At 44.5% G+C, this 107,006-nt stretch overlaps 8 protein-coding genes across 9 annotated transcripts; 5 read left to right on the top strand and 3 right to left on the bottom strand.

Moving 5' to 3' along the window:
• Nucleotides 1–36,337: 36,337 nt before the first annotated feature.
• LOC131265960 (cytochrome b5) lies at nucleotides 36,338–36,779 on the bottom strand. Its single transcript, XM_058268274.1, has 2 exons — nucleotides 36,528–36,779; nucleotides 36,338–36,457 (listed from the first exon to the last, which is right to left on the bottom strand). Exons 1-2 carry the CDS (start codon nucleotides 36,777–36,779, stop codon nucleotides 36,338–36,340), a joined length of 372 nt encoding a protein of 123 aa, XP_058124257.1.
• A 1,916-nt stretch (nucleotides 36,780–38,695) lies between these two features.
• Nucleotides 38,696–42,645, top strand: LOC131267011 (lateral signaling target protein 2 homolog). Of its 2 annotated transcripts, XM_058269754.1 has the most exons (6): nucleotides 38,696–39,787; nucleotides 39,860–40,069; nucleotides 40,112–40,277; nucleotides 40,365–41,155; nucleotides 41,972–42,104; nucleotides 42,184–42,645. In XM_058269754.1, the coding sequence occupies exons 1-6, from the start codon at nucleotides 38,858–38,860 to the stop codon at nucleotides 42,537–42,539; spliced, it is 2,586 nt and encodes an 861-aa protein (XP_058125737.1). In that variant the 5' UTR covers nucleotides 38,696–38,857; the 3' UTR covers nucleotides 42,540–42,645. The 2 variants fall into 2 exon arrangements, with proteins under 2 accessions (XP_058125737.1, XP_058125736.1); XM_058269753.1 differs by having other exon boundaries at nucleotides 38,697–41,155.
• A 695-nt stretch (nucleotides 42,646–43,340) lies between these two features.
• Nucleotides 43,341–48,295, bottom strand: LOC131267008 (enhanced level of genomic instability 1). Its single transcript, XM_058269739.1, has 3 exons — nucleotides 47,720–48,295; nucleotides 44,058–47,652; nucleotides 43,341–43,678 (listed from the first exon to the last, which is right to left on the bottom strand). The coding sequence occupies exons 1-3, from the start codon at nucleotides 48,039–48,041 to the stop codon at nucleotides 43,357–43,359; spliced, it is 4,239 nt and encodes a 1,412-aa protein (XP_058125722.1). The 5' UTR covers nucleotides 48,042–48,295; the 3' UTR covers nucleotides 43,341–43,356.
• A 9,736-nt stretch (nucleotides 48,296–58,031) lies between these two features.
• On the top strand, nucleotides 58,032–83,948 carry LOC131267014 (putative mediator of RNA polymerase II transcription subunit 26). Its single transcript, XM_058269756.1, has 6 exons — nucleotides 58,032–58,124; nucleotides 73,004–73,195; nucleotides 81,380–81,663; nucleotides 81,736–81,903; nucleotides 81,979–82,961; nucleotides 83,052–83,948. The coding sequence occupies exons 1-6, from the start codon at nucleotides 58,032–58,034 to the stop codon at nucleotides 83,072–83,074; spliced, it is 1,743 nt and encodes a 580-aa protein (XP_058125739.1). The 3' UTR covers nucleotides 83,075–83,948.
• Nucleotides 83,949–84,079: 131 nt separating this feature from the next.
• On the bottom strand, nucleotides 84,080–85,841 carry LOC131267023 (bladder cancer-associated protein). Its single transcript, XM_058269766.1, has 2 exons — nucleotides 85,829–85,841; nucleotides 84,080–85,767 (listed from the first exon to the last, which is right to left on the bottom strand). Exon 2 carries the CDS (start codon nucleotides 85,564–85,566, stop codon nucleotides 85,333–85,335), a length of 234 nt encoding a protein of 77 aa, XP_058125749.1. The 5' UTR covers nucleotides 85,567–85,767; nucleotides 85,829–85,841; the 3' UTR covers nucleotides 84,080–85,332.
• Nucleotides 85,842–87,404: 1,563 nt separating this feature from the next.
• LOC131267018 (DNA primase small subunit) lies at nucleotides 87,405–89,018 on the top strand. Its single transcript, XM_058269761.1, has 3 exons — nucleotides 87,405–87,644; nucleotides 87,725–88,679; nucleotides 88,760–89,018. The coding sequence occupies exons 1-3, from the start codon at nucleotides 87,515–87,517 to the stop codon at nucleotides 88,953–88,955; spliced, it is 1,281 nt and encodes a 426-aa protein (XP_058125744.1). The 5' UTR covers nucleotides 87,405–87,514; the 3' UTR covers nucleotides 88,956–89,018.
• A 641-nt stretch (nucleotides 89,019–89,659) lies between these two features.
• On the top strand, nucleotides 89,660–94,225 carry LOC131264677 (uncharacterized). The gene is made up of 8 exons (XM_058266948.1): nucleotides 89,660–89,881; nucleotides 90,525–90,619; nucleotides 90,714–90,934; nucleotides 91,005–91,778; nucleotides 91,851–92,204; nucleotides 92,263–92,703; nucleotides 92,780–93,416; nucleotides 93,488–94,225. The coding sequence occupies exons 1-8, from the start codon at nucleotides 89,660–89,662 to the stop codon at nucleotides 94,137–94,139; spliced, it is 3,396 nt and encodes a 1,131-aa protein (XP_058122931.1). The 3' UTR covers nucleotides 94,140–94,225.
• A 5,787-nt stretch (nucleotides 94,226–100,012) lies between these two features.
• LOC131267022 (uncharacterized) lies at nucleotides 100,013–104,094 on the top strand. The gene is made up of 4 exons (XM_058269765.1): nucleotides 100,013–100,254; nucleotides 101,154–101,363; nucleotides 101,446–101,696; nucleotides 103,321–104,094. The coding sequence occupies exons 1-4, from the start codon at nucleotides 100,204–100,206 to the stop codon at nucleotides 103,424–103,426; spliced, it is 618 nt and encodes a 205-aa protein (XP_058125748.1). The 5' UTR covers nucleotides 100,013–100,203; the 3' UTR covers nucleotides 103,427–104,094.
• Nucleotides 104,095–107,006: the final 2,912 nt, after the last annotated feature.

The raw sequence follows: 107,006 nt of genomic DNA, 5'->3' as shown, positions 1-107,006 counted from the left end.
TGAACAGGCTAAAGGATAATGATGGATCCCCAGTGTTGTTGGTGTTGCTGCTGCTGCTCTTGACGGCTTTCCACGCATGTGTGCAAGTGAAACTTGTGCAACTTTTACCGGCGCTCGACAGAAACTACCCATAACATATTCATGCACAGGTAGGGAGCAAAAACGAAACGGCCTCTCAAAACTTTGCATGATTAATTGAACAAAACACTAGCTGCATTTCATATTCCACTCGCATACAAGCATTATTCAAATATATTGTGGCTGAATGTTGTGAATTTTATTCCATCAATTTGCTTAACTTATAAAACGGCAAGTAAATACATTTTTTTTAAAGATTATAGAAATATTGCGAAAGAATAAACATTTCACGAGCTCAATCCAATCCGTCAAACCAGCTATTTTATTAAAAATTGAACCAACTTTTTACTTTTATAATACTCAGTTTCAAAGTGCATTCATTAAAAATAAACCTCAAAATCAAAGTAAAAATGTTATTGTATTCTACAATTTATTAAATATTTGCCTAGTATGAGCAACCCTGACAACCAAGAAATAGCTTATGATTATTTAAATGTGGTAAATTGAACAGTTACATCCCAAGTCATTTCAATATTATATTTGTACGAAATATTTTGGTTGCAAATTCGTTATGCTATAGTAGCTATAGTTTATTCTCCAAAATTCTCCCAGGGATGGGATATTTTCTTGACTTTGTTTCAATAAGATTGGCGTTCATCATATTCATTCCCTCGCCCTATAACTACAAAAATCAATACAGCTTTTATAACCACTGAAAATAACTATAACTGTACTATAACTGATTAGTAAAACTTCAGAATCTCTTTTCTTTCCAAGGATCAGGAGGATTTATCTGCAGGGTAAAAATACTAACTTCTACCACATAGAAGTAATAAAACACATTGAATAATGAGGTTTACACTTTTTCACCTTGTGTTTCTGTTAGAATATCGCAAGGGAAATACAAAAGATATTGAATTCAACTGTGGATCGAAAATAAGCTCCATGGTTTTTTTCAAAACCCACGATGGAACAAACAGATCCAAATGTGGATTTTGCTTCTGAATTATCTAAAAATATCAACAAAAACTAACCAGAAACCACCAAAAATTCTTATATATAAGACTGCTACACTTCTGACAGGGTTTTCAATTTGTAATTGTAGAAATTTGTACCTCTACCGAAACTAATTTACATTACGAACACTAACATACTAGGGTGAAACAATATTATGCTTAAAAGAGGTCAGGCCCATTCTCGTTGGCTTGGGCTGAAAACAACAAACAATAACGGGTTGGTTTGAATTCACTTGGAAGGATTTAGTGTAAACAAATTTGATACCTCTGCATCATTTGATAACGAGAGATACAAGCGCCCACGTTGCGTTTCACTGCTTGCAACATTTACCAGCTGGCACGGAAAAGCATGTTGTGTACACAAACTCCATGTGTTTGCCGTAGTTTCGGAACACCATTTGCGAGTTGGCACCCTGTGAACCATCTATCATATTTGTCTATTAAATCATGCACACTGTTTATGCAGCGCCATCCAAACCAATCGATTGTTGATGGAAAGAGTCATAGGAGTGATTGGAAGAGTGGTAGTGGGTGGGAGAGGGGGAGGGAGCGGGTTAAAGCAAAGCATAAAATTCATCAATAGCAAATTTTCTTCTACCAACAATCAAGCAATGGCCGCCCTTCCAGGAAGACATTCAATCATCGCACCTCGATACAAACGATCCTTGGCCGTCGCTTGGTTCAACTCGAGCGAACAAACGGTCCGGCCTCCGCTCGGCGCCAGTTTGCGTTAGAGTTTCATCAATCTGGTCACAATTAAGTGGCCTTTTTGCTCGGCCCAGATTTGCCCGAGCCCGTCCGGTCTCGAACGAGTGTCTATAAACTAACACCCGCTCGGAACATTGGACCGGATGCTTTGTTAACAGTGAGAGAGCACGTCGGGAAAGTTGCCAGTTGATTCCAGAACTCGAGGCAAGAGGTGGCTGTGTTTACTCATCTCCGGCACGCTCTGCTTGCCCCCTATTGGGGGATTTCCCTTTCGTACGATGCACATTGCACTCACTATTGAATTATTGAACAAGGGCCAACGGAGTTTCTTAGTTTGCAGCAAACGGAGCAGCCAGTTAGTACATGGATGGAAGAACTTTCTTGTCCCAACATTCGACATTTACCATCGTCGTCGTCGTCGTCGTAGTCCGGCAGCAGGAATGATAAATTGGAGCAAAAGGGCAACTCCCCCCGGGGAAGCACTCGAACAAACTCAAAAAAGCTTCGCCCCAACACCCAAACCCCTCCTCCCGCTCCGACGTCTTTTATCGATGCTAATGTCACCGTCGACAGGCATCGCCTCGGCTGCGAGCATATGCAAAGAAAACGTTCTTAAACAATACAATGCTGAAGCTGAGCCATTCTAACGAATCAACATAAGACCCGATCCCTCTACCGGCCTACATGCTCGCCGTGCTCTCTTTGCATGTAAACTGCCGCGAGACGAACACTGACAACGGTTTGTCTTGTCGAAAAGCAAACGGAAAACGGATCCTTCACTACGGCGTGTGTCACGTGGGCTTCTCGTAACATGAAACTATCGCCCGTGGCGGAGGGCAACCATCTCTCGCAGTAGTGTTCACCGAACGACCCCGAAGAAGAGGAAAATGATGATGCAAAAATAGAAGAAGAGGAGGAATGGTTCGTTTACGAAATTTTATGGGTGCCAACTAAACGATTATGCTCCATTTGGGCGTCGAAGTGAAGCGCCGGACGTCGAACGGCGATATCTTATAACGTGTGGAAATGAATCAAACCACTCGAGCGCTCGCTGTCGGGGAAAACGCAGCCCGCCCGGGCCGTGGCCGGGCAGGAGACAATCATCGATCGAAAGGCGGTCGTTGCCAGGACACCGACACCAGCGCAGCCATAATCCTTTTTCTTTGGCTGTCACCATCGCTACACCTCCCAGGGGGAGGGAAGAAAGGGCGTTCACGTTCGCTTCCGGAAAACATCGTTCGACACAACACTGCCAATAACGCTGATGATGACAACGACAACGACGATGGCGAAGACGATCATGATTTCGATGAACGACCCATGGATGGACAGGCGCATGGAGGGCATCGGAAGTCGGGGTGATGGATGGCTAGCGGGGAAGAATGCTAATAGAATAAAATGAGCCCTTGCGAACGACCCTTGCGGATATTTCTCGTTAATTTCTTCGATAACATACGTCGCCTTGGGGGCGAACGTCGGGTTCGTCTTCTCACTCCGGTTCCGGATGGTTCGCTAAGAAAAAAAGACCGGTGGGCAGGGCGAAGGGGGAAGGGAGTTGGAATCAAGAAACCTTCGGGGCCATGAACCAAGCGTCTTTGTCGACCCTCCCAAGTATCGTACGTACATCGCATTATGCAGCGAGCGGCTTCGGAGGGGACCAACGAAAGGGCCAAGGAGCGATGGGAAGACGCGTGTGGGAGTTGCTTCTTGATATAATGCCCGCCTCTGCGAAGGATGTGTCGTGGTCGACCTCTCCATAGCCGGGACGCACTGTGCGCCGCACGTACAGAATAATGCATGTTTTCTCGACCGACCGAATTGAAGTAACCGACGAACCGTGATTAAGGATAGGGCTTGTATTTTTACGACCAGCGCTATCAACTGCTTCACAATGCCTCGGTTGCCCAGCATATGCAAATGCAAACGGATAGACGGCAACGACACCCATGCCTCGGAGCGATGGGACCAGATGGCATCGGGTTTTTGCGTTTGCTGTAGGCAACTTTTCCAAATGAAGCATTTATGTTTGATTAAATGAATTGAGCATCATTTCTGTGATTAATTTTTCTCATACAGCTCGAAGTAGTACTTAAACTTGCCAAGCTTTCGGGCAATCTGCACGCATCAATTAACGTTACTAAATTACCCTGGTGAAGGTAAATAAGCATCAAACGGGGAAAAGATAGGGAAAAAAATGTTAAATCATTGTAAATTACGTCCCATAAATAAAGCTCACAGGCTAACCGACATTCGGCATGAACATAGTAAATAAAAGTCACGGCCAAAAGCAAAACTCCTAACGGTGAAAAACTTTGTCGGCAAAATATGCTATCAAATATAAAAACATCAAATTCTATCCGAGATCAGCAGATTGGCTTCCAGCTCGGCAAACAAACTGAAAAGTCGACTAGGTTAATTTTTCTGGCGACAGGTGGACGTCGTATTTATCTTCGTCTCCTTCACGAAAAAAAAAACCTCTATCTCTTTCGTTTTAAACTAAAGGTTTTTTTTCTCAGGATGAGTTTGTGTGTGTCTGCAAACCAGAGGGGGAAGAAGCCCAGGAGCTAAACCCAACGCCGAGTACAAACTCAAGCTGAAAAAGAGCCAACCAGAATCCTTCTGATTTATTTAGGCGACTATAATTCAACTTTACGATGCTGTTGATTTATAGGGCTCTACCTCGTTTGGCTCCTTGCGGCGCATTCCCTTCGGAGGAGTAGCAACAACATCGACCAAAAAAACACCTTCCTATGCGGGAATGTGTCCCGAGAAGAGTAGCTAGTGTTGCAAAAAGGAACGAACAAAATGTAACGAGCGTGAAGTAACAAACTGGGCGCAACGAACTCCTTCAACTACAACCAACTGAAAATGGGACGAATTCCCGGCGCTGGAAAACCTTCTCGCACCATACTCATCAGCAGGCTCGCATCGACTGATAGCGACCACAACCCCGGGAGTCGGGGCAACCCCGGAAAACGGACGTAACAATTTCCACTCCATATAAAAAGCCTCAACATGTGAATGAAGGTCCCCGATCCAGCGTACGCATTAACCGGGCGAAGATGGGGAAAATCCGATGAAGGGCTTCAACCAGCTGGTGAATTGGTGAGCAGCGAACAAAAACCAGCCTGGTGATGAATGAAAAATACGAGGGGAGTAATGGAGAACACAAAAAAAACACCCGGAATCCAACGACTCTACAGTGGGCCAATGGTGTGTGGCCACAAATATCCGTGGTTTCTCCAAAGGATTCACGGGTCGTTGGCTTTTCTATCGAATGTTTACGACCATGTTTTTGCCGCTGATATCGTTCGTCGGTTTGGCTTTGGGTTGTTATTGAAGGAATTTTACCCTCTTCCCCCCTTGGGTGGACGATGTCTGTTGGTGTATTCTCGTGCATTTTTGCTTCCCAGCCACAACATTACAATACGTTAACGTTAAAAACGAGAGTCCAGCGGACCAAGTCTCCTGCTCCAATTTTGCGGACGGACAGAAAAATAGCGAACTGGCTACGGACGAAATTTTCCACCCCAACCCCAACACTGCATGACGTGAGTTCATCGTGGACTGTTACACAATACTTCACTCGCCATTTCCCTTTCGAAGCGCCCAAAGCTCACCCGAGAAGCCGAAAAGCGGACTCGGCTCGGAAACATCATCGCCAATCGGATCGAAAAGGGCGAAAATTGGCGTACAAATTGGATCAGGGTGGAAAGTTGTGCCGCCGGGGCGGTCGGCTTTTCCAATTTCAGTTCCGTCATGTTCGATGTCAATTTCAATTTTCTTATCATTGCTGCCCGATCAGGGGCGAGCGGCAGTGAAAAGTGCTGTTGCCGTCCGGCCAGACATTGCCGGCGGTTCCGGGGGTTTGCAGAACGCATCCGATCGGTGTGAATCGTTATGCTAACAACATCCGAAATGAGCGGTCCCCCGAAGCGTGTCCTTCCCCTTCCCAGCAATGGAATCGGTGGGATCAATCAGAAATTCGTGGGAAATTGAGGATACTCCATGAAGGGTCCACCGACCGAGGAAAACCACCGTCGTGGGGAAGCCATATTTACGGGTCAGGGTCGTCACAAATGTGTTCTAATCTGATGCGATGGGATCGGTCGTCAGTGTCGAACCGGTTTACAACATTAGGTCGACCAGGTGTCAAAACACGGATGCCAAACACGATTTGCACACCATTTTGGGTAGTATCTGTCCTGGATATTGTTTGCTCGCTGATCGATTGCGACACCCGATCAAATGTGCAATCATTCGAGAAATGTGTGCTCTTTAACATGTTTTCGGGTCATACGAAATAATTTACATCTTTAGTAAGCAGATTATTTTACGGGAAATAATTTAAATAACTCTGGTGCCAAGGAACGACATTTTGACAACTTTTAATCATATCAATCATTTGCTTTTATTTTGCTACAAGACAAAGCCCTTTATCCTAAGCGTAGTATGTTAAATGAAAAATATGAATGGCCACAGAACTAAAATGAAAAACGAAATATTGATTTTACATATCACCTAGTGGACTTTCTTTGATTTCTTTGGTCAAAAGATTATTTGAAATATAAGCATAATGGTAAGGAATTTAAAAGAAAATTACACGAAAAATAGACAAAATGCACTCAAAATCATGATTGAAGTGTAACGAAGTATAGTTTCCTCATAGGAATTAGCGAATGTGATGATTTCTAGGATGCAACCCTACTCATAAGAAGTAATAATACAATTGTTTTCGTACGACGTTAGGGAGAAAATATGAAAACGTTCAACCTATTATTGGTCGAAGCTCTAGAAACAAGTTTTCCACGACCGGTGGGAGACTAGAGGCCCAATATAGATCGCCCAAATTGGTCTTTTTTGGGCATAAGTGGCTATTACCGCTAAAATGGTGCCGCTTAGAGGATTCCTGATTGTAGTCAAATCTTTCCTCGCCCACATCGATCGTCATCGAAGATGGTGCAAGATGGTGCGTAAATGGAAAACAATTTGCCCGCTCCGGAGTGGTTGCTACGGATTTGTGCCGGATCAGCCGTGCCGATGATATGGTCGAAGTATATCGTTTCGGACCGTTCCGTGGAGCGCAAAAATGAAGAGAGCGAGCGGCCGAAAGCTATGAAATCATTTTCCACCAGAACCCCGTGTGCCCATCGATGCCAAAAATATACCAACATAGGAGAAGGAAGACATTTTTTACGAACCACCCGGGCCGCCCTTCGCTCCCCAGGGGACGCCAAGGTGGGGAAAGCCTTGGAGAGTTTAAGTACTTCATCCCGTCAGTTGAGTTATTCTTTTTCCAATCAGTAGCATCAGTCAGAATAAATTGAATTTGTGTTCACTTTACCTCGCAAGTGCCTCGCACTTTTGGCTTGGTTCTTCAAACGAGGGGCGATGGGAAGCATGCGGGGGCGAGGATTTCAAAAGCCTACCCGGCACACATCCCGAAACTAGCCCCAAGGGAGGGGCACGCAAAATGGAACGCACAAACAAGCGTTGCTTTCATTTTCCATTCCATATAATATATGCGGCTTTCGTGCAGCAACGAAGCAGCGGGCAACAATATTACGCTCAAGCTCCGCTTCTCGCCGAGAGGATAACAAATGGCATCAAGAAATACCTTTAGAGAGGGTAGGGCAGAGCTCCCAGTACGTCGAAGATGAAGGAACAAAGTTGGCTAATGCGTTGAGCTTATTTTTTTGTATTTCTTCAAGGGTCCACCGCTCTCGAACGTTGAATCCTTGGAAGCGACGTTGCCAACGAAACAACGTAAGCGTGTTTTTTCCTTCACAACAGGAGCATAAGTAAAAGCACGGCCGAGCGGTGTCGGTGGGGCTCGCTTCGACCTGGCTCGTTTACTTAGACAGCCGACGTAATACCTGAACATACGATCTTTATCTAACCAACCGTGGACAACGCCATGCCATGACGGTCAGGTGGAAATATCCATACCACACTAACTTACGTTTCACGGTTTCATCTTCTTTTGAAACTCCAGGTAGCACGAGGCGACGTTTCGACTTGAACGCAAAAATGGCGAAGGAAGATGAAGCAAGATAATGCAAACACGCAAAACCGGTAAGCACAACATACGAAAGGCCTTGGGCTATCATTCCACACGAAGAAATGATCTAGCTTCCTTTATTTTGTTGCTCTCGCCGAACCGTGCCGTAACAAGCCCGAACCAGGGCGAAGCTGAAGACAATTTTCTCCATTTTCCCCAAACCGTCAAACCGGACTGGTATAGTAAATTCAAATGTTCTGCTTTCAACGTAGGCGTTCACGCGATGGGGCGCTTGAACCGTTTATGATAATATCCTGACAAATATGGCCATAATATTGTCCACGATCTATCACCTGCACACCGCGCGGTTAGGTACGTCGTGGGAAACCGGAAGAAACCCAACGGTAGTCTCGACCGGAGGAAAAAGAAGCCTAAACAAAAACATTATCTGACCATGTTCATCTCGAGCTACGTTTTGGTACATCTTTAAATCGAACACATTAGCTCCCGTTTCTCCTGGTTCCCTTTTATGCAGCATCAATAAACCATTAAAACATTGAATAAGCTGCTCATCACAATAGCACACCTAATAGATCGTATCAGGTGGGGAAATATGCATGCCTTTGGGACACGTTTCGTGTTTAGGGTGCATAGTAAGACGGTCCACTTTGGTTGAAAATGGGTTAACTTTCAAAAAACAAACACACCGCTCCGTTCGTTCAACATGACGCCATCTTTGTGTGTGTGTGGGCGTTGCGAAACTTAACCCAATTTAGTGACGTCATTGCGAGTCACGATGCGAGTCAAGATGCTCCAGTTCAGCCGGAGAACTGAAAGCGGGGAAACCGACCAAGCGAGCGCGCATTAATGCACAAGGCAGATTAAGGATATCTGAAGGGTGCTCAAGGGGATGCTTTCCATAGCATCGATCGAGCATCCGACCCATCGACCAAGTTTATTGAATGTTGTGTTCCGGAAGAGGTACTATTCATCGAAGAAACAGTTTATCTTGCAGGCGCACAGTGTGGATGGTATGGGGGGCATAGAGTTTACCGTTTTGTGGAATGACTTTTCACAAAAATCATGAGACTTGGTAACTGACAAGCCTACGGCCAAACGTCAATTATTTAACCATCTTTTGTAACGCAAGGTAATGCAGCATCAAAGTTTAGTATTTATTGGTAGTTTACTATCCATTACAAAAAGGTATTAAAATATCTTTAAATGGTATCAACGGTTCATAAGACGACGTGTCGATCGCCTAAATCCTTGTGCTGGCCCACTGTGTTCCACCGGTATCGTCGGAAGAATATGTTACCGTAAAAGTGTGGCTCTTCTCGGTATAGACAAAACATTCCGGAGTTGGGTGGTATGGGTTAGGAATGGTAACCGGATAAATCGAACACGTTACACACTTACCTTGATTTTTTCCTTCGCCTCCGTTCGTGCCGGGGTACTACAGTCGCCTTTTTCTCACTCGTTTCTTCCGACGCCCATCGACTTCTGGGTGCTTCTTGATAATCCTTTTATTTAAACCATAATAAATCCACTTAATAGATTATCCCGTGCACCCACTTGCCGCTCCGGTAAGCGTCGCCGGTGCACACATGTTAGAAAAAGGGCTTCACACATACAAAAACACGCACACACAAAGCGCTTGAAAGCGACCGGAAGTTGCTAAACCAGGCCGCAACCTCCAACTCTCTAACCACTAGCCGAACGTGTGCCGATTACTTTTCCCAGCAGAAGATCCCATTCGACCCACGCACGGTATCGGACACACTCTCACACTCGTTCGTCCTGGAGCTGCTTTGAATTTGCCTTCACCTTTACCTGACGTCGGGATACTAACGCCTCTGGATTCTTACCGTTGGATTAGTTACCCCATTGGCATCGGTGGCACTTTGAACGCTTCACTAACACACTCACCCTTTCCAGGCCGCAGCGACTCTCTGGCGACGGAATTTCCCACCACTCGGTTCTTCGGTTGCAACACTTTGATTGAATTCTTTCCACCTTACACTTTACGGCTTACGAGCACGCGTACACTTTATACACACCTCGCCTTAAGAGGGAAGAATCCCTATTGAAAGGTTATAGTTTTTCACTCACTCCCCAAGCCCAGCATCAGATTTCCATCCCCCCGGGGGTAGCGGCACGGAACGTGGTGAGAAATCCTTCCTTGCTCCGTTCGGTGGTTAATGTTTTTCCTCCTGTTTTTCCTTCTCTGTGCCCTTTATGTTAGGTGGACTGTCTTTTTTCTGTTTTCCTCTCGATTGGCAGTTCACCGCAAACCTGCGAAAACTCTCAACACACTCAATGCAATGTCGAGTGTGGCGTTGGCTTTTCTTTCTCTTTGCGCCCAAGGCTCACGGAAACGATCCGTGGAAACCCGATCCAGACGGGCGCGAGTCCGGATCGTATGACGCCACAAAGAGTGTGCAGTTCTCTTTTTGCACTTTGCCTGGCTCGTTGAAATGGAATGGCACACTTTGATGGGGGAATGCAGGCTTGCTTGGATGAACCACTTAAACGGTTGTTTCTATCGTTTGGCAAGCGTGAGTGGAAGCGTCGATGGGTTCCGGAGAACTAAGAATCGACACGCGTCACTCTTTTGATATACACTCATCAAGATTTCGTTTTCATCGTTTCCGTGCCAATACCGATAAACACACGTGCACTTCCTTCCTTCACCACAAACAAGCTCCCGCTGCTAAAGCCTGGTTGCTGTTTTTATTAATTAAAAAATCAACCACAGTCCACCGAACATGCGGGACGACTCAGGCGGCTAACGGGCGATGGACCACTTTACTCATCCCTTTCTGCTCGTAAATTAAGAGCGGTGATCGATGAATCCTGCATGAGGCGCCGAGTCACCGCACACCAGACGAAGAACGCAGCCAAATGAGCTGTAATTAAAAAATAAAACCAGAGAAAAAAAGTGGTTAAATGAAAGCCTTCGCGCTATTATCAACGACAAACAAAATGCCATATTCATCAAGGGGGTTAATGAAAATCGCATGTTCGCGGCACTCCAATTTTCGGTAGGAAATGGCCCGTTTCGATCCTTTTCCCGGCTGCAACAACACTGCAAAATAAAACAAATACTCGTTTTCGTTCCGTTTTTGTTTTTGTTTGTTTGCTGATGGTGATTTTATGAAGGATCAGGCATTGATGCATGTTGAAGTGTCTATCGTTGGACGCGCAACGTTGCCCACTTCATCAACGATGTGGTGATGAATAAATCAGAAAAACGATTCATCGATTAACTGATTGCTAACCGTTGGTTTCCTTTTTTTTCTTCGTGGAAGAACATAGAGAGAAACTCAGTATATTTCATCCTCACTGTGGCAGAACGTGTTCTGTTTGTTAGTTGGAAAAGAATATAATATACTTTTGATTGATTCTTTTTACTCGTCCGTAGCGTTTAGCAATCAAATACATCAATAAATTCAATCAACTCATTTTGGTTCTATGATGTAGCGATTACGTTTTATCGTAGATAAAAATTGTTCAATTTAGTCTGTTTACCAAACAACTTAAAAAAGAATTAATATACGCGAAATGAGTTTTCGAAAAGTACGATCAGCCCGCTTGACAACCCTGCCCAGCGCAAGCTGGCAAGCTGCTGTCAACCAAAGTGCCAGCAACTGTTATAACAGCACTCCCACAACCCAGCCAAGCTTCAAACACACTCCAATTAATCATCCCGATCAAACGGTACCTGTACCATTTCCAGCTTGTCCATTTAATCCTAATGGAAACGACTAAACTCACAAACTTCATCTTCATCGACGTTTATCGTTGCCCGCTTACGGCATTTTCCCGAGCAGAGGGAAACCGGGACGCTGGTGGTGGCGCACATTCCCGTGCAGCTTCACCGAAATTGCACTCTAATTTGCGTCAATCAGGTTTTGCCGGGCGGGTTTTGGCCCTTCGGCTGATCCGAAACTGCTGCACTCGGGAGTGAGCGTTCGGAAAAGCGACATTGGCAGCTGGCGTAAGCACTTAATTTACAGTTTGCCGAGTTTGCGAGCTACCGACTCGTGAAAAACAAAATGGTACTCAATCCGCGCGCTGCTCCGACTGGCTGGTAATGGATGGTACTACGGAATTCGATTAATTACCCGCCCGTCAGATCTACTATAATAGCGACATTTATTTTTTGTTTCACGGTACAGCTTTTCAGCCCATTGCTCTAGGAGTGGTTAACCCTTTTTTTATCTGTATGCGGCGCCAAAGTCATTCAATTTGTCGAGTGATATTATTTTAACACATCAAATTAAAGCACACATCCATCAGGTTATCGGCAAAATTGAGCAAACCTAACTGATCAAGTGTAGTCAAAACTACCTCCATGGTGATTTAATTTTGGCGAATGTTTCTCCGAACTTGTTTCAAAATAAACATTTGCAAAATTGCTTATGTTCACATAACGCACACAATTTAATCAACGCTAAGGCTGGTAAAAGTATGACACCGCCCTAATTGTCTACTCACTTGGAAATAGGATGTTTTTAGTGCGTGGACACGATTACCATTAAAATAATTGGCCAACATCTTCTTCCAAGCACTAACCCGAAACAGAGGGCGTATTTACATGTGCACCCATCTATTCGATAAAAGGACTGTTTCACTACGCAATCTTACTCATACGTATAACAGAAAATACTCACCCCAGAATCAACAAAAAGGTTGTTGGAAACATTTTACTAATTAAATCCTCTCAGATGAACGCCTCAAAGGTGATAATTAGTACTCTCTCATGCGACAAAAATTAAAAATTCTGTGATACGTACTATTATTATACCTTTTACACATTATCGTTTGCTAAGAAGGGTTCCGTTTTGGTGTGAATATGAAAGTGTTGGTATAATCGAAAACAAAATCTTGCTTTGTAAAAGGAGATAAGGAATAAACCCCATCGAAGAGGATGTAACAAACGAACTTCTCCCAAAACCGGATGAATTGTCTTCCAGCAGACTTAAGCCTTTGTGCCTTTGTAACATAATTTCGTTACGCATGAGTTCAAGAAAACATATTTCCATGCCATTCTTCTCATCTAACGACCACCGGAAGCAGTTCAGGCATTTCATTTTAGCGTTTTATAACACGATAACGCTGACACCAGCATAAGAGCACGCTTTAACCCCAAGCCGAGCTTTTGAATTGATTTTACCTCCCACGATCGGAAAGAATTTCGACGCCAAAAAGTAAGCAAAGCGTTGGGAGGATACACGAGACGCTGCTTGAATTGAAAGCTTGTCTCAGTTTTCCACCAAGTGTCTTCCTTTTTGCAGGGCAGAAAAGTCTGCTGTGGAAACCCGAGACCAACGCTGTTTGCAGAGACAAGCGAAGGCAAAACACGTTTGTGATTTCTATCTGCGTTCGAGTGGAAAGTTTGAAAAAGTTCTTGAATCTAGATTTTTATTTACTCTCACACTACAGATTGTAGAGAGGGAAAGCAAATGCATACACACGGCGTTTCAAAAACCTTCCTAATGTTCAATCTTTCGGCAGTCAACACACATCCGCACACGGCTCGTTTTCCTACACAAGACCTTTTATCGAGCGTGCAGCTGGTCCGGAAAAGCAGGTTAAAAATATTCACGTACTTCACACGCACAGCCTCTCTTTCCATCCAAACCGTACACCGTTGAGACGCTGTAAGCGAACATGAATTCAAATTTCACATAACAATAAACTCCCTCCCTCCCCGCGGCCCACCCGGGGCATGTCGGAAATTATAAGTTTATTTGCATATGAAATGTTAACCTCTTTACCCGGTCCCAAATGGTCGTGCGGTCCATACCACTACGCTTGGGGAAGCCTCCGAACTAAGTCGTCGAAATAAAGCGCCATCTTCAACCCTCGTCCGAACATCCGGCCCCCGCTCGGTAAACATCAACCACCAGGCGCCTCCATCCACGTTCCACGTGCTTCGCTCTGACAACGGACGACACACCAACCCACTCGCAGAATGTTACGCCACCGCATCATGAACCAACACGGCCCATTGGTACGGCTTACTTTTTAATTAAGAAATCAGTTACGTTCACCTAACCTCAGTGGCAAAGAGGCGGAAGGTAACGACAGTGCTGCTTTCGCCATCGGTGCTGGATCAAAAGGGAAGCAAAAGCATGAAAACCGAAGGGATGGAAAAGGCAAGCTGACGGTTAGCCTTTCGGGCCGGCTCAATTTCTGTGATGTTTGGAATTAGGATTTTTTCCTCCCTTGCGCTTCCAACGATGGGTCACTTTTCGCAAATCTGTCATCCGACTGCAACGGTAAGCTGTCGAGATCTGTCGCCGCCATCGTTGGGTCATGTGTGCCGTGTCCATAAAGCCCGTTGGTTAGCTGTTTCCTTACGTGCAGCTGTCTTCTTCCATAACAGCGCACAGCGTCCCTTTGCAAACCTGGGACCGGATAAACATGTTTACCACATCAAAAAGTTTTCCTTTCGATGCCAGCGGCATTGCACCGCGTCGCTTGCTCAACCATCCCGGGGTCCTAGGGTTGAATTCGAAATCTCCTGAATGATTTCCCCATACGTTCAATACCGTGGAAGTCCTTTATTTTGGGTCCCTGTTTGGAAAAACACTTCCCATGGCGAGCCGGTACCGAGCCGAAGGGCTCGCTCTTTGTGATCCGTTCACTTGCTTCGCCGAAAAAGCGTCATTCAACAATCGCAGATCGGTTCGTTAGGCAGTATCGACTCCGCCTGGCGTATAGATTCAGATGGCGATTTATTTCGATTCGTGCTTGCCTGCGACGAACTAGGCGTTCGTATTTCCAGCTGACGCAACCGACCGTAAACCATGCGCCCACGGCCTCAATCAGGCGCCGTTACAAGCTGACCGAACGCTGGCCTGGACACTGGCCCCGCAGATGTTTGTTTGTTCTTTTACCTCGATAAATAACTGCCGGGCCATCTCCTGGAGGGCACGAACTTTGACTGTGACGGTCCGGTCGGCTCGAGCCGTTTGCTTTTCTTTTACTTATTTCACTCACAAAACGATCCGTCCAATTTTGTATTCGTTAAATCCTGGCCTACCCGGACGGGAACCCGGCATCCGGTCGCCAGCTCGAAAGCATGTGAACGCAAACGATCGAAGCAGTGGCGAGATCAAACGAAAATATGTGTATGTGAAATTGAAATGCACACATTTCTACGAACAGATTTCAACCTGCGATTCACGCTGACAGGCTGAATGGATCAAACTAAGGGCGGCGTTCCGAGATCTGTCTCCAGCTTTACACAAATTTGTTTTAGTTCGAGCGGTAAACTATTGCTCGTTTTAGAGCAGATTCAGGAAAAAATATTAATTAAATCCGAATCAATCTCGGCTCGTTGATGAAGATTAGTTGACAAGCTGATCCATTTTTCGGAATTAAATATTTCAATCCGAGTGAAAGAAATAGTTTGAAACGGTGTGGTAGGAAATTTCACTTTAACCTGAAAGGGAATTACAATTTCAACATGCGGCTTTGCAATCACTTAAAGCACGAAATGTTGTGCATTATTTGCTGGTCATTTCAAACCACCGTAAAGTAGTATCTGCCACACCTTCCTTTATCTTCTGGTTGCGGATTGTATTGTTAATAGACTAACCACACACACAAACACACAGACACACACACCACCAACCCCCCGAAAAACAAGTTTATTATCTGATGATGGCGCTCCTCGGCTGACCGCTTCGGAAGGTCACTTATCTCCGCCCCATTCCCGGTTTGGGGCTCCGGGAACGACCCCAATAAATCGTCCTAATTGGTGTAAAATCGTTTCTCCCGCACCACACCCATCGCAAAGAGCCATTTTCCAACGGGGACAATGGGCAATAGTGCGTCGGGTGCTAGGGTGAGGGAAAGGGGAAACGAAATGTCCTGCAGGCGTGGAGATGGCGCAGGGGAGGCGGCTAACTTTGCCCATCCGAAAAGTTCACCCAACGATGAAGCCGGGTGCGTTGGTTTGTTTGAAATAACAACAAACCGTTCGCCCGGTGGGGGAAAGCACGGTCCGAAACCGGTAGATCGGGTCTTTAGCGCGGCCATTTCCGGTGACGACCGGTCGGCGCTCCGAGGATTGTTTTGTTGGTCCCTCGGCCGTTCGGCTGCACAGTTTCAACGGGTAGCAACGAAACTTACTTACTCGAGCCGCTCGACGGGATTGTTGTGGCAAAGGAAAACAACAAAAAAATGGCAAATCTTCTCCAAACTGCCGCCCACTCGCAGAATCAGAAGCCTCCCAGATGAAGGTTTCGTCGTTGGTAAAATAAAGCAGTCTCAGCCGTTGGTTTGCGCTTCGTGATTCGCCCGTCGCACGACGCATTCCGACCGGAAGACAAAACTGGACCCGTCCATTATGATCATAACATTGAACGACTTTTTCCCGTTTTCCCCGGCATGTTTCGTTCAGCCCCAGGAAGGTCAGCGGACCGATTGAGGCTTTTATGCCCCCGTCCGTTTGCCCCGAGTTGCTCCGAAAAAGTTGGAGGAATGCTACACTATTCCCAGACCCTGGCCTCACCCCTCCGAACGCTGATGGGCGCATAAAATATTCCACTTTTCGCAGTCTTTTCACTAAAGCGTACCCGATGGGCCGGGCTAGGAAGTCGCTCGTGATAAAGAACTTCCTTTGGCATTTTTGCTACTTCATTTTATTTCAGCAAAAATCCGAGCGACCCACACTCATTAAGCGGACAGCCCTCCGGACAGCGCACAAATAGGAAAGAAAAAGCAAAAATGGAACAGAAAAATAAAACGAAAGGGCGGTGGATTAGATTTGACCTCATTGTCGAACCATTTGCTTGCGCGTTCCATCCCGCCGGTTCGTAGGCGAAACACAACTAACGTTTCGTATCAGTTTATGATGCAGAAAAAAAAATACAGCTTCTTTTTTGTTTATCACAAAATGTTGTATAAACCGAAAAATTAGTTAAAAAATTACACCCACACTTTTACTACTTTTTTTCGTACGCATGTTACTAAGGTAGGATTGTTAAACCGAAAATAAAACTATAGTCTTATGAATCAATGAAGAATGGATATGAAAAGAGCTTCGAAAATTGAAGCATTTATTTTTAACAAAATGAGAAAAAAAATGTGTGTTGAAAACCCTTTAAGTCAATACTTATTTCAAATTTCCATACTGCTTTCATTCTCCGATGATCGTCAGAATAAAGTTCTTAAGATTCAAACAAATATGGTATTTAGTAAATTAACAAACTTGTCATGTAACAATTTATGCTAAATGGAAAGGGTTAACAGCAGATAATATATTCTTACAGCAGAACTAAATAATCAGCAGATTTCAAACCAAGTCAGAGAAGACGTTATCTGAAGCACAATTTACGAAATTTTCTTACGAACTAAATGTTAATGGAGGTGTTTATTATCGAGTGGTTGAAAGAAACTCATTACATCTGAAGGATCATTCAATGGCCTGCGATAAAGCTATGAACACTAACCGTTAACCCTTTTGAAAGAATGTACTCATCTATTTTATTCACCATCAGTTCGCGGAAAACAATCGAAGAATGCCTCAAGCATTGATGGCAATCTTTCATCACAACCGCGATACATAAACTTAACGATAGTATCTCAGTTAGGGCAATTGCGAGAAAGCGCAATCTCTTCAGCTCATCATACTCGTCCACCCGATGAGCGCGTGGCACGCACGCAATGCTGATTTAGCCAACCGCAACCGTGTGATTCTGACAAAGGGAAAAAGGTTTCCGTACTGATGCTACACGCACCTACAACCGGCCATTTCATCGTGTTCCATCGTGCGAACATTCTGACGAAACCTGCTTCCGGCTTGTAGCTTTGAGCGAACGAACGCCGGACCGTCCGTTGAAACCGGACCCGCTGGAAAACGATGCACCATTTATGCTCACAACGCGGAATGACTTCCCTCGAGGATAACTTCGAGTTCCGGTTTCCGCCTGGCGCACCAACGCGCCGGCCCGCTGTTCGCCGTTCGATTTAAGTTCGCCCGTTTCAATCGAATAATCGACCAAAGTGAATCGCTCGTCCCGGTACGAGTCCGGCGGGGCAACTATAACAGCTTTCCTATTTTTCCAATGCTGGGGCGATATCTTCCCGGTACGGTTAGGCGGTCGGACTTTTCGGGGTGTGTGTGTGTGGGCTGCGCACTCGGCAAGGCGGAAACATGAAAACGAATCGGATGAAAAATGGACAGGAAAAGATGAACTTTTCCATCACTTTGACCGCTCAATCGAAACGATTGCACGGAACGAAAAAGAGAAAAACGTGAAGCGGGAAGGGAGAACAACATACAACGGGGAAGGTAGGTTAAGCTCCCTGGCCTGCTTCAGCCATGCGAGATTGCACGACCTTCTCACACCAACACCAGCTCTCCTCGAACCGTGTTATCTATCCTCGAATCCAATAACACCGGAAAATAAATCTTTGAATCATACATAAAGCGAAACAACTCCCGGTCAATCAGGCCGTCGGGCCACCGGGCTGCCGGGATAATCTCCTTGACCCTCCCGTGCACCCCGCGCTTCCACCGAACGCCCTTGGACGAATCGAGTCACCCGGTTTTGATGTCCGGATGCTATTTTTAATCATCGATCTGGCCGGGGTGCTCCAGTTTGTGACGCTCCCAATGGAGTGTGTCGTCCGTTTGCCAGCGGATCGGGGGTTCGGAAGGAAGCTGTTGAGCTGGGGAAGCTCGGAAAAGGGAACCTAAAACCGGGCCAACGTCCAGGGCCAAGTGCATTTGCGACGACCTGGCCTGCAGCCCTATTTTCGTTGGTAATAAATGTTTGCTTTCATTGCTCGTGCCAACAGTCGCGATGGTCATGACGCCCAGTTGTCCCTGTCTCGAGGCTACCTCATTAACTCTGGGGACCAACGTGAGTTGCGCGTGTTCCAAGTGGTCAAAATGTCATAACTGGGTTATACAGATTGCTTTATTTTTTAATGAAACATTTGATTGTTATCTTATCTTTTGAAATTACGCTCTGAAAACCATTTTTTTAAGGAGTCAATCCAGATTGTTTGCCAAAGATACACAAAAATTATGAAACTTGTTTCCACTATGACAAATTAATGTGCCTAAAAAAAAGATGAGTTCAGATATTGAAACTTATCAACCTACTTATATTATTTTACGTCTTTAGCTTGAATATCTTGAGCTGCTGTGTCTATTTTGTTTTGGTATATGATTTTCATTATTTAAGATTTACAATTTATAATATTTGTATTTGATTAAAAATGTTCAAACGCATCGTAAAACAGGATTCAGATTGTTTTGCTTGGCATAAACTTTAAAACATTATTATAATCCTCCAAAGAACCTCATTCAATCCGTGATGCGAGTTCATGGAAATTTAGACTTCATTCACGTACGGCATATTTCAATCTTCGAAAAGGATGAAATAATATTCTATAGAAAATTTACGATTGTTAATTCCGATTTGAATTGGCGTAACATATCGCTTACCAGGAGTTGTGAAATAAAATAGCTCGTGTCGTACAATGTATGGGCTTAACGAGTTCAGCATATTCTGCACCGTGCAGAATCTCCCAGCTCCACATTGCAAAATCCACGTCGCGGCAAAGCCGAACAGCTGGAGCAAAATATGGTTCACCTGTTTTTTTTGCATCACCTCCCCCCGAAGAAGCCTTATCATATTACCATCATCCGATGAAATATTTCCTTTTGTGAGTCGTACGCGCGGAATGCCAAAATGGCAAAAAGAACAGGATCTAAAAACGGTGCGGAGTGTGGAAAAATACATCTTGCTAGTGAATAACTGCTAAACCGTGGTCTTCGCCGACGTGTGTGATCCATGGTTGTGTGTATGTTGTTTGGTTTCCTTTTTTCGTTTTTTGTTGTGTCCGCCACACGTACCGAGCGTGTGGCCCCATCGTAATTCATCTTCACTGCACTCGAGCATAACTTGCATAAATTCTGCCTGCTACTACCCATGCAACCCATCCGAAAAAGTCTTGCGCACGGTGGGAAAGGGCAAATTTCTTATTCACTTTAGTCGTACAGTTTTGGCAACGTGTGTTTGTGTGTGTGTATGTGTGGCTAGAGATGAATAATCCTTCCCAAGTTCCATCGACACCGTCGCGAGGCATGCCGATGATGACGGCACCGCTGTTGTACGCTTGCTATCGTCGGTTGTATTTTTCCAGTGGAATCCTTCACGCTTCCAATTTTCTTCCTTTTTTTGATAAATTCCACAGTTGGCCCCGCACTCCACTTGACCCTTCGTTCGTTGCCGTGGGAGTATTTTGGTTTTATATTTGTGGCTCGGTTTTTTTTTTAATTTTCAAAATTGATTCCATCCTTCCGCCTTCGACAGACGACGATCGAGAGCACTCGGGGTGATATTTTGTGCCGGAAATAAAAAACCCTCCTCGGAGTAAAACTTCCCTGCCCACGTCGGAAAACCTCCCTCCGACAAGCACGCTTCCGATGGTTTATTCGATGCTTTTTTTTTCGTTCTACGGATAGCTCGTTTGGGAAGAAGTTTTCTTATGATTTTGCCATCGCAAAAAATTTGCCCTCTTTACTCGTTTGTGAATATGGTTTGGCGGCGAAAGGGCTTGCTCATCGCTCGCCGAGTACGCTGCGGCATCCGGCAGCGTCCACGTGCTATCGTTTATAATTCATCTCTCCGCTCACGCACCGACCATAAATTTCACTCATATTTTGTCTCTCCTAAGGGGGAAGTCGCACAGTAGGGGCAGAAAAAAACAGCGCACGGTCCTGCTGGCGGGCTCCTGCAGGTGCCCTCACTTTCGGCAACCATTCGTGCTGCTTCGTGGCAAACTGGCAACCGACACTGGCGCTAACATATTTTCATGTTTACGTGTGACCCCCGTTCGGTGCTGTTTTGCATGAACTATGGCATCCGTGGGTACAAAAGTGCGTGGATAAATGCTGTAATTTCTACGAGATAAAGCAAGGAAATACAGACGCCAGCAAGACTAATCCCGAAGCAGGGTATAGTAGTAAATACTTTACTCTATTTGCAAGCATCATAAACAATCAGTCAAAATGCATAAAGTTATGTTTTCGAAAATCAGTAAATGAATAAATTTTAAGTTACTCACCCTTAGTATCAGTCGGAATCAGACTGCATGAGAAATATGCAACCGTTTGCTAATTTAACAATTTGTAGATCGTGTCAAACATTAACGGGCTATGCCAAAACTCTTTGGCTTAGATTTTTCATGTAGAAGTATTTTTAGAAGATAAATAAAGTTCCTTTTCTCCAAAGCACAATTTGCATATTTGAGTTAATTTTCTTCGACGAGTCACGATAAACCAGACTTCCAAGTTGTTTTTTTTTATACTTATGTTCTATGTTTTTGGAACCCATTTCGAAACGTTATTGCAAAGAATGGCATACCGAGCATCACCGGACCGAGGGTCAAAGGGCCATTTTATGGGGAGCCGGAAAATTACTTTGCTGGGGGGGAATTAAGTGGACCTTTCTTCGAAGGTAGTCTCAACTTGGACGATACTTTTCATCGAAGGTGCATCGGCTACCGTAAAGACCTTTCGAATGGGAAATAATTGAAGCGCATCGAAAATCATTTTGCGTTCATTGAACCGGCAAGCTACTGGCGCTATTCCTTAGACATTTCTTATACCTTTTTCTTCATACTTGCTTCGTGTGCTGAAAAACAAATATCGATGAACCTTCATCGAATCGATTATTCTCATTAATTATTACGCCACGAGTTTCCCAAGTGAGCACCCCAACTGGAACGATATTGGGTACAGTGAAATCCAGGAAACTTAATTGAATTTACCAACCCTCCGAAAACACTCAAGCTCAAAGGAATCTTAAGATTAGAATAAAGAAAGCATTTGCGGAAAGCAAACAAATTACCTTTCAACTGATTTCAACACAGTTCGGAACAACTCGTTTGCAATAAATATTTTCTGATTAAAAATCCAAACATCTAGCGGTGTCGGAATAGTTAGGAACTTATCTTGTTGAACACAACAGTATGAATTTGGTAAGATGTTTCAGCACTTTTCACACATTCACATTTTACTCCTGGTAACAAAAATCACAATATTATCATTGAATTATTTTTTCTTCAATTTGTTCAGCACTTTCACGGTTCATTGGTAACTGTACCTTGCTTCTCACACATCGTAGTTATTCGTTACTGATCGAATGTTTCCCTAAAGCAGCACACACACAAAAAAAAAACAGGTTCGTTGAAAATTTACATACTTGATTATTTTATATTTCGACTCAAATGCATTTACTCTGCTATTTCATTCCCAACACTGACAGCATTGGGAAACTCCATATTCAGGAGCTATACAAATACTGGTTTCCCTTTTGATGAATATTTAACGAGCACACATTACGTCCCTCTGATGACTGAAGGTTCGCTAGCAAAACACGCTTGAATCCTGCGCTATATAATTTAATTATTGGCAACGTTTGCACCGCACTTGTCGGCACGCTGGGCTCGCTGGGTGTAACATTTATTGCACACGTTTCATCGGAACACATGTCGAAGCACAGCAACTATCGTCGATTGAGAGCTAAAGCCCTCGCCACGCGCCTCTTCCACGGCTGTGGATAATCATCATAACAAAACTTAACGGCACGTTCCGCGAGAGAATGTGGCAATTTTCACGTACCGCAATGGACACGTCACGCACGCACGCACGACCGCACAAAAAGCTCTCGCGCCCAAGTCCATGAACCATAATCCAGTCGAGCAGGCGATGCAGCGATCGCAAAGGTTCGTCGATCAGGGCGAGTGGATGATACGCGTGGGTCCCTGCCGCTTTTCCGAGACGGTATGACAGTTTCCCAATCCTATCGAGCCTGCATCGATACACACACACATACACCCACACAATAATCATCAAAATCCGATGCGTTTTGCTTCCCGTGCGTTCACTCCCTTTGCGAACGGTTTCTCTCACTTGAATCTAGTTTTCCCCCTGTCGTGTTCTTCATGTTTGTACTTGATTTTCTCCAACCAGCAAAGAAACCACTCTCTTTTTCACCCTCACGTACCAACCATCCGATGCGCGACACGCTGGATGCTGCCTGCACGGTGTCGAACGCGACTCGTTACTCTGTTCCACATGCAGGGTTTGTGTAAGGGTTTTTTTCACTTTATTTTGTTTTTTTTCATGCACAACGTTCGTTCGGGCACGTGGTGGAACGACACGGAGGAAGAATCGGTTGTTAGGGTGGAGTGGCGGTGAAGCATTTTTAGCAGCCGAAACAGCTGAGAGGCTCTGGGAGAGCAGGACCAAGAATTCTCCTTCGGAACTGTCCGATTCTCCACGTGAGCAAAACTCATCCGAGTCGTGAGAAGAAAGCTTTCGTAGAAAGCTTACATAACGTGGAGCTGCTGCGAAAGTGCCCCTCCGAAAGCAGCTGATTCGGAACGAAACACACACAAACACATGCCTACTTGCTCACCTGCATGGATGGTTAAGAGCAGATTTTCCTTGTATCACATTTGTAACGGTTCATATGAAAAAGTCTTACGTGCAGCGAAACTTTATAATTTGAATCGGAAGCCCCCGTTTAGTCTGTTTCAGATGTTTGAGCCCGAGTTAAACAGCGGGGATGAAAAAAACAAGGGTGGAAAAAGGACAGCAGCTTAGTTTTCCGACAAACCCAAGCCGAAAAATAACAATACTAGAGGTGTGGAAAGAAGAAAACTACTTTCCTCCACGGAGAAAGGATAGTGAGTGAAAGGAGGAGGAATGAAACTAGAAAGAGAAAATGATAAAAAATAAAAAAAGACTCACAATGAGAGAGGGTGAGCGAAAAAAAAAACAGAAAATATTAACGAGAGAGAATAAGCAACGATAGGAAAGAGATGACAGCAGCACGAAGGATAATGGACTGTTTTATGACCTTCAGTGAAGGAAAACTCATGTAACCTTAAAACACTTTTGTCGAGTGAGCTTGTGCGAGTTTGCAAATTGAGCACAACCCATCCGGCGTAACCTACATACCCTCTCCACACACGCACACGCACGCACATGGATGCCCGCGAATTAAAAATGACACTCCATTCCAGCCCAACGATTTCATTGTGGCAAGACAGGCGAAAAGTAAAGCGTCTTGCTGGCGGTAAAATTAAACAACATAAAATCACAAATCCTACCGCTGATTGTTGCGAGCGAGTGAACAAAGACGGAGAAAATTGCATTACGACCCAACGATGACGACACGGCGTAATTCGAGCATGAGATGTCTTAATTGGATGATCATGTTTGAGCCCATGTTTGCCCAAAATAATGACAGTCCTTTGGGAGGACACCCACATCACGGATGGTAAACAATCGCTGGCGGGAGTGGGCAAATGGAGGTTTATTTCCCCTCTCTTTCTCTGCCTCCCCTTTCCTCACAACTCCACTCACACAAATACACTCTCCCTCCGTTTCGTCACTCCTAGCCAACGCGTCCCGGTTGTCAATCGATCGACATTTCGAATGCCGTTGTGGCGAATTCCGTCCATTTCCCATTCATCCTTGACCTATTGCGAATTGTGAGCTGTGCTCCCGATTTTCGCTTCGATTTTTATTGACACTTTTCCCACACCCGCATGGCGATGGCGATGGGTTTTGTTTTTGTCGAATGAATCACAGTTCCAAACACGATGGTGGTGTGGCACACTTTCACTCACAAATTAAGCCATCCGTTCCCACGACGACGCGTGCAGTGGCTCGTTCTCGCTTCCAGAAAATTTGGTAAATATTTACCGTGCGAGGAACGGCCCCGTTTTTGGATTCGACTGACAATAACCAACGCCGCGCACAGAAACCGTGTTTGCAATGTTGACACACGGGCCGCTGGTGACGTTCTGCAGGCCGCGAGGAACCAGAACCCCCCGCTTGCGGCAGCACCTTTTCGCACGTTACTTTTAATGTCCCCACACCGCACCGCACACCCGTTTCGGGGACCAACGCATCCCGCAACGTCGTCCTTCGGTCGGGAAATTGAATCAAATATTCAATTGTTTGGTGCGCTCGCGAAACTTTGCCCCATCTCGGGAAAACCAGCAGCGATTAAATATTTATGTTTTTGCTTCCATTTTAGCTGCCCTCCGCCACCTAACCCTTCCACGAACTCGTCCAGTACTCACTCACTGTCTCGCTCCGACACGCACCGCTCTCAGTGAAGCAAGCGAGCGTTCGCATTTTCGGAATCAAGGAAACATCGCGCCGTTTCCTTCGATTTCAAAGCTTCTCCCTAGGTCCTTGCGCTCTCTCCCTCTTCTCTCACTCTCATCGGTCCCAAGCAGAGCCCTCTCTTACGTCTACAAACATCCTTTCCGTTCTCATGCGACACCGACACGACCCCGTTCCCGTCCGAATTAAAGCTCTCTTGCAAGAGCACGCACTTCGGGTATTTCGAGAGGTGGAGGGCAAAAACGCAATCTTTTTCGCTGGATGATCCTTGAAAGATTGATGAACGGGAACAAACACGCACACAAGCACACAGACAAACATGGGCACACGGGGACAACGGTCATACGGAGGAGGATGCGCTCTTTGGATGAGCGTTGCTGACGTGCAGTTGATGCCGTCACTTTTACGATGTTCCTCGGGATGGACAACACCTGGCAAACACCTTGCACTGAATATGGATGCGATCGGGCAAATTGATGAAATTTTCAATCAGCACCATCGTGGAACGCGCTAGTGTTTGTTCCCGAAACACTCCCGACGATGCCCATCGAAACGCTTCATTACCTCGGATCGGAACGATGGCACTACACTAGCGCCACGATTTGGCAACTGGCAGCCCCGAAAGCAAGCACCTCCCGAACACGCGACAGACAGCGATCCGCACGCGACGATGTCCTCGGCCGAACTGTCAACGGAGAAGCACCCAAACCCGGCCGTCAGCCAGGGCCAAACCAGCTGCCGCCGAACTCACCCGTAACGAAGTCGGTGACACTCTTTATCTCTCCTTGACGCTCTCTCAGTTGCATTCTCTCCTCCGTATCGTCTCTTGCAAGTATTCACGAGCGAAGCTCCAAAGCTTCTTATCCCCGCTCCGCTTTCCCGATCCAAAACCCCAACGTAACCTTCCCCAATTCGTCGCCATCCTTTCCACAAGTTCGAAAGCTTCCTACGGTCGCTCACCAACGAAAGCTACCGAAAGCTTTTCGGGCAGCATATGAACGCGCTGACGCGGTACTTCGTTGTCCTACAATGTCCGCAGCTGGTGAGTGGATATTACAACGAGTCAATTCAATGTTTTTTTCCCCTTCTATACACCCCTGAGTGGCTTCCAGCGGAAATCGCTCGTGACGAAGTATCAACATCATCGATGTCGATCAGGCACAAAAACTCCGATGATTGGCTTCCGTTAGGCACACGTTTCTCTTCTTCCAGGCTTCTCCCGTTGCGACCGACGCGTAACTACGCGCAACTGTCGCTCGATTGCGCTGGCTTTCCACCAAACCGGTAAACCCGCGGCAGGCGATTCATCTTTTCATCGTGCTGGCATGCCACCGTTGACAAACGGTGTTAAGTAAACGGTCTTCGACACGTTCAGACAGCGGCACGGCTCTTCGGTGGGCTGTAACTGAAACTGTGGTATGGTGGGAATGCTGCCTCTTACAGAGATGCATCGTGCAACATAAATGTGCAGCGTCCATGATGTGAATGTGCTGAGAATACATATCCAAACCACAATCTTGCGGAATGAAAAGTTTCACGAGTTTTTCATTCTCTTTTTTCGTAGTTTAAGTTTTTTCGTAGAGAAGTTTCTAACCCACAAGTTGCAGGCATAATAAATTAATTCTTTTTTTTTATTTTATGTGTTAAAGTATGTTCCTGTTTTGCTGAAGTGTTCCTAGTATTTAAAATGTGTTATGAAGTTTTCGTGGTGCGTTTAATATAAATAATTTGTGTTTTTGGAATAAACGCTTTCAGCAATCGTATAACTAACTCGATCTCTTAGTAAGAACTTTTCACAACAGTTCAACAGATTACTTCAAACATTAAGCAAAACTGCTTGGGCATCAAACCACATTTAAATATCCATCCTTTTATAATTTATTTCATTTTATCTTAAATTTTCTTGTTCATTAAATAATGTGAATGAGTTTGGAAAAATGTTGGTTGTAACTGAAAGAAAACAGTGTTTTATTCTTTTTTTCCCAACATAACCAAACATGTAACAAGGCAGATTTCTATAAAAAATTAGTGGAATATAAGACTTTTATAAACCTTTTTACCGAACAGCTGATGTACAGAAAGCTTTAGCTCCAATAAAACACCAGGCGCCTCCATCATTTTTGAGATATCCTCTGGGATCGGGGGAAATTATGTAGAGGTGTCATTTAATTATACATATCAACTACATATCAAACTAAATTCGAAGTTTGGTTTCTGATTGATAGTTGTGAAACAATATGAAGCTAGGCAAACAAATATGTGAGCATCAGAAAAGCATTTTGATGAGCACCAGGCGCCTCCATCATTATACAGATATTATCGGTAGCTTGCGGAATCGAGAAAAATGACGTAGAAGTGTCATGTGATTGTACATATTTAGTATTTAAATAGCTTTGGCTCGGTTTGCTGGTGAGGTAAATAGTTTGGTTTACTATTGAGGTAAATAGTTGGGAAATAATGCGGAGCCAAACAAATAAATATTTGAGAAACAGGAATAAAATTTGAATTGAATTAAAAATATATCAATTTTCACTTCAATTTCTTCTTCTTGGCGTAACGACCTCTTGGTTATGCCTGCCCCGTTAAGGGCTTACGAGACTTTTTTACCCTATGTGTACGTGGATAGTCAGTACTCTCGTACAAGGGAGGGTCCGGTCTCGGTTGGGATTCGAACCTACGCCGTCGGGGTGGTGAGCCCCGGCGCTACCACTCGGCTGTCGTGGACCCTCCTCACTTCAATTTATATCCGCTTAATTAATTGAGTACATTTTAACGCGTTGCATATATTTTTACTCCACGATGTGATTAAAACCGTAATTTGTCTTCTCAGCTTGCTTGCTATGTGGTAAAGAGACGTTAGACTTCCAAACTTCACGCCCTATATGTTTAGAAATAAAAATTCTAATCCGAAAAATAAACATATTCAAATCAGGAAATAAAATCATCCTAGTCTCTATTCACATCACGTTTTTTACAAAGCGTTAGTACTCCACCTCAACCTTTGTCGTGATAATAGTTGCTAGCAATAACACTATACTTTATATTTGATGAAGTTCGATTAGTATAATTTCACTCAACTGAAAGATAGAAACTATACAAGTGATAAAAAATACAATTTACTGTCAGCCAGAATGGTGCAAACTAAATTATCGCTAGAACTATAGAAAACCATGAAACAAACACACCAAAACATAACGAGCTTCATAGTTTATCTTCCCTGCTGCAGGGTTTTTGTGATTTGATCTTTTGTTCAATTTCTACAGAAAAAAAAAACAGTCTCCCATTACAACTATTCACGCACGTTACCAGTTAGCTGCAGTCAATAGCGACCGACGTCGTAACATCGCTTGTGTAAACCCGCTACCCATTTGCATTTCTTTTCGTTCACACACATACACTATCGGTAGTGCTCCATCCCGACGAAGCATGGAAACACTGAACGCCCGAATGAAATTTCCACGGAAGTGGAGTTTTTTATTGTGTGGCAACACTGATAACGAGCAACATGTCCCCATTTTCAGACAGTTTACCACCGAACAACTCTCTCATGCTACTTTCTCCCATTTCAATTGCAACAAACCCTCGCTGCCGACCACGAAACCAGCTCGCTTTCTTCCCGTTCTTGCCATTCAGCGGACATCCGACCCACGGGTTTTCCCAGCAACCCAGGCCCACAACCGTCAGGCGGGTAGACAGACAGACAGACCGACAGACAAACAGGCAGGCAGACAGGAAACTAGTGGTGGAGCCTTTCCAACGCTTTGCCACGTTCCTCGTCCCACATTCGCTCTAGAAGATCGAAAAAGTGTGGGAAAGCGCCACCGCTCTGCTGATCGGTTGCACCGACACCTACTGTTTTTTTATGCTCATTGGCAACAATACTACCAACGATCCTGGTAGAAATACGTTCTCGAATGCACACCCCCACCTACGTTCTACGTCGTTCAGGCAGTGCCGTGCGGGAAGTGGAAAGTTTTCGAACAATATAGAATTAAATAAATGTGACAATGAACGCGAGCATGCTTCTCGGCTTCGGTTCAGCTGCCTTCAGCATCCTTTTTATCATATTTCCTCCGCCTTTTTTCCCCTCCGCTCGCAGTTTTTCCTTCGATGCCACGCATCGGGACTGCACATTTATGTCTTGTTGCATGTGCAACGCGCGCGATGACAAGCGTGATAGGGCTACTGAAAATTACAACTGTTTCCGGGAACAGGACGTCCCCCGACGTCCCTAACGGTTTGCAAAAATAGAGCATCTCCACGCCATGTCCATTCAATTGTGACGAATGCATTCGATGAACGGGGGTTTTCTGTTCGCCAGTAACAATTCGCAAAATGCAGCCGACATAGGGCAGGCAATCAAATTTGTTCATTGTTCTTCTAACTCTACCGTTCAGTGAATAATTCACTTTGAATGTAATATAAAAAACATCAAGAATTGTCATACTCGTTAAATTTCATGTAATTCAAATCCTGGATGGTATTCCAGCTGAGAACTCACCCTCAACCGGGTAATTTGCTTTATTGCAGTCAACCACGAACGCTAGCTTATGCTTGCTTAGCTGTTAATCCTTCACCCCCGGAAGGCAGCATTTGACAACGCTCACATCTCACCGCACACACGCACACACACTCACACATACAACTCTTCTTATCACAAACGAAACCTAAACGGAAATCCGTTCGTGTTGGCGGTGGTAAAACTTCATCATCGTAAAAGGTTGCACCGCACCAGCAAGCGCCTTCGAAATCACTCAAACTTACCATGAAGCCTCCTATCAAGCCACAGTTCAAACATACAGTTACAATCTCTTCGCCGGCCCTCCTCGCGCCACCCCCCTCCCCCTCCCGCCACCTTCTCCATCCCTTTAGCGGTATTACTCATATTTTAAAACACTAAGTTCCACTCTGATCCCTCCATTATCATCACCGATTGTGAGACTTTAAGCTCACTTCACAAAACTTTCCCATTTGTGTGTTTGTGCTTGCTAACGAATGGCGTCAGCACATTTGCTGGGAACGGAACACTCTCTGCTCTTGAGAAATCTGATGAGTGGGGATGTAATGAAGCTATTAAACTCGATTCTTATGCCAACGGTTACCAGTCATTAATTGAGTTCAGAGAATTTTTAAACGAACAAATTTTTATGAACAATGCGGCAAAATCTAAAAAGATTATTCAATTTAGATTTACTAACAACATGAGTAGGAACAGTTTCCCATGCGATATGATGAGAAAGTAAGTTGCATTCCCTGAATTATAGTAATGCCATAACTTAGTGCAAAGCAGGACGGTTCATATAAATTCAATTTCCATACAACACGAAGTCGTATATTGTGACAGTATAATTCGAGTCAAAATCATACATATATACATAAACAATGTACGAGCAATGTATAGTCTTTGTTGGGGTATCGATTAAGAACCGTATTACAGATTTGCCTTATGTATACGTATACATGAATGAGCAATTTATGACAATCTCTTAAATAGCCAAAGGACGTATGAACAGTGCATAGATTGAGTCGTATATTATATCGAGTCGTTTTAAAAAAGAGTACGAACGCTTGCTTAACCTTTCCATTGTATATCCATGCGCATTCTTCTCAGTGTGAATAAAGTAAGCTATGTTATAAGATATGGCGTTTTCAATGCAGGGTTAATTCCATTTGGCCGGTTTATGAGTCATAATAAGGTGAGTACTTGAACTTTAATGTGCGCATTGGCGAGCGTATTAATAAATCTATGTAGGAAAGAAGCATCAGCAGTAGCGTTATTGGCAGTGATATGGAAATAAATTTTGTCGGAGTTTTCGTTTGAAGCAAAACTACACAATAAATCATTTTTTATTTCTAGTTATCACACCAACTTCTGATATTGAAAAGAGACAAATCTTGGCGCATGAAGCCCTTTTATTCCCGCTGTACTCTAATCTACTGTAATCGCGGTGCTGCTGCTCTAATCCACCGTCATCGTGCTGCTGCTGTTATCATGATGAAGTTGCAGCTGATGCAGTTTGGTGAAAAGTAGGGGTAATATGGTTTACGAAATTGAGTTTAATTTTATGTAAAAGTGATGGTTTTGCTGGCAGCTTAAATATTCCAAAAGTTAATTTGTTGATAATATGTATTCCTGCCTATTGGACTGGCAGGAATTCATATTATCAACAAATTATAATAAAAGCTTCTTAGATATATTTTTCCTATGCTACCGTGAAAAGTCATTGAGGATTTCACTATCGAGGGAGAGGTTAGTATTGGTTGAAATAGGTTTCCAAATTATGTGTTTTCTCCCTATAACAACAGATTGGGAATCCTTTATTTCTTACCGCCAATGTGACGGATTTTTTTAATGTTTTGTTGTTTTTGTATGTTTGTATGTACCCGTGCCGTATCATAATACTTTATGCTCTCAATTTATCAGAATATTCTTAATAACAGGCCCAGCGAACATTTGTTGCTTCGAAACCCAGTCCTTTTGCAGCACTCCACCCGACAGGCGATGAACATCCCGTGCCGCTCGTTTGTTGCGTTAATTTATATGCCCTTCAGGATAGGAAGCCATAACCCCCCACTGCCCGGCAACATGCTAAGCTCCCCTACCTGGATGGTTTCATTTTTATGTTTGCTGTTTTTCTATCATATCCACATTTCACCAACTTTTCTCCCGGGGACGGTGCGCCAAAGTTTTCAATCCGCCATCGCGCCTCCCAGCGTGAGAAACGCAAATATGCACCATAAATGCGACCGCACGAGCACTCAAATTATCAATATTCATCATCGCAAATGGTACCCGAGGTCGGAATGGGTAATTAAAAGCGTATACATGCAAACAACATTTGCACCTTTACTTCTTTGTTTGGTGCGCTTTCTCTGTCGCTCTAACGCGACTAACGCAACCCTAGAGGATTTCTGATGAAGATTATCTTCTTGCACAAAAAAGGACTTATGCAGCATGTTAGTGAGTAGAAGTAAAGTTTGTTTTTATCGAGATCGTTCTTTGTAATGTGTGAAAGATCTAGAAGGACTTTTTTGTAACAAAACTCGCGAACCTTTTTTTTAACACCTTTAAGAAAACGCGAAAAATTGTGTTACAGCGTTAGCCTAAGGTGCTAACCAGAAAGGACCTGCCATAACTTAATCGTATCCCTTGCGCAAAAGCTCCATTTACCTGCATGCTGCATGATGGATGCTGGGTCTCCCCAGTGAGCTTTCCGAAGCGAACGTTTACGACCGCGGTAACCCAATCCCATCCTTGCAAGGTGCTTTTCCGGACTACAGCCGCTAATGCTACCGCAAGTGCGAGCTTCGTAAATTCTAATTACTTTTAATGTGAATTTATGCGACCTGCGTTTGACATGCGCCACTTACGTGGCATGATGTGTCCCGCCATCGATTGTAAGCGGTGATGTGCAAACACCAACTGCTGTTCAATATGTCAAACAACTGCTACTGACGATAACATCCTAGCCGGGACGCGAGCGGCCGCCGAGCACTTCATTTTCTTTTGTGTCACAAACAGAACTAATTTCTCTTGAGCTGCACTGACTTTAAAACCAATATTCAGTTGTTACTGATTAACACAACTAGCTAATTAAGGTGGGGTTTTTATTTTGTATTTTCCATGAAAACGCAGGGGTTTTTCTAGGTTTAAATGTTAATGATTTACAGCAGACAAATAGAACCAAACTTACTCGTCAAAGCTATCGATGTTAAAATTTGTTCTGTAGCCAAAACATCACGCATAATTTAATAGTATTCAACACTTTTTCTGACCAAAATAAATCATTCATTTCATGCAGTTTTTTTTTTAATACAAAACGTGCTTCTATTCATGTTCATGCCATTATTTTACGAGGACTAAAAGAAAACAACAAAGTACTCAAAGCTACGGGCGGGACAACAACTCTGTAGTAGTTAATAAAAAAATAGCTAATGAAGCTATTAAATCAAATTAACGAATGTTCATGAACGAATTTAAAAAATGTAAAATATAAAAACAACATCACTATCTTTTTATCTCAACAAAAAACATTTCAAATATTTTTTCAAGGGTTAAAGAACCAATAAAACAATTTTGTGAAAGTGGTATAAACACTAAAAGCGAGGATTATTTCATAAATAAATTTAAGAAGGTAGTTTTGCTAGTATTCAACAATTAGTATAACCATCAAGAAAAAAATATTTGAAGTGGGTGATATACCAATAATAGCATGTTTTTCAAATAGTCACAACGTAATTAAATTTTTACTAATATGTGCGACCTTCCGATACCATTTTAATTTCGATCCAGTTTATGAAATCTAGAGAGTATGAAATCAAATGCTTATGACACTCACTAAATACTTAATATTCATACGACTGAAACACACACACTTCAACAAGTCGTCAATGCCAAGGACACTGGTAATCTCTTTTCGATTCACTTCAATCTGATGTCTGCATCCAGCGAACCCGTTCCGGGGGTAAATAAATTTGATGCGATGCAAGCAAACACCTTACCGGAGAACAAGAAACCCACAACTACTACCCACTACCACCTCGTTTGCCTCCCTGCGAAACCCTCTCGCTCACTCAAATGGCACTCCATAATGACATAAAAACTAAGAGAAAAACACACGAAACGATGGGGGCAGGGTGGAAAAAGTGGGTTACGTTTTTAGCATAAACAACTCCCGTGCCGCGCTCGCTCGTCACACGAAATCAATCATCGTAATTAAATTTTCTCTCCGGCGACGGCTTTTCATCTGGCGCAGAATTTATTTGACTTCCCATCGATTGCCAACCTTCCCGAACCCCCGCTCCAGCCCCCCGGCGGCTTGGAGGTTTTTTCACTCTAGCTTCACCAGCCCGCCAGTTTCAGAGGCTGAAATCATCGAAAAGGTATTGAGTTTAAATCAATAATGAACGAATGCCAGGCGAATGGGGTTTCCGAAATGAAGCACCCCTTGCCGGGATGAAATCAGGAGAAATTGAATCCTTCGAGAAACGATGACGTATTTAGTAGGTACGGTTTTTTCTCCTTCCGATTCCGTTATTGGGTTCTCTTTCTGTCGAATCAATCCCCATAAATAAAATGATGTGGAAACGAGCTATCGGGTACAGTTTCGGATGGCTCAAATTTTTCCCATAATGAACACTATAAAGATAGAAAATCCAAGCAGCGAAAACGGCACCCAAGACCAAGACGAAATCTTGAAGCATTGCTAATCAACACATTTTCGATTCATTAGCTTCTATCGACGCTCTGTGCCGAATCCTTTTCCGAGTATAGTTTCTACAATTCGTCTGGCTTCGATATTCTTCTTAACAAGCACAATTTCAGCTAGGTACATCGTAATACCCGTTGAGGTAAAGTTTTCAACTCCACAGGATCGATGGCAGAGCGAGTGCAGTCTGCATGGCACATAACACCACATATGCTGCACAGACGGACCCGATTGAGCAGGTATCGAACTTATTTGAATTGACACTAAGAGCCTCGAACGAACGAAATCTCGTTAAAACTTTCCTATTTTACACTCACAGCTTGTCACCATCAGTTCCCGAGCAGGATCTGATAGGAGCCGGTTCCTTTTTTATTCGTTACATTTACTTTAAAGTCCCGTCCCCGCAGCCCGCCTCTCCCAACCGGGCCGGAGTGCTCATCCAACGAGCGGTTTTTGGCCAGCGGTTCGATAAGTCCATCCATTTTTCCTTCCCTTTTTGTTGCCCACCCGGCTGTAGCAAGGGGAAAATCTCCTCGAAACAATCCGACCCGGCTTGGCTTGAGCCCCCCCCTAAGCTAACTCGCTGGGTCGGGAAAGAAAAACTGCATTCCCCTTGGGAACACCTACGAAGGTGGCCGACGTTGTTAGCCAGTCGCCGCTGAAGGCCGCTGCAGAAGGAAGTGAGAAAAAAAAGTTGTTCCACTCGCTTTCAAAACCATGTAAGACACTAAAGCTAAAACTTTTGCCCTCCACCCATGCGATGCTGTCAGCAGCTTGGTTGCATCGGGCTTGGTTGCAGCTCGGAAAGGCGGAAACGTGTACCGTGTGTGTTGTGCGACCTCGGCCAACTGCACCCGCCCGTAAGGAGCTGACAAGTAACGACGATGCATGGAGGGGAGCAAAGTTTTTTAATGATTTATGTGGCCACTTCACCTTTCGGGGGGCCGGGAGCCATGTGAACTTTTGCACACAACCCCTAACATCCGCACCAGCCAACCGAAAAGGCATTCGGGTCCAACGACGTGTGAAGCGCGCCTGCTTAAGGCAACGGTTGGAAAAACTGATACCGTCCAACGTGGGCTTGTTTGCTACTACTTCGTTTTGCTCGGTTCGAACCAGAGATGGACGGATAGGTAGCGTTTTCCTGTTGTGGTTTCGTGCCGTATCGATTATGAAAGCCGTATACGGATTTGGAAGGAGTTTTTATTTAAACTTCAAACGAGATAACGTATCTCTAATCTATTGTTTAGGGGACCGAGAATATTTCCGTAGACATCAACAACCATATACAGTTTAAAACATATTGCGTCCACTTTTAAGTCGAGAGTTAAAAATGTTATGATGAATAAAGGGCATACATTTTTCGAGAGTGTATCAAATTTATTCTTACCTTGTAGATCCTCGAGAATGTTCACATGTAACCTCGAAAGTAGGCTAACATTTTAAGCATGCGGTATTTTTTGTTGCAAACTCTACGAAAAGAAGAATACCTCAGACTAAAAACCTCCATCATCCACGCCTTCAGGACATGTCAACAAAATTCTGCTGCGAAGGAAAACCCCCCCATTACTGCGACAACATGCCAGGCAGGTTGCGGCTTTGGTGGTGCGCTTGGTGGGGAGGGTTTTTTAATGCCTATCCTGTTCTGTTTTCGAACCATTGTTGTTATAAAAACGAAGGAAAAAGCACATAAGAAATGCAGAAAAACCTGGTAGCAACCCTGCCACCACACAACGGCAGGCAACTCCCCTAACCATCAATCGATAATCTCGATAGGTCCGTCCTGCTTAATTCCAACCACAGCAACTCCTCGAGGCGCTTCCGGTTGGTGAAAAGTATGTTAGGATGATTGAAACTTTGAAAAGATAGCTTTCGATATTTTTACCTGTCCCGGCATTTGGGGAGCCTGCACAATGGATGGTTGATATATTTTTCTTTTCTCATGTTTACAATGGGTATACTGTACGGAGATTTTATCAATATTTATAATTCATACGTTACTTGAACGAGCGGTATATATTTATTAATAATATATAATAATATTATATCACTTTTTTTAGGCTAGGTGGGCTGATATGATGAGAAATACTTTAAAAGGCAACAGTATGTGACGCTCTTTTTAAATCTAAAACTTTACGTTGCGTTAACCGCAAAGAATAAACTTCCGACGTTTGCTTCGTTTCTTCTCAACGAGATTTTCTTCCGACTCCGCATAGGAAACACTCTTTTGGCCACTGGCTAGGCGATTCTTTGCCTGATCGCACTGTAAAAGATTCAGTAGAAACTACCTACTTATTTCACATTTCATTTGGTCTAGCATTCTGTTTACATACCTGTACCAACACACCAACTTGCAGCGTTCTGAGAATTCGCATCGCATCCGACGAATGGCCAAAGTCGTCAAAGTCCTTCGTACCATCCTTGCCAGCCCACTCGGTGATCAACTCACTGCCTCCCGGGTGGTCTTCCATATAGCTGGTAACATCGTACACGTTATCCCTTATCACTATCCACGTGGGAGTTCCTCCCTTTCCGTTATGCATGGCCACCTCCGCCAGGGTGTACTCTTTCAGCTCACCAGGCATGATTTTGTGAACAATCAGTGGGCAAAGACCTAAATTCCAATTAATGTTCACTCGTACAGAGACTGCACTTTTATAGATCACCTCAACCGATCTGATAAGAATAATCTCGTAGGCGTGCGTTGATTATACAAGGGACGAGTGATATACGTGCTCCCTAACGGCGAACGCCTCGGTAAGAGATAATGAACCGGCTTCGTTACACACATTTAGCCCATAGATAAACAATCAGCATTCCACGTCGTTGCTTATCTTTTAAGGTGGAATTAATGTTTATAGAAATAATAGTTTTTATTTTATGAATATTTGACCGGACTGAACGCTGATTGAAAATAATACGTTGATTTACCAGACAAATATACAATTCTTTCAACCTAACGCATAAACACAAATTGTAGCGAGAGCATTTCCTCCCAGCTTCCCACAGCTGAATTCTTGTGATTGAATCACAGTTTGGTGATTTTATGCGCTCATTGCGTCAACAATATTTTAAGCGAGCAACGTGTTGAGTTTAAAACGATGCAAATTAAACTTTTGAATTGAATTTCCGTTGATTATTCGTGGAACTACTAGGTTCACCGTTCATTTACAAAGAACAATCAGCTGAATGTAACAACCAATCTAGAGCAATAGGTTGAATCATGTAGAGTTATATTTTTAACAAAATTCCGGTAAAACTGTAAATCAGGTCCTGGTCTGAATCATTGTCACTAAGTTCTATTGTATTTGTTTAAAATAGGTTCGTGATTTTTTCTCGAATTGAGTCCCAAACAAAACAAATCTGATTCAAATCCCAAGCGAATCAGTTGATTTAAATCAGATCCGAAACTGTCAAATGAGACTCAATCCTTTAGAATTCGTCACGGTATCTTTGAATCTTCCGAATCCCGATTCTGCCAACACTACTTTCCAGTTACAGTCTGTTCCCGAGTTACGCGGATTATGGGGACCAGAGAAATCCGCGTATCTCGAATTTCCGCGTATCTCGAATATTGCTTGACACATAGTTTATACTAGGAGTTAAGAGATCGAGCTCTTGTGTACATGTATCATAGAATATTCAAAAATTTTCTTTGTTCATTAATATGAATGCAATGCAAGCGTATTCAAACAACATAAATTGCAACAAACGAAATAAAAAGCGTAAGTTATGCAAATGTGTAATTTACATATTTATTCGTGTGGTTGTACATCTCAGGAATTTAAATCGATGTAATAAACCCAATCTACTGTCAAACTTTGAAAACCGCGTACAGTCTGTTCTCGAGTTACGCGGTTCTCGACTTACGCGGATTCGGAGATACGCGGTTTTCAAAATTTGACAGTAGATTGGGTTTATTACATCGATTTAAATTCCTGAGATGTACAACCACACGAAAAAATGTGTAAATTACACATTTGCATAACTTACGCTTTTAATTTCGTTTGTTGCAATTTATGTAGTTTGAATACGCTTGCATTGCATTCATATTAATGGACAAAGAAAAATTTTGAATATTCGATGATACATGTACACAATAGCTCGATCTCTTAACTCCTAATATAAACTATGTGTCAAGCAATATTCGAGATACGCGGATTTCTGTGGAACGCAAAACCCGCGTAACTCGGGAACAGACTGTATCGCCGAATCCGCGTAAGTCGAGAACCGCGTAACTCGAGAACAGACTGTATGTCAAAAATCTAATAAAAAACACAATTCGTCTTGCAGAAACGTAGAAGAAAAGAGGTGTTCAATTTTCGTCCGTGTATTTTTATCAAATCATTGTCTTATCAGTGCAAAGTTACGCATTATCAAACCATTGATTCTGCGTACCGTCCTGTTCCGTACTCGGAGCAATCGTCAGAGAGATTTTTTATGTTGAACAAAGTTGTTGTTTAGATTACGTATTTCTGTCCTGCAAAGAAGGTGCTAACTACAATCACCCACTCTGCAGTATCACAGCAAGGACGGTTTGTTTTTGGATTGTGCAATTATGCTGCGGAAGATGACATGTTAAATGTTTTCTGTTAGAATGAGTGTACAAGAACAGGGATGAATCTACGGTGCTCCATGCACGAAGCTCCCTGTTGACAACAGGATGCAAAGTCACGGACATAATATTATGACACGGATTCGCACACACAGCAGCAGCTTGGAGTCGTACAGCACAACCGAAATATTGGCAGCATCCTCTTCGACAGCGCTGGAAAGTTCCATTATGGACCCGTCGGATGCATTGGTAGGCACCAGTGATCGCGACACAGGGATGGCAGACGTGGAGGGCTCTTCCCCTATCCATCACAACCACCACCATCACCATCATCATCCGGTGACGATGGCACTGATGAACGGAGTTACCATCACCGTGACCAGCAACGGTAGCAATAACAACAACAATATTGCCGACGAGGATGATGATAAGTGTCCCACTGATAAGGACGGGAGCGATTTGCGTGCTATTGATTTTGCCAGCGCAACGAACCATCACTCGGAGTCGCAGGAATCCGTGCTGGACTTTGATGGCTCCGCAGTGGACGATGATAACGATGGCCACGGTAGTGGCATGATGGTGGATTCGATGGAGGTAGCCGAAATTGCCATTAACAGTAGCAACAGCAACAGTAGTAGTGGTAGTAGTAGCAGCAACAGCAGCAGCAGCAGCTCGAACAGCAGCAATAGTTCCAGTGCAAGCAGTAATTCGGAAAAACCCTCCAACCAGCAGCCACAACCGACGGAGGTTGAGGGAGAAGCAACAGCGGCAGCAGCTGAGGAAGAACAGGACGACGAGGAGGAGGAGGAGGACGATGATGAGGAAGAAGATGAAGATGATGCGCGCGGGGAGGACGATGGGGAAGACAGACAAGAGGCGGCCGAAGTGGCCAACGGTGGGGCGGACGAGTCAACGAGCGATGACAAGATCATGCGCACGGCTGACGATCCACTGCTGCAGGAAACGATAAATGCGCTTATGAACGGAACCGGGGGAATAGAGGTTGTAAAACTTGAAAGTACTCCTGCCGCCTCGGCAGTGGCGTCTGTAATTGCAGCTGTAGTAGCTGGCACCGAAATGGCCACCGAACGTACGGTTGCTAATGACGAGCTGGAAACGGATCGTAACTACCAGTGCACGTACTGCGGCAAGTTGTTTACACGTTCGAACACCCTCTCCTACCACCTGAAGGTGCACACGGGCGAGCGACCATTCAAATGCAAGCACTGCTCGAAGGCCTTCCGCGAACAGTACCGGCTGATGAAGCACATAAAAACGCACGCCAAGTGTCGCAACAGGCGAATGGAGCGGACGAAAGAGGTGCAGCGCGTATCCAACGGAAGGGAACATCTGCATCGGAAGGCATCGGTGTCGTCACTGGTACATCCGATGATGGGCGGAAACAGTCTCGCGTCGGCGGAGGAAGATTGTGCCACCGGAGATAGTGACCGATTTTTCAAGCACTACGATCTTCCCGACGGCGCGGCAGCGATGAAGCTCGAACCGGACATTTCCCTCACCGAGGAGGGTATGTCCGAGGTACACGATCCCGATGCAATGCTGACCGAGGAGGTCGAGGTGATGGACGAAGGGCAAATGGCGTGCGGGATGGAAGAGACGATCGGCGATCCGGGCGTTACGCTGACGGCGGATGCCAGCGATATTCGCCATCAGATCATCGAGGAGCGGATCAAATCGCTCCAGCGTGAGGTGCATCTGGTCAATCAAAACCTCAACCGCGTCGAGTCGAAGGTGGACGGACTGACGAGGATCATTTCGCTGCTGATCGAAAAGTTCGAGGAAGACGTCGATCCGGCACAACGACTAGCAACAAACGGTTCGCAAACGATCCCAGCCGAGGACGCATCGATCGTTCCCGTGACCTCACTCACCGTCGTCGCACAACAGGCCACTCCGTCAACGGCCATTACAGCGCCATCTTCCACATCTTCCTTGCAACCGAAAACACTTCTACTCAGTTCGACCCCGGCACAACAGAACTCCGTGAACCAACAGCAGACCACCGTCTACACCCACGTGGCGACCGTAGGACAACCCACGCAACTGCAACAAACGGTCGTGCCATTAAAGGAATCGCGCTCCGGCAACACACAATACTATCAGTTCACTGAACCGGCCATAGCTCATTCCAAGACGACGGCGACTTCTGCACCAACATCCGTCACGGTCACACCATCCCCATCACCAACCCCTCCACCGAGTTCGGTACAAAGCCAGCCATTTACTATTGCCCACTCCGGCGGTCACAGCATTACCGGTGTGATGAACGGCAATCAACTGCTCGATGCATTCCCCGAAATCCCGGAACTACCGATCAGGACCGTGAGCGACTTTCTCGATCTAAACGACCACTGCACCGACAACGAGCAGTTCCTGCTCCAGATGGTAAGTACCCAGGGGTTTGCCGTGCTCTTCAATTTGTTAGAGAAATTATTTTCGAAATGGGAAAGCATAATTTGCGGGTCTTTTTGAGCCAACTTGAAAACATATTACCTTTTGGTTTTTTTTATCAACTTACAATCTTAACTTGCTATTTTGTTTATACATCCGGACAATTGTTGGCCGAATCAATAGCGATATTAAATACAATAAGGTTTTCTAAACGATATCAGAATTTTTACCAAGATCACAGGGATGCAAAACTTATATAATTTGTCATTTTAATTACCAACTCATTTTTTTATATCAACATCTGTCTTAAATTTAACGATAATAATCTTTTTAATCATACCATTTCTTTTGAAAGCTCCTAAGCTAAGACCTTTTAATCGATCTCGCAATAGTTTCTTTAGCATTTATAAAACTAATTTTCAATCGTAGCATGAAATATAAATTTAGCGTAATGATACACCTGCATAAAATGTGCCCAACGTTCGGGCAAAATAACCTTTTTTTTAATTTGTGCTTTTCTGTAGTAGCAAAACCATAGGATATCAGTAAATTTTTAAGCTTGTTTCTCAGCATAGTTAGCAGAAGGCAAGATCCTCACAAAATTAACGAAGATTTCCGAACAGTTTGTTCCCACAAACGAATGGTTCGATAAGTTTCAACGAATAGGAAAACATCCTGCCAGAATGTTGTTTCGTAAAAATTGAATTGAATTAAGGGGTTCCCATTGCAATTCGGTTGTTTGTTCTATTTGAGATTTCATTCTGTAATCATCTTTGGCGCTTACTGACCTAAATGTTTCCCACCCGGCAGATGATAAGGTTACACCAGGAAATACACAACTCACAGCCATTCCAACGCAACATCAAGCGAATGATGGAAGCACTCGTCACCTACGAGGTCCTTTGTCAGTTCAGTTGGAGTGGAAAATCGGCCATTAATGGACGTAAGTATTGTACGCCTCCCTTTCTCGGACGTTGTTCTACTATATGCCACTCTCTTCCTGGATTTATTTTCCCCACCAGAGTATACCAAGTACGTGTTTGGGAACAGTTTGGGCATAATCGATTTGCTGACGAAAACACTCAACCTGGGCAAAAGCGCCGAGGAAGCGGAAGCGAACCAGAAGCCCATTTTCGCCGCCATCCAGAGCTTCATCAAACACTCCCGCCAGAACATGATCCGCGACAGCCGGAAGCGTCGTGATCCGATGCGCGGTGGAGCAGGCGGTGCCGGTGACACGGGTGGCGGTGGGGACGGGGGCAGTAGCGGCGGTGCCATAACGTTTCACCTGAACGGAAGCGATAGGTTTCAGACTAAGTTGATCAAATCGGAACATTCGGCTCACCAGCAGCAGGAATTGGTGAACCCCCAGTTTTAAGGGCATCCGCATTGCAGGAAGGATCCCGCTTCCGTGATCCGCGCTTCTTTTTGTGAATATACTTAAGACATAGACGAGATTAATCCTTGATCAACGTACAAAGTACTTGTGCAGCATTGATCCTGGACGATCAGATAAAATGCAATATGCAGACATCGGTCGGGAGGACGAGCAAAGCGGTCTCGCCGAAAATTGTTCTCTTCGGGCCGACCAAAACCTGGTGTTTTCTTCCATTGTGTATCGTTCAGTTTTTAGCGTTGACCTTGTACATTTTAACCCTTGACGCAACCCGTCGTATAGAATATAGTGTTTGTCTATTTTTATGCCAATGACGAGAAAAATATGATTACAGTCCTGGGAAATCGTAGTGTGGCATAGTCGATTACTTACGTACTTCTGTAGGTCTCTGTGATGGCAAATAAATTAATCAACCCAATATTCCGTTTGTAACATTACCTCAATCTTCATATTGATTAACCGTAGCTCGATGTTTACCGGAATTAAATGCTAATTTTTCGCTCGCAGCATTATTCTACCCTTCCACTTATCTGGGACTTGGACGACATCGATCGTCGGAATTTTAGCCGAATTCGAAATATTTTACGACGTTTAATAGTATAAATTTTGTTTTTGCACTACACTTTCGAAAACAATTGACTACAGGTGCATTTTAATTTGAATCAGTTAGAATAAATAGTCGTAAAACGGATCCAGAAAAACATCGTACACGTCCACTTTTCATCGATAGCTATACTTTAATTCTATGTTTAATTGTATAGTGAACATTTAACATGTCCCTCAGTTCAATTATCCCTTATTAATTCTTCCTGTTTAGCTCCTCCGTCCCCTCTTTGTGTAGCTGATGTTCTTCGAATCGATGGCTTAGCGCATCGAAATGATCCACACTGAAGGTCCCACCTGGAGTCGAAAGTCCTGAAGCTGCGTTCAAGAAAGTGCTACCCGTGTTAATGTTGCAGGTGTTGAAATTACGCAGATAATGATAGAACCGGCTGCCGCGCCTTTCCTGCGCCGATCGGTCGCGCTCGGTGCGACAGATTTGGCGTAGCATGGGTTCATAGTCGCAGGTGGTCACTCGCGATCGAACGCCGTTCACACCGATGTAGGATGCTATCGTTTGCCTATGAAAAAAAGGAAATCAATTCTATTATGTCTTGGGGTAAAAGACCAAAAACGTCATTTTAAACATTGACATAGTTAACTGTTGTGGTGCAACTTAATCCATAGCTTCTGGCCGATTTTAAAGATATTATACTTCGCTCAACGATAACTGTGAAGCAACGTCTGGACCACAAACAAGCAATATATCCAGGCAGGCAGTTATACGGTTGGCGATTAAATTAAAATTACATTTAAGCGGACATGAAATGATTCATTCGTTACCATGGTAATTTGATTTTGCATGTGGAGGTTTGAGGTTTATGATTTCCAAAGTTACCACCAATCAGTGAAAGTAGCTATTGTTTAAAATAGCCTTAAGAAGGTGTTGCTAAAGCTTACCTTTGCTCATGTTCTAGCTTCCGAAGACAGTCGTACGACTTAGCCGCCGCACCAGCACCACTACCGCCTTCTTCCTTGCAGTTTCCCTTCGTGGCCTTTGTTCCATCGTTCCGGGCGCGATTGAACCAATCGATCCATGAGCCCTCGACTAGCGCGTGTCCGATCTCGTTGGCCAACTGCTGCTGCTGTTGCTCGTCCTGCAGATCACGGCCATACCGCACACGGTTCCGCCGCGTGACGCCCCAGCCCGTCTCCGCCCTGCTAATGTTTTCGTACAGAAAGCTTAAATCTTCGAACCACACAACATCCGGCGGAAGAACGGTCGGACCGGCCACCTGAGCACCGATGGTATCGCGTCGTCGGGGCCGTTTCGGTGGGCTTGTCCTTTTCTTCGCTTTGCTCACGGGTGTACCGGCCGCCTGGCCAATCAGCCTCGGCACCTCCCGTAGCACCAACTCCATGTTACACCAAAGCGTATCGAATTCGAGCGGAAGCCGAAGGAGCATTTCTTCGTTTTGATTGCGCGTAAACAGCTGGTAGAGTGTTGTGTGTTGGACCGGTGGTTTCGCGGCAGTGGACACACTTTTTCCAACCTTTTTTCCACCCGCACGTTTTGCCGGTTGAAATGAACCCGTTTCGTCGTCGACCTGTTGGTCGACCAACTCTTCCGATCTCGTTTCATTCAACTCCCCATCGGACGCTTCATCACTTAGCTCGTGGCCGTACGAAGAATCGTCTGCCCGCACGTTGCCAGTGAGAAACCGGGTCATATCGCCCCCGCTCTGGATGAAAAATTGTAGCTCGTTCAGTGTTTTCCGCATATCTTTCCGGTTGTGTGCGTACAGCCGTCCGAGGTCGTGCTGATCGATCGGTATCCGCTCGACGAGCGCCAGAAGCGAGAGGAACTTTGCCACGTTCGCGATGCCCGGTGCGATGTATCGGATCACGTTGTTGCGCGCCATATAGCGGGCCATGTGCGGGCAGGATGGATTTGTCGTCGTCAGCACGATCGGGCGCTTCGAGGTGGCAACGAGTTGATTGATCGCTCCCAGGAACCCATCGTCCTGCTCGAACACGATGTCCGCGTCCTCGATCAGTATGAGCGAAAGTTTCTTCGACCCGTTGCCATTCGTCTCGCTAAACGATGGTCGTCGTTCGAGGCAGCTGAAACCACCGTTCAAAAGGCCACCTTTTTTGCCAACCGCGGTGACCTTCTGACGGGACACCAGCAAACCGTCGAGTGAGTTCGAACGTTCCGTCTTCTGGCGCACCAGATGGCTCTGGGTGGCCTCCAACAGTTCCTGGAGGATAATCTTCCCCTTCCGCCGGCTGCTGGCGTTGATTTCGAGCACATTAAAGTTCATCTCCTTCGCCACCGCGTACACATTGCAGGTCTTACCGCTACCGGGTGGACCGACCAATACCACGTGATTACACAATTCGCCGGCTCCACCGAACGAAGAGGAGCTTCCATTTGAATGCTCAAAATCGACATCGTTTCCGTCGTGATCGCCGTTCAACGCGCCACCAGTACGTCGCGATCCGCCAGCACTTTCGTCTTGCCAAGGCGACAGGAATCGCTTCAGCAGCGTTGCCGGCACGTAGTTAACCAGTATCTGTTCCGTGTTTTGAGGTTTATACTTTTCCGTGAACAGCAGTTCTCCGTTACGGCAGTGAAAGCACGGTTCGATTATTTCTATACTCTCGTCCAGCAAGCTGGAGGACGAGTTTTTCTTGCTGAAACCATTCGTACCTTGTTTACGGGAAGATATTTTATTAGATCGTTCGATGGATTCGACCTCTTGCTCCCCCTTTACTAGCAGCTGGTAGTCCTGGTAGATCGTACGGAACTGTTTGTAGCACTTGAACACCGGAAAATGTTGGTAGCGCTGTTTGTAATCGCGCACGATTTCCTTTACGTGTTCAATCTCCGGAAGGTCGTAATCGAACGCGGTGTCGGTCTCGAGGTCATTCAGCTCGATGCACTTGATCAGCGCTTCCTCATAATCGTCCACACTGCAACCGGTGAACAGTCCGTACCGAATCTTTCGACTCTTCGTTCCCTTGCTCGTTGCCGGCGAATCGGGTTGTGCCGGGCGCACTCTTATACAACTTCGGCCCAAATCTCTCGATCTCACACCTGCATCCTGGTCCGAACGGTCCTCCAACTGAGTGACGTGGCTGACGAGCGGGAAAACTGGGGACTCATTCAGCACGTGCTCTTCATAGGCGGCACGTTTCTCCATCTCTTGGCGCATCTTCTCCGGAATGCCGGACATCAGAAAGAGTTGGCGAGCACGTGCCTTTTCTGGATCGATTACCGGTTGCTGCTTACTGCTGACCGTGGCTCTCGAGAACACTGGAGCCAATTTCACACTCTTCGGTGTGGTTGGCCACTCGGTCGTCGATGTATCGCCGTTCGTTCCGTTTGTACCAGCCGACTGACCGTCACCGGAGGAAAACATCCTTAGCGACGGGCTTCGGACCACCTGCATCGCGCTAGGCGACTGGACATTGATGATCTTCAGCGGAGTGACGATCACCTTCTTGTTCGATGCTGCTGGCTTTTGTTGCTTCTCCTTTTCCGGACTAAAGCGTTCAAAAGAGGCGTAATCTTTGATTCGGTTCGCACACGATCGTCGTGGACGGGTGGAGAGTTCCGAGGGTGGCGTCTCCGGGGGCGCCGTATTGGCCTGCGATGATTCACCATTTTCGGTTCTCGGTTTGGCGCTCCTCCGGGAGCCTGTAGCTGGCGAAATGTCTTTTTTCCCTTCAACCGGGGACACCTTGTTAAAATACCCGAGGAGACTGTCCTTCTTTTTCCTCGGAGATGACAGATGCTTGAGAAACTCATCGTTAGATGAATCCTCAATGTCTATGACCGCAGTGTTTTCTTTTTCCACCACTTTGGAAGCCCTTTTTTTGCCGTCACTTTCACTTTCCAAAGGATGGTCTTTAGGTTTTTTCGACTGCGACGATCGCCTTGCTGGCCCCATGGTCACAGGATTGTTGCTTTGCTTTCTCACAACAGAGACTTCCGGTGTAGCACGGCCATTTTTAGTGCTTTCAAGGACCGCTTCGACCTCCTCCCCCTCTTTCGTCTCATCTTCCTCCTCCGCGGCCATGTTGCTGATCAATTTTTTCATTCTTTTCGCTCGCTTTTTCAACTGATGATCGATGTATTCACCTTCGGCATCCTCTTGTATCTTCCGTTTACCGGAACCCTTACGCTCGGCCCATTGTTGCAGCTGTAGCTTTCGTTTAGCCTTTTCCTGGCGGGCGATCTGCAGATTAGAGCTTGTATCGGTAGCCACATCCAGCTCCCTGCCGGGCGAGTTCGAACCGATGGCTTTCGATCGCGCACCCATCATGAGCTGGAAGGCATTGATGGTTTTGTTCTCTTTGCCATTCTTTTCGCCGACCGGTGGCGGAAGACTCCCATCGTGAGGGTCTAAGTTGCCCTGGTCGGTGCCTTCGAGTTCTTTCGTTTTAGGCTGTAGTTCCTTTAAGCTTTCCTTCTGAGGTTTTGTTTTGGAATCATCATTAGTCTGGTTGTTTTTTCTGGGCGATACACGACATCTGACGATATTCAATTCTGTGAAAATAGGATATAAACATTTGTTAAGAGCTGGTACAAACAAATGCAAGCTGGTTCCCTTTACCTTTTTTCTGACTCTTAGCAACCTTTTCCTTCTGCTTCGATTGGTTTTCTTCCTTCCCGCTCATTGTATCCGCCCCCTCGTCAACTGTTGCAGCTTCCACTGCCGCGGCCGCTTGTCGAATGCGGGCGTGTTTTTTTGCGTGCTTACGTTTCTTCAACGATTTCAGCACCGAAGTCATGTTCTCCGCAATCAACCGATCCAGCTCCACTTTCGAGAGCGTCGATAAGGTGTTTCCCGAAGCAGACGATAGCGACGAAACCGACGAGGAAGATGATGACGACACAATGGATTCTGTCTTGCTGCTCACTGCCGGTGCCATCATAAGTTTCGTTCGCAACCTAATTCATTGCGGACCTCGAAAAAACGACCATATACGCAAAGCTGCAGCTAGAAAACCGAGGAGCAACAGCAACGTAAGCTATGTTCATAAAAGAATGGAAGTGGACGCCGAAACCCTTTGTCGAATGGGGTAATTCACATCAGCGCACCTCTCACAACCATTTTAAGGGTGTTGAAGAACTTTACACCTAAATTTTCACTGCCTACAACTTGTTGATTGTATGTAACTTTGCCTAAAATTCCACCACACTAGTATGGTAGCTTGAGTTTTGGAGGAACATAAAAACATTTGACAATTGTTATTCGCGCGTATTTTCGCAGCGTGACAGATGGTCATGAGCTGTCATAATAGCAAAAAGCGCTGGAGCACTCGCTTGGATGACGAAGAATTTTGTAGATCACGTGTTGGAGGATTTTACACGTGATGCCATAAAATTAATTCCTAATTAAATGATTACCCTACGTAACACATTTTCTATGCATTACAGAACATATCAGCTCACCTCTAATTATTAATAGAACAACACTCAGAGATAATACTCTTCCTTATCCAGGAAAAAAAAAGAACAACCCTACCTGTACCTTACTACCGCTGTGTTTTTGTTTTTCGCTGCGCTTTAAAAACACTCCCGTTGATAAGCCATATAAAATGTAATTATTGAAAAAATACCCTGGCAAAGTGGACTGCAGTGAGGCAATCGTTCAACTTCCGATTATGCTTTAATGCATTCCACCGCGCATATCCAACCAGTTCGAGCAGGAAATGTTACCAGAAACGAAAAATGGCAGAACAAATTGGGAAGCATGGAAATAAAGCGATAAAACATGGCAGCGTGTAAATCTATCACCATCGTTTTAGATTCGACTGGTGTGCAGCAACCGCAAAACGGAGAAAAGGATTTTAAAACGAAACGGCCTTACGAAATGCAAAATAATGAAAAATTGAGCAGTCAAACAGCACGGCATCAGCTGGGCTCCGACAAGTTGCACCGTATTTTTTTTCCTTCTACATCACATGACGGTAGATTATCGGAAGTTATGGTGCGGGAGAAACGAAAAGGGGCCAACGGACATCGGTGGAAATGTGAATGACTTTTCATCAGAGCTGAAAAGAAAATGGTGTGTTATGTAATTAGGAAATCATTCGCTACGTTACCATTCATGATCTTGGCATCATGACAAACGAGTTCGTACTTAAACTCTATTTGCTTTAGATATTTTAGTGACATTAAACTTTTTTAGTTTATTCCTCCCCAAAAGGATGATAAGATCAACCATTTTTTGATGATTTTAGTATAAACTTCTAACTAACTTTATTACTTCATTTGGAAAACCTAGTGAATGCTTCCTTTCATTCACACAAAAGTGGATATCTAGCAGACTTTTTCACTTCCCAGCGCTGTGAAATCAAATTCCCCCAAAATGGCTCCGGGTTCAACGAGCGACAAACGTACAGGGAAAAACTATCCATCATGGTGCTGTCCAGGGAATAATACGATACTCTGAGATGCACCGAGAGTAGATGATGAGTTCACGATACTGGACACACTTATATAACCTCGTTGTCGTCTTCGTCGTCGTTGTTGTCGTCAGTGGGCATCATTGTCTACAACTCGCGAGTAAGGGGAGGAAATGAAATGAAACGCTGCTCATCTTCACCGTTGAACAACAGAATCTTTTTACAACGCTCCCTAAACGAACACAGGCACACTTTTCCACACCTTCCATTTCACCATCGTAGTTGGCACATAGCGCCGTCATGGTAATATTGTTTGTAAATTTCGTTTCCTCGTAGATCACGCTGCCTTAGTGACGTTCATGTCGTCAACTGGCGAAAGTGACCTGGACAGCACAAATTTGCTTATCCTCCTCCTTGACTACTAGCTGCAGTATACAAATGAAAGTGAAAAAAAAATCAAAATCCGCCCCATGGAATTGAACAATCTCCACCAACACACGCCGATGTTCACCATGAGGAAAAACCAAACTGGATAGGTAACGAGCAATGTCCGGCAAGTCCCGTGCCCCAGGATATGTTTTTGTCTACTCCTCTTTTTCCATTTTCAATTAGCAGTTTCAAGAGATGGGACCGTATATCAGTTGCGAAAGAAAAAAGAAAACACTCGAGGTTGGTGAAGAAAATTCCCCACACATGCGGTATGATCGTTTGATGCTTTCTCCGTCGGTTGATAATGACTTTACACGTTCATCTTACGTGGCAAAGTACATACTCCTACGCGTCGTCATTCAATCAGTCGTAAACGGTTGTTGATATGGCTCGATCAGAACCCTGAGGATGGATCCTCACTGTCCCTGGATTTTTAATGAGGTAGTACATGAACGTAGTACATTAACCAACATTTGAATAGAACTGGTAAGTATCGGCTTGTTTGAACGATGCTTCCGTAATAATGTATCGGAAAATACTAAAATATGTTTTCTCTAGTTCTTTTCTGGTGTGTTATTTCTATGCCCGGAAAGCGTATGCCGGTTCGTTTGCCAGAGTTATTTTTAATGCACCATTATTTGCTCATAATCACCACCCGATGCCATCGCCATCGGGTTACTTTAACTTTTATTTTGCGTAATTTACAATCGTAATTGCACACGGATTAGACACCCTTTTTTCTCTACTGCTTTCTTTAACACCGTGAACAAATATAATGCCTTTAAGAACGACGGAGGATTGTTTCGAATAAAAGCCACTCTATTGTTTGCTGGATATCATCATCATGCCACATGCCACATGAATAAAATCGCAATTTTCAATAACTCAGCGAGCGAAATGATTAATGGGTTGCTTGTCATTTGCTACGAACATATTGTCGGCGAGGCTTTAGTTAGGAATCTTTTTCTTCTAATAAATTTTCCAATTAAAAATTTCAAAAAAGATTCATTGGAAAGCATAAGTGATTAAATTAAAATTAAATCTCTTGGCATACATGGCAAATGTACTAATCTTATGTTGCATAAGATTCGACAGTTATAAAGACATAACGTATTTGAAGAAGAAGAAGAAGAAAGACATAACGTGTGTCAACGGACATTGTAGCTAAGTTGAGATCCAAAAACAGAGCTTGGCTTATGATCTTATATCTTACACATTTTAAGCTTCTGGTCTGCTGGATAATCAATTATGCTACGTTGTACAGAATTTCAACGCAAAGTATACGCACCTCTGGAAACGCACCACGTGCGTTGGTCGGGATTGTTACTGCGCAGACTAATCAATAACATCTGCATCAACAACGAGCGATGCGCGATGGGTTAAAGAGACCGCCACGAGCAGCTGTGCACACGTGTTTCCATGACTCAGCTCCACCCACGATGGAGCGCCTCGTGTCCTTAGCGGATTTGTTGCGGGTAGTTCATTTTGCATCACTTAAAATAAGGCGGACGTCTTGCGCCTTTTTGTTTTGCTTCGGAATCAAAGTGCATCCAGCGGAAGAGACTTTCCGCCCGTCTGCAACCGTTCGTCAATTTCCGAATCATTCAATTTCCCAGCCACGGCGCACCGGGTGCATACTTTCCATTGCACCAATTTTCCTTTCCAATTTTTCCAACCGAATCGATGCAACAGCACCTACTTATGTATGCACGTTACCGGTGATGAATTGAAAAGAAAACGAAGAAAAGGGAAAAAACCACCCAACACGGATGGCCACATTTCACGCCATCACGCTTGCCCGGGTGCCCGTGCGCTTAGTTCCGCGATACGGTGCAAGGCGTAATTTTTTAACACGTGTTTCGTTGGCCCGCGAACATTCATCCGTGCGGTAATTTTTGGCCGCCATGCTGGCGTTCAATTTTTATTTGGATGCGGATCATTATGCCGCCGCTTGGAGCGTGTGGCCATTTTTCCGATCGAACGCCGACACTGTCAGACCGACTGGCGATGGCAGTTTGCAGCTAGTGGACCGTGTGGTGGCACCCAGTTTTAGGGAAGGAAAATTGGCCGAACGTTGAAATGGAAATTTTTCGTTAAAGCCACTGCTTATGCTACAGCACTATTAGCCGTACATTAGCTGATGGCGAAAGGGACTGCAATTAAATCGGTCCCTTAGCAGTCTTTCGACAATGGCAAGATGTGTTTGTGTTTTGAAAAACTTTAAATTATGAGGAAAACAGAAATCAATTCCCCAGCTAACTTTACCGACGTTCAAATGTGTCACGATCAAATTCACCTTTACCATTCGAACGCTAACCCAGTGAGGACGGAAAATTCGACCGTAAATGCCTCACTAGCGCGGCACATAATTACCAGCCTGGTGGTTAATTTAATTTAACTACGGACTACCGACCCATCCCGAATCGTATCGTAACCAATGTCGAACGAGATTCGGTTCGTATCGTAACAAGCACTAGTCATACAGTGGAGAAGAGCCACTATTGGCCAACGCCAAGGGTAGCTTCCAAGCACCCGCACAGCAGTTTGATGTCCGCAGATTGGCGACCCTCGAGTGTCCATCGAGGGGCTTTCATTTCTCACCGGCGGTTTCGATTCGTTTCTCCCGCTCGAACCGTATCGAATGAGTGGGTACTCGGAACGGAAGAAAGTCGACACCGACGGGTACCAGTCCCGCAATTTGTCCACCCCTTTAGGGTTCCGGCGTAATTCAAAACCCAGGCCAGGTCGATGGGAATGCACTCTTGCGTTCGTGGGCAAAGACGGCCGTTATTATCGTTTTCGTCATTATGGTACTGGTCGTTTCAGCTACTGCTGGTGAACTTTTGCTTTCACTTGCCCAGTGCCGTATGGCATTGGTGCCAATTTTGGTGGTAGAGTTCGGTAAAGAAAGTATAAGTTATAGGAAAAGAGAGACAAGATCCATGAAAGAAGTCCACTGAAGACGTTTACTGAAAAGGTCACCAGCAATCTCCGAAACATTGACTCGAATAAGCTTATAGGACCTGAACCCCATCGAAAAGAAATCCTTTCAAATAGGAGTTTTATGATTGTTCTTGAAGTGTCAGAGATAAGGGTATTTCTTGTAACTTCCATTCTTACAATAATTGTCACATGAATAACCTAAACGTTTCTCCTTTGAGCCCTTTTAAACTCTCGGTACATTGCTACTGCCAACTTGCTGATAATATCTAATAAAATGATTTGCAATTAATTCTTCAAATGTGCCCCTTATGTACCCGATTTTGTAAAGAGTTGAATCCACAAATAAGCACTCCTATGAGCCTTGAGTATTATTCTTAAATTAATGATAATGTACAAAATACTCTTCGAAAGCATCAAAAGAAAGAGACAGAGTGGCTCAAGTATTGAATAATTGAAAGAAAACCCGTTATTCACTAAAATTAGAACACAAACACCATTCCACTATGAAAAAAAATGTCATTAACATATAAAACATATTTTGCTGTTCAAACCGTAAGCAAACATAATAATACGTCTCTACAGCGCCATTGCAGCTTTCACTACAGAGCAAATGTAGTGAAAAAATATTAACAAGTTTCAAAGCATGAACAATGAATGCTGAATAACGCATGCAACAAACTCAAGAGTTATCTGAAAATCCTTTTGTTAGATGGGAATTGACTAATGTATAAAATTCAAATTAAACAGTATTGAACAATATGTATCGACGTATTCGATGAAAAGTAAAGTAAAAACATACATCAGTTCGGTTAGTTTGAGAGAATAAAATTATTTGTAAGTGGTTCTGCTCCTTGATCTAACAGTGTTACTAATCGCGATTCTGGAGTTTGGAACCAGTTTGGATGTTTTCGGTTTTCCTTACAGAACATGTCGATCTTAAGAATTAGTCAAAATGTGACTTCATTTTGAATTATGTTGAACAAAAATATTATTTTATAATTTTTAAGCTTGTCGCGCTGTTGCCAAACACTGTATACATATTGTGTAACCTAAGAAAAAGATTAAAAAAAAAGACTGATGCGCTCAAAAAACAAATCAGTTTTGATCCATTACGTGACGCCAAAAGAATATTTCTTGATTCTTTTACGTTCCTTCTGAACGCAATAAGAAGCTTTAAACTGTTATCATTGTAGTACACATGTTGCTCTACCTTGTCTGGCGAGTCACCGTGAACAGTTCTTGCGAGACAATTGTCCTAGGGCAACATGTAAGGAATTTTATAAGAAACAGTTTGCCAACGAACGTGACCAACATCGGACAGAGTCACACAGCCATGTTTTGACGAACTGAATTCCCTTATAAACAACGGTCTTTCGCGTCGCCCACAAAAACCATTCCCTTCAGCTTGCATCCCTCTATGACGCCGGGTTTCCTTCGAATTCAAAGTCACCAGCTCATGTTGGCGCAGGCATAATCACGCACTGGCAATATGCATTTTCCGCGCCAGGAAGTAGCCCGGGACGGCCGGTAATGCTGCCTGCCACAGGTGACAACATCGTGCTATGCCATGCCCACCCTTCCTGCCTCCGAGAGATGCCCTTCCCATTCTCGAGGCAACGGTGGCATTTACGTAAGCATGATTAGTTAAAGCGTCCGGAGGCTCCATATGCGCCCAGAAATGACGCTGCAGTATGGGGTGGCGCGTTCAACAAACAGGAAGACGCGCGCGCGCTTGATGGTGTCCTTTTTTCTCCTAGTCTTATCGTGAACACTGTGAACACATGAAAATGATGATGAGGAAGCCGGCGGGGAGGTCACTCATTATGCAGGAATTAATCGTGCTACTCGATCAATTATCGCATCTGCATGGGGATGAACTAATAAAATGGATTTCCGGCAGCTCGCATTATGATCGCGGGTAACGTGGGTTTTTATCGACAGGGAAACTATAAAAATGTACAGCACGTTAAATTACAGTGTGACTGAATAATAATAGGATCATTTTCTGAAAATAAATTATTTTGCAATAAGTCCCGGTAGATTTCAGGATAGGATTTAAACAGAGATGTTTACCTGATTTGGTTTAATTATAGCAAAACGAATTATTATGTACAGAATGCACATGGAATCAAAATATAACAGCAGTTGAGCGAGATTTAGTTATTGAATAGATAGTCGTTAGCATTTCTATTAGGGGAGAATTTTTAAATCAGTTATGAGTTGAAAATGAGATCATTCTGTTTTCATTTTTTAATCAAAAGTGTCTATGTGTAGCAAATAATTTAAGATAAATGATACGAAAACTCCTGTACGAGAGGACTGACTAACCACGTACACATAGAGTAAAAAGTCTTGTAAGCCCTTAACGGGCAGGCATGATCAACAAGGTCGTTACGCCAATAAGAAGAAGAGATACGAAAACTAAAATATCTTAAATTGTTGACTACTTTTGTCATATCAGATAGCGACAACGTGTGAATTCCTACGTTGCAAAATAAAGAATGCACCACATAGATCAGGGATTGGCACACGTTTTTCCAAAAGGGCCAGATGATTAAAGAGAAACCGAAGGCGCGGGCCGGATACTTTAAACAATGCATAAATATTTTCAAAGTAATACCCTTTGTAATGGAGAGTGGAACTTTCTAAATAGCAAAGTTGCATAAAAAGTGGTAAAATATAAAACATTTAAAATGTTATCGATAAAAATATAACAGGAACACCTCGTTAAGCAATTTTCATCTTCATTTTTAGGAAGAAAATAAACCTGACATCGTGAACAAATCCTATAAAAATTGGAATGGGTTTTTAGTATGAAGCACCTAAATATTCTTACGGGCCGGATTTGGCCCGCGGGCCGCACTTTGCCGACCCCTGACGTAGATGCATCAAACCGTAAGAAAGTGGGTAAAAGTGTCCAGAAGAATGTAGATCATGTATGCGATATCCTAAACCTGCATGAACCCACCTCTTAAGATCCCCACAAAAGGTGGGTAGCAAAGGGAAAATCTAAAGCACTACCAGCTTAAGACCCTTTTGGAGCCATTTTCCCGGCTCCAAGACCCTACCGCCGACGCCGCTACCAATCATTTTCTTTCGGGTTTCTCTTTCTCCAGTGGATTTTTGTTTTGGCCCTCGTTTAGCACTTCACATTGAAAGGGAAAGGTTCGGTCTCACACTCCAACCCTGGCCGGCTTGCCCACCCTCCGATCCAACCAAAGGTGTTTCCCTGCACGAATCGGTTTTCTTCTACTTCCGCTCAAGAAGCAACCCTTCCCCAAGACAGAGCAAGTCTTCCAAGTGCAGTAGGGCTTCAAACCAGTTCCTGGTGGTGGCATTATTGTTGTTACTTCTTCTCCATAGAGAAATAAGAAATTGAAAGAAGGTGGAAACGAGATAGTGAGAGAACCGGAGAAATTGCATGCCGGACTGTGGGAAGGGAAGGGTGCTTACAAGAAGACATAAACTCCGGTCTGTGTGATTGCACACACCCACCCTCGGTTTGGTTCGCAAACGAAAGTGTGATTACTTGCGCGGAAACTGGAAAAACGCGTTCTTCGGGCTCGCGGCTCTAGCGCCCTTCTTCCCGTTGCTCTCCGGGGCTTTCCGAAGACAGTTTCTTACCGATCGGGGCGAATGAAAACACCTGAACCATCACACGTACGGACACAACCGTGGCCACGCACACACAAAGCAAGTTTTGCTCGCGTATTTCGTCATCGTCAAGCCGGACAGTTGTTTGCACATAAAATAATACACCTTGGAATTTTGGTTAATTGTACGACTTTGAATAATTCTCGCCATAATTTTACAATTTTTTAATGAATTTATACCAAATATGTAGATTGTGAGGGACCAAAGGCTCTCGTTACAATTAACGATTCGATTAGTGAATAAATAATTCGAAAAAGCGAAGTACGTAATTAACTCTGGATATCTTCGGAATGTATGTTTTGAATAGGTCAATTGAAGAACAACAAGTTTTATCAATACAACTATTTTGCATGACAAACATTTTGTTATGTTAAGGAACCAAACACCCAAGATCAATATAGACGCAGCATAGCAAAAAACACAATAAAAATTTAAATATAAATGTTGTTAACACTGATATTATAGTTCTAATACCACTGAAAAGCTCACTTATGGTTAAATAATTAAACAAAACATGGGGTTCAAGGCTCCAGTTTGGATTCACTGTCCAATAAAACGAACGAAACACTAACTCTTCTCTCCAAAAATGTGAGAGGCCTCCTACAGAAAACAAGTTGTTAAGTGGCTTAAATGGAGGTAATTTCATTCAAAAAAGCTAGAAGGATAATAACAAGAAGAAAATTAAAAAATGGTTGAAGTACTGTGAAAACAGTGTAGTTCGTTGATAATATAAAATATAATGGGTTAGTAACTAACATTTTTAATAAGATTTATTTAGGATTTAGAAAGTTGGAATGGGTCAAAATCGGTCATTTAATTGTGGGATATGTTTTGAAACATTTCATTTTGTCTGCTGTAACTTCTTTAGGCTTTTTATTGCATTATTATTATTATTAATACTAATTTCTTACAAAAATTCTGATAAAATAATAGTAAAATTGATCTGTACTGCTTAGGACGAGCGAAACTGTGGGGGCGCTATACCCTTTCCCCCACAGGGTGTGTATTTTGCTCCAACCGCGAGAGAAAAAAAAAGAACAACCGCAGGGTGTGGATCGGGAACGATCTTCTGAGCCGCGTACGATGCATAAAAAGCTCCACCACGGCGCGGATCGTACCAACACCGGCTCGCATGCGCGACTAGCACGCAAACACTCACAGTCGTGGTCTCCGGGAGGCCCCACCGAAACGCGGATCGCTATTATATGCTGGCGCACGGTTTCAAAATAATTCAAACGTTTCGCGACTGTTCAGCAGTACGGACGTCCCTCGCTAAAGACAGTACTGTCCGAAATTTCATTCGTTTGTTCGGTGTTCGGTGTTGCGTCGCGACCACCCGTCAAAAACCCGGTACCCGCGGCTTAAACCTTTCCTCCTTATTCCGAACCAGTTTTCCCTCGACAGTCCCAAGAGTGTATCCCATCCCCGTTCGGTGCGGCAGCTTCAGTTCTCAGTCGAAAGCGAAAGTAAACGCAACGCGCCCTCACCATGCTGGAGAAGGAACCGGATTCGATGGCCGTTACGATGAAGCAGGATTACGCCGCAAGTGAAGTGTACAGCACCACTAGTGAAGCTCCACCCGTAAGTGTCTTTGAAGACTCTCTGCCAAATCTGCTTGCGCGATCAAACCCAGCGATCTCTGCTTTTCCTTTTTATGTGCAGTCATCTTACTTGTTTTATCTTAAGATTACAAACCCGCCAGTGACTCTAGCGTGTGTGAAAAACTAGAGGGAAATTAGTTTACTGAAAAAAGCGGTGAGGAAACCTGGGCATGCTTAAACACTAAACAAACCAACTTGCACCCGGAGCTTGGGCGCATGATTGGTATGTGATTGTTTCTCGTTTGGATTAACCAAACCGACAGGAAAATCACAAAGCACACAGCCATGAAAAGCCATGGTGCGTAGTGCTGGCAGGGTAGGCAAAAGGGCACAGGGCGAAGAGCAGCAGTGTGTTAACATTAATTGCATTGTTTCGCCACCAGTCGGCCGACCCGACGCTTGCCCAGGTTGCCTGTCGCGTACCCCATTCCGGCGGGGTACCCTGGGCCACGTTGCAACGTTATTAAGGTCAACTTCGTTGCCCGTCAACACGGTTCTGCCATTTTCACTCACACGCCAGCACTTTAATCCCTTAGGTTTATGTTTTTTTTCTGTTGTTGTTGTTACTGTTCAGTTCTTCAAATCCACGCCGTATCTTTTCACTCTCGGTTAAGTGACACCAGCTCACTCCGCTCGTGATCTACCCTTCCAAGGCTCCCCTTTTCTCGGCGGACGCCAGTGAGGGTTGCGCGAACCGATTCGATTGATTCATTTGCTCAGTTGTCTACCTTGAACGTAGATCCAGCGTTTCCAGCCGTTCAAGCCGGCCTACGAGAGCGAGTCTTGCCATCCAAACAACAACGCGAACGATTTGTTTCCCTCTTATTCTCCAGTTTCCAACACCGAAGTCTGTTCGAGCACACTTGCCTTGCACGTCGGTGTGCCTTCGCGAGCCGAAATGCAATAAATCTGTACATCTTCGACGCAAAAGGCAGCGGCAGAGAACGGCAGACACATTCCACAGCATCCTACCATCCTTTCCCCTCCGTTTTCAGACCGGTCGCCATACCGTTCCATTCTACAGCAGAACACAACAGATTCGGGGGGGATCTTCTGCTGGAGATTTTGGTGAGTGGTGGCGATGCGAAACGATGCACGGCCAAGATGGTTCGCTTCTCACTGCCGGGGAAGGCCTTGAGAATTATAATGAGGCAGTGGTTTGGGGTAGCCGAAATCAGTGTGTTTGTCTTGTGCCGCTGAAAAGAGGTGTCGATTTTGGGCTTTTAACGCTCATGATGTTCCACAAATCGTGCGGGCAGTATGAGAAGAATTCTAGGAACGTTTAACTGGCTCCCCGGCGAGGAGATGATACTGACTCTCGAAGTGGTCCAGTGATTTGTTATGAACAGTTTAAGGTTTTACGGAGACGTTTTTCTCAACCACATTATAAGCTTGGCAACAATGAAGGAATGTATCGTTGGAGTAAAATAAGATTATGGGAAAATAAATAAAAAAGGCTATAAAATAAAAATAATTAAGACGCCAAATGATTAGAGTATGGCTTTAACATAGCATTCAAATTAAAAAAAAAAATCCGCTGCTTCAAGAGAAATAGAGACAGGAATTCAAGTGAATACTTTCAACATCTTTAAAACTTAAAAAATAAATTCATTGTGCTAAACGATAATATAACAGTGAAATATAAATGCGTCAGCACGTTGGCTACAAAAGAAAATAGATAATTTACAAACAGTTGACTCATGATTTTTGTGTACATGAAATACTTAAGCGGGGAAACCATGGAAACAATGTCAGCAAAGCTGAACTTAACTTGAACAAGTGCGAAAAGCAGAACGCTTTCAGATTAAGTCAGTGCAGCATAACTGGCGCTCTCTAACTCCCAGAGGCGACGATTCGAAAGCTCGATTAACTTTACTCGTGGCTGCCGATGCTAAAACGCTGGAAAGCATAAAACCCATCAACCCATACCGTCACCAGACCGACACGCCATGCTTGGCGCTCATAACACCCGAGCGGCCTTAAGCATCTGATGCTTATGTTTCCAGCCTGTGAACGCCGGTGAAGGTATGGGAAACGACCGGGGCGAAATCCAAAAAAAAACAGCCACATCAAGCAAAACTAGTTAATGCACGCCAAGTGACAAACGCAGCTGCAGATGCATAGAGAGGACTAATTAACGAGCGCCGCATGAGCGGAAAAATGAAAAACAAAAATAAAACAGTACATCCACTCGCTGGTGAACTGAAAACGCACTGACTCCGAAAGCAAATGGATTATTAAATGGAAGTCAACCGTGGCGCTCGGTCGAGGGATGTTTTTGACTGCGAAAGCGTCTCCACCACGAGGAGACGCCTAAACGGTGCAGGGTTGCGGATCCGGAGACGTGGCGTGGATGGTCGAGTGATTATTTTCGGAGCTTCAGAATAGGCCACCCTGCGCGGGTGGTGAAAAATTCAACACCTAACACAAGCGATGGGACGAGCCACACGGTGTTTGGCTTGAATTATTCGATGATGCCATTGTTGCCGCCATTGTTTCTAACGCTGACCCGCAGGCATTGTCCATGGCCTCTATGAGGCGCATTGTTGTGTTGTTATGCGTTCGGGGTTCGGCCTTCCTTCCTCCAACCGAATCCCAAACGGGCCCCGGCCAAACCGGTGAAGATGCACCGCCAGCGCGGGGTTCTCTCGCTACCGTTGCGTTGAAGTCTCTCTATAGCGTGTTAATCGCAAAACAACGGGCGACTTCGTTTTGCATTCACATTCACTTTGGATTTGAAATTTATGTAATTTTTCCATCGAGGCGTTTGCAAAACGAACAGATTCTCTCGTGCGGATACCACCATCGGGCGAACAAAAGTGTAGCTTCAAGCTATTTTCTATGGCGAATGTTTTGCTTTGAATAGAGAGATTTTCTTGTTGTTTATTGAATATCCGTCTCACCGACACTTTCGAGCACACTTGGGTGCTATGGTCGGTAGTTAAAAGAGAAGAAAAACATTGGTTCGATCCGACAGGAATCGGGCAGGAAGTGGGCACTGGACTATCTAATCTGTTTCCCCATTGTTCCGCTGCGGAACCCCCACTGTTGGTTCGTTTCTTTCCACGGTTCCGTTGGTTTTTCAAGAGCTTTTTACTTTCGATATGAATAGCACCTACTAGGCTCAACGAGCATAACACCTTCGGATTAACTAATCAGGAGTGATTCTTGCGGGCTCTCTTGTAAAAAAGTGGAAAAGGAAGGAAAACAAACACATAACGAGATTTAAACGGAAGGAAAACAATAGGGAATATAGAAATGGAAAGGAACTTGGATAAAAAGAGAAAACAGTATGAAAGGAAATTTTCACTATATCCATCAAAACTACTTCTTTCTAAATCACTATCGATATCAAAATTTAAATTTTCAATCTATTGCTGAACTCAATCTTGTAAATGTAAATTGTTATACAAATCCATTAAAACTCCATGAAACTCAATGATATTACCGAAAATCTTTAGATTTTTTGATAAATTTTATTTCTGTTGAATGACCTTAACTCGAGCAGGACATTATTGGTTTTATTATGTTCGGTTCATTCAAAATCCGCCGAAGCTGGAATACCCTCTGGCTATTCAAATTACCACAACCACCGGTCCCAACACAGACGGACGGAGAGCGGACACACAGTTTTGTAACAGGGGAATAAAAACATTTGTATTAATTAAATCAAACTGGATCCCTTTCACGCACGAAAGCCTTTTCCCTATCGGCATGCTTCCGACACCGGGGAGTCGCGATCATAAGGCAGCAGTTAAAATTAAAACGCACCCTAAAATTCCTTCCCAAACAAACCAATCGACTCACGCTTCAAAATGTATCCAATCGGTCTCGATTTGGTTTGCGAATGTGTTGCATCGGCAAAAACGGAAAAAACCCAAAACCCACAACAGGCGAAGGCGAATACAATTCCACTGGAGAAACGAACTCTTTCGAAAGAGTGCACCTCACGCTTGAGAAGTCTTTGGAAAAGCATCTCTGTCATCACGATTCTTTTGCTGCTCTTGCTTGGCGCATGCTTAATTGGGAAACATGTTTATTTCTTCGATATGTCACTTGAATGGATCGCGCGCTCGAGTCGCCAAAACCGTGCGTCCGCTTCGAAGGCTTTACCAAGACGAACGGAAAGGAAGGTGGTTTGCAGATGGACAGCATGTCCAGCGTCACGCGAACGTTCTCGCGATTTATTCTCGTTCGCTTCAATCGTCCAATGCCACCGGGGAAGAAGTAAAAGGATGCTCTATGCTACCGCTCTATGTTGACCTAGATTTGAATTGCTGCCGCAGTGCCGTTAAAGACGCGCACTTGGTGGTGGTTGTCTCTCGACTGAGCGGACGGCGGAGAGGGAAAGAGAGAGAGAGAGAAACTTAAATAAAATTTATCCAACGCTGTCTTTGGTTAATGATGAATTTGCCCAATCGCGTAAAAAGATTACCTCAACCAAAGTTTGTCCATCGGCAAAGGGGGGGTTCGGGAGGCCTCCCCTTGGCGGGATCCATATTTTCCAGTCCACATTTCACTGCTGCAGCCGACACGGCAACACGCAAGATGCGAATCGAATCGCACCAAATGAAACCTCCGAGCCTAGGGTTTAATGGGTGGGAAACTGAAGCCCGAACGAAACACAAACGTTTACCTTCTGACGCCATTCGAATCGATTCCGGGCCCGATTCGTTTCGATCGCAGCCATTCTGGCGCTATGTGCATTTATCTAGTAATTAATACGGGGAGGAAGCTTTATTTAAGCCAACTAGAAAAACACAACATTCCGTTAATGCCGGCCGCGAGACCGAGGAAACGGTTGGGCCGCCGTTGTTTTTCCCCTCCTTTCCCATTAGCGTGACCGATAACGTTGTCATCTTGATCTAGAGACGCTTTGTTTATGCCTAGAGCGATGCACTTGTGGCAACCGTTGCTGCAACAATGTGCAAGCTACGATCATTCTCGCAAGCTCGCGGAAGAGCGCCCAAGTCACGAACGGTTTCCAAATCGACCGAAGGTGACGGGACCAACACGCTGGAAACAAACCGAACGCAGTGTTTTCCTTCAAGTCGCGCACGTTTGTGGCGGTATTTCCTATCGGAACGTTGCGGGTCACTGAGGGCGGGAAGGGAAGACAGATAGGCAAACATAGGTAATTGCCTTTGGTCCTCTTGCACGTCTCCACTGGAACTGTGCTAGAAAACAAACGCGACGGTCAGATGGCAAAGAGTGGAAGATGTCACAAGCGTTTTCCACGGCGTACGAAGTACCGTGACCTGTGAGTTTGTTGGGTGTCACGTACGTGATGCTCCGTAGGACTGAGGCGAGGGGCTGTAAACAAAGACGGTTGGTTATCTTTAAAAAGCTATGACGGAAGAAACCATCGATCGCGTTTCAAAGACAGACCATTGTTAGAAACAGGGTTTTTTGTTTTACACAAGGGCATAACGGTGTTGTTCGAAGTGATTAGCTGTATGGCCGAAGAGTAATAGTGATTCATTCGGATGCTTGTTTTAAAATTTACACACTCCTGTCCTCCACTCCACTCAGCTCGGATGATGCAGAGCACACCTTAAGCCACACCTCAAAAAGCCGCCGTTTTTCTTTATTTCAAACCCAACGTTGGACCTTTTTGAACTGAAGCCCGATGTTTGACGGTTTCGAAATGTAAAATCTTATTAAACTGTGCGTGTTTTTGCGACAGTAAAGATCAGAAGAAAACGGTACGCACGCAATGACGCACCCTGCGACTAAATCCGCCGAAGCCTGGAGGAAATATTTACTAATCTCGTTGGGGTCAGTTAGTCGGCACTAAACAGCGTACCCTGCGGAACGAAACCACGCCAAACCATTTCGATCGCCATTTGCTAACGTAACGCATAATTGTCGCGTGCGTCGCTTGCGCCGGTTGCAAAATGGTGTGCGGTCGCAGCAATACCAATAGCAATAATGCAAGTAAAACCAGCGATATTAATGGTAATAACTTCGATCTTACCCGCATTCAATCCATGTCCCCTCGAGGTGGCGTTGTAAAGACGCCGGGTCGTCAATCGTAAGCCCTTTGGAGGGAAAGTGCGACAGCGCAAGAAATCAGGTCCCCGAGCAAGCCGACGTTTCGGATTCGGTACGGTCGGAGGAACGGGTAACGCTTTCGCCGGCGGAACTTAACCGCAAACCGTGTCCGCAAAGCTGACCCGATCGGGTTGAACGAAATTGAACGCAGGCGGAAAAGGAAAAGCCCCAGTCCTGTGCGTTGCCGTCCGAACCAATATCGCTGCAAACGCTCCGGCGCAGACGCAATTGAATCTGTCCCTCCGGGGTCGTTGGCTTTCGTTCGGTGGAGCCATACCTTCCAATCTGCTTCTATAGCTCTCCATCCAATGTCAAGCAAAAGCCGACGGCAAAGTAACGCTACAAATTTGGTTTGACAACGGGTGAGAAGCGAAACCCCTCCAGCCTGGTCGACAACAAAACCAAGGCCATGAAACAAAATAGTCGGATCAAATTGAAAGTAAAGTAAAAGTTTTGCGAAAAACTCCCACACGCTAGTGGCTCGTTTGTCGCAAGTTGTCGTAGGCAAAACCCGCCACGAACGGTACATCCCGACGGTTTTGCCATCACCGTGCGGATGAAGCGGAGTAAAACTTTACGATCCTTTCTTTCGAAGCAAACGGCAAAAGCAGCAATATTACTCCAAGGCTTCGGTCGGGTGACAGTAATTGATTACCATTTTGAATTGAGCCAGCAATAGCAGCACCAGCAGCAAGCCAGGCTGGAACAAAATAGGGAAGTAAAAGGTTCGTACCTAAATACGGAAAGGAAAGCAGATTAGCTAACGCAAGGAAGTGAAATGACAAACCCGCGACAACTGGCGGAGTTCCAGCGACACGCCGGGGGCGGAAGAAACGAAACATTGAAGCCATGGAGTAGAGTTTCTTTAAGAAAAATCGGATGCTTTCAACATGAAACAAGCTTTCAACATGGAATGAAAATTTTTACTAAAATCCAAGCGAAAGAAATTGGGCTCCATGTGGTTCAAATACGTTGTTAGCATGAAAGCCACTTCTTTCAATAACCATGGTTTGAAATATTAGCACACTAAGAACCCCTCAAGTAGGAATGTTCAAACGATCTAGCACCATTATTAGTTCACATAGTTCTCAACTCGAACAAAGCCTTCAAACATATACCTCGAGGCTTCTCACGACAGCAAGGTATCGAATTTGCCACGAATTCAATATCCCAACGACTCTCGATGGTCGAAAATAGCATTAACCTTGAACAAAACTCGCCGGACCAGCAGCATGAGTACACGAAATTTACATCACCAGGAAGTAATCAGTCTTCACGAACGTCATCATCTGCCACCAACGGCAGATCGAGTCGAGTGTCTTCTCGTGTTGGTCCGAGCGGAGAATTTATGAACCCACAACCGCCCGGTTTTGCGATCCATCGCACGAGCTCACGGCGAAGACCCAAGAGCACTCGATCGAACACTCGATCAGCAATCGATTCCGAGTGCAACCGTGTCTATCGAATTGGCCAGCGTGCATTCCCGGAGGCGATTTATTGAGCCGTCTTCCAGCACTCGAAAATGGCTGGTTGCCGACGCGGCATACATTTCGCAGATCGTGATCTCCGGTCGGTGAACGGTGATTGAAACATCAAACGGCGTATGCCTTCCGACACACCGATGAGGTTTTTTATTTTTCCTTTCGCAATCTCTTGCACAATCATTTGCGTGCCCCTTTAATCGGCGCCTGCCGGGATGGCACGATCGAGCGTGGTCCGAAGGTCGACAGGATAATTTGACACCCGTCTCGGGTTGCGATTCCTGATAGAAAACTGAGGAGTACGAAAAAAAGGGAATCATATGCGCGTTCCATTACAACAACTTTAAAAAAGAAACCATAACCTTGTTAAGCTTGCGCCATTAGTTTCTGGCAAGAACGTTGCAAATTCAACGTTGCGGAAAACGGAACACAACAGCGCGCAATAATTAAATCTCTCGGAGCAGCTGTCTGGGATTATCTCAAGTGAAACGCATGCCGCAATTAGGCCCGATGGAAAGGGTTAGCCAAAGCTGCCAGAAAGTACGCACTCTGGCCGCCATGTTGCACCTGAGAGCACTGGGAGAATAATTCCGTACCTTTTTCGGAAATTATCTACGCCAGCTTCGCCAATTTGTTGGCCCGCAAACTGGGGAAATTGTTCTAGAACGCACGCGTGCACGTCGAATCCGCGGTACGGGGGAAGCACGGTACGGTACGGTACCTTCATGGTGTTCTGACTCCCCGTAATGATCGTCGAGCGATTAATGTAATGAGGGCTATCTGCTCTCTGTCCCCATGGTGGTTGGGGTACGCCACATTTCGTGCGGCTGATGAGCAAATAACCAACTGCTCAACCGATGCTTGACTCTGTCTGATTGTTGTTCGTGAGTTGACCAGAAATTACCGGCCGCGAGGAGGAAGAGAAAGGGGAGGAGGAGGCCGAGATACTGACAGATAAAAGCAGACAAACGCTAATATACTTCCGGCCGGTTCCCTGCGGTCCGGGCGGATTTTGCCGCAAATGACCACTTTAACAATTTTACTCTTCCGCGGTTGCGCCGAACCGACAAAAGTGAAAACATGTCCACGATCCAGTGACCTGATTGTGATTGTAGGCAAATATTATCGGGTTTATTTACTTCCAACAAGCTTACAGCAATTTCGCCATAGTAAAATGCATATGCTAGTGAAATGTCTTATATTAAGACGAGTTAAAAATAAACACTAGCCTAAAGCCAAAAAATAAACACTAACTCCACGTTTTATAACTAAAATGATTTCTATTACATTGGCGATAAGAAATTTATAACTTTTTATATTGAAGCAGAATTTTCGCCATTCAATAACTTAAGGCTTGTTGCTTTCTTGGCAGACCACTGAATGCATTTCAAAAAACAAAATAGTCAAAATATTAATTTTGTCATTAGGAGCCTCTTTTTTTAAACTAAGTTCGATCGTTAAAATATTTACCACCAGACTAAGCTACATTTTATCGAACATAGATCTATTAGTTTGGCGACCACAATCATGATTTTGATAAACAGTTTACAATGGTTCATAAAACAAAGCTATATTTTGCTTCAATCGACTAGTGACGCAATTTGCATTTCCTGTTCAAATCTATAGCACAATTTCCAGTTGCTTCAACTGTCTGATTGATGCTTTGTGCGAAAGTTTCCCTGAACATTTCACTCAGATGTTTTGGCTCCGGCCTCAAGTCAATCGGTTGCTTAACATCTCTTCTCAGCCATGCATAACGTACCGTACAGCCAGGGAACGACGTATCGAAGCGAGAAAGAAATCGAGATTAAATAACTTCTTCTCACATGCATCCAAAGGGAACGAAACGAAGAAAACCAACCGAAAAGAGCTGAGCGCTGGTTGAATTGAAGTAACACTCTGGCGCGAGAAACAATCGACTTCTACCAATAGTGCGATGTGATACGGTTAAACAACCGATTAGACGCGGTTCATGTCCCGCCACGGTAACCGACGTCGGTTCTGCCCGCCAGCGGCAGATCAAACCGCAAGCAACCGTGAAGCGTTTCTTCTCCGGGCAATCCCGGGCTCGCGACGCAACCAACTCCACTCCATGTTTGCCTGTTTCGGTTCGGGTTGACTGGTCGAAGGTGGCATGGACGCGTCGTTGTGGAAAATGTTGGATGAGAGGAAGGGAGAGAGTTGTCTTACGTGAGACAAGAAGGGATTTAAGGGATTTTTGCACTTCGTTCCGATGTCCGAACCGGGCGGGATGGTTATATGATTGAGATCATAAGTCACGAAAACTCCCCCTTTCCATACATAAATCAACTCATTCCGATAGGATCTTCATGCCCGGTATCGCCAACCACAGAAGTCACAGAAGCGTTCGGTCAAACTAGGGCCAACATTTGACCCCCTTTTTGCTATGGTCCCCCGTCAGGTTGCGTCCGATCCATGCCGATTCATGGTGGTCAGCAAAACAATGATTATGTCTGTCCGTCCCGCAAGTGTCTTCAATTTCGCTTTTCATTGCTAATGTGGGCCACGAGTCCGCCGGTGGGGTGGAAAAGTGGCAAACAAAGAGAAAACGCCGACGGAGCGGAATGAAGGGTTGGGTCGGTGTGTTTGATTGACGTTTTGTTTCATTTCAAGCATCGCACTGAACACATACCGCGACGACGTATGATCTGGGATCGGTCGATGGCCAACGGCGGACCAGACGGACGGATCTCGGTACGGCCCAGGGGTCCTCTCAAACTGACCGTGTTTCGTAGTAGGTTAGTGTGCTTCTAGTACCGCCACCCTAAGGGTATTTGAAAAACGTTTCGCGAAGATATCGCGTGCATGTTCGGAACGCCTTGTTAAACAAAACCCCACGAAAAAAAAGAGACTCACTCCTTTCGTGGAGGTAGTGATTTAATGATTTCTTGGTAAAAACCATTGGTGAGAAAATCAATACGATGCATACGATTTGGGAATTCGCCGCGTTTGATTGATTTTCGGTAGAGAGCGTCACATATAACTTCGAGCTGAAAAAGTCCAGCAGATATTTATGATTTTCTCAGCGGCGCCCCGTGGCATAATGACTCCCGCCGGTTCGAATACGACCGAGGCTACTGGAAGGGGGATTTATGATTGAAAAAAAAAACCGAAAACCTTCATACATCAATCGCTACCCATTGTGGTAGCTGCATTAGACAACTACTTTAGTAGCTACTGTTCAAAGCTTTTTTGAACCAGTCTTGTCCTACTGCTGCGACGGTACAATGAGCGCATGATTGCAGTATCTGCAAAATGGTGGGAAAATGACTCTCGTGAATTAGTAAAGCCCATGTCCGCAGCTGCACGTTGTCGTAGCTAATCACGAAAGCCACATGTAGGACGCATGTTTGTGCTTGTCGGCGCGGGATTAAATTCGTGTAGAAAAGGGGGAAAAAATGCACACAGCGACACCGGAATTCGGTTGGAGTTTTCCGAATGCATCCGTCCGCACCAACCATTTTCCAACTTCTTTTCGACTCCGAAACGGGTTGAGTTCGTCGTGGAGTCGCGCGTTGTAGTCTTCTGCTTTCTGAGTTTGCTCTTTTCTTTTCTCGGGCTGCGTCGGGCCAAACTGACCCGCCGAGGTGAGGGGCCGAGTAATCAATCCGCGAGTTGCTCGGTGATCGTACCGAGCGAAAAAATAAAACAGAGGGTAGGGGACGATTCAGCTGCGGACGTAACACTTCAGATTGCATAACGTTGCCAACGTGCGGTAGGGCGATGTGACGGTAGGAATCTTTGCTTAGCGCGTGTGTGTTGGTGTGTTTGAGGGCAGTTTGATGTACTCCAGCGAGGCGGTTCGAGGACGAAAGAAGGGTACAATTTCTAATGCCAAATATGACTTCACCACGCGCGAAAAAGGCGATTAAGGGCGAACGAGTCCAGTTAAAAAGTGATAAACTTTTGCAGGCAAAAACAAAGTAACGATCGCGATGGCGAGTGCGATGGCGAGTGAACCGATTTTCAAATGATGCCGCGTAATAGTTTTCAGTCAACTAAACTTAATTTAGATGAATTTAATGGTAGTGCACAAAAAACATAGGAAAATTGTCCGAAAAAAAACGCATTGACCGCCATCTGCCAACTATTTTGGGTAGGCAAAAGAGAAGATGATGTCAGCAAACAGTGGGGTATTTTTTACGCTCGTCCCCCCTCCTCATCCCTTCTTTTCTTTTCCTACGAATCGACGCTAAAATTACCATACTCACGTTAATGATGTTAGCGCAAAGTACTCTCCATGCCATTTGCTGGTCGTGATGATCACAGTTTATTGTGTCTCTCGTTTTTTTCATTTGCTGTACATCCAACAGATTTCATCGGGCTTTTTCTATTTTTTTATTTTTTTTAACTTCACACAAGCCGTTCAAAAGCTCCCCCATTCACGATCGTAGTGCAAGCTCGCTCCATTCGCATGTAAATCACTGTCCGCTCTTCAGCTCAACAACAACTTCGCTCGTCATTTCCCTCTCCAGTGCGCTAATGAATGATGAGTAGCCAAAGTTAATAATGATAGCCTCCGTTTCGCTTGAACTACGATCTAGGCGATGCCTGTTCTTCACGAATCTTCACCAAAGATTCCAGGTTGCTTTAGGCTGCCCCTTGGCCCTCGAGCTAAATCAGAACTTGTTTGGAAGCAGCTGCGTTCTCTTGACGATCAAGGTTCCACTCGAGGCGGGGAAAAAATCAAATCGAAACATCATTCCCGTCAGCATGATTTGGGATAAATTTTGCGGATTGATATCGCTGCCTCAGCCGTTGCGATGTGCGTCTTGGGTTAATTTTTAGCTACGATCTAGTATTAATGATCTGTAAGGCCCTGCTGGCTAACAAATGCATACCGTTGTGCGATATAAGGCCATGGAACTAAGAGTATGCTGGAAGAACCACAAACGAACCCGTTAGAAAGGCATACCATCATTTGTCGCTTTATGCTATGTAAAACCAACACCATTGTTGACGCGGATTATAGTTCCAACCATTTTGATAAAGCCCCTTAATATACCTTGAGCCATCAAGTCATTCGCAACGAGCTTAGATAACGATCGGTGCATTAAAGGATTGAAAACAAACGAAAGATGGCGTGATTTCTTGTCTTGGATGTTGGTTAAAGGTCTCGGGTTCTCACCGCAACCGCACCGTGGAAATGCGGGAAAGTTTATCCTCTTCCCGTGACCTTCACCCAAAGGCCCGAAGTTTCCACAGCGCCGGCGAAGCGGGTGCTTTGATGATTTATTTATTTTTAATTACCCATCGGCCGGGTGTTTTGTCGTGTGCATCCCCCATCCACCCTTCCGATCTGCACGCCACTTTCAGGTCAGTTAAGCTGGGAAAAGCTTTGTGGCGGATTCGAGATGGAGCAACGTTAATCTCCGGGAAGAAGGAGAAATCTAAGGGTTCATCGGGGTCTTTTGTGCCACGACTCGAAAGCAGTATATCATTAATCTTGGTGGTGATGCGCTTTAGAGAACTGTTTATCCAAGGGAAACTATGCAGAAAAGAGCTACGCAGTGCACGAATATCACGAATAAATGATGCCATTTTATTTAGGAGTGATTCAATTCGGTTTATATGGTATTGAGTAAGCTAAACCTCATTACACTTACACTCATACTTATTACACCTCAGTTCTATCTTGTGGCAAAAATACTCTATTAATATAAACCATGGTTGGACGAAGCTACTATTTTAGTAAAGAAAGGCAGTGTAGAAGTAAATAAATTAAACTAACCATATTCAGTCTCATAATATACTTCAACATTGTTCTGAATCGCGACTTAAACTCGATGAATCTCGTCTAAACGCTGAAAACATTAGAAGAAAAAAAAATCCAATGAAAACATATGCGTACCAGAAGCATTATGCTCACTTCCTTTCATATAAGTTTTTCTCCTTGCCAATGTCTGAGTAGTAACCGTGTTTCGCAGAAATATCTGGAATCCAGGCTGTCACCAGTAAATTCTCTGTGTGGCGTATGTTGTGATTCACTTTCTCTCGAGCGGTTCAACGTCGCTAAAATCTGGAGCTGATGCGGCACTGGAAAACTCCAATCGCAAATGGACTACTAACGTTTGCATTTCATATGTGCACACAAAAATACAGGAATCGTTTTTTCAGACTTACCGAACATTCCCGACAAGTCGATCGCGAGTGCTGCGTGGTGATTGGTTCAGTAATAAAAACCAACGAGTAAAGCAAATAAAAATCGATCCAAAAACTGCAACTTTCATGCAACCGCCAGCTTAAGTGAATGGTTGGTGGAAAGTCCTCTGCGGGCTTCCGGTAACCAAACTAATGGATATAGTTTAAAAAACAACAATGCAAAATGTGTATAAAATATTTTTATAATCCCTTTCTCTTCCCGCGTGACGCTCAAGTCTGCTCAACCCGGATGATGTCAGTTAGCAAAGCAAAATAAACCTCTTGCAATGTTGACTCAGCCCACCTCAAAGGCAAAAAAATGGGATATATTATATACCTCCCCGTCGCTAGTTCATTTTTTTTTTGCAATGGCTCGACTTTCCCTCTGACCCACTCCACGCATCCGGTCGTGTCCTTACCCACTGCCGTTGTTGGTATAAATGAAGTATATAATCTTTCACCAAACCGAACGATTCGAGAGGAGATTATGCCGATGGAAACGATACTATTTGACTTACCATCGCAAACCGCGGCTGGAAACGCAAATGGGTGGAGAATATTTTTATTATGCATCCACATATGATCTAAGGTTCCTTCGGTGACATTGTTTGTTTTTTTTTTGTTTCGCTTTGTGCAAATCAATCGAAAGTTATTCCAGTGCTTCCGATCGGGAGAAGGAACGCCATTTGGATTGATCGACAGGGCGATCCGGGAGTAACAGAGAGGGAAAAAGGCGACGTCACGCGGGCGTGACTGGAATTGTCATAGCCAACCGTGTTACTCCCTTTTAATGCAAATGTGCGTTTTCCGGCCGTGTCAACCCGGACACGCGAGTTCCACCGGAAGCCGTGACAAATCAAATCAACTTTATGATTATTAGTTTGCTAAAATTTGTTCAACAATCGGTTCGTAAAGACTGATGATGGGAGTGATGAAAAGCGGCACAGTGGTCGAATGGATCGGAATTATTTTATGAACATTGTGTTGTGGTTATCACTCGATCTTAACCCATTACTTTCTCTTTGCCTGCAATTTAGTTCTAATAATTGTAAGCTAGACTGCGCAAGGGATTACATTACGCCATGTTACATTCATTAGAAGTGCTTCTTCCGTTTGAATAATCTTAATAACGTGCTTCTTAATGCTTACTTCCATTTCACAGGCCTACAAAGTGCGCCAGGCCAATTCGGTGAAGATCGCCAAGATCATCGCCATCACCGTGGTGCTATCGTCCTTCATTCTGGGATCGTTCATCCTGGCCTCGTCCTATTTGCAGGCCAAGCAGTCTTGCGACCAAATGCAGGCCCTCGATGCAGTCCTAAACAAGGAGCTAATGCTGGAGGCGATGCAGCAGGTAAGTGTCACCTAACGATTTCTTGATTGGATCCAGTTCTGCACAATAATAGATCCCTTTAATATTAGTCTCAAGATTTATCGCTTTCCCATGCATATACAAGCATCGTAAAACTCAAAGAGTCGACAAACCCACAATCTCAAATCCTTCGCGATACAAGAGCCACTTTGACGCCAGGTCGTCATTGAATTGAATAATTTATATTTATCTGGGCGTTACACTACGGCCTATCGGACCATGAAAATGGTCACGGTCTCTTTTCTAGCAACCAACTTACGCGTACGACACGCCCGCCTATTTAGCGGTGTGGAAACCCACAACAAAAAGCGTCATCCAAGAAACCGGACCGAGCTTTGGCCTTTTTGCTGATGTTGTTAACTCTTGAAGACTCATTGCTCAGAGTAGTGGCCTAGATGCTTTCTTGGAGCTGCAATCTCTACGTTTGTTTATTTGCAAAAAAAAGCATTTATTTATTTACAAAGTGCAAGGTAATTTGTGCGCCTCTCACCTAGAAACGCTAAACAAAGTTCAACACTTCTTCGGTCGAGCCCAGAGGGTCCATCCGACCATGACATGCAGGATTGTCACCGCAACAACAAGCGACAACCGGCGAACACAACTAAATGTATCCGCCACAACTTTGCTGCCTATCTGTTTCCCGCTAGTTTCTTATCCGATGAAGTTTCTAAAAAAAAAATCGTCAACATTTGTGACGTCAAAACAAAACTGAGCCAAATGGCAGATCGCACCGATGGCCAAGAGTCATCTAGTGCATTTGGTGGCTATGCTAAAAGGGTTTTTAAGGCTTTTCTTCACCCGCTGACTCTACAGTAAACAATAGGGGGAGAGAGGCCAAGAGCCAATGTCGTAAAGCACCACGGCTACGATTGTTTTTCGTGCCCACCGCAAAACGGCAACGGCGGCTCCAGCGGCCTTTAGAGCCGTCTCAGACGAGAACTTCCATCCGGGAACTTACGTGATCATGAAAGCAGGAACGTAGCCTATGGCCGACCGACAGCTTTATGGCACGGTTGTGGTAGAAGTTTTGTATTTTTTTTTCACACACCACTCGGTCACAGGTTCAGTTCGTGCCAACGCACCAGTTTTATATGCGAATAGTTCAAGGTTCTGGGGTTCCACCGTTTCACACGGTGCACTGCAGATACCGCAAACGCCAGCTAATCGGTAAGTCCTCTTGTAAATGGATTCGTTTGAGGTGTACTAAGTTCTCGTTGCTCCTGTAAGTGGGTGCAATTATTCCGCACGGGCAATATCAATAACGATAAGGCACCGACCGAGCCACGGGGCTGAGGATTTGCATGTTTTTACACCTATGTAAGCCGACAGGTTGAGTTGAATTAATAAGGCAACTACTAAACGTTGCCATCGCACCAGAGATTTATTGAAATGTGAAATTACCAGGAAAGGAATTATGTTTGCGCTTGATCATTTTCCTGTCTGCATCGTTATCAATGCATTCGACGTATGGAAGATGCCGCTTAGCATCCAATTTAAATTTTATATCTCTGTGAACTATCTCCCGATGGTGTATCCTAGGTTCGATATTATAAAACTCAAGTTGCGGATAGGCTGGACTGATTGGAATTTTGATTTATAGCCAATTCCCTTGCGAAACAATGACAACCGATTCGATCCTCTGGCGGACCACTATTAATTGCCCTTTCAGTACCGTCAGTGCATCGAAAGGAAGGCACTTACAAACCCGACCCATCCATCTTGCGTACTATAATGGGCAAGAAGCTGTCTATCATTGCATTACGTCGACCGTCGAGCACTCCCACGAATGGGAGAACCGTTTGTGATGCAAATTATACACAAATAGTCGCACGACGGTGATCACCCCACGAGGTGCATCCGTCCGGTTCGGCCATCCATCATAAACACCCTTTTCGGTACCGTTTTACGACATCAGCTCCGTATTAAACTCATCGCCAGTTTAAGATAAAGCTTGTCCTCCCCTCATGACATTTGGAAAATCAAGGACAGTTCGTGACTTACGCGATTCGCAACGTTAATCGGTGGCGGTTACACGGTGAAAAGCAGTTTAATAGGCCGTACGAAAGGTTATTTAGCCGTAAATGACAGAGGAATGATACGTTTTTAATTTTTCATGGAACTATTAAATTAATGCAACGAAAGCGTAAACGACTACGGCTTTTTTTTAATTGTGGAAGAAAATCCGAGAAGAAATTCAGTCAAAAGAACCACCAGTCCAGGTTCATCTTCTTTCAAGAAACAGCTCAGCCTGTTTATGATCACACTGGAAAAGTTCATCGATCTCTGGAAAAGATCCTCGAGGCAGTGAACCAGCACCGAACTTGGTTCCGTTTATTGCTCAACATCTCAAAAATTCTGGTTTTATTCGCTTCGATGCCATCGCGATATTCCACCTCAAACCAGTTTTGATTAGAACCTACTGGATTGCCTCTGTTGGGGTTTATTTTTGTTAATGCCAAAGAGTCAGACAAACAAAAAACCTTCAAATCGCCTTAACACCGATGTGTGATAAAAACGAAAAAAAAATGCTGTGACATCGACACACTGGATGCTGTATGTATGTGTTATTTCCACAGTTCCACAAATATAAAAATAAAAACATTGACTACCAAGATGTTCAATGTTAGAACAAGCGCGTTTGTTTCATTTGTTTGCTTCCCTGTGTCGTCTATGGCGTACAACCAACCGATAGGTCACCTTCATGAGGCTGAGGTATGTTTTATGGGAGATGAATATCTGCTAGATTTTCTTACAACAGAAGCTATTTTGTTTCATCTGTTACGTAATGGAAAGCAGGAAAGAACCGTCCGGTGGAGCAAGTGATACCTGATCTTGGACGGATCTTGTTATTGCGTCAAAGTGCCGCACAAACTATGAAGCTAATTTTAACTATTCTCTCAGTTGGCAGCTGTTCCAATGTATAGCAGGAAAAATGGCGCATTTAAGCTGACCGAAGCCACCTTTTTTCACTTTTTCCTCTACTCGATTGTACCCTCTCAACTCTATTCGCCCGAAACCTTGTTAGTTAGAAAATTACCTTCCCACCCTACATTACATGGTGAGGTCGATGCAAGCTGATGAGTCGCATCGTAAAGTTAATTAAAACACCGATCACCTCGCGATAAGCGTGTTGAGGGGAGGCAAAAGGAAACTGCACGGGAAAATGGCAAACGAAACGTGCCCCGCACTTTTTTTTAATCCACTGCAATCTGTAGTCAGTTGCTGCCGCATAACCTAGAAATAAATAAAACTAGGAAAAAAATGTGGAAATGGCATACCGTGACATCGAACGGATGCATCCCCTGAGATGATTAAAACGTGCCCTCCCGCCTCAACCCGAGCAGGGCGGAACACGGAAAAGCGCTCCAAATACGCATTCTATCGGCTTCGTGACTGTACGATCGCAACAAACACCAACTGGGACACGGGTTTCCATGTACCGGAAGCAATACATCGCTTTTACAATACCGAACAAGCGGCAGGCCTCCAGCGGAGATAGTTTTGTTTTCACCCATTGGTTTGATAATTAATTTTTCCTTTCTTTGCAAATTGTCCTATTTATGACCGACTGAGCAACGTGCATTCCTTTCGCCCGTAGTTTCACTCGATTTCGAAGCCACCCAATCCTCCAAACCACCCTACGGTAGCGTCGCATTCTACGGAATTCGCTTCCCAGGTGAATCTTCAACCACCTCCCCATTTTCATCCCACCTTTATCGACCCTGTTTGGCGAGCGAACGAAACAATGAGCAATTGATTTGCTATAATTTGTGCCTCGTGGACGTGGTTTCGTTGCGGACAGAAATCTCACCCCCATCAAATACGCCCCCTCATTCGATTGCCCTTTTGATAGTGAGCGCAACCCCCGTTTGTTTTCGATGAAAACAACGAAAGTGCGCCTACGCTGTAATTGCGGTGATGAGCAAAACAAAAGTTGAATTGCGCTCGGGGACGAAAGGAAAAACTAACAATCATCTCTTACCTACAGCTCGATCGCGATCGCGATCGTATCAATAACGTTACTGGGGGTGATTTTGCTTTGGTATGTAATTTTGTTGATAAAGTTTAATTGGATACATGTACCTTGAAAGGTCCACGAAACGTTCAGTCATGGAAGACAGTTCAACTTTTCCTTCGATATGTCATCAATAAAATAGGTTCCACAACGTCGGCTAAACACTTTGACCTGACGATCCACCGCCAACGACCGTATCGAGATGTTTTCCAATGCACTTATTCAATGTGTGGTGTAGGTGGTTCGCCCCTTTTCCCGTGATTGCATAAGCAAAGTACACTGCAATCGATCGCACGTGCGTCACTACGTGCATTGCGAGCTCTTTCCGACTATTGTTTTTCTTTATCGTTTTATTTTCATTTCTTCACAATGTCGTGCAGTACGCAGTCAAAGTAAAAGGAAACCACCGCGACTTGTGGTTTTGCCCACTGACCGGATTTGAACGTTCACGTAACGTGGTGTACGGAAAAAAACAAACAAACAGCTAATAAATGGAGGAAGAAATTTGGCGAAATGAAAGCTTTCCTTCCCTCACCAAAATAAATGTTATGATGGTGTGTGGGTGCTTTGCAAAATATCACGCACGACGCGAGTGATACTGCAACATGCTATCCTTTCCTGTAGGAGGGAAACTTTTGTAACGCCACCGAAGCTGGTGCTGAATCATTCCTCCCATGCGAACCAAAAAAGCAAACAGTCCGATCCCGTGGTTTGTTTATTTATTTGTTTTTTTTTATATTTTCGGTTTTCTTCAACTCGTCACCTTGTCTGGTGTGAGGGAAAAAATACTCATGTGTCCTGTGTGGAAGTTTGTAAACAACCGACCGTGCACGTATTTTTGTGCTGGGGAGATGTTATTGCATGATAATTTGTCTTTTTACGCCCCCTGTGGGTACAACCTCACGGTCCCTAACCCGAGGCTGGCCTGCATGCACGTCCATGAGAATCTGAAAAATAAAGCTGCACCTTCGACGACAAAACAAAACTGACCGCAAGGCGAAAGGTAGCGACGAATTACATTTGTCAACTTTAAGGGATGGTGTCAAACCTCTTTCGGACGACTGAAGATCAATTGCCTTTCACTGTTTATCTCACTCATTAGCACGTGCAAAAATCGATCCATTCGCGGCACACAACAAGAAAAGAAAGAAGCATGGTGTGAAGATGTTTCGCAAATATTGCGCGCGGAACAAATGCACGAATAACGAGCGTCTTCCCAAAGTTCGTTCGTTTGGAGCGTGTTAGAGGTTGCAAAATCTGTGAACGTTAGCCTTAAACCCTGAGAAAAGTGTACAAACACACAATGTAGGCGCGAAGTTCATCCGTGTGGCAAAATCGTCGCGTTGCGGTTTCCTCTCACTTTTGGTGGCGCGAGTTAACGATCAGAAAACAGCGATTTGCCTGAGCCCGCGAGAGAAGTGAGAAAACATCGGCTGCCAAATGACATCATGACTCATGAAGTGGTGTAGTGATGTAGTTTGTATGTTTTTTTTTAGCTTTTTCCTTTTTTGCCGATCTCTCTTGTTTATTGCCCTCCCGCACATTAGCGTACGCCGATCGAAACTCGACTTTCTATTCCGCCAGATGAAAGTGAAACCGTATTATTTTGGTGTACCGCAGCCTCCGAGCCTCAATGCGCATCGAACGCAAGCTAAGTGCAGTGATTCTACACCCTCCCCGCTGTTGAGATGATGCCAGGAAATAACGTGTACCGTTACGTAACGTTTTTAGATGCCCCCCGGGAGCGCGAGGATCAGAATCATAAGAGCTATCCCGCTGCTGGCAACGTCTGAGCGCAACGTTCGTCTTCACTGTGGAAAGGTCACTAGACTCTTCGTGGCGTAGGCTGTTAAGCCCTTCAACAAGGTTGGCTGCAACTGCCTGCCTGCGGACCCGTTTTGGGACCCAAGCCCAAAACACAAATCCCATCCGAAAACAAAACCGGTCGGAAATCGAACTCGGGTTCGTCGCTTGCAGTACGGTTGAAATCATCTGATTTACTTACCTCTGGCGAGGTTACAAATCGGGCGCTCCAGTGACTTTAGGCAGGGAACAAATCTATGTTTGTGTGTGTATGCTTGTGTTACAGATGGAAAAAGAGAGCACATCCACAAGCGAGGCAAGGGATTTAATAACAAAAAATAATAACAGCACCAGTGTGAAGAAAGCAGGCACTCGAGGGGGGAAAAGATGAAGAGCTGCTCTTCCACGATTGTGGTAAAACCACTTTCACTTTTTTCTGCTCACTATCTTCTAGCCGCCTATCAACCTCGTGCAGTGGGATCCGCGGCAACAATCAGTTGTTTCCCTTGCGCCCACCGGGGACTCCCACTTTTCAAACCACAATACTCCGTCTCGATGGTGCTTTGTGTGTGTGTGTGTGTGTGTGAAGGAGAGAAAGGAGGATTGATGAGGTTCAAAGGTTTCCCGTTCCAGCGTCCATCACGAAACCGACTCCAGTAGCATATCTATCCTTCTGCTGGCAATCAGATGAAGTAACAACCAAACAAGGGAAGGCCCTCCTCAGGAGGGTAGATCGATGAACGAAAATCGTTTCCATCGTACGTTCAACCGATCAGCCCCAGGGCCAAGATAGGGCCTTCCTGAATGGATGGAGCCCATCATCATCATCGCCATGGAGGGTGGAGGGGGGCTTTTCCTATGCACTTCAAATTCATCGAACGGTGTTTAGAGTAGTTCGTAAGAGATGAGGATTGTTTCTAATTTGGAAGAAAGGTCGATTCATAACACGCATTCATGTACCCCGTGCATTTAGAGACCACTTCTCAGAATGTTTTTTCTTTACTTTTCTCGAAAAAGTGCAGTACGAATGAGGTGTGGAAGAAAATGGTTGAACCAACTTGTGATTTTACTTACAACATGAAAATACTGAAATCTCTATTTTGAGATTTTCCTATTGATTATTTCACTTTCTGCGCAAAATGACTGGAACACCTTCTCAAGAGCAGTTTTCATGATCTAAATGAAAACATTAATTATTAAAATAAGAAGAATAAGTGACCTTGCAGAGCCGAAGTTCATGTTAGACTACCGGACACAAAAACAGATACCAATTAACGATTACAATATAACTTTCTAATATAACTTTTCATAAAACTGTTGGATTTATTTATTAACGCATGTTAAATAAAAAAATAACTGAGTTTGTACATTGTTATTTTAATAATAAATATAAGAGAAATGAGATTTAAAAATAGCTATAACAAAATTAATTTTACTTCCGCAATGACCTTTAAAAATATCATTATCTAATAATGGGTTAGTAATCATGTTTCACATACTAAATAACAACTCATAGACTCACACAAACACATTTTTTATGTCACGTGATCTTTTTAGTGTTTTTGGATGTAGGTCCTATCTGCAAAAGAGATTAGTATCCGATGTGTAGCGTATGACATGCTAAAAGTAAAGCTATCGTTTTATCTTCATCTCCCCATGGACACCTTTACTTTAGCTGCATTGAAATGTATCTACCTGCACCGTTGTCCTCTGTTTAATGCATTCAATCATCCAACCGAGTTGTGCAATACGTTCACGACCAGTACACGACGTTTCGATGCTTAAGTGGTATTAAGTACATCTATCCTAACTAAATGTGTGGCAACATGCGTTCCATAATTAGAACGCGATTGGGATGTTTTATCGGCACTGCATTCCAGTACTGCAGTGCCAATGCAAACCACGAAGACACGCTTTCAATTGCGTGACTATGTGGTGTTTTATCTACCCAACTTTCAAAACGTTTTTAATACGCTAAGATGCTAGTCGATTTCTTTAGAAAATCCATGGAAAGTTTAAACTTTATAGCTGTTTTTTCTCCAATGCCATCGGTTGAGGTTCAAGTGAGTCATTCAACTTAAAGTTGGAGCGACTTACTTAGCACATTTTACGCAATGTAACGAGGAAGCATGTCGCATGTGAGATGTTCATGCGGCACGTACACTTACACGGGGTACTCTTACATCACGCTAACTTAACCAGCCGGGCAAAATGGTGCTCCTTTACAAACAACTACCAGACGATGTGCAACAATCGCGAGTCGTTACCTAGCTGTACTTCCCAATATAGCAAAGCGATGTTATTCAACTACTCACCCCGTGAACTTTCTCGCTTGCCTTTTTCGACAGGAACTACCGAAGGCGCAGGCTTTGATGCAGGACAACCTCTCGGCCGACGAATCCAACCTCCAGACGATCGATCGGGACGACGCCAAGAAGCACAAGCAGGAGGAGTCCCACAAGCAGCACAAGGAAGATTCGGATGAGTCGAGCGATTCCGAGGATGAAGACGATTCGTCGAACGATGGCGAGAGCGACGAGTCGGTCGACATGAACAATCGTATCCACGTTAAGTTACCGCTGGATCTGCATCTGACCGACCTGGCAAACGCCATCCTACGGGAGAACCAGAAGTATGTGCTATTGTGATGCCAGGGTACCGCTGAACCATTCCTTACTGATTTCCTTTAATGTGTTTGCCTTAGATCCCGCATGAACTGCATCGTCGAGCGACGCCGTTCGGAGGAAATGGTTGATTCTCCCGCCAAAATGATGCGCCTTCCGTTCGGAATGGATATGGCCACCGATCCCAAGCAGCAGAAGGTCACCGGCGAGCGCATTGCCATTTTCTGCGAATCTGGAAACGAGCTGAAGTAAGCAATTCGTCTCATGGGATGCATGAAGGAAGTTGCTAACTAGTGTACTTTTGTACATTAATCTACTTACAGGAATGAAGAGGCTGAACCCGTCCGTCAGGTGTTGATTCCGATTCCGCCAGTGCGTGCCTTCGGTCCAATCACTCATCTGCCCCAGCAGATGGGCCCAGCGCCCCAGACGATCATTCGTCAGATGCCGCAAACGTTCTTCCGTATGCCCTTCATGAACCCTCACAATCAGCCTCAGCCCCACCAGCAGCCCCAGCAGCTGCCACAGCAGCTTCCTCCGATTCCAGCCCAGATGATGCAGGCACCGCACCCGGACGCACCAATGGGACGCCCGAACTTCCATCCATTCCTCCGGCAGCTGCCTCAGATCATTGCCGCCCAGATGCACCAGCAATCTCCCCCGCAGCCCCAGCCAGAAATGCCGCCACGCACTGAGGTCCGCATCCACCTGCAGCGTATCCCAATCCCGGAGATCATGCGCCCCTTCCTGCCGCCACAGATCATGCGCAGCCAGCCGGAACCGGAGCAGCCGCAGCAACAGCTACCCCAGCAGCCGCAGCAACCCCAGCCACCGCAACCGCAGGAGGTACAGATCCGTGAGATGCCACTCGATATGGCCATGCAGAAGTTCGGCATGCCCTCGTCGGACGAGATGAACGTTGCCGACTTTGCCGCGCAGAAGTTCACCGAGCAGCTGCGTTCGCTCATTGCCCGTATCGCCGAGTCGGAGGAAAGCGAAGAGGAAACCGATTCGTATCGTAACGCCCCGAATCAGGAAGGTCCCTCGCCGCACTCGGATGAGCGCGAACTCCAGGAGCAGCAGCCACCACGTCCCACCGAACCGGAAACGGCGCACCAGGAGGACCAAGAACAGCAGCAGCTCCCATCGCAGCAACCACAGCAGCAACAGCCACATCAGCCGGAATCACAGGAAATGATCCCGATGGGACGTATCCATTACGGTCGCAGCCTACTGACTCCGATCAACCTTCCTGGCAAGGTCGTGGAAACGGCTCCCTCTGAGGAGGATGCTGTCCGCCCGCATTGTAAGTATCGATCTTGGGCTGTTACAAACCCCCGAACGATCGATGATGTTACGAAAAGCTCAACCATCTTCTTGTTTTATTATTTTACAGATGTCCAACCACGATCGGTTTAGATCAGTACAAACTGGGCGGACGGAAGTTCCTGTCCGCAACGCCCTATGGGCTTGTTTTCTTCTTCTTCTTCTTTTGTTTCTGTGCTCACCAGCCGCCTGCAAACAAATAAAAAAGAATACATGTGATTTTAATACAGAACTACCACACGAATACAAAACATAACTACACCAATAATGGACACTGTTGGACCCTCTTCTGCAGGAATCTGGCTTCAATGGGTAGGCGGGCTTACATTCTGTGAGCCAGGAAGATAGGTAAAGTCTGGCAAAATGAACGAATCTCAATAGCGTAGGCGAACAACAGCCAGGAAAGCGTAGATGGCATGTAAATATACATTGGATTGGAGTGACTATGCATAGCAGATGGTATGTTGTAGCAGTTGACACAATTCCCACTGGTACCAAATCACCAGGCATGGGAAGGGTAACGACGGGATTGTTTTAATACAACCACAAACAGCTGTGCACACCATATCGAAAGGTTTCCTACGCTAAGTGATAAGGAAGAGACGAAGTGAAAGAGAAAAGGGGTTAAAGTACACATATTTGGTCCATGTGTAATTGAAAGATTTTACAGCAACAGAAAGACGAGGAAAGCGATGCGATACCTTCTCCACCAATAAGTGCAACTGAAAGAAGAACAGCATTTTTTACAATAAAATTTGTAACTATCTGGACACACCGACATCCTGGAAAATACCGCCGAGTGCACACTTTTCCTATTTCATCCCTTGTTTTTTAATAAGGTGTTTCATTGTAGGAGAACATTAGGTTTGTCGCCGAATGTTAACGATCGCTTCCTGTTTTTAAAGGGCAAATTGTCTAAAATGTATGTGCAAAGCTGATAATAAATCAATAATAATTTTAATTGATCAAGGGACAATTCAGCTTTATTCTAAAAAGAAAAGATTTTGAAAGAAATGTTTGCTATCCGTTACAAACGATTTAAAAATGGGTCACACAATTTCTTTCCTTTTTTTTACTGGAACACGCTGGGAATTTGCTGAACAGCAGGAACGATTATCTTTAATTTTTTTTATTAATTAGTTTACGTTTTCATTTGCTTTAATGGTTTTAAACACGCTAACCTAGGGTTTTATGGTGGTTTAAAAAATAAATATTACATTTATGTTCATAACTATTTACATTAATCGTTCGATCTTTTAGATTGATCACTCCCACGTGTTCTGAATTTTGATTAATTTCGCATATACGCACGCCATGTGCACGCTATGTTTGATACACCGCGGGTTGCAATAGTTTCTTATTTTCCTTCATACGTTTCGTTTGTTTTCCTGTTTCATTTCACTATCACACCAAGTGCCATCAAACACGGTTGGATGATGTTTGGAGCAAAGTGGTTCGTTTGCATGTAGACGCGATTAATCTAGGAAATCTGTTTGGGCTGATTGCTGGACGATTACGATACGGTCAATTTTGAACGGACTACAGTGTCGCAAGATGTTATATGTTACCTTCCTTCTACTCACAGTTGAGGAAGGGGAATATTGGGTAGTTTAGAATAGCCAAACGCTTGAATAACGACTAGTGGTACATATGTTATTTAGTGTTTTTGTTGAAAGAAGAGTCCCGATAAAGCTCCTACTCCTGCATGTTCCTGTTTGCCTTCCGCATACCTGTTCTTTTTCTTATTTTTTATGCTTCGACACTGTATATTTTCGATGGCTACATTTTTATGATCACTTTTCTTATGTGGTACGTTTATGTTTTCTATTTAACAGCAGTTCACTATCAGCCAATCAATCCCGGAGTCTCAGTTCAACTCGCAAACGAGCACAGCACAACCGCTATAGCATTAGTTTCAAAAGTCTTTGCGTTCTCAAAAAGTGTCTTTCCAAGTGAGTACATGGAAAAAGGGGGTTTACAACGAGGGAAATATGATTCAGCTATATCTAACTGCTACTAATCCTATTGCGCACTAGCCGCTGATATCAGCAAGTCACACATTTCTCTAAATCTTTGGCCGTTTGTGAATAAACTGATAGAATCAAAGAAACACACCGTTTGTCACCACCAGGAAAACGGAACGGCATTAATACCTTTCGAATCCAGCGGGAACACATCGAATGCAAAACAAAGGAGGGAAGGTTTGAAAAAAGAAAAAGATGTTTAAAACTATCATAACTAACTAGCTCATTTTCCCATCGTCCGATTATGTTCTGCCAGCACCGCCTCATTGTCCTGTGTCCATCATCGTTCGACGTCAACGTGGCCGCTGGGAAATTGGTTGGTGCCGTTTAGCCATTCTCGCAAGTATGACCCTCGCAATTTCCCCAAAACAAACAGTTGCCACTGTTGCATAGCAGGAAAACGGCCATCACAAATACTAGGCTGCATATGGTGCAGGGTTTACGCTCCAGAAAGAATCCGATCAGGTAGAGCACGATAAACATGACGTGGGTTTGCATGAGCGCCGGATTCGTCGGCTTGGGAATCAATAACACCGGGATGAGGCATTGCAAGCAGTACATGTCTCCAGCGCGTTGCCCGTCCACACACGGATTCCAGTTCGTCGCAAAATTGTATGTCTTTCCTTAGTGCCAGGGCCACCGTACGCCAACGAAACTGCTGCCCGTCCTACCCTCACGAGTGGTTCGATTGCGTGAATGTTTGTTTTGGATTGCTTGCTTTAGGTTATGCAGAATCCGAAACGCCGACGATGTAGACAGGAGCTAAAGCGACGGCTTGAATCAGACCGAGGTGTTGACGGAATTTTCGTAAGAAACAGTTTACCATTAAATATTACTTTTCACCATCAAACATTGCTTTGCTTTTGTGGACATTTTAACAAATTTTTTCGACTGTCTGCTTTTATTATGACAGCTGACTTTTGACAAACGTCACGCATTCCGATTTACTTCCAATATTTTTAACCTATGGGTTCGTTGGACAAACTTTTCGTCATGCCGAACCCAGTTCCAATATGATATACAGTTCGATGAATGGCTTGACAAGCATTGTACTGTCAGCTGCAAAGTGATGTCGAGTCAAAGATCTTTTTTTGCTCCACCAATGTTGTGACAGTTGGTTGAAAAAGTGTTAAAAAACTTCTAACATACAGGTGGGAGATCTCCGCCAAAATCTTCGCGAAATAGGTAATTGGTAATACGCTTTGGTAGGTTATGAGGTGTAAATGTCAAAAAAGCCTACCAAAAATACACTTAGCCAGGTTCTTTTTGGTAGGCATGTATACCTTTGGTAGGAAAGTGCAGCAAGGTTCTCCTTGGGTTGTTATTTTCCAAAGTTGGTGTTATTTTTAATAGTGAAGAACATGCTGTTGATATCATGCTATTTTTCACCCAAGTAATGCGTAGAATGTGGAAAAACCCTCGGGGGGTCCTCGACAGCCGAGCGGTAGCGCCGGTTAGAAAATCGGCCCATGAGCGCCGGGGCTCACCACCTCGACGGCGTGGGTTCGAATCCCAACCGAGACCGGACCCTCCCCTGTACGAGAGGACTGACTATCCACGTACAACAGGGAAACAAGTCTCGTAAACCCTTAACGGGCAGGCATGACCAAGAGGTCGTTACGCCAAGAAAAAGAAAGAAAAAGTGGAAAAACCGCGTGGTCAACATTATTTTACAACAATTTTCAAGTTCAATTGAGGGCGTTGGCCGTTTGACCGTGCGAGGCACACGATTGCTTCGCGATAGCCATCAGATTATCGTAGGCGATCCTGCGACCTTACTTAAGTTAATTTAACAGTAGGAGTAAACCCCTGGTTACAGCTTTATTGAGTGGTCACAGTTTTACGCAAACGCATGCGTTTACGTTTTTTCCCATGGGAGAGATAGGTTAATCGAGTAAACTACAGTCGATATCCGACTTACGTATCTCAAACACATAGCTTATACTAGGAGTCAAGAGATGGAGTTTTTGTGTACATGTATCATAGAATATTAATAATTTTACTTTTTCCGTTAATATGAATGCAATGCAAGCGTATTCAAACAATATAAATTGCAATAAACCAAATAAAAAACGTAAGTTGTGCATATGTGTAATTTGCATATTTTTTCGTATGGTTGCACATCTCAGGAATTTACATCGTTGTAATAAACCCAATCTTCTGTCAAATTTTGAAAACCGCGTTTCTCCGAATCCACATATGTAGAGTACTGTGTATGTCGGATATCTACTGTACTTCCGCTAACTTTTTTGCGATTTATAATTGGTAAACAAAACAGGGAACAATTGTCACAAATCAATGTCAATATGGCTGCCACGATCAGGCTTTAGAGCTCACCTCTCTTAGAACCCACCTTGGTCAGCTGTCTAGATTGATTTGTTTATTTACCATTTGGCGCGCTTTCGGTTTTCGTTTCAATTGCTTCACTTTGCAGTTGTGGGACGCTTTTAGTTTTGTGTGTTTTGGTCTCTCGACTCTTTTCGTCATCTGTGTGCCCGCTTTGTAAATCATGCCCGAATTAGAAGAGACGAAAGCTAAAACGAGCTTTGACCCTAATATATTGCAGGACTTACTACCGCTGTACTATAAGCGATTATTTCCCCATAAACAGTTTTATCGATGGATGTCTTACGGACGTTGTAAGTAAAAAAGGAGCGTTGCACTTGAGTCAGTCATTAATTGTTCGCTAATTGTGAATTTAAAACACTTTTCTCCACAGCGGAAGTTTCGGTATTTTCCAATCGAGAGTTTTCGTTCACTCTGCAGGATGACATCTACATTCGGTACCAATCGTTCGAAAATCAACAAGACCTCGAGCGGGAAATATGCACAAAAGCGCCGTTCAAAATTGACATCGGAGCCGTCTACAACATACGCCCGAAAGATCATCGCGGCAGCATTGCCATGCATCCGGTCCAGCGCGAACTCGTGTTTGATATCGATATGACAGATTACGACGATATTCGTACATGCTGCAACGAGGCCAATGCATGCCAGCTGTGCTGGAAGTTTATGTCCATTGCGTGTCGCGTACTGGACGAAGCTTTGCGTGAGGATTTCGGGTTTGATCACTTGCTGTGGGTATTCAGCGGTCGCCGTGGTATACATTGTTGGGTGTCGGATAAATCGGCCCGACACCTGGACACGGCTGCTCGTTCAGCGATCGCGCAATACTTAAATGTACTCATTTCCGGCGGCGAGGGATCAACTTCGCGCGTCATCATCCACGATGAGATGCATCCGAGTGTAAAACGGGCGTACCGTATCATCGAACCAATGTTCGAGGAGATATGCCTTGTGGATCAGAATATTTTCGGCACGGCCGAGGGCGTAAAGAAACTGCTGGCCAACATTCAGGATCCCGCCACTCGCACGGACCTCGAGAAGCGCCTCAAGTCGGCACAGGGCGATTCTAAGCGCGTATGGAAGGAGTTTACATCATATTTCGAAGAGCTGCGCGTAACGGGCAACAATCGTTATCGGCGGTACAAGTTCGTCGTCGAGGAAACCATTCTGGCGTTCACGTACCCGCGCCTCGACATCAACGTTACGAAAGGATTTAACCACTTGCTGAAATCACCATTCTGCGTGCACCCGAAAACAGGGAAGGTCTGCATACCCTTCAATCCCAATATCGCCTTCAAATTCGATCCGACCGATGTGCCAACGATAACGTAAGTCTTATGCCATAACTTGAAATAATGCGAAATAATGTGAAATTTCATTGCTTATGCACTGCTTTCCGTTTGCACAGCGATCTGCTGAAGGAAGTGAACACGTTCGACGAAAAAAACACAGTCGAAGGTGAAGAGACACGCTCACGGATTAAGGACTACAAAAAAACGAGCATGTTCAAGGGGACCGTAATCTTCGAGGAGTTTCTCCGAAAGTTGGAGCAGACATTCAAAGGCAAGGCGGCGGCGCTCAGCGACAAAAAAATGGAGTTCTAAGGTGAAACATTACGTCATGTCATTTCCGTTACATTTGAACCGTAATAAATTCGCTTTAGCAAACAAATGGATCGAAATGTTTTTCTGTTGTAGTATGTTGTAATAATAGAGCAGACTAATTGTTATTATGCAAAAGAGTATATTTCATGACCACATGAATGCATGTCCTTCTATGGAAGTAAGAATAATGGTCTAACTTAATCCTTTTTCTTCGCGCATAGCGCAAATAAAGAACATAAAGAAACAAATAACCATCCCACCCAAGCGTACTCTATCCGGGGAGAACTATAAGGATCAATGATCCTGGCCGAACGAAACTACCGGCCGTGCATGGAAGAAATCACAATAGAAAAGACAGTGGGTAACAGTTATAAAAAAGCCCGCATACACAACACCATTCACGTAACCTGCACGCTTGTTGCTAGTCAGCATGTCCTATGCGTGCGGCATAACACGCTGGTCCTCAATGTTCTTCCAATGTCCCCTCTCCCACTCGCTGTAGTTGTGGGGCTTCCGGAAAACTGTTGTCAGCGCTCGAACCGCTCTCCGGAAAATCAGTATCATCGCGACTTTCCAACGGAACGTACACGAAAAGAAAGGCTCTACTAAGTGGACAAAATTAAACTAAAGTAAAAGTTTAGGAAGTGTGTTTCGGAAACATTGAAAGTGTGTAGAAGACTGCCAAATCTATCATCAGTTCTAGCATGCTGTATCGCCATCCGGCTGGGCGCGCTCAGTGTTTGCCTGCAGTGGTTTTTCCCATCGGTTTGCTACTTCTTTACTGCTCCGGTTGCATTTCACCAGTGCAATGCCTACCGAAAGTGTTCCGTAGTAACGACATTTGCGGGGTGTACAATGGCCATCGGGTTTACTTCGAGCTCGGAGATCGTGGCCAGCTGCAAGCGACTAATGTGACCATTCCTTACGTAAGTGTTTACCGCTCTCGGGTCGCCTATCGATTGTGGTGAGTCAGTTGGTTGGTTGATAATTGGATTACGAGGAGGCAAAACACTAAAGAGCATATCCGGTAAACGCGGAACCATAAATCAGGCAGTACGAGAGCGCATAAAACTAGAATATTCTAGACATCTGCGCAAACTTAAGACTTGTTGTGAAATTACTAACGAAACGAAACGCAGATTCTAAGGACACATGGCTAGCGTCCAAAAACTAATTCGCGTAGTTTTGCTAAATTGACCTTTTGGCGCCACTGTTGTTGAAATGTTATGAACGACAAAAGGAGCTAATTAGTAAGAAGACGGTGGCAAAGGTCAAGGTACATAAGCTTCTTTACTCGCACTAACCCTCTTATGATACGTGCTGTGTAACAATGGTATTTATAGTTAGAATCGCAGGAAATGTGCTGAAGAAATGGTTTCTTGCTTGGCAGAATATCCTCACAAAAGCAGGCTCAAATGAGTACTTTATCTAATTCCTATGCGAGCCATGAAAGATCGTCAAAATGGGGTTGAAAACTGACCCACCAACTATTCGTTTAAGATAGCCTCTTAGCTCAGTAATTTCCGGCGCTCATGCATTCCCCTTTCAAATACGTGTTTAATCCTTTAGCTCTCTCGAACGGCGTTGGTGAACCAAACCACCCCCAACGTTTGTACGCTCGAGCTGGTAACATGTCCATCGTGCAACTTCAAAATCTCATTAAGGTAAGAAAGCCAATCAACAATCATTCGCTTTTTTTCCTCGGACCACACATTGGCGCAGGATTAAATGAGGTAATAATTTTAATCCTTTCTACAGCTACTCGAACTTTCCGGCCAAGTGTGCTGTTCACAATGAACCGCCGTGCCGCTGCGACTATCTGGAATTTACTGAGCCACCGTTCGATTCGACGGAATACACCGGTCGGCGCAACTGTGGCCACGATGTGGTCTACCAAACGCAAACCCGTTCGGTGTTGATTAAATTCGTGTACTGGAGTAATCATTCGCATGCGTTCACCTTGGATTACGTTGCCGAGCGTAAGTTTGAATAATGTTACTCATTTGTCGCAGGGAAATCATTGTGCATGGCTTCATTTTCCATCTGCAGGCAATCGTGAGACAATTCAAGCAAATCCCGGACCCGCCCCCAATGTGACCAGTATTAATAACTATCTGCACCACCGTATCATCGCTACCCCCTACTTTCCTTCCTACTATCCGAGGGATTTCGGGAAGGAGTACGTCCTTAGCTGCAATGTCGAAGCGTGCCGCATCAATGTGATCTTCAGTGACTTCCAGTTGGCGAAAACGTCCACAATGGAATTCTACGACTGGAACGGGCAGCGCTTGGGAGCCGTGTCGGGGGCAATATTCCGCCCACCGGTCATTCAGAGCACAGGTCCTTCCATGATCATACGATTCTACGCTAACGGGGGCTCGGGGTTGGGCTACCGTGCGCTCGTATCCTTCCTGAATATTGCCAGCTCCGCGGAAGAGTCGCTGCATCCAAACACGAACTGTGGCGGCGTGGTGGAGAACATCGGCGGAGCGATCACGATGATGAAGATGCTCGATGGGACCAACGACACGCGAGTGTTCGATTGTGTGTGGCTCATAAAGCCCCCGAACACGTACGCCCATCTCAAGACGCACCTATCGCTGAAGGTGGAGACCTTCGAGAAATTGGGTCCCCATTCGATGCTAACCGTCATTCAGGGGACCACTTCCGACGGGACGGTACTCAGTGTGACGAAAGTTGATGGGGGGCTTGCGAAGAAAGATTTGGTGGTTCCTCTGACGTCTGGCTTCTACGTTCATCTTCGGGCAACATTCGGTCAACTGTCGCGCCTTGCGTTGGTTTACGCGGGATTTAGCTATTTAGGTAAGAATCACCTTTTATTTTTCTTGAAAGAAATAGCAGCTTATCGATCTTTTTCCTCAAAACTTATCGTAGACTGTTACATGGGAACGGAGTTTCTCTGCCAGAATCGAAAATGCATTCCCATACAGCTACACTGCGACGGTTTTGATCACTGTGGGGACGAAAGCGACGAACCGGAGAGCTGCGTCCAAGAATGGGCCGGTGAACCGATCGACCGACGGTGGTATTCGCACACCCCGAACTACTACTTTCCCAAGATGGACCACTATCCCGATCTGCGTACCGCCACCATCATTTTCATTGCCAGCAGTCTCGGACTTATCATGCTTATATCGGCCCTCATAGTGCTCCTTTATCGCACCGGAAGCCGGGCACGCCACCAGCGGGAACTTCAGAGTCAGCTGCAAACGATCAGTGAACTACTAGGTGAGTTCGATGTCCACCTTCACCAGTGCGGGTAACATAGCAAGAAATCCATCTTCAGTAAGTGTTATTCTTGTAGACAGCAACAATACGCACGGCCCGGAAGAACTAGACGATCCACCGATGTACGAAGCACCCCCAAACTACGACGAGATCATCAAGGTGGGAATGGACGAAGAAATGACGCGTAAACGACGCCGGCGTTCCTCATCGGCGTCCGGAAGACGCAGCCGTATGAGGCGCTCACGCCGACCGAGCAACACATCGGAGGTGCATAATCCCATACTGGAGGTTCAACTTCCTCCCGAGACGGGCAGCATTCCCTCGACGAGTGGCTATACGCTGGGCCGTGGTGGGAATGGGTTTGATGAATGCGACCACTACGATAGTGATGCGTACGAACGTTATTCGGACGTGGACATCGACGATCATGATCTACGGCTGGCCAACTGGGCTCAAACAGCAGACCGGGGTGATTTTCTCATCAGCTCCCGTATACTAGGTGAGTTTTTTTGGCCACGCCAAACGATACCGCGGTCAGGTGGTGTAAGCTTTGACATTTAGAATGGCGTTTACAGAAACTCCAGCGTCGCCTGCGGGCCCGAGCCAAAGCGTCGATGCTCCAACCTCCAGCCCACCGCCCACGTACGACCAAAGCAATGCTCGATTCTTTGCGAGCTGCACCGCGGCGCAACAAGCGGCCAGCGTTGCGGCTGGCATCACGCGTAGCATTGCGGAAGACGCTGTCCCGATCACACTCGGAATAAGTTTCCATCCCAGCACCACCGTTGTCAGCTTGCCTTCGTGCTCGGTCATCACACGTCCCGTGGAAATATCAACGTTAACATCAGCACCTGCACCACCGTCCACAAACACTCCGATGTCAGCTACTATCAACCAGACTTTGAGCACATCAACGGAGTATTCGAACGGAAACATTATTTGCACTAGCACTGTGTTAGCGAACAGCAATGCCATTATCACGTCAAGTAGTAACATGCATCCTACGGTCACTTGGAACGAGTCAACCCAGACAGAGCGTCCGTGGCAAATGTTTGGAGGAAGCTTAGATGACCATAGGTCTATGCAAAGACAAGTCCCTGCACCACTTGCAACGACGCAGACATCTTACAACTCATTGGACTTTGATCAGATGCAGGAGATCGATACCTATCTTCTTGGATATGGTAATGCAACGTCGGAGGACAATGGAGTGTAAGTATTGTAAACAATTGTGTAAATTTCTTACGATTTACCTGACCATTTTTGACTTTATTTTTTTTTAGATCTTCCGTCAGCAGTCAAGAAACGATCAACTCCAACCGAACTTCCCTAACGCAGCTAACAGTGTCCACGACTGGATCGTTTCCTCCGACCGTCTGTCTCTGCCAGTCGCTCAGGAGGGCACTAAGCAATCCCCAGGGCCATGCAGTTACGTCCCCTGCACCAGCATCCTCCGTTCTAAGCTACGAGATGATCAGCAAACATTGTCCTGCTTGTCGAGGGCAATCGATGGGTCGTAGCGCTACGCTCCAGCAAGCTGCTATCCCTGCTACATCAGGACCTACATACTGTGCACATTGCAATGGGCGCATCACGGGCGCGCCGGGCTTTCATCAGACGACCCGCAACAGTAACGAGACGAGCGGAGAGCAGCGAGAAAACGAAAAGACCGTCCTGCCTACCAGCGCCATGTGCACATGCGTTGGGAAGTTTCCATCACAAAGCAACATCACGCGGACGACATCCGCCGTGGGGACGTTGCTAGCCACGCGCACTTTTTCGATGGATCGGTTGGATGATGGCGGCTTCCCTGGTGGAAGCTACGGCAACGATCGACGCAGTGCGCGCAGCTCAACCAGTGCCGTGTCCCGATTCGATGCGTACATGAATGCAAACTATGCCACCACCAACAATGACCGGCGAAACGAAGCATAACTGACATGCGTCGTTCGGGTGTGATAATCTATCTTATTTATGTATGTAACTATGTGTAATAAAGATGTTTTTCGTATGAAGTAATAACAAAATCTGTACTAAACCATACCTTTACTTATAAGAACGTGTGGTAAACACTTGGAGCAGCGAGGTGCAAGCATCTAGCGAACAAAACCCATAGAAAGCTAATTTTGTCTGCCCCAGTCCCAAGGGATATAAGAACGAAATGGGGACTGCCAATCTCCTGGGACTGATACCCAGATCGATAGTATCGATGTTAAGGAGCACATTTCTTCTTTATAGGACAGTTCAAGGTTATTTAAATCCGCCTTTAATGTTTTATGTAGTAAATTTTAGTTCTCAAATGATGTCCCCCTCGTAGATCTGCATAAAGGTACGTTTTGATAAGCTCGTTCATCGCCGGACCTAACATGCAACAAATTCTTTTACCGGTATAATCTCCATCTATGATCTCAGACAAAAATACTAGTCGTTCAGCAAGCAATATCGTATTGTGTCTTGATGCAGAATTACCGTTTTTCAACGCAGGGATTATATTCGCCTCTCTCGATTGCGATTCAATAAACGCAACAATAATTTTCGCACCGCGTTTGGTAGATTGAGAATCAATTTATTTCAAATCTGATGCATTCCCGGCGATAATTTTTTACCTGAAGAATTAAAAGCTACTAGAATTACTACCAGATGCACCACTTTAATGAAAATTATAGTCCAGGAGCAAAACTAGACATTTTGGCAAACATGAATTTTCTTTAATTGTATCAACGGCAAATGAAAAGCCGTTGCGGTCGTCTAGTTTCAAATCAAAACACGTGGTATACCGACCGCTAGAGAGCGCTGAAGCGGAAAATAAGCCATTTTGAATATTCAAAATTCAAACAGCATGTCTGTTGCTCCAACGGCAGTTCTCAAAAACTCATTGGATTTAAAATTGAAAAGATTAAATAAATGAAATAAAAAAATATGGTGTTGCAGGTGGTGTAGCCACGATCGAAAACATGGCGGATGGGGCCTCATTTACTCTTTTATCGGCTGTTCTTTTGATTACTCACGACGAAGGAAAAACCCCAGCTAAATGTTTTTCAGTGATGATATTTCAGTCTATGATAAGAAAATTTCTTCAACATTCCTTATCTTACATTCTTAACCTAAATCTTAAAAACTAATTGCAGCATGGGCATTTTCGCCCACGAACCCTCTATAATAACCATATGAGTTCGACTAAAATATATCTTGTTGATATATACCGAAACAATAAAACAAGAGCCCAACAAGTCCGCAAAAGGTATAATTAACAAACATCAGAGTTAAGATTTCTAATACGGTGATACGGTGTGATTGGCAATGAACCGCTTTTATAAATCGTAAGACTGTTGAGGGCTATGTTGGAAATATTTTTAAAAACATAAAATAGAGTATTAGAATGTGTTGTCAGTATTTACTTGATACCAAATACAAGGTTTTCACCAATCTATTCCATGCATTTAGTACGATATTTCCCTGTTTTACTCTTCATTTTTCCGATTGCTCATGACCTAAATTGAAAAAAGATACTGGAAAACCCATAGTGGGTATACAAGAATGTCGGATTTTACGGCTTTTTTATTGTTTTTCGCACGAACCTAGAACTTTCGCTCTCGAGCTTGGCTTTAGAAAACATTTATTGATCGCGAGACACAAACAATTGGTCATTTGCCCGTTGGGAGTAGTATGGCCCCATTTTCCTGCTGAAACTAGCACAACACATTAGGACAACGGTTGCCACTCGCAGGCTAGATACCCGTAGATAGTTTGCACAGCCCATTCGGTAACTATAAGCTTTGTAGATTCTGGGTAGAGTTACAAGCCTTCTATGCAAAGGCTCCCACGATGACGCCAACTCGATGCTAATAGCTTTGATCGTTATAGAGCGATTTTGCCGTTCGCCATTCGCTAGATGACCTTTATGGTTTACTTTCCGGCACGTCCGCACTACGCTCTCGCGTAAGGTCATTGCCGTTTCCGTGTTCAAGCATCGCGGGGGGTATGTGCGCTCCTCCAACCGGAAGCGCAAGCCAGCGAGTTCCGATTAGTGTAGTAGGCGCAACTACCAAGAACTAGGACCTCCAATAGGTGTAACGTTGCGGACGCTATCGTCCCATCGCTATCGGTGTGAAAGATCCGGCAGACCGGGTTACAGGTTCCACTGCTCTTCGGGACAAATTATGAGTTGTCATAAATCGATGACACAAAAAATGATCGCTTAGTGTTTCGCATGTTTCAGACATGGACCGAAAAGGACCAAATAACAATGATTACCTTTGTTCCGAACGAACGAGTATCGTTCACGGTAGCTCCTTCCACAGTGTTTAAAGCACGTTATAAGCACGAGTAGTGCGTGTGAAAGGCTCACCTAAGTCTGCTCAAAGTCAATGTTATTGGGAGGTCAAAAGATGCCGTAGGCAACCTCTTACTTGCCCTGAATTTCATAGCATAGTAAACATGGACTAAAATGAAGAAAAACAAATTGATTCATACTAATAATTAAACATGTTTCCAATGATGTAAAACATTATTGAAATGACCATTGCGGTCGACTGCATTTGATCATATAAAGCATTGTTTTCAAAGAACCGTTCTAAGATTTCTGTAGTTCTGTGCAAAGTAATTTTATTTCATTAAATTCAATTATACCTCGTAATACTTCAACTCATATTTAACATATAATATAATATCAAACCTTTAAAATGTATTTATTCTAAAACACGAAGTAAGTCACGAGTAACAGTAGTAAAGTGCGTTAATATAAATCAAATTAAAACAGCAAATTCTCCCTAGTTTGCAATAACGGTGGCATCGCCTAGAAGACAATTTTAGATATAATCCGTTAAATGTTTAATTGAAACACCTTTTAAAAAACCGGTGTTTCTTTAAGCAATTTGATAAAACAAAAAGCAAAATTTAAACAATAGTAGGTATCTCGCAATGCGGATAATCGTGAGTCTATTTTGCTGTGTTTACTAATGATTGCTTCTACAATGTATGCATACCGATTAGCTTAGCGCAGCTATTGCGTCATCAGACATGATCTCGACAAAGTCAAGGCAGGTTGTTCATTTTATTTTTTATTTATTTTTTTTTTCAAGACAAAACCAGTTTGCCAAATTTAGTTTTAAGAGAGCATTGTGCAAATATCAAAAGAACGTTGGTAGTCCCTATTTCCAGGGAGTGCTCAAGAACACGCTATAATCCAGAACAAATTTGGAAGAAATGAACAATGTTCATTAATGTTTTAAGCTTCATTAATCATGTGTCTAGTCCTACAAGCGATAGGGAATAGTAAAGTGTGATATCCACCAAGCTCGTATATTGCTGTATCAACGCAAACGCCGCGAGTCAACGGGCATCGGTCGCCACACACGACCGTCTCTATTCAAAGTCCGATCCATACTGACTACCCTCTATCCGTGTAACCCGAAACCCAGGATGCCACATCCTCCCTTTGGCAAAAATAAAGCGTTACCTATTCCCACAATTCTCTACTCTCTACACCCATGTTCAAAGTACCGCTTCGGTGGTCTTATTTTCCTACCGCTACGCCCTTCAGACCTCGGATTCTCTTTGAATGACTCTTCCTATCTTCCCTCGCATTACGGTCAAAATTTGGCAACTTGGTCCCGATCCCTCAACTCCTCGTCTTGAGGACGTGCTGAATCAACCTTAATATTGGGGAGCAGATTCCTCACTGCTCTACCAAACAATCAATTGTGCTGGAGGAATTTTTGTCACGTGATTGCGGCCATGAGTTGTATGCAACCCCATAGTCAGCCAAAACATCCTTCCAATTCTGTTTTTTTTTTCAGCCTAGCTACAGTTACCGTTTGATTCGCATACCCTTTTAATACCTCTTCTGGATGCACCGTCAAATCCTGGCCAATAGTGTGGAACTTTTGTCTTATTATTTGCCACCCCTGGGTCGTGATGGTATTTACCGTGGCCCCGGAGTCGATTAGGAATGTGAACCTCTCAGAACAAGCACGCAATGTACCAACCGGGGATCCCCATCGCTATTGGAATCCAACTGCGGAGTCATAGGGCACCCGGTGATCATCTATTTGATTTCACCGGCAATCAGCACCAGCTTGATTTTCACCTTACTCACCAATACCAAACCGCTGTTCCGTGCCACCGGCCTAATATTCATGTTTCATCCTGTTTCTTTACTCGTGCATATGGGCTACCGTTTGCCCTTCAAGCAGTCTAAAACAAAAACAAACAAAACAAAACAAAACTCAACGCTTTTCTGCACTGGTCATGGGCCGAACCCGACTCAGTGACGTTCGCGATCACCGCACCGCTCTGTTGGTCATGGGCCGAACCCGACTCAACTTTCGTACTCTCTCTCTCACTGGCCATGGGCCGAACCCGACTCAGTGGTGTCTCCGATATTACCTCTCTGTTGGTCATGGGCCGAACCCGACTCAACTGTCGCACTCTCTCTTACTGGCCATGGGCCGAACCCGACTCAGTGGTGTCTCCGATTTTGCCTTTCTGTTGGTCATGGGCCGAACCCGACTCAACTGTCGCACTCTCTCTCACTGGCCATGGGCCGAACCCGACTCAGTGGTGTCTCCGATTTTGCCTTTCTGTTGGTCATGGGCCGAACCCGACTCAACTGTCGCACTCTTTCTCACTGGCCATGGGCCGAACCCGACTCAGTGGTGTCTCCGATTTTGCCTTTCTGTTGGTCATGGGCCGAACCCGACTCAACTGTCGCACTCTTTCTCACTGGCCATGGGCCGAACCCGACTCAGTGGTGTCTCCGATTTTGCCTTCCTGTTGGTCATGGGCCGAACCCGACTCAACCGTCGCACTCTCGCTCACTGGCCATGGGCCGAACCCGACTCAGTGGTGTCTGCGAAAATATTATCAAATGCCCCTTTGTTGGTCATGGGCCGAACCCGACTCAACTTTCTTCCCAAAAACTCACATACGCGTCCTCCTTTCTTCATCACTACCGGTTATCAATTTTCCACTTCGTTATCATGGCAGGATCGCCAATGTGATATCCACCAAGCTCGTATATTGCTGTATCAACGCAAACGCCGCGAGTCAACGGGCATCGGTCGCCACACACGACCGTCTCTATTCAAAGTCCGATCCATACTGACTACCCTCTATCCGTGTAACCCGAAACCCAGGATGCCACATAAAGCATATTTCAGAGATGTCTGTCTACATTGAAGACTATCCAATTATAGTAAAAATATGTGTGTGGTCACAATCGACCGAACGTTCTCACTCTTGTGACGAAAAGGGCTTCCATGTCGCATGTTGCTTCGCGTCCACCATCTAATTCCGGTGCCTATGGCATGGCAATATGTGGACAGGTAACCGATGTGTGATGTTTGGCTGCTTGTTATTTTTTCGACCCGCTGCCGACAGCTCGCTGCGACATTGATGATGGATACGAGTTCAGTCGCAGTTCGAGAACATGTGGAAAAAGGCTTAGTTTGCCCGAGGCCTGGAGGTATGTGTCGGAGAGCCACTAGCATGCACCAGTGATCGGGTGGGAAGACCGGTTCGAGATTGGAAAATACGCGGCGCTTACAGCTCTCGTTTTACCGAGCTCAGCCGGGCGCGGACAGGTTCCACCACCGGTGGATTTAGAGTGTCTGATCGCGGAGTCACGTCCAAGTAATCTGCTCTTGTCTCACCGTGAGGTCGGGAGGCGCAAGATGGACAGATAGACAGAGTACGGCGATTGTGTGCAAATCTAGCTGCAAGTGTGTAGTGTAACCAGAATTAGTGGTGGTGATGCTGTTGCTCCTACTGCTGGGAGACAATTTAAATTCAATTTTAACTCTATACCACACGGCAGCGCGTAGACAGTGTTGAAGCTCGCATCGCTGTCGGCTGTATTCATTCGTGGTCGAGATTCGAAGGTGTTCAGTTGAAGTACTTCAGGAGCTCTCGGTTCCCTACAGTGTATTTTTGTTTTAGGCTTGCTGTATAGCTTAAGTAACTTATTCGCGTTAGTGCAAGGTGTGAAAACATTAACAGTATGAAGGTGCTAATTATTCTATCGGCAGTGCTGTGCAGCGTGTTGGCAAAGGTGAGAAAGCTGAACTGTTACGGCCATTTTCAAATCAAAAGTTCTCGTTAGTTAGTTAATTTTCGGTCAGACTACACCAAAGTGGCTTGTCTGCCTCCCTAAAAAAATATTCTGGAGATGGTGGAGCAACAGAAAAATACATACACGTCAAGGATGATGCCATAGACAGATAACAATCAGCTGAACTGATGACTGAAGATGGCGGAAGGTAGACCCTCTCACCCAACCCAACCTCTGCCGGTCCCGTATGAGACACGGGAACCTAATCTCGGCACGCCAATCTGTCCCCGTGATACAGCTGATAAACGGCCTGTGTTTCGTGTGGGGGAGCGCCTGACGTTATCAGCAGCAATTTAGCTCTATTAACGACCTGTGTAAACAAATGTGGCCAGTGTGTGGTTCCAAAGTGATGACGTTTGGTACAATATTTGACTCATTCTGGTAGCTCTAGATGCACGCCTCGTGCTTCTTTTTGTTTTGCTCTTTGCGTTCTCGAATTATGCAACTGACAGTTTGGAATTTGTGCAATCGTTTGCTTAATGCACATGGTGAAATTATGTCCTTGCCGAGACGAAATGCACAGGGTAGCAGATTTTGTGGTATCAAAATGACGATTCACAAATTGACATAATCATACTTTTTCTGCAAAAAAAAAAAGAAATCTCCTTTGCTGACACATTACTTCTGCTAAAAGTTACTTTTCGAATCAATTACTGTAGAGATATTATAGGAGATCTGTATGTAACATTTGATTAGATTGAATTCTTTTTTTTCCAAATTTTGTTTTGGCTTCATTATTCACACCGTACATAAAGTCTTTAAGACTACTGAACAATTCGTGATTATTTTACAAAGTAAAACCGGTTATCAAACCATGCTTTTACCTTCGTTTAATGCAGGATCAACCGAGAAAAGCGATCGTCCACTTGGAGGGTTCCACGGGTGTCACTGGTAACGTGACGATCTCGCAGTCCTCTTGTACCGAACCGGTCTTCATTGAAATCAACGTTATTAGACTGACGCCAGGCAAGCATGGATTCCACATTCACGAAAAGGGAGACCTGACTGACGGATGTGCCAGCACCGGTGGCCACTACAATCCGGACAAGGTATGGTTCGGGCTCGTGACGCAACATTTATTTGATTTGAAACCTGCCCTTCACTTTTGATGGTTGTTTGTCTCTCCCACAGGTCAGCCATGGTGCCCCGAACGATCAGGTGCGTCACGTTGGAGACCTGGGCAACATCGTTGCGGACGAGGACGGTAACGCAAAGACGTCGTACTCGGACACGGTCGTTTCGCTCTATGGAGCCCGTAGCGTTATCGGTCGCGCCATCGTCATCCACGCCGAGGTGGACGATCTAGGAAAGACCAACCATCCGGACTCGCAAAAAACCGGAAACGCAGGCGGTCGTGTGGCTTGCGGAGTGATCGGAATTCTGTAAATATCGGCCAAAACCCGCCGCTTCTTCGTTTTCTTATGCTTATGTGTGTTGTTTTGTTGGGTGCCGCGTACCATAACATAACCATAAATCTATACATCAAGTACAATTCTCTACACATAACACTTTTATGCTTGTATTTTGTTTTGATTCATCCAGAAATATCGACCTCATTGTTACGGCACAGCGGTAAAATTGCTTTCTCGATTTTAAGATCACCTAAAAACCATTCAATATGCATAGGAAGTTTCCCGAAGGCCTTTCGTTCGGCGTAGCAATGTTGCACTATAACATCACTAGAGCACCACCATAACGATCCTGTTTCGCGATTTAATTAATGATCCCATCACACAGTAACCACTAAGTGGTTATCCTTGAAGTGACAAGGTCGATAAGGTTGTGTTGTGCATTGTCTCCCGCTGAAATTTCCCGCGATCGCTACACGATGTGCGTTTATTTAAACTCAGGAGGAGAATTACTGGACGTCTTTTATGCCTGAAAATAGTAACGACTGGCTCGGATTGCAAAGACGTAGTAAACCAGTTTGTTTTTTTTTTGCGAGCAAGACGTCAATAAAAAAAAATACTCACGTTGCTTGGTCGAACGTTGGCTTTAAAAAACTGGTCCTGGAAGTTGATCAACATATTTACGAGGAGCTTCAAGTTTCAAAAGCACTTTTAATGCTAACTCCTTGAACCAAGCATGCGCCAAGGTCATTGGTAGAAAAGGCAACATGGACAGTGGTTAACGATTCGAGTTCACCTAAAGTTTGAAGGCTTGGTGACATAATTGAAGTCACTTGTCCAATGGCTTAATGGCGTCGAGGCGAACAGATAAATAAGGAAATCTATTAATCATACTAGACTGGAAGGTTTTCTATGTGACTTTGTGGAACCTTTTCGAACCGGCTTTAACCGGCAAATGTGGTTCATGAGTTATAAAAGTCATCAGCAATGTTGTTATGGCGTACTCCATCAGGTGCCCTAATTGTTTGGATTGTATCTGAATTAAATAATAAGTTTGACATAGTTATAATTCCGCTTCACACCAGAGAGTTCAATGGATCCTTTTTTTTTTTTTTTGGTTGGCACGACATCCCCTAGTGGAACAAAGCCTCTCTCCGAAGAGAGTTTTTGTGACCGAAAGACGGTATATTATAGATCGGTGGTCAGCCGTTCGTAATACCGGGGGGTGCCGGACTCGAGATTCGATCCCACACCTGTGGCGTGGTGTTTCCTCGCGCTACCGCTGCGCCATGGGCACCCCCCAATGGATCCTTTATCGACAGGTAATTACATGCTTTGAGGAATTAAGCAATATGAAACATCATAAAATAACGAGTAACAATTGTCCCTAGTGTACCATCCAAACTTGTTTCTTTTTTGTCCTAAAGTCCTTGTTTCAGGGGAGAGTTACCTACTAGTAGTAATAATTTCAAACCGGAATCAATGAAATTACTTGTTGCTTACAATCGATACGTACCTTAACCCTGTCCATTCGCTTCATAATCACGTGTGTTTGTGTCGGTGTTGTGCTTCGGTGTGCACTGTGAAGATTAATCGGACCACACTTTGACGATTTAACTGGTTAACCAACTCTTACACCTTTCGTCCATTTTTTTAGTGAACCCTTCGCGGAGCCAGCTGAGGAGTGCAGCAGCGGCCAGCAGGTCCTGTTGCCAGCGTTCACGTTGTTGATGTCGCTTTTGGCAGCGCGTATGTTAATCTAGTAGAGGCGGGACAAAACATGCTGGCGTTACCTTAAATGGTGTGTACGTGAAACATCGATTAATTATGGACTATTTTTTGCAACGATAATCTAAGACGGTGCGTGCCGTTCTAGTGGACGCGTAATAACAAAAACCTTCGCCTAGGACGAGTCCGCCGTTGGTGCGTGAGGCAAAGTTCACCGAACTCTCACTTTTCATTTGCCACCCAGATCCGGCGGGCCACCATGTTCTACTTCAATCGCCAGAACCAGCACGAAAGGCCCATGGACGTAAGAAAGAAGAGTTTTCTCGAACGTTAGAAGAGTTTTTTCATCGCTATATGCTCTATAGGAGTGTTTTTCTGTTACGGGGAATACCGACACATCCTTTGTTTTTGGAAAATCTGTACATAATACCCCTTCAATTGGTGGCCACATCAAAGCTCACGAAAATGAGGAAAATTGTTGCCCCCTTAGTTTCCGCCACAAAAAAAATCCACCTGCCTTAAGTAGTTCTTCGCGTGGGAACGTGGTTTTTCGCTCGTACCAACCAGTTAGCATCATCCTGAGTGACCTCTTGGTCACTCGATCCTCGAGCCGTGAACCTTTGTTATGTTACTATTTATTTATACATATTTTTTAGTTTGTTAAGTGCGTTTTTGTGTAAATAAAGCGGTTCTACCCGCCATCTCTCACCGGTCAAAGTCAAGCGTCACATGGTTCGAGACAATGGTCACCCCGTGGGTGGTATTGGTTTTTGTTTCGCATTCAAAGCGTTTGTACACCCCAGAATTACCTAAGGAGTTTTCAAGCTCCTCCCAGTGTTAGTAGTTTTTCCGCTGGACTCCGTAGCTCCGGAAGGATATCCTTCCACGCTGGGGTTCCGTGGTTTCCGCCATCATAATATCTAACCGTCGGCGGTAAGATGACTGTCGAGGATTTAATGGACAACCGTCTGGACGAAATCAGATAATGAATGTTTCTTCGTCCCTTGTTGTCCCTGGCAACCCACCAGAGTTGCCGTTTCAAATGGCAACAATGTTGGTAGTTCAACTTCAAGGACACCCTATGCTGGGAAGCAAGCAATTTATCTTTCTTATTCTATCGATGATTCAGATATCGTACCTGCTTGGGTGGTTTATAATACACCCGGGGGCCTGATTAAATTGGTTGGTATTCAAATAATTAAGTTAAGATTAAGTTGGATTATCAGTAAAGATGAAATTCCCTGTAAAACAAAAAGTCAGTTAGTGCATCGGGGCACTAACAATACGGCAATGTCCACCATACTCAAATAAATAAATAAATAAATAAATAAATAAATAAATAAATAAATAAATAAATAAACAAATAAATAACAAATAAAATAAAATAGTTTTTTAACACCCTAATAATTTTACGTCGATAATACTAAACACATGAATCTACAGGTAGAAAAATACTAAATGTCCTCTTTAATGAAGTCAGTTGCAAGCACATTTCTTCAAAACTCTCTTATTTCAGAAATTAACAACCGTTTTCATTATTATCATTTTTATTGATATTATGTATGCTCTTCTAGAAAAAAGACCATAAATCATGTTTGATAAAGATCAGGCGATCAGGGGGTCCGCGACAGCCGAGCGGTAGCGCCGGTTAGAAAATCGGCCCATGAGCGTCGGGGCTCGCCACTTCGACGGCGTGGGTTCGAATCCCAACCGAGACCGGACCCTCCCCTGTACGAGAGGACTGACTATCCACGTACAACAGGGAAACAAGTCTCGTAAGCCCTTAACGGGCAGGCATGACCAAGAGGTCGTTACGCCAAGAAGAAGAAAGATCAGGCGAATATAAACGTTTAGATCAGGGGTCGGCATTTACATTTCAAAAAAAGGGCCAGATGATAAAAAAGAAACCAAAATCACGGGCCGCATACCTTAAATGGTGGTTAAATGTTTTCAAAGTAATGCTCAACCCTTTTGAATAGAGACATATTAAACATTTTTTTTATAATTTCATACTTTCGTTGAATTTCGATCTTTTTTAACAAATACATTTTGGTACGTTGTACTGTTGATTAATTTATTTAAATATACTTGATATTAATTCTGTACTCAAATTATTTTAAAGTATTTAGGCTGAACTGGCGTTCTCTCAGTAGTGAAAATTACTCAGCTACGAGAAGATTTCAATATTGCGAGCCTTATTTTATATCGTAATGAGTATAAAAACTGTTTTCCTTGAATGTAGCTATTTTGTGCAAAGGTGCAAAGTAAACGAGTGTTGCCGCTGGATTTTGGACTCGTGAGTCTCGAGACTAGAAAATTTAAGAACGATCAATAATGCAAGTACGTTAGAAAAAGTCTAATAAAAAGTTTACGAGGAAGCCAACTGCTATTGATCAATCGTGATGACATCGTGAACTAATCCGATAAAAATTAAGATTTTTTGTACAAAGCACTAACATTTTCTAACGGGCCGGATAAAATCAGTTGGCGAGCTGGATTTGGCCGGCGGGCCCGACTTTGCCAACTCCTGGTTTAGGTAATTACCTACAAGATCATTATTTTAAACTTATCACAAAGTTTCAGTAAAAGATGTTGGGTATAATTACACTTCTCTGTATAAATTTTGCTATTAAACAACTTCGTCACAACAATTCCATAAACAAGGTCAGTAACAATAAGTCTTAACTCTCGTAAAGATGTTTATAAATATTTCAGAACTTCATCGATATTTTTTTGTACTCTTAAAAACCTCAAACCTTGTAGACCTCTATTCCAAATAATTCTGCATCATCTTGAAAGATTCGTAGTAATACAATGTTCCATATCATTTCAATAAACAGTTTTCTAGCAACATATAACTTTAGTTACATTAAGTAAATTTAATTGAAAATCGAAAAAAATTGAAAATGAAAAGCAAACACAAATTTTGCATAATCCTTTAGCAATCTGATTATCTTGAACAAAATCTTTCGACCTCGAACGGGTTCATGAACACCAGATGTAAATTGGAAGCGAAACCGCCCAGAAAATCTTTTTTTTACTTTTTAAATAACCGAAACCGACACGAACGAGTGGCCAAGTTTTCCAGAGTTAGAAAAAAAGAGTTTTCATATAATTCAATGTCACCGGGAATCACTTCCAATAAGGAGTATAATTTATGTGTCTGGAAAGTGTGGAATGGTTGCTGGTCTGGGACCTTCACGTGTAGTCCAGAAACTGTTCCGAAACAACAACAAAACTCAATGAGTGAGCATAAAAGGCATCGTTTCGAAGTAATTATTCCTTCCGCAGATGCCACTCCACTGAAAGCGGTCGATGTCTATGTTCGGAGTTAGGAGCCTAGGTATGTATGTTGGTTGTTGGGCTCTTCACTGCAGCAATGCTTGTTCTTTGACCCCAAATTTAAACTCATTCGTCACCTGCGAATCCGATGGTGTGACCCGCGGTGTCCTGCTGGGGTTAGGAAGCACAGTCACTAGTAAATAAGGACCCTCCGTGTGTATTAGTGTGGGTCCTATTTTGTCGCCCGCTAGCCGCCCCAGTATAGCTGACCACAACAGTGTAATTGACGTTGCTGTGTTTTTGTGCTTGCACGTTGAAAGTGGCACACGCCAC

The sequence above is a fragment of the Anopheles coustani genome, chromosome 2, assembly GCF_943734705.1.
Source record: "Anopheles coustani chromosome 2, idAnoCousDA_361_x.2, whole genome shotgun sequence".
NCBI lineage: Eukaryota > Metazoa > Arthropoda > Insecta > Diptera > Culicidae > Anopheles > Anopheles coustani.
The sequence above is the reverse complement of the archived record's forward strand: the minus strand, read 5'-3'. Positions and strand labels throughout refer to the sequence as shown.

What these genes read in the sequence shown, in the direction of transcription:
- LOC131267018 (XM_058269761.1), top strand. Translation starts at nt 87,515, where the DNA reads ATGCCCGAATTAGAAGAGACGAAAGCTAAAACGAGCTTTGACCCTAAT. An exon ending in ATGGATGTCTTACGGACGTT is followed by an intron (nt 87,645 to 87,724) that starts GTAAGTAAAAAA and finishes TTTTCTCCACAG; the next exon opens with CGGAAGTTTCGGTATTTTCC. An exon ending in ACCGATGTGCCAACGATAAC is followed by an intron (nt 88,680 to 88,759) that starts GTAAGTCTTATG and finishes CCGTTTGCACAG; the next exon opens with CGATCTGCTGAAGGAAGTGA.
- LOC131264677 (XM_058266948.1), top strand. Translation starts at nt 89,660, where the DNA reads ATGCTGTATCGCCATCCGGCTGGGCGCGCTCAGTGTTTGCCTGCAGTG. An exon ending in CTTGGATTACGTTGCCGAGC is followed by an intron (nt 90,935 to 91,004) that starts GTAAGTTTGAAT and finishes TTCCATCTGCAG; the next exon opens with GCAATCGTGAGACAATTCAA. An exon ending in CGCGGGATTTAGCTATTTAG is followed by an intron (nt 91,779 to 91,850) that starts GTAAGAATCACC and finishes AACTTATCGTAG; the next exon opens with ACTGTTACATGGGAACGGAG.
- LOC131267022 (XM_058269765.1), top strand. Translation starts at nt 100,204, where the DNA reads ATGAAGGTGCTAATTATTCTATCGGCAGTGCTGTGCAGCGTGTTGGCA. An exon ending in TGTGCAGCGTGTTGGCAAAG is followed by an intron (nt 100,255 to 101,153) that starts GTGAGAAAGCTG and finishes CGTTTAATGCAG; the next exon opens with GATCAACCGAGAAAAGCGAT. An exon ending in TGCGGAGTGATCGGAATTCT is followed by an intron (nt 101,697 to 103,320) that starts GTAAATATCGGC and finishes CCATTTTTTTAG; the next exon opens with TGAACCCTTCGCGGAGCCAG.
- LOC131267008 (XM_058269739.1), bottom strand. Translation starts at nt 48,041, where the DNA reads ATGATGGCACCGGCAGTGAGCAGCAAGACAGAATCCATTGTGTCGTCA. An exon ending in TGCTAAGAGTCAGAAAAAAG is followed by an intron (nt 47,653 to 47,719) that starts GTAAAGGGAACC and finishes CTATTTTCACAG; the next exon opens with AATTGAATATCGTCAGATGT. An exon ending in AAGCTAGAACATGAGCAAAG is followed by an intron (nt 43,679 to 44,057) that starts GTAAGCTTTAGC and finishes TTTTTTTCATAG; the next exon opens with GCAAACGATAGCATCCTACA.
- LOC131265960 (XM_058268274.1), bottom strand. Translation starts at nt 36,779, where the DNA reads ATGCCTGGTGAGCTGAAAGAGTACACCCTGGCGGAGGTGGCCATGCAT. An exon ending in AAGTTGGTGTGTTGGTACAG is followed by an intron (nt 36,458 to 36,527) that starts GTATGTAAACAG and finishes AATCTTTTACAG; the next exon opens with TGCGATCAGGCAAAGAATCG.
- LOC131267014 (XM_058269756.1), top strand. Translation starts at nt 58,032, where the DNA reads ATGCTGGAGAAGGAACCGGATTCGATGGCCGTTACGATGAAGCAGGAT. An exon ending in CCACTAGTGAAGCTCCACCC is followed by an intron (nt 58,125 to 73,003) that starts GTAAGTGTCTTT and finishes TCCATTTCACAG; the next exon opens with GCCTACAAAGTGCGCCAGGC. An exon ending in ATCCTACGGGAGAACCAGAA is followed by an intron (nt 81,664 to 81,735) that starts GTATGTGCTATT and finishes TGTTTGCCTTAG; the next exon opens with ATCCCGCATGAACTGCATCG.
- LOC131267023 (XM_058269766.1), bottom strand. Translation starts at nt 85,566, where the DNA reads ATGTACTGCTTGCAATGCCTCATCCCGGTGTTATTGATTCCCAAGCCG.
- LOC131267011 (XM_058269753.1), top strand. Translation starts at nt 38,858, where the DNA reads ATGCAAAGTCACGGACATAATATTATGACACGGATTCGCACACACAGC. An exon ending in AGCAGTTCCTGCTCCAGATG is followed by an intron (nt 41,156 to 41,971) that starts GTAAGTACCCAG and finishes CCCACCCGGCAG; the next exon opens with ATGATAAGGTTACACCAGGA. An exon ending in AAAATCGGCCATTAATGGAC is followed by an intron (nt 42,105 to 42,183) that starts GTAAGTATTGTA and finishes TTTCCCCACCAG; the next exon opens with AGTATACCAAGTACGTGTTT.